General features: G+C 44.9%; 1 protein-coding gene across 1 annotated transcript; it reads left to right on the top strand.

The window, feature by feature from the left end:
• Positions 1 to 32,969: 32,969 nt before the first annotated feature.
• On the top strand, positions 32,970 to 127,615 carry ENPP7 (ectonucleotide pyrophosphatase/phosphodiesterase 7; the record flags this gene model as incomplete). The annotated part of the gene is made up of 6 exons (XM_082272833.1): positions 32,970 to 33,219; positions 49,765 to 49,910; positions 98,863 to 99,486; positions 120,707 to 120,971; positions 124,884 to 125,019; positions 127,573 to 127,615. 6 exons carry the CDS (start codon positions 32,970 to 32,972, stop codon positions 127,613 to 127,615), a joined length of 1,464 nt encoding a protein of 487 aa, XP_082128959.1.
• Positions 127,616 to 144,179: the final 16,564 nt, after the last annotated feature.

Below are 144,179 nucleotides of genomic sequence, written 5' to 3'. Positions count from 1 at the left end.
AAACAGACACTCCTCCACCAGTGATCCTTCACCAAGATAAGAATGCGCACTCACCAGACCGATGCTGTCTGGTTAGGACAGTAAATGCGTTTTTAATGTAGTATCAGGTCTTGAGTAAAGCCAGATATAAGGGGGTTCACACCAGAGGATATCTCATTCTTCAATACTCCAACAGGACAGGTGCACAAATCAGCAGACATAGGAGAGAGAAAATCTCATCATGGTGCAGCATTTATTTAAAATAAAGCATAACCGGCAACTCTAAAAGCTGAATAAAACATCCAGTATTGATCCATAAAATGCAGACGTCAATGAAAGCACTTACATAAAGAGCCACCAGACTCAGAGTAGTACTGGTGGCTATGGACCTCTGTCATGCAGCACTGCTCTACGGCCGTTTCACGTCAATACGCTTCCTCAGGGGCAGGACTGTACACATGTCCGCTGACATCCAATGCCCCATAGAGATACATGAGGCATCCGTTCAGATCCGCCAAAAAACTGACAGGCCAACAATTTCATATGGGTACATTGTTGCATGACTGAGTAATTGTCATTCAAAGTTTTAAAGCACTGAAAGCTGAAAACTGGCCTGGTTAGGAAGGGAGAATAAGTGCCCAGTGGGCAGGTGGGTAATAACAGTCTTACATCAACTTAAGCATACCCTGGACGACATCAACTTACTCATACCCTGAATTTCTATTCTGACATTTATGCTATAAAGTTACTTTATGATAATCTTCATACCCTTAACAAAGCCCCATAAGTATATCATTCTTCTGCTTATACATAGTTCTCAGAGCTCTCCATCTGGGTATTCAAGGAAGGTGGGGCAACCTTTGCCATTATAGGTAGGATAGAAACAAAGTATAACACATGGGAGACACATGAAGGAAGGGTATACAGTATAATAAGAGATCCCCTGTTTCGTCTGATATTTGATAACATTGTTTTTTTCTAGGTTCTGACTTTAGACCGAATTTACACTAGTCCGACTTGGACCCCCACTTGTCAGCCTGACAAGTCGCGGTCCTCACGCTCCCATAGTGTAGTACAGGACCCGTTCTAATAGGAGTGACACAATTCGCTCCGACTTATGCCCCATACACACGTGCAGATTATCTGCAGACTTTTGTCTGCAGACTTACCTTTTCTATGTAGTGCAAGGGCCTGCCGGATTGCATACAAATTGAAAATGTTTAGGTTTGACCTCATATTATATGGTTTTGGTAAGTCTGCAGACAAAAGTCTGCAGATAATCTGCACGTGTGTATGGGGCATTAGAAAAAGGGTCCTGTACTACTTCGGGGGCGACCTGGAGGCGACTTGCATTGACTTCCATTATATGAAGTGCGCGCGACTTCACAGGTCGCTCCCTAAGTCGAAGCGACCTAATGTGTACTGTAAAAAACTTACAAAAGAACTGTTACTGGTTTCTGCCCCTCGGGAGTGCTAGGTTTAACCATTAGTATGTCTGCTGGCAAAAAATGATACGTCAATAAGCACCCTTCAGGGAAATTCTCATCTTACTAGCACAGTTATCCATTTTTCTCATCACACTGACCGGTGTTCCGTGAGAATTACCTACCCGTGAGAAAAACCTACCCCTCGTCACTTCCGGTACTCGGCACTGTATGTAATGCAGCGGGTACATTAAAACAGCTGTGCTGAAATAGGAGTGATCTCCGCTCCTGTCCCGGTCACTTCCCTGCTCTCGGATAGTAAATATAAAAGCGGCGGCGGCTGTATGAAAACATAAATCACGGAGCCGAAAGCCGCTTTTATATGTACTTGCCGAGAGCAGGGAAGTGACCGGGACAGGAGCGGAGATGACTCGTATTTCTGCACAGCTGTTTTAGGTAAGCGCCGTGTCGGTAGGTTTTTTTCACGGTACACCGTGATCTCTTCATACTAGTGCGCATGCGCACTAGTAAGCTCCTCTGTTCTTCCTTTAGGTATCCGGGGCTCTGAGCATGCGCACTGCTGCGCTGCTCAGCTGTTTCTGGCCGGAAGTGACGAGGGGTAGGTAATTCTCACGTTACACCGGCTATACTGAAACCTGTGTCTAGTAAGGTTACCTGGAGTCACCCAAAGTCAGTATGCAAGCAGCAAGTAGGAAGACTGGGCTGTATACTGGGTATCCCGGAGGATAGCATTCAACAGCTCTCGCCTCAATTACAACAGAGTGGAACTATGCCTTAAATATCTTACGATACGGAATAACACAAACTGCACTTACCAAAATGAATCTGCAGAACTGACGCCTGCTCACTTACAGATAAAAAAAGTATACAACAGAGGTTCTTAAGAAAAAATGTGTAGCACCAAAAGTAAATGGTCAATGAAATGTGAATACTGTGTTACATGGACAGCACATTGAAATCAAATCACACACACACAGTATCTCACAAAAGTGAGTACACCCCTCACATTTTTGGAAATATTTTATTCTATCTTTTCATGTGACAACACTGAAGAAATGACACTTTGCTACAATGTAAAGTAGTGAGTATACAGCTTGTATAAATTTACTGTCCCCTCAAAATAACTCAACACACAGTCATTAACCACTTTATGACCAGCCACGTAGACCTACGTCGGCTGACTTTGCGTGGTTGTACCTCTCTAGCTAGAGGCATCATCCCGGCAGCAGTGTATTTAGGTTTTGTGCTGCCCTAGGCCTGACTAAACTTGTGCACCCCTTAATTTAAATATGACCCACCTCTTCCTGTAAAGGCCACACCCCTTTCTGTTTATGACCCGCCCTGTCATCTGTAAACCACAGACCACAACCAGTCTATCAGTGCCCATCAGTCCAGCCTCATCAGTGCCGCCTTATCAGTGCCCATCAGTGCAGCCTCATTACTGCCCATCAGTGCAGCTTATCAGTGCCACCTCATCAGCGGCCATCAGTGAAGCTTACTAGTGCCCATCAGTACCAGCAGGTAGCAGTGTGACTGCTTTATGGGGGAGCCAGACTGATTTGCCCCATAGGACTGGCACTATACTAAAAGTGTAGTGCAAGCCGGTGGGGACCCTTTTCGTGTGGGAGCCAGGAGGAGGCTGTTTTTTTTCCATGTGGGGTGCAGCTTTTTTCCTGCCCCCCTGCAAAGTGCTGCCCTAGGCCTGGGCCTTGTTGGCCTAGGCCAAGATACAGCACTGCATCCCGGTACCATTTTTTAGAGCCGGCGGTCAGCTTTCTGGCGGTAATGACCAATGCGGTTCGTGAGCCGCTCGATAGCTACCCCGGCAAGCGCGAGGGGACAATATCCTCCTCCGGCCGCCTTCCGCGGCTCTGCCCGGGTTTCCCTTCCCCACCAGGAGACCCGAGCAACCAGCAGGCGCGTCCGCCGGCTGGATGGAGTCCCGATCAAAGCCGGAAGCGGCTTCGATCGGGTCTCCGATGACGTAACCCGGAGGCGGCGTCCATGACGTCACATCCAGGTTACTCGGCTGCTAAAGGCGGCAGTTTTAACCACTTGCCGACCGCCGCAAGTAAATATACTGCGGCGGTCAGCCCCGGGCAGGCACCGGTACCGGTATGTCACTAGCCTGTTACCGGCTTGTGAGCCAATAGCGGGCGAGCACGCGCGCGCTGAGGCGCGCGCCCGCCGCGGCTCGTTCACTGAGGGTCAGTGCGTGTGACCGGCGGACTTGATGTCCGTCGGTCACTCGGCGATCGTCGGTAGAGAGGGTGAAAGGCAGGCGGCTAATGTAAACAAGCCGCTTGTCATTCTCCCCTGTGTAAAAATGGAGATCAGACGGTTCTACTATGTAGAACCATTGATCTCTGTTTTTACAATAGTAGCCACAGCCAATCACAGTTAGAAACACGCCCCTAGGACACACTTAACCCCTCCCTCTCCAATACAGTTAACCCCTTCCCTGTCAGTGTCATTTTTACAGTAACAGTGCATATGTATAGCACTGATTACTGCAGTAATGTCACTGGTAACCCCAAAAGTGTCAAAAATGTCAGTCAAGAGTCCGATCTGTCCACCGCAATGTCGCAGTCCCGCAAAAAAAAATTGCAGATTGCCGCCACTACTCGTTAAAAAAAACCCACCAAAAATTAAAAAAATCTTTCCCTTTGTTAGTAAACGCAATAACTTTTGCGCAAACCAATCAAAATACGCTTTTTGCGATTTTTTTTTTTTTACCAAACATATGTAGCATAAAACAAATTGGCCGAAAATGTTAAAAAATTTACATTTTTTGGGGGGGAAATTATATATAAAAAATTTGAAAAATATTGTTATTTTTGCAAAATTTACGCTCTTTTTTTGTTTATAGCGCATGATCAAAAAATCGCACAGGTGATCAAATACCACCAAAAGAAAGCTCTGTTTGTAGGGAAAAAAAGGACGTCAAATTTGTTTAGGTACAGTTTTGCACGACCGCGCAATTGTCCGTTGAAGTCACGCAGTGCCGAATCGCAAAATAGGCCCTGGTCATGAAGGGGGTAAAATCTTCCGGGGCTTAAGTGGTTAATGTCTAAACTGCTAGCAACAAAGTGAGTACACCCCTAGGTAAAAATGTTCACATTGGGCACAATTAGCCATTTTCTCTACACAGTGTTATGTGACTTGTTAGTATTACAAGGTCTCAGGTGTGAATGGGAAACAGGTGTGGTAAATTTGGTGTTATCGCTCTCGCTCTCTCATACTGATCACTGGAAGTTCAACATGGCACCTCATGGCAAAGAAATCTCTTAGGATCTGAAAAAAAGAATTGTTGCTCTACATAAAGATGGCCTAGGCTATAAGATTGCAAAGAACCTGAAACTGAGCTGCAGCACGATGGCCAAGATCATACAGCGGTTTAACAGGACAGGTTCCACTCAGAACAGGCCTCGCCATGGTCGACCAATGAAGTTGGGTGCACGTGTTCAGCGTCATATCCAGAGGTTGTCTTTGGGAAATAGACGTATGAGTGCTGCCAGCATTGCTGCAGAGGTTGAAGGGGTGGGGGGGGGGGGTTCAGCCTGTCAGTACCCAGACCATAGACCGCACACTGCATCAAATTGGTCTGCATGGCTGTCATCCCAGAAGGAAGCCTCTTCTAAAGATGATGCACAAGAAAGCCTGCAAAGAGTTTGCTGAAGACAAGCAGACTAAGGACATGGATTACTGGAACCATGTCCTGTGGTCTGATGAGACCAAGATAAACTTATTTGTATCAGAGGGGGTCAAGCATGTGTTGCCGAAACCAGGTGAGGAGTACAAAGACAAGTGTGTCTTTTCTACAGTCAAGCATGGTGGTGGGAGTGTCATGGTCTGGGGCTGCATGAGTGCTGCCTGCACTGGGGAGCTACAGTTCATTGAGGGAACCATGAATGCCAACATGTACTGTGACATACTGAAGCAGAGCAGGATCCCCTCCCTTCGGAGACTGGGGTGCAGGGCAGTATTCCAACATGATAACGACCCCAAACACACCTCCAAGACAACCACTGCCTTTGCTAAAGAAGCTGAGGGTAAAGGTGTTGGACTGGCCAAGCATGTCTCCAGACCTAAACCCTATTGAGCATCTGTGAGGCATCCTCAAACGTAAGGTGGAGGAGCGCAAGATCTCTAACATTCACAAGCTCCGTGATGTTGTCATGAATGAGTGGAAGAGGACTCCAGTGGCAACCTGTGAAGCTCTGATGAATTCCATGCCCAAGAGGGTTAAGGCAGTGCTGGAAAATAATGGTGGCCACACAAAGTATTGACACTTTGGGCCCAATTTGGACATTTTAACTTAGGGGTGTACTCACTTTTGTTGCCAGTGGTTTAGACATTAATGGCTGTGTGTTGAGTTATGTTGAGGGGACAGTAAATGTACACTGTTATACAAGCTGTACACTCACTACTTTACATTGTAGCAAAGTGTCATTTCTTCAGTGTTGTCACATGAAAATATATAATAAAATATTTACACAAATGTGAGGGGTGTACTCACTTTTGTGAGATACTGTATATATACAGGGCTTATTTTTCTCCGAGAATAGGTGCAGGTACTCCCCTCTTCTGAGTCACCCCTTGTCTCCACTCCCTACCCACCTCCGAGCGCTGTCCTTTGGTTCCACCCTCTGCCCACCTCCCAGTACCTCCCTTTTAGAGAATACAGAACCAAGTATCATGTTGTGGTTCTAGGTAATTTGTATGGAATTTGTTATTGATAACTAGAAAAGCAGTAAAATAGATCCCCTGGAATCAGCAACAATAGACCACACCCCCCCCCCCCCCAATAGATCCTCCAGCAGCAATAAATCTTCCCCTGCAACAATAGAAAAAAACAGTAAAATAGATCCCCTGCAATCAGTAACAATAGACTCCCAACAACACTAGCCCCCCCAGCAACAATAAGTCCTCCCCTGCAACAATCGCCCCCCCCCCCCAATTAATCCTGCCCTGCAACAATAGGTCCCCCCCCCCAAAAAAAAAGCCCCCTAGCAACAATAGTTCCCGCTAGCAACAATAAATCCTCCGCTGCAAAAAAAGTCCCACCCACAACAAAATGCCCGCCAGCAACAATAGATTCACCCCTGCAACAATAGATCCCCCAGCAACCAGCATCAATAGGCCCTTCAGCTCACCCCACTGGCCCCAGTACCCCTTTGCCATTGCATACATTCAGACTGGAGGTGCCAGAACAGCGTTCCCCCGCGTTCCCACTGAAAAAAAGCCCTGTATATATACACACATACATACAGTGCCTTGCAAAAGTATTCGAACCCCTTGAACTTTGGGACCTTTTGCCACATTTCAGGCTTCAAACATAAAGATATAAAACTGTAATTTTTTTGTGAAGAATCAACAACAAGTGGGACACAATCATGAAGTGGAACAAAATTTATTGGATATTTCAAACTTTTTTAACAAATAAAAAACTGAAAAATTGGGCGTGCAAAATTATTCAGCCCCCTTAAGTTAATACTTTGTAGCGCCACCTTTTGCTGCGATTACAGCTGTAAGTCGCTTGGAGTATATCTCTATCAGTTTTGCACATCGCGAGACTGAAATTTTTGCCCATTCCTCCTTGCAAAACAGCTCGAGCTCAGTGAGGTTGGATGGAGAGCGTTTGTGAACAGCAATTTTCTGTTCTTTCCACAGATTCTCGATTGGATTCAGGTCTGGACTTTGACTTGGCCATTCTAATACCTGGATATTTTTATTTGTGAACCATTCCATTGTAGATTTTGCTTTATGTTTTGGATCATTGTCTTGTTGGAAGACAAATCTCTGTCCCAGTCTCAGGTCTTTTGCCGACTCCATCAGGTTTTCTTCCAGAATGGTCCTGTATTTGGCTCCATCCATCTTCCCATCAATTTTAACCATCTTCCCTGTCCCTGCTGAAGAAAAGCAGGCCCAAACCATGATGCTGCCACCACCATGTTTGACAGTGGGGATGGTGTGTTCAGGGTGATGAGCTGTGTTGCTTTTACGCCAAACATAACGTTTTGCATTGTTGCCAAAAAGTTTGATTTTGGTTTCATCTGACCAGAGTACCTTCTTCCACATGTTTGGTGTCTCCCAGGTGGCTTGTGGCAAACTTTAAACGACACTTTTTATGGATATCTTTAAGAAATGGCTTTCTTCTTGCCACTCTTCCATAAAGGCCAGATTTGTGCAGTATACGACTGATTGTTGTCCTATGGACAGAGTCTCCCACCTCAGCTGTAGATCTCTGCAGTTCATCCAGAGTGATCATGGGCCTCTTGGCTGCATCTCTGATCAGTCTTCTCCTTGTATGAGCTGAAAGTTTAGAGGGACTTCCAGGTCTTTGTAGATTTGCAGTGGTCTGATACTCCTTCCATTTCAATATTATCGCTTGCACAGTGCTCCTTGGGATGTTTAAAGCTTGGGAAATCTTTTTGTATCCAAATCTGGCTTTAAACTTCTCCACAACAGTATCTCGGACCTGCCTGGTGTGTTCCTTGTTCTTCATGATGCTCTCTGCGCTTTAAACGGACCTCTGAGACTATCACAGTGCAGGTGCATTTATACGGAGACTTGATTACACACAGGTGGATTCTATTTATCATCATTAGTCATTTAGTTCAACATTGGATCATTAAGACCCGGTTCACACTAGCGCGACTTGTCAGCCTGACAAGTCGCGCTCCCTCGCAGTCCATTGACTGCTACAGGACCCGTTCTAATAGGAGCGACACAAGTCGCTCCGACTTAGAAAAAGGGTCCTGTACTACTTCGGGGCGACCTCGGAGTGACTTCCATAGACTTCCATTATATGAAGTCCGTGCAAGTCGCACCGAAGTCGCGGTGCACGGGACTGACAAGTCGCCTCCCGAAGTAGTACAGAGTCGTGTCGCCTCAGTGTGAACCGACTCTTAGAGATCCTCACTGAACTTCTGGAGAGAGTTTGCTGCACTGAAAGTAAAGGGGCTGAATAATTTTGCACGCCCAATTTTTCAGTTTTTTATTTGTTAAAAAAGTTTGAAATATCCAATAAATTTCGTTCCACTTCATGATTTTGTCCCACTTGTTGTTGATTCTTCACAAAAAATTACAGTTTTATATCTTTATGTTTGAAGCCTGAAATGTGGCAAAAGGTTTCAAAGTTCAAGAGGGCCGAATACATTTGCAAGGCACTGTATATATATATATATATATATATAAATACTGAACTAAATTATAAATGCAACACTTTTGTTTTTGCCCCCATTTTTCATGAGCTGAATTCAAAGATCTAAGACTTTTTCTATGTACACAAAAGGCCGATTTCTCTCAAATATTGTTCACAAATCTGTCTAATGCTGGCCATACACTACCCAAAAAATAGTTTGAAAATCTGTCATTTGGTCCATTTGTTCGTTTTGTGTCCAGTTAATGGGCACAAATACAAAATCTGTTTTAACTTTTTAGATCTGAAAAATCGAAGGAACAATTTGGAAAATTCTGCTGAACAAACGATAAATTGAAAGGTTAATGTGTTTCTCGCCCGAAAAACAGATTCATTTATGTTCATTGAATGATTTATCGATCAAAATTCAGTCATTTCATTATGGCACGATCGTCTGCTTTCACGGCCGAGTGTTTCGTTTTTTTTAAAATAGGTTCGAACGATTTTTTATATAGTGTATGGCCAGCATAAATCTGTGTTAGTGAGCACTTCTACTTTGCCGAGATAATCCATCCCCCTCACAGGTGTGGCATATCAAGATGCTGATAAGACAGCATGATTATTGCACAGGTGTGCCTTAGGCTGGGCACAATAAAAGGCCACTCTAAAATGTGCAGTTTTATCACACAGCACAATGCCACAGATGTCGCAGTTTTGAGGGAGTGCAATTGGCATGCTGACTGCAGGAATGTCCACCAGAGCTGTTGAATTTAATTTAATGTTCATTTCTCTACCATAAGCCGTCTCCAAAGGCTTTTCAGAGAATTTGGCAGTACATCCAACCGGCCTCACCACCGCAGACCCCGCGTAACCACACCAGCCCAGGACCTCCACATCCAGCATCTTCACCTCCAAGATGGTCTGAGAACAGCCTCCCAGACAGCTGCTGCAGCAATCGGTTTGCATAACCAAAGACTTTATGCACAAACTGTCAGAAATCGTCTCAGGGAAGCTCATCTGCATGCTCGTCATCCTCATCGGGGTCTCAACCTGACTGCAGTTAATTGTAGTAACCGACTTGAGTGGGCAAATGCTCACATTCAATGGTGTCTGGCACTTTGGAGAGGTGTTCTCTTCACGGATGAATCCCGGTTTTCACTGTACAGGGCAGATGGCAGACAGTGTGTATGGCGTCATGTGGGTGAGCGGTTTGCTAATGTCAACAATGTGGATCAAGTGGCCCATGGTGACGGTGGGGTTATGGTATGGGCAGCCCTATGTTATAGATGACGAACACAGGTCCCTTTTTTTTTATGGCTTTTTAAAGGCACAGAGATACCGTCACAAGATCCTGAGGCCCATTGTTGTCCCATTCATCCACGACCATCACTTCATGTTGCAGCATGATAATGCACGGCCCCATGGTGCAAGGATCTGTACACAATTCCTGGAAGCTGAAAACATCCCAGTTGCATGGCAAGCATACTTACCGGACATGTCACCCATTGAGCATGCTTGGGCTTTGGATCGGTGACCAGCGTGTTCCAGGTCCTGCCAATATCCAGCAACTTCTCACAGCCATTGAAGAGGAGTGGACCAACATTCCACAGGCCCCAATCACCAACCTGATCAACTATATGTGAAGGAGATGTGTTGCACTGCATGAGGCAAATGGTGCTCACACCAGATACTGACTGGTTTTCAGAACAACCCCCCTCAATACAGTAAAACTGCACATTTTAGAGAGGCCTTTTATTGTGGCCAGCCTAAAGCACACCTGTGCAATAATCATGCTGTCTAATCAGCATCTTGATATGCCACACCTGTGAGGGGGATGGATTATCTCGGCAAAGGAGAAGTGCTCACTAACACAGATTTGTGAACAATATTTTTAGAGAAATAGGCCTTTCATGTGCATAGAAAAAGTCTTAGGCCTCTTTCACACGGTCCGCCTCCGTAGGTGGATCCGTGTTGCTCAGCGGGGATCGATCCGCGATCCCCGCTGAGCCGGCTGATGACAGCTCGGTCTCCGATTGCAGAGCGGAGAGGGAGGTGTCTCAGCCCCCGCTGCCCTCTATGGGGGATCGAATGAGAGCGGACCGCCTGTCCGCTCTCATCCGATCCGATCCCTGAACGGATGGAAAAATAGGGTTTCCATCCGTCCAGATTTCACGGACAGGATCGGATACGAATGGCAGTGGGTGTCTCCGCTGACATCCGCTGCCCCATAGAGCTGCATGGAGGATCCGATCAGATCCACCTAAAAAACTGACAGGCGGATCTGATCGGATCGCCCGTGTGAAAGGGCCCTTAGATCTTTGAGTTCAGCTCATGAAAAAAACAAAAGTGTTGTGTTTATCATTTTGTTCAGTGTATATATACAAATTGAAAAATATATAATATGTAGCGCTAAAATGTTATAAAAAAGTCCATATATAGTCCATTTCCACCAGTGATATTGCACTGCCCCCAGTTTAAGTAGAGTGAAGAAGATCCACCACCAAGAAGGAGTGTTCAAACACGCTTACCAGACAATTAAATGTATTGGGCTTTATGTTGTCCTCAGACTACAACACACTTGGTGACAAATTGGACCGGACCTCTTCTCAAAGATGATTCCCAAAGTTGATACCTTAACAGTAGATCTCATAGGAGCCACTCAGGGGAAGAGAATAAAATAAACCCTTCATAGTGCAGTGTATTTTCATATGCTTTATTAGAAGTATAATACAATATAGCACTCACATTTATGAAGGGTATGATAAGCGAATCACACGCCGACCTGCGTGGTTCCAAATTGGACAGCAAAGTAGCAGCCAGTGTCCTCTATTACATTAGGCGTCCAGCGAGGGCGGCCCGACGCGGCGTTTCGTCACAATTGACTGACGTCTTCAGGGGCGTGGCCCGCTACTGCAGGGCGCCTTTTTATGACAGCCACAGGCTGAGCCACAGGCTTAGCAGACAGGTCTTGTATTTTTTGTTTTGTTTTGTGTGTTGTTTGGGGGGGGGGCCCGGGATCGGCAGGATACGGGACAGGATTGGACGTATTGTTCAGTCACTGTTTGATCTATAGTATGTGGTTCATTGTATGCTGAATGGGTTCTTGCTGTTTTGCTACTCACCAGATGCTTCCGGCACTCCACGTAGGTTCCTCTCCCATTTTCTACCCCTGCTGGCAATATGGCGTCACGTGACCCACATGCATGGGGGCATATTACTTCCCCTGAGGTTATACTGGAAGCATCCCGTTCTTACTATTGTGAGTTATATACTACCACTTTTCCCCCTGACTTTAGCCCTGACAATTTGCATTCCCTCCTGGACCCGGTGGCCCTAGGTTGGCTCTCCGATCAGGAGAGGGACTGGTTGGTCCATCCGATCACGGCGGGGGGAAGGTACCGGGCCCAGACGGCCTGTCTATCGAATTTTACGAGGCCCATGCCGGTCTCCTAGCGCCAGTCTTGGCCTCCACCTTCACCCAGTGTCTCGAGGAGGGTGCCCTTCCCCCCTCGATGGCGGAAGCCCACGTTATCCTTATCCACAAACCCCCGAAAGACCCCAAGATTTGCGCATCTTATAGATCTATCGCATTACTTAATAACGACCTTAAAATCCTGACCAAACTCCTTGCAGTTCGTCTCCAACCCTTGCTTCCCTCGGTTGTCGACCGAGACCAAACTGGATTTATGGCCCACAGGTCCACAGATGTCAATCTCCGCAGATTATACACTAATCTGTAGACACAACACAGTAATATAGGCACTAGAGTTGTCACCTTTCTCGACATTGAGAAGGCTTTTGACTTGGTGGAGTGGCCCTTCCTGTGGGAGACCCTCTGGAGAATGGGCTTCCCCTTACTTTTTATCAGGTGGTTGCAAATTATCTACAGATCGCCAGTGGCTGCCATTCGTCTCAGTGGAAGTTTATCGTCCTAGTTTACTCTGACCCTGAGTACGCGTCAGGGCTGCTCTCTCTCCCTGGCCCTGTTTGCCATCGCCATGGAGCTGGTAGCAGAGGCACTCCACATCTCCCCGCTTATCCATGGCCTGCGAGTGGCCTGGTTGGAGGAGAGGGTGGCCCTGTATGCGGATAACCTCCTGCTGTTCTTGAACGACACTAACTTCTCTCTCAGGGGCGCCTTGCAAATCCTGGAGACGTTCTCGCGGTTGACTGGTCTGAAGGTCAATTGGTCCAAGTCGCAATTATTGGCGATCGATCAGGAGGCCAGACGCACAGCCCCGCCGGATGTCTTGCTGCAGTGGGTGGACAGTGTTGTATATCTGGGGGTACGGGTCTCCAGAGAGGCCTCTGATTTTATTGCACTTAATCTGGATCCGGTGATCTCTGCGGTCAGGGTCCGACTGAAAGCATGGGAGAACCTTCCCCTTTCCCTTTTGGGCCGCATTAACCTTATTAAGATGAAGGTGTTACCTAAATTTACGTACCTAATTCGCAACTCGCCTCAATGAATACCGAAATCATTCTTTTCAGCTTTTAACAAATTCTTTTCCTCCTTTTTGTGGGGCCCGCGCCCTCCTCGGTACAAATTCTCTACCCTTATGCTCCCCCCTTTCCCAAGGGGTACTGACTTTCCCAGATTGTCACAAGTACTTTCTTGCATCTCAACTGGTTACAGCTGTTTGGTGGCTTGCTCCTGATATTTCCAATTCTGCGGTTGTGGTGGCGGCTGCGGTGCTCAGGTCCGTGGAGGCCCTTTCCCATCTGCTCTTTAGGGGGCCTAGGGCTCCATACGGGCTGACCACCTCCATGAAAACAGTACTCCGTGCCTGGAAACCCGGCTTGCAGCTTGAGGAGTACCCGAGCGCCGCGGTCTCCCCCAATGCGCCGTTGTGGAATAACCCCACCTTGCCACACCTTTTTTCTCTCCCTGACCCAGTAGCTTGGACCAAATACAACATCAAAAAGGTCTCAGACGTGACATCGGATCTCTCCTTCACCTCCTTTGAGCATTTCACCACTACTTTCAATGTCCCCTCTTCTCATGTGTTTCGGTATCTCCAGTTCTCCCATGCCTTCCGGTCCCAGTTCCCCTCGGGGAGCTCACAGGTGGTACAGCCAGATCTGGAGCGGATCCTGCGGTATGACTGCTCCAAACGGGCGATATCGGTTCTCTATGCGCATCTCCTCCGGGTCTTCTCTCTGGAGCTCTCTGGCCTATGTGCTCGCTGGGCTCGGGATGTTCCGGACTTGGACCCGGAGGACTGGATAAATATGTGGGAGCTTCCTTTTAAAATTCTGGTTTCCGTTAGAGACAGGCTCATTCAATATAAGATAGCCCACCTGGCTTACCTCACCCCGCATTGCCTTCATAAAATTCACGCCTCCCACCCCTCGGCCTGCTGTGGTCAGGAGCCGGCCGATTTCCTTCGTATATTTTGGTCCTGCCCAAACCTTTCCACATTTTGGTCTTCAGTACTCCTGGTGATCAGGAGGGTCTCGCAGGTCGCGATTGACCCTTCCCCCAGCATCTGCCTGCTGGGCCTGCTGGACGATTTGGTGCCCCGGGTGGCTGAACGGACGTTGGTGGGCTTATTGCTCTTTTATGCAAGGAAAACTATAGTGCTTCATTGGAAACAGCAGTTCCCTCTCACGGTGTTACATTGGAAGAAGTTGGTGAACTCTGTGAGAGTCTGGGCCAAATGGCTCTCTGATCCCTCCACTGCCATGAGTGATTAATTGTGGGCTCGACTCCCTCACCCTAGATATCCTGGGTTGGGGCATCTTTTTTTGTGTGCCCCCCCTCCCCGGTTCCCGGCCTCTGGGCTCCTGGACTGTCACTGGTCGCCCCCTTGACTTGGGTACTTGACGCCCTAGCTGCACTTTTTTTGCTGTGTTTTACCCTCCTATGCTTTTTCATCGGGACCCCCTGCGGGGGTAATGTGCCTTATCCTTGTATTACTGGCATTGTTGTAATGTGAACCGACTGCACCTGTGTTTGTTTTTGTTGTTGTTGTTGTTTTCAAACTAAATAAAAAGATTTAAAAAAAAACAAAAAAGAAAAAACAAAGCACCCACAGTATTCTAACAGTAATAGTCAGTACTGAAATGCATTTACCTAGCAACAGTATATAAAGACAGTCCTAACTTGTTATAGCCGTCCCAGTTTTATCCCACTGGCTACTGATTGATAAAAAAAGAAAACCATTGGAAAAGTTGGGGCCCTTGAAGAAAAGATTGATTTATACAATGTGAGTCTCTTACTAGACCCAGGGCACTCTAATCTAGACGTTTGCTCTGACAGGAAAAGAGTTGCTGTGATTTCTCCCTTTTAGTCCTGCTGAGACAGTCCCTCTCTTTCTTCCTTACAAGTGTTGGGAGTGCTCTGTAGTACCATTCGATTACACCAGGCATCCAAATCAAATTTCGCACCCTCCAAGTGAGAAGGTTATCGGTCTCTGAGGCAAGGTCCTGCAAAATGAGCAGTATCTTTTCTTCACTGAGGTCTCATCCGATTGTAGTAAGATATGGCAGTGTTCCATTCAGCTCAGTCTTTCCCCCACACACATGCTTGTTTGCTCTTTCCTCCCTTGTCCTCCTCTTCCTCTCTTGAATCAGCCAATCTCAGTCCTCCAGGATCATTCCAGACCAAGGCAGCTATCAGAACTTTTGGGGCCCCTTACATAGCTCTAGGCCTGGGCCCCCCTGGGCTTGACCACCAATATTCTACAGGGCCTGCCAACTGCCTGTCCCACCAAATCTGCCCACTGGCCATCCCACGAAGTCCTTCAGTGTACCCAATTTTATTTTAACACTCTTACAACCTAAAATATGAAAATTAAAAGTGTATTCCAAGTCATCAGAACTTTCAAGATTTAACAGTAGGGAATTATATTTTGGCCAAAAAATATGAAGCCTGCCACCACGACCAATCTATCCTCCCCTTGCAGATCTAAGAAAACAAAAAACTCCAAAACAAATATAGCACCCTACAGGTAGGTGCTAGGTAAAGGTATAGTGGGCCTTGTCTGCTTAACAGAAGGGCTGTGATTTGTTAGGTAGGGTGTCAGGGTTTCCAGATGTGCCTGCTGAAGGGAGAAGTCTCCACACTGGCTCCTGTGAGAGGATTCTCATAGGGCACTGTGGGAAGCCCAATCAGGGAACACATCCCAGCTTGTAACTACCCCATAAGGCAGATCATGCTGCAAAGGATTCTGGGAGTGGGTATAAGTTTGGGGGACGTGCGTGACACGGTGTCTTTGGCGGGAGCAGAGTTCCAGGAAGGAGAGTGCAGCTGTCTCTCCTCCTGTCTGAGGAAGCAGATATCTCGGGGTGTCCAGGGAATGCTGAGTGAGCTGAGGGGATCCGGGGCGCCGAGAGAGCCTGCGGATAGCGAGAGGGGTCCAGTCCCAGGAAAGCCTACACAGGTCGTGAGTACTGCGGATTGCCGCAGGAAGACGCCATCTATGACGAAACGCGTCTGAAAGGCGTGCTGGGGTCCCCACGTGATACCCGGAAGTCGGGCGGCTGTGTTCTTCGGATCCCGCCGATTACAAGCGCTGTTAGTTTTTACATATGTGAGTTTTCTACCTTTTTACAATAAATGTCTACTTTTACATACTTCACTATGGTGGCTATTATCTTTTCATGCTAACTGCTGGATTGTGGATTGCCCGAGTTCTCTATACCGTGGTGTACACCATCTTGCTGACCTGGAGTGGAGTTGCCAAGGGTCCCGGTTGAGCTGACTGGATGTATAACTTTCATGAGTCATATCTACGCTTGATTACAGTTTCCATTCGGTAAACACATTAGCGTGATTTTTGCACTATAACACGGTGGAAGAAAATGTATTTCGCGGTGGAGGATTCTGTTTTTTTAGCACCATTACACAAACCATCTGGACTCTTGATTTCTCAATGGACTTTATATTCAACTTATACTTTTGAGTCATTTATACAGGTTAAGGGGGTGTGTCTTTTACTTGTTTGATTGCACAATTTATTTGATCACTTCCGCATTTTTTTGATAGCTCATTGCTATTTTTTGAGGTATATTTGTTTTATTACATGTATCATTTTTAGCGCAGCTTTATTTTTATTATTTTTTACTGTCTGTCTGTCTGTCTATCTAGTGCCGGGACAAGGTCATTCGGTGCCCAGGGCGAATATGACAAATTGCGCCCCCCCCCCCCCCCCCTCAGGTGTAAAGAAAGATTCAGTGTATTTCAAAACAAGAAAATACTTAAAACAGCAGCCAATTTACGCAATAATAATCCACAGCATTCGCATCAGTTTCTGCAACAATGATCCCCAGCAATGGTGCTAGCTTATTTAATAACCCCCAGCATTAATGGCAGTGTCTGCAATCCCCATGTGAACTGGCTGGAGTGGTTAACTCTCTGGGAGGTTAATTAACCACTTGAGCTCTAGAAGATTTTACCCCCATCATGCAACGCTGTACCCAAACAAAATGTATGTAATTTCTTTACACAAAAAAAAAGCTTTCTTTTGGGGGTATTTGCACACCACTAGATTGTGTTAGCTTTTATTATGTGAATAAAAAATGAAAAAAACAAATTTGAAAAAAAAAAAAAAAAAAAAAAACTTTTTTTACTTTCTGCTATAAAACATCCAGAAAAAAAAAAATTCTTCCAAAACTTAGACCAAAATGAAATCTGCTGTCTTTAGTAAAAAATATAAGTGTATATTAATGTGTTTGTGTGAAAGCTAAAATGCCTACAAACGAGATATATAATGGAATTTTTTATTTTTTTATATATACTAGAAATCGTGGTGATCAGCAACTTAGGGTCCTTTCACACGGTCCGCATCTGCCGACAGAGTCTGTTCTGCTCAGCGGGGATCAATCCCCACTGAGCAGGCGGATGACAGCTCCGTCTCCGCCTGTCCATTCTCATCCGATCCAACCCGCTGGACGGATGGAGAATAGGGTTTCCATCCGTCCAGATTTCACGGATAGGATCGGAAGTGGATAGCAGCAGGTGTCAGCGGAGATGTCTCCCCTGACATCCGCTCCCCCATTGGGATGCATGGAGCATCCGATCCGGTCAGATAGATTTTTTTATTTTCTCTGCTTAGCAGAGAAAAGAAAAATAAAAAAAGCGATCATTCCCTCTGTAAAGAGCCCTGTATTGATTGTCAACACAGAGCTCTGAGATCTGCTGACAGTCTCTTGCTGTGTCAAATCACAGGGGAGTAGGTGGGTGGGAGCATGCGCCAGAAACCCTGAAATAGGCAGGGACGTACGCCTGTAGCTGCCACTCCATCACAGTACATATACTGCGACGGGTCAGCAAGTGGTTAATTGCCAATGATATTTGTAATATGCAGCATGAGGGGTTAATCTATTTCCACTGGTCACTGATGCATTAGTGATCGATCAGTGGCTGTTAATTAACCCCTATGTTCTGCATTAGTGGCACCAATGTTAGTGTTAACACTGACACTGGTGCCACTAATGCAGCACATAGGGGTTAATTAACAGCCACTGGTCGGTCACTAATGCATCAGTGACCAGTGGCAATACATTAACCCCTCATGCTGTATATTACAAATATCATTAGCAATGAACCTCCCCACAGCCTCAGCCTCTCCCCCCAATCCAAAGAGGTATTGCTTACTTCTGCGATACTAACTTGGTTCCTCCTTGCGTTCCTCTTGCAGCCCTGGTAGCACACTCTTCTCCTCTGAGTCCTCTCTCATCCCGCTGGCGTCTCAGTGACATCACGCCAAGCCGGCGCCTGTGTCAGGGGGAGTGTCTTTGCTGACAGGGAAGGCGAAGGGCTCTGGCTGTGAGCGCACTCGGCACATCATTGAAGCTATGTAGCGGATGGTGTGTAGTGTACAGTCATACACACACAGTGTATTCTGCAGGCACTTCACCTGCGCCCCCCCCCTTCTCTAGTAAATGGTACCGACCAGGGCATCCGTCCCTTCCACCCACCCCTTGTACAGGATCGATCTATCTATCTATCTATCTATCTATCTATCTATCTATCTATCTATCTATCTATCTATCTATCTATCTATCTATCTATCTATCTATCTATCTATCTATCTATCTATCTATCTATCTATCTATCTATCTCTTATTCTATCTGCAGAGACTTGCTTGTATTAGGCAGTGTATCTGTCTGTGTCTGAGCCCGGGAAGAAGCATGCGGGTGTGTGCTGGGAGCCGTCTGATTGGTTACAGGGAGGAGCTAAGTCTCTCACTCTAGGATCATATTACCAGAGCTGTTTCTATTGAGTGAGTGAATGAGTCATCCAGCTCACTGAAATGTATCAATTCAAAAGTCAGACTTGGAGAGCAGATAAACACGGTATTTTAACCACTTTAATACAGGGCAGTTAGACCCCCTTCCTGCCCAGACCAGTTTTCAGCTTTCAGCACTCTCATACTTTGAATGACAATTGCTCAGTCATGCTACACTATAACCAAACAAAATTTTTATCATTTTTTTCACACAAATAGAGCTTTCTTTTGGTGGTATTTGATCACAACTGGGTTTTTTATTTTTTGTGATATAAGCAAGAAAAGAGCAAAAATTAAAAAAAAAACACTTTTTTTTAGTTTCTATTAAAAAATTTTGCAAAAAATTAATTTTTCTTCATACATTTTGGCCAAAATGTATACTGCTACTTATCTCTAGTAAAAATAACCCATATTAGTGTATATTATTTAGTCTGTGTGACAGTTATTGAGTCTAGAAGCTATGGTACCAATCCTGAAAATTGATCACACCAGATGTACTAACAGCCTATCTCCTTTCTTGAGGCCCTGGGGTACTGACTGTTACCTCCTCCTGAACGTGGGTGTGCTGGTTCGGTGACTGCTGGTCGGTGATAGGGTTGCTGGGCGACTACCCTAGCGGTGGTCGTTGTTCCCGTCTAGTGTCTTGGTGCTCGTCTGCTAATTTAGCTGCCTCTGGAAGGGTGCAAGTTTTACAGTCCCTTACCCAGAGCTGCATTTCTTGAGGTAGTCTCCGGAAAAACTGCTCCAACAATAATAATTGCAAAACAACCTCTCGTGAAGTGGCTTGTGCTGCATCTAACCATCTGCTGGCCGCCCTGTGCAAGCGATGGGCAAACTCAGTGTGGGAATCTTGGTCCTGCTTTTTAAGATCCCGGAATTGGAGTCGGTATGCCTCGGAGGTGATGGCATACCTGGTTAAAATCGCCTGCTTAACTTTCTGGTAGTCCCGGATGTCGGCATTAGGGACTGCCCGATACGCATCGGCCGCCCGGCCAGACAATTTCCCAGCCAATATCTGTACCTGATCCTCTGGGTCAATGTTATGTAACTGGCACAGCCTCTCGAAGTCTTGCAAATACCCATCTATCTCTCCCTCCGTGTCCGTGAAGTTTTTAAATGCCTGGTACGGTATTTTGGGTTTACCTTGCTGCATGCTGAGTGGAGTTGGGTGTACTTGGAGAGGTTGTGGCTGGGGGCCCCTTATGGCCATGATGTATTCATGTATGTCCGCTGAGACCCGTTCATGAGTTTCCATTGATGGGGTACTTGGATACAATGCTATCCTGCTGCAAAATTCCCGTTCAAATTCTCGGTCTGTTTCTGGCCTTGCATCCATGGCTGCTCTGTCTTCTTCCATGAGTTCTTCGATCAGTGTCGCCTTGTTCTTGTTGCTGGCTATCTTGCCTCTTGCCTCCAGCAATGCTTTCAATGTCTTCCGCTTTAGCCGTGTATAATCCGTTCCCATTCACCAGCCTTTCGTGTAGTTTTACGTACTGCCGAACTCCGGTTTCATCTGAATGTGTCAGAAACCTTCAGCTGCAGACTGGTCATCACATGACAAGCACCACATGACTTCCACATGACTTCCTGGCTGCCTATAAAAGCTGAGCAAGTGCTCAGAGGAATTGCTGGTTTGTCTTTCAGCTTCCTGTACCTGAGTTCCTGTTTCCTGTGTGATCGTTTACCTGCTGTGACCCGGATTGACCCTGACCTGCTCTGCTCTTCTCCTGGACCCAACCTTGGCTTGTTTTACGGACTTTGCTTTTGCTTACCTGTGTTTGACCCTCTGCCTGCGACCCGGATTTACCTTCAGTCTCCTGTGCCTTGACCCTCTGCTTGTGACCAAGTCTTGTCTCCTATCTCCAGTGCCTTGACCCTCAGCCTGTGACCTGGATTGTCTGCTTACCTGTGTTTGACCCTCAGCCTGCTCCGGACTTTTACTGCTGGATCCTGATCAGTCTCTGCTCCAGCTCTACAGGACCTCCACGCAAGCTCTACCCTGCCTGCTGGTAGCTTGTGCCTCTTTGTGCCATCCACCCTCTGTATCACCTCCAGAGGGGCGGAGTGCGCTTAGTCGCAACAGCGAACCGCTCTCGGCATCTCGGCCTCGGTGAGTACCTCTATTCTGATAGTACAAACCAGCCATGTCAGAGGCCGACAGAGCGCGTTCTCCTCTTGAGATCCTGTGCCAGCAGGTCACAACCCTCACTGATGCAGTCCAGAAACTGCAGGAAGGCTATGCCCAGATTGACGGTCGTCTCCAGCAACTTTCAGGGTCATCTGCATCAACAGCCGCAGCCCCTGCGCCCACCAGCGGAGCCTCCTCTTCTCAAGTTGCATCAAGCCCCACAGTGATCATGGCTACCCCTGAGCCCAGGGTTCCCACACCGGAGCGTTTTTCAGGCGATCGCAAAAAGTTCCGGGCCTTCAAAAATGCATGCTCCTTGTACTTAGCCCTTCAGTCCAGGACTTTTTCGTCCGAAGTAGTTAAGGTGGGATTTGTCATCTCCCTGTTGACCGAAGAACCGCAGGCCTGGGCCCACAGCCTGATGGAACAGAGGAGCTCTCTTCTGAACTCTATGGACCTTTTATTTGAAAGTATGTCTCAACTATATGATGACCCCCAACGCACCGCTACTGCAGAAGCCGTGCTACACTCTCTGTCCCAAGGAAAGAGACCAGTGGAGGACTACACTGCTGAATTTCGAAAATGGTCAGCTGACACAGGGTGGAACGAACCCGCTCTTAAATACCAGTACCGCCAGGGGCTGTCAGAAGCTTTGAAAGATGAGTTGGCCAGGATTGAAACCCCTGCCACTTTGGAGGATTTAATCCAATCCGCTACCAAGCTTGACAGGCGCATGCGCGAGCGGCGCTCTGAGCGCTCCCAGGGTCCCCGACCTAGTTGGATGCTCCCTAAACCTTCTCCCGTTCACCCATCCTTTCCAGTGACTCCTGTCACCTCTGCTCCAGAGGCTGAGCCCATGCAGCTTGGATTGGTCCGTGCTCCTCTTACCCCTGAAGAGAAGCAACGACGGCGACAGGCCAATCTCTGTCTGTACTGTGGGGGAACTGGACATTTTCTGCGTACCTGCCCCGTGAGACCCAGTAAGTCACGCTCGCAGTTTTTTATGAACTTTCAGAACCCTGGTTTATCCCAGACTTATGTCACCCTCTCTGTCTCCTTACAGCTAATGGAAAAGGAAGTTCATCTACCAGCAATTATTGATTCCGGAGCCTGTAGTTGTTTTCTAGACACTTCACTGGCCCAAAAACTGCACATTCCACTGCAAACCAAAGAACAAGGCCTCCAAGTCTACCTGGCTGATGGGTCTCTCCCTCGCTCTGGATTTGTCACACAACAGACAAGGCCCATCCTTGTCACCACGGACTCCGGCCACCAGGAGCTTCTAAGCTTTGACATCATCTTCTCCCCCATGTTCCCCATCATTTTGGGGCTCCCCTGGCTACAGGCACATGAACCTGACATCAATTGGAACAAGAAGAAAGTCTCCTTTTCCTCTCCCTACTGTTCCCAGCATTGCCTTCCTCCAGCTCCAGCCGCCTGTTTAACCGTAGCACCTACACCTGACAATCTCCAGCACGTCCCTCCGGTATATCTTGAATTTAGAGATGTCTTCGATAAACAAAAAGCTGATTGCCTACCACCTCATCGGTCTTACGACTGCCCCATTGATTTGCTACCTGGTTCTGAAATACCCTTTGGCCGTATCTTTCCACTATCAGAGACTGAACTAGCGGCTCTTAAAACGTATATTGATGAGAACTTGGATAAGGGTTTCATTCGTCCATCATCTTCACCGGCCGGAGCCGGCATCTTCTTTGTGGAAAAGAAAAATGGTTCCCTAAGACCATGCATAGACTATAGAGAACTGAACAAAATAACGATAAAAAATCGCTATCCTCTTCCACTTATCCCAGAGTTGTTTCAGCGTTTCCGTTCTGCCCGAATCTTCTCCAAGTTGGATCTGCGAGGTGCCTATAACCTCATCCGAATCAGGCCTGGAGACGAATGGAAGACTGCCTTCAGGTCCAGGTTTGGACATTACGAATATTTGGTAATGCCCTTTGGGTTGTGTAACGCCCCGGGCACATTTCAGCACCTGGTAAACGACATCTTTCGAGAATATCTGGACAATTTCCTAGTTGTTTACCTGGACGACATTCTTATTTTTTCTGCCACCATTGAGCTACACCGGGTTCATGTAAAGACAGTCCTTGCAATTCTCAGGAGACACAAATTGTACCTTAAAGCAGAGAAATGCGAATTCGAAAAATCTGTTGTGCAATTCCTAGGCTTTATCATTTCTACCAACGGGGTCGCAATGGATCCACAGAAGGTCAAGGCAATTCAGGAGTGGCCGGCTCCAGTAGACAAAAAGGGGGAACAGCGGTTTATCGGATTCGCTAATTTTTACCGGAGGTTTATCGTTGGCTTCTCATCCATTGTTGCACCCATCACCCAACTAACCCGCCAACATAGTCGTTTTCAGTGGTCCCAAGAGGCCCAGGAAGCTTTTACCAAGCTCAAAGCCCTGTTCAACTCTGCACCAATCCTACGGCCTCCGGATCCAGCCCTGCCATTTGTGTTGGAGGTAGACGCCTCGGAAACCGCCACTGGAGCCATCCTCTCCCAGAGACAGGGCCCCAAGGCTCTCCTCCATCCTGTAGCTTTCGCATCTCGGAAACTAAGTTCCCCGGAAAGGAATTATGATGTGGGAGACCGGGAGCTGTTGGCCATCAAGTTCGCTCTGGAGGAGTGGAGATATCTGTTGGAGGGTGCTTCCCATTCCATCATGATCTTCACCGATCATAAAAACCTAGAATACCTCAGGACAGCCAAACGCTTAAGACCCAGGCAAGCCCGGTGGGCCCTCTTCTTTTCTAGGTTCAACTTTCATATCTCTTATAGACCTGGCCTCAAGAATGGGAAAGCAGACGCACTCTCCCGGATGTTCCCTGAATCTCCCCAGTCAACGGAACCTAGCACCATCTTATCTCCACAAAACTTCCTTCTGCTCACAGACACTGATCTTATGACCACCATCAAGTTGGCATCCAGCCATTGTACTGACCCAGAAATATCCTCCTTGGAGAAACGAGATGACTTGTTCTGGTCCCAAGGAAGAATTTTTGTCCCACCGGAGGCTAGACCCATGACGTTAAAGTTGCTTCATGACCATAAACTGGCTGGTCACTTTGGGACTCAAAAGACTTTGGAATTGGTTGCCCGTTCTTTTTGGTGGCCTGGTTGGAGGCAGGACTGTAAAGAGTATGTCCTCTCTTGTATTTCTTGCCAGCGCAGTAAAGTGGCTAACACCAAATCTTGGGGATTACTTAGACCTTTACCCATTCCAGAACGCCCATGGGCTGAAGTTTCTATGGACTTCATTGTTGATCTTCCTCCCTCGGAAGGTTTCACCTCCATTCTGGTTGTTGTCGACCGCCTTTCCAAAATGGCACACTTCTTGCCCATGGTGGGCACCCCCTCTGCTTTGGAGACAGCTAACATTTTTATCAAAGAAATAATAAGGCTACATGGAGTACCCGACAGTGTTGTTTCTGACAGAGGGGTTCAGTTCACCTCCAAATTTTGGAAAGAACTTTGTAAAGCACTACAAATAAAGGTCTGTCTCTCCTCTGCGTATCACCCTCAAAGCAATGGCCAGACAGAGAGAACGAACCAAACTCTGGAGCAGTATCTCCGCTGTTTCTCTTCTGGCTCTCAGGATGACTGGTCCTCTCTGCTACCCTACGCGGAGTTTGCGTATAATAATTCAGTTCATTCAGCCACCAACCAAACGCCTTTCTGGTCTAACTTTGGGTTTCACCCTTCTTTCCTTCCAAACGCTACCCCTGAATTATCTGTTCCTGCTGTCCAAGATCGCATAGCCTCCATCCAACAGAACTTTCAAAGGATTCAGGAAACCATGCAAAAGGCCCAGGATGACTATAAGAAGTACTACAACAGGGGAAGGAAGGAGAACCCGGTTTTCAAGGTCGGTGAGGAAGTTTGGTTATCTTCAGCTAACCTCAAATTACCTTTTCCCTCACGGAAGTTGGGCCCAAAGTTCATATGGCCGTTCAAAATCAAGAGGATGGTTAACCCTGTGGCCTTTGAATTGGCCTTACCCAGCTCTTACAGGATTCATTCTGTCTTTCATGCATCCTTACTAAAACCAGTGATTCCTAGCCCCTTCCCGGGAAGAGAGGAGCCGCCTCCTCCACCGGTCCAGGTGGATGGAGAAAATGAATTTGAGGTTGAAGCCATACTGAACTGCAGGAAGAGGGGTAGACTTCTCCAATACCTAATCAAGTGGAAGGGGTACCCACCTGAAAACAACTCTTGGGAACCCTCAAGAAACATACACGCCCCTCGCTTGATCCGAGCTTTTCATGTGAATCACCCGGAGTTGATGTCCAGTTTGGGCGTCCAGAGGCCGCCCCTCGGGGGGGGGCACTGTCAGAAACCTTCAGCTGCAGACTGGTCATCACATGACAAGCACCACATGACTTCCACATGACTTCCTGGCTGCCTATAAAAGCTGAGCAAGTGCTCAGAGGAATTGCTGGTTTGTCTTTCAGCTTCCTGTACCTGAGTTCCTGTTTCCTGTGTGATCGTTTACCTGCTGTGACCCGGATTGACCCTGACCTGCTCTGCTCTTCTCCTGGACCCGACCTTGGCTTGTTTTACGGACTTTGCTTTTGCTTACCTGTGTTTGACCCTCTGCCTGCGCCCCGGATTTACCTTCAGTCTCCTGTGCCTTGACCCTCTGCTTGTGACCAAGTCTTGTCTCCTATCTCCAGTGCCTTGACCCTCAGCCTGTGACCTGGATTGTCTGCTTACCTGTGTTTGACCCTCAGCCTGCTCCGGACTTTTACTGCTGGATCCTGATCAGTCTCTGCTCCAGCTCTACAGGACCTCCACGCAAGCTCTACCCTGCCTGCTGGTAGCTTGTGCCTCTTTGTGCCATCCACCCTCTGTATCACCTCCAGAGGGGCGGAGTGCGCTTAGTCGCAACAGCGAATCGCTCTCGGCATCTCGGCCTCGGTGAGTACCTCTATTCTGATAGAATGGTTTGGATCATACGTTATTGTTTCTTTTCTCTTTGTTCGCATGAATACTGTAGACCGCTGCTTTGCTGCATGGATAAAGATCCCGTCGCTTGCCACCAATGTAACGAGACCCTTGCTCGCTCGCTTCCGCTCTCCCGACACTCCTCTGTTTGTTTCTAGTGAGTCAGCTTGCAGATCGCAACGTCTGATGGTTCGGTCAACCAAGGCTCCGGGATCCGAACTACAGCTATGTGCCGTTCGGAATCCATTAGAACAAACACCAAGCAAGCTGTATGTAAGTTCAAACAGGAAGACATATATTGGAAGAACGCAGCACACTTTTATACAGAATTTGGAACATCCTGCCCCCAACAACCGCTTTCCCATTGGTCAATTGCACAGTACATGCCGTTCTCCTTCAGGTCCTCTTTAGCCATGCAAATGAGGACTCGAAAATGAGTGAGCAGGGATTGGCCCATTAGCTTGAGTAGAAGGACTGTTATGTGTAATGAGACAGAAGCCCCCAGGGGACAATCAATGTACACAATAGCCAGACACAGAACAATGGGAGGTCATCAGCACTCAGCATGAGACAGGGCAATCCACATCCCTCCCAGTACACAAACAAAAGGAAAGCCTCTCTGACACTGGAATATATGTAACACACACAGCACTAGAAATCACAGACCTCATGGCAAATCTCAATATTTCTACATGGAGACATGGCTGACAAATATGAAGCAATCCAAACCATCACCCATCTGTCCTTAAATTCCAGTGACGGTGAACACCGTCACAGGATGTATTGCTTGAAATGCAGCCGGCCAGTATAATGAATAAGGGATTCATCCACACAGATGTTTTTGTCTGGGACATACACTTCCGCAAATTTTTGTAAAAAATAATTTATTAGGGGGCACAATTTATATAGTTTGTCGTGGTTGGGATGATCTCAGGGAGGGCACTGTGAATTGTCATTGAAATGGAGGAAGCGCATGATCATGTCATACCGTGATCTGGACACGACAGAGGAAAAAAGAGGCATGGGGTGGCAGGACCAGTAGGCATGGACTTCATTCTTCTTAGAAAGCCCCATATTGAGTGTAAGTCCCAAAAATATTTTAAATTCGTCCACTGTAAGACGGCGCCAATTGAACGGGCATAGGAAGAATTGGGGTTGGAGGCAATAAATTGATCTGCGTAAAGGTTTGTTTGGTCCACCATGTACTGCAGCAAGTCTTGGGGAAAAAACAAATAAAACTATTCTAATAGGGAAAAATTGGAAGTGTTGGGCTGCACACCTGGCTGTGAGGTGAAAGGGGGGATTATAGTTGTTCCTGAGCTGGCAGGCAACCATACAGGGTTTGCCAGGGCATCGGGAAGGTGGGTTTGGGCCCGGCTTCTTCGGGTTGCACTCGTTATTTCAGTGCTGGTACTGGGCTCCTCTTCTTAGGGTCTAGCTGCGGCGGTGTTGGTGCTAGTTGTAGGAAAGTGTTCTGGGCTTACTCTCCTTATTCTCCTTATCCTTTTAGGAGGAGGGACTGTTTCCTCCTCTGATTCAAGGTCTGATCCGCTATCCTCCACTGGCTCGTATTCCGAAGCAGTATCAGATGATGCGAGCTCCCCGGCGCTCTCATCATCCGACACGGCTAGCACTTCATATGCCTCCTCTGCTGTGAAAAGCCTTTTGGATATACTGGCGGTACTGATGGGTACTGGCGGTACTGATGGGTACTGATGGGTACTGGCGGTACTGATAGTATTGATGGGTACTGGCGGTACTGGTGGGTACTGGCGGTACTGGTGGGTACTGATAGTACTGATGGGTACTGGCGGTACTGGTGGGTACTGGTGGGTACTGGCGGTACTGGTGGGTACTGGCGGTACTGATGGGTACTGGCGGGCTGTTGGATGTGCTGACAGATGATCCAGATGTGGTGACAGATCCAGATGTGACAGATGGGCTGTGACACTAGGTGAAGATTTTTTACTCACTGAACACTGATCACTGCTGTTCTACTCACACGATCGGTGTGTGTGAGGAGAACAGCTATGATCAGTAGTAACGGCTCTCCATTGTTATTGTTGTGACCGGCTGTGATTGGACACAGCCGATCACATAGTAAACAGCCACTTTTATTGGCTGTTTACCCTGATCGGGTATGCGCTGTGTCCGAGGGACACATTACATGCCCGATCGCTGCGATGCGCGCACTCGGGAGCGCGCAGCAGCTTGTTATCCTGCCTTCTGTCAGATAACCGGTTCCTGTGTTATTGTTGTGACTGGCTGTGATTGGACACAGCCGATCACGTGGTAAACAGCCAATTTTATTGGCTGTTTACCCTGATCGGGTATGCGCTGTGTCCGAGGGACACATTACATGCCGGATCGCTGCGGTGCATGCTCTCAGGAGCGCGCAGCAGCTTGTTATCTTGCCCGCCGTCATAGGACGTTGGGTCAGGATAACTCAACCACATTCCCACCGTCAATCTGTAATAGGGCGGGTGGGAAGTGGTTAAAAATTACCACAATAACAATACCGTGGGTATGCAATACCGCAATATATCGAATTACTGAAAACCGGCACATCTCTACTGCCCATCAGTGCTGCCCACCAGTGCCCATCGTTGCCATCTATCAGTGGCACCCACCAGTGCCCATTATTGCCCACCAGTGCCGCCTATCAGTGCCCATCAGTGCCACCCATCAGTGCCGCTCATCAGTGCCACCTATCAGTGCCGCCTATCAGTGCCCACCAATGCTGCATATAGGTGCTACCTATCAGTGCCCATCAGTGCTGCATATCAGTGCTGCCTATCAGTGCCGCATATTAGTGCCACCCCATCAGTGCCTCCTCATCAGTGCCTGTCAGTGCAGCCTCATCAGTGCAGGAAAAAAACTTATCTATTTACAAAATTTTATAACATAAACAAAAAAAACTTTTTTTTCAGACTTTTTGGTATTTTTTTATTTGTTTAGCAAACAAGAAAAATCCTTGCAGTGATCAAATACCACCAAAAGAAAGCTCTATTTGTGGGGAAAAAAATTACATAAATTTGGTCTAGGTACTGTAGGTGTTGCATAATCACGCAATTGTCATTCAAAATGCAACAGCGCTAAAAGCTATAAATTGTCCTGGGCGGGAAGGGGGAAAAGTGCCCGGTATTGAAGTGGTTAAATATTCAGCCTAACCTTGTCCACACTGCAGAAGGATAATACAGCAGCAGCAATATAAAAAGTTCTGTTGCAAATATAAACTGCTGTCAAGGGTACACCTGTTTCAGGGTGGCTTCTTTCTCTTCTAGCATCTTATGAAGTCACCCTTGCATGCAGAGACCTGAATCCAATCTCCCTACAATGTGTGCATAAAAAAAAACATACAGTCACGTAGTGTAAAATAGCAAGGCACTTCCCCTACTCCTCCCTTCTACAAACCAGCGGACTGACTTTAGACTTACCTTATTGGCAGTTCGTGATCAATTTAGTATTACTTAGCAGGGTATACAGGCATTAAAATTAGGACGGTTTTAGCAGGAACCGGACAAATTTCCATGTATGTGTATCCCTCTCTGTTCAACAGAAGCTGGTTGATAGAGCCCATAGTTGCAGTGCTGATCTGTGTATTATGATAGGGGAAGGAATCCCCCATTGTTAGGGTACAATAGTGCAGCAGGGGCAGTTCATGATCAATTTAGTTTTACTTACCTGAGTGGTAATTCATGATCAATGTAGTTTTACTTACCTAAGTGACAGTTTATGATTAGTTTAGGGTTTTACTTACCTGAGTGGTAGTTCACAAACCGTTCAGTTTTACTTACCTAAGTGGCATTTTATGATTAATACAGTTTTACTTATTTAAGTGGCAGTTCATGATCAATAAAGTTAGACTAAGAGTCGGTTCACACTATGGCGACACAACTTCGGGGGCGACTAGTGAAGTTGCCGTGCACCGCGACTTCGACGCGACTTGCACGGACTTCACATAATGGAAGTCAATGCAAGTCGCTCCGACTTCGGTCAAAAAGTAGTGCAGGAACCTTTTTCTAAGTCGGAGCGATTTGAGTCGCTCCTATTAGAACGGTTCCCATAGCACAGAATGGAGCACGACTTGTCAGGCGACCAAGTCCCTGACAAGTCGTGGTAGTGTGAACCGGCAGTTATCTGAGTGGTAGTGCATGATTTGTTTAGTTTTGATTACCTGAAATGAAGTTCATTAATTTTTTTTTTTTTCTCATAAAATTTTTTATTGAATAAAAAAGCATTAAGTTTTTAACAGACTGCAAACAATTATTACAGAGTGAAATCTAAACTAAGTACATATGTTACGTACCTGGCCCAGAGGTTGAAGTGCTGAGAGGGCTTCCCTTGCGTCTAAGTGCATGGCGCCCCTGAAGGTGGTAACAGGGAGTGCTATGCTCAAAAAAGCATGGGTTGCCAGCTGCAACAGGCTGAGGTGATGGCAAGATGTCCGCTGATGAGCAGGATGCACTGCTAGGCAGGAGTCCCTCAGGAGTACCAGATGAGACCTGGCAGCAGGGAGAGCCAGGAGCAAAGCCAGGAGCCAGGCCAGAAGTCATGCATGGAAGGTCAGCCAGGAGAAAGCAGCAAGCAGGGTCAGGAGTAAGCCGGGGTCATACACTGGTAATCAGGCAGTAGCGGAGTCAGAAGAACAAGCCAGGGGTCAAGCATAGAGCAGCAAGCAGAAGCAGGGTCACTGAAACAAGCCAAAGGCCAAAGCCAGGAATGGAGACAAGACAGGTCAAAGGCAAGCCAGGTCTGTAAAAGGAAATCTAATAACATCAAGAATAGAAACACACGGGGGAGCAACTAATGGCTCATGCTGCTGGCTTTAAATATGGCACTGGGCACCAGCATGTGTCACACATTGCGTGCGCACTGGCGCATGGATCTTGGGAGCCGTTCTTGCCCATGCACGCATGTGCATTAGCATTGGCGAATTTCTAAGTGCCAATCTTTGGTTTTGCTGGGCATTTGCAGATGTACTGATCTTTCTATACCAATCTTTCTATGAACCGTTTTCTGACATCATATCTTAAGGAGGAAACAAAACCTCCAATGCTTAACAGTTTACACTATAAGTAGTTATAGAGAGATTGGGTAAACTTTGCATTAAACTAGTTAATGTAGGAAAATGATATATATAGAAACATCAAATGTGGAGGAGCAGGCATTGCCCAGTTGCGGGTAACGTATACGGGGTATCAAGTTAAGACATAATAATAGTACTGATAAACATGGAAGTATTATGGCATAGGATAGGCAAATGCCCAGAGGGTAATGATAGGAGAGAGGTAATGGATAGGAGTTTTCAAGAGTGAGTAGAAGGGCACTAGGAAGCAAACCCAGGGTCACCAGGACTCAACAGACGGCTCTCAGGAGGGCAGGGGCAAAACGCTTGTGGGAATAAATGCCCGGGTATGTGTGGCTGCAGGTCAAGTTATATGATGGTTTACTGGGGTAAGGAGCATCAAGGATCTGTCAGCCAGGGGTGCCAATGTTTAAGAAATTTTGGAATGGTTGTGTGCTTTACCAAAGAGGTATTCCATAAGACATTGGTCGTTAAGAGTTGAGATAGCCGCTTGGATCAATTTAGTTCTACTTACATAAGTGGCAGTTCATGATCAGTTTAGCCCTCATGCAAAATGGACGTTTTGCTAACTCTACTAGACTCCTTCCCTTATGGTAGCAGCATTTTGCCAGAAAAAATGCTTGATGGGTGTAAACTCATGAAACGTCTAAGCGTGTTTAGGTGCGTCAATCGCTTGGGCGTTCATTTCATTTGATAGAATAATAATTTATTCTGGCCAGTGAAATGAAATAACGTTCAAGCGCTAAACATGCTTACCGCTTATGAGTGTTTACATGCTATAATGCATGTCAAGAGTTTTTCCTGCCAAAACTCTGCTGCTTCTAGAGGCATTGGCTGTGGGGGGGAGAGGGGGTTATGCCTCTAATTGCCTCTAAACGCCTATGTGTGCATGGACACATAGGCTAATATGGAGGGGCATTTAGAGGCAGGAAAAAAAAAATAGACGCCTCTAGGAGCAGCGGAAAACATGTCCAGTGTGCACACGGTCTTTTTACTTACCTGAGTGGCCGTTCCTAAACAATTTATTTTACTTTATAAAACTCTGGTCTGACCACATCTGGAGTATTCTGTCCAGTTCTGGTCGCCAGTCCTCAGGAGGGATGTGTTGGAGCTGGAGAGAGTCCAGAGAAGGGCAACTAAACTAATTAGGGGATTGGAGGACCTTAATTATGAAGAGCATCTGCAATCGCTTAATTTATTCTCCCTGGAGAAGAAACGCCTGAGAGGGGACATGATAGCAATTTATAAATATCTCAATGGTGATCTCAGCATAGAAAAAAAGCTATTCAGTCGGAAGGACTGCATGAGGACACGAGGCCACACAATGCGATTAGAGGAGAAGCGTTTTAACCTCAGGCAACGTGGGGGGTTCTTTACTGTTAGGGCTACAAGATTGTGGAATTCTCTACCACAAGAGGTGGTTTCTGCGGGAAGTATGGTGGCTTTCAAAAGACTCTTAGACGTACATCTCAAGGATCAGAACATTCAGGGGTATGCAAGATGATTATGGCCACACACACCTGCACAGGTTGAACTGGATGGACTATCGTCAACCTCACCTACTATGTAACTATGTAACTTACCCCAGTGGCAGTCCATGATCAGTTTAATTTCACTTACTTTCACTAGTGAAATGTATAACTAATTCAATAAGGAAATAAGGCAAATCAACTTGAAACAAAAACTGCCTTCCTATTATTTTAAATGTGTTTGTACAGCATGTCCTAACGTTATAAATAATTTATTGTCAATTTATTCCGGCTATACAAGTCATATAAAAACACCACAGCAGTAACATCTTTTGCAAAAAAACATTTTCAAAGTAAACTTGTGAAATGTTAGTTCCAGATAGTTATTGATTCCTCTGCATTGTAAAGATTGTAATAGATTAGATATCAGTGTAAACTTTGTTCTTGGACATTATAAATCTATGAACCTGAATATCAGTTGTTCACTTTCTTCCCTGGCCCAGCGGCAATGAAGATGTTAGCGTTGTGTGCACTGCTGGCCTCTCTTGTGTTATTGACTTCATCTGTTCCTCTTCAAAGGACACAGAGAGCTCCCCACAAGCTCCTGCTCATCTCCTTTGATGGCTTCCGCTGGAATTATGACCAGGACGTAGATACCCCCAATATGGATGCTATGAGCAGGGATGGTGTAAAAGCTAAGTATATGACACCACCATTTATCTCCATTACAAATCCTTGCCACTTCACCCTTTTAACTGGTGAGTATTGATAGCAAAGTTTCTCAGCTTGAAGAGATGAAAGTTTGAAGGAATATTAGACTAAAGGCCTGTACACACGATAAGAAAATTGGAAGTAGAATTTAGTCCGAGGAACAATCTGTCGATTTTCGGATCGTTAGTAGGGTGTTTTCGACAGCCGATTATGAATTTTCATATGACAAAAACTGGATGTGTAGGCTATAAAATTTTTATTGTACGTGAACACAACGTCCGATTTTCGTCTAATTAGTGCAGTTTTCGTCCGAAAAAAATCATAAGAGCAAGACTAGGCATGCTCAGAAACTAAGGCCCCTTTCACACAGGGAGTCCGTCAGGCAGACTCCGTTTTTCTCAGCGGGGGATCGATCCGCCAATCCTGAGCAGGCAGATGGTAGCTCTGTCTCCACGCTGTGTGTGGAGACAGAGCTGTTACGTCCCCATTCTTCTCTATGAGGGAATTGGATGAGAACGGACCGTCTGTCCGTTCTCATCCGATCCGATCCACCAGATGGATGGAAAATAGGGTTTCCATCCGTCCGGATTTGATGGATGAGATCGGATCGGATGTCAGCGGACATGTCTCTGCTGACATCCGCTGCCCCATAGAGATGCATGGGGCATCCGTTCAGATCCGCCTGAAAAATTGACAGGCGGATCTGAACAGTCCACCTGTGTGAAAAGGGCCTAAAGAACACATACAAAACAATTCAACACATGACATCACTTGTGAAGTAGAATTCTGTCATACGGGAATTTTCATATGAAAGTAACCTCTTCACTTTCCATATGAGACTAACATGCAACAAAAAAAACGAAAGAAAATTCATCCGATAATCTGATTGTGTGTACGAGGCTTTAAGCTTGATACACACTATACAATTATCTTTCGATTTTTTAATTTAAGCTTTACCAAAACCATATAATATGAGGTCAAATCTAAGCACTTTCACTTTGTATGCAATCAGGCAGGCTCTTGTACTACATAGTTGCAGGTAAATCTAAAGAGAAATCGAACAACAAAAGCTGTATAGTGTGTATCCAGCTGTATGTATTAAACAAAAAGAAAGAAGGAGATGTAGCTGTGTGTATGTGTGTGTGTATATATATATATATATATTTATACATATTATATTGTTACTGCTATTGAAAGAATTGTTATAATACAATATATTACCCCTATTGCAATCACTGCTATAATGTATTATATTATATGCTATTACTCCTATTGCAATCACTGCTATAATGCATTATATTATATGCTATTTCTCCTATTGCAATCACTGCTATAATGCAATATATATATATATATATATATATATATATATATATATATATATATATATATATATATATATATATGCATGCTAGCATTCCTTTAGCAAGAACCGTTATAATACAATAGATTATATATATATACTGGTACTCCTATTGCTAAACTGTTAAAATGTCAATATAATTTGTGTATCTGTACACCTTTACACAATTCACATTTGTATGCCCTGAAATCTTTCCAAATTGTTGCTGTTTTTTTTGTTTACTTCAGGTATGACAACCTGTATAGTTTTCTTATTATTGTCCGCCTTAATATCTCAACAAGAAGGTCAAGAGTGTACATTTTTAATGAGTCAATTCACTTTAGCAGAATTATGACTTGCATTTGAGTTTCATATTGGCTGAAATGTTAATAGGAAATTACTATTTTATAACAGCTTGATAAACAATGAAGGCTTGGTATCTTTTCAATTGATAAAGCATCAGGAAATTGAGTGGCGGTTAACACATATGGGATGTCGGACATCGCATGTGATTCACACCGCACTGCTGTACAAATCACATGCGATGTCTGTGTGATGCGATTTCAGCCATACAGATTGCATTGCTGAATTCGCTTTGCATTTAGACCAAAGTCGCACAGGACCCTTTTTTTGGTCCGCACTAGAATCGGATCACATGTTCCCACCTATACGATCAGATTCCTGTCCGAACTGACTGTTAGCATATGCAAACTAATCTGGGGGTGTTGTTAATTTTGTAATGGCACTCCCAGCAGTTTGCATATGGCAGTGTGAACTGCCTGCAAGTCGGGTGCGATGCAGGAACCTGCAGTGGATAACAATGATGACAATTAAACTTTTTTTTTGTTTTTGTTTTGTTTTTTTTGTTTTTTGCTACAAACTATTTGGTAAAGAGCCATAATGCAAAAAAAAAACTGACTTTAATGAAAAGACCCACACAGGAACATTGCCAAACATACTCAAAAGCTTCCTTTCTAAAAAAAAATTTTATATGTAGTTTTATACTCTTATACATACTTTTTGTACTCAACATACAACAGGTTAAATCAATACAAATAGCCTTCAATGAAGGCAGACAGCACAAAAAAAAAAAATGTGAACTAACCAACATCAACAAAAATATGTGACAATATAATTCTTATCAGTGCAAAGAAACATAGAGGTGTTTCTAAAAGGTTTGCTAATGGGATCAGAAAACAAACAGAAGACACAAACAAATTACCTTTAGAGCCCATTCAGACTAGTGCGACACGACTTTGGGGGGCGACCTGTGAAGTCGTGTGCACCGCGACTTTGGCGCGACTTGCAGAGACTTCAAATAATGGAAGTCTATGCAAGTCGCTCCGAGGTCGCCCCAAAGTAGTACAGGACCCTTTTTCTAAGTCGGAGCGACTTGTGTCGCTCCTATTAGAACGGGTCCTGTACTACTCAATGGACCGCGACATACCGCGACTTGTCAGGCTGACAAGTCGCCTGACAAGTCGCGCTAATGTGAATGGGCTCTTATTGGTATTAATCACCATCCTTCACAATACACTTTTGACAACGTTCATAAAGTGTCCAGGAACTGACAGCAAAGGCCGGTTTAAGAATCTTTAAGAAGTTTAACCACTGGCCAGTGAAGCATCACCTTCAGTCCTGCCAACATCAAGGCCCTTTCCTCAAAATTGAGCACTGTTTCCCCTGCAAGGGCAATTTGTAATCCATTACACAAGAAAAGCACAGTCCCTCCTTTGCAAACTTCTTGTGGACAGTTTTAATGGCAGCAACAGGGCAGTATCAATACAGGGTAGCCAAAAAGGCCTCTCAACACTGATAAAAATCCTGACGCATCCTCTGGAGCAAATTTACACCAGAATAACTGGATACTGGAACAACTGGAACACTCTGGAATGACTCCAGCAGCAGGACACTCTGGACATTCAAATGCTGAAACTGCTAGACAGCAGGGCGTGGCCCTGGGCAACAGCAGCAGTCTCTGGATCAGTGCAGTACTCATTGCTCACAGCAACAACACGTGGCCCTGAGCAGCAGCACAGTCCTCAGTAAAGCAGTAAGAGCCTTTAGCATGTGGTCCACTGCAGCTCTCTCCAGGCAGCAGACCATCTCTTTATCCCCATAGTAGTACATGTCCTATTTCCTGCTGGCAGGCTCCACTCACTCTCCCCAGCAGCTCGCTGTGCTCCAGGACAGCTACCCGGGCTCAGATGCACACATCTTACAGGTTCCAGCAGTATAAGGGGACACTTCCCCACTCTTTCCTTTGGCCTTCTGCACATTCCCTGGGCACACTGCATCTATAGAGATATACCTCTCGCGCACCACACTGAAATTGACCATGTGATTAAATGACTCTTGACTGGTTGTAGAACAACATTGTCAGAATATTTATACTGCTCTGATAAACAGTGTCTATTTATGCAAATAAGCAAGGATCTATAATTAAGGAGATTCTCAAGTTATTTCCATAAATCAACAGAAACTCGAGATCGTTTAGTGGCACTAACCTGAAGATAAGAGGAATACAATTTTGTGCAAAAAAAAATATATTTATTAAATAAAATCAATGCAGAATAATGTCAAAAATATAACTGGTAATAAACACAAAATGCGGAACAAAATTCAATAATATGTATCACACAGGTAATGTGAGAAATGCAATCAAAAGGATATTATTACAGAATATCAAAGTAACCAAAACCCATAACTTCTGGAGCTCACAAAATATGGAAACAAAACTTGACAGATTTGACAGGTGACCTCTCTCAACAGTTGTTCACAACTCAAGGTTTAAAGAAAATGCATGGACAAAAATTGTTACACCATGCACCAAGACTTGTTAGAAGTCAATATAGATTTTTGGTAAAATAAACTTCTATTAAGTTAACTTATTTTAAGAATACATCACAACTGCCCCATTTACAATGGGCTGAAATCAGCCTCAAGGGGATATATACATAAGTATATAACTACCCCCAAGATTAGAAAATAGACCGATCATACTGCAGTTAGAATGATCTAAATTAAAATCTTGATGCTATAAGGATAATAATGGTTCAATCAGATGTATATGGCAAATGAATTGCCTGTTGAAAATATAGAAATGTATACTTCACCAAAAACTTCAATGTCAGTTGTCTGAGATGTCACTATTGAATATCCTGCCTTAGTTTCCAATCTCTCCCATCAGTGTGTCAGAACCTCATCAAAGCATCTTACTTCCTTGCTGATCTTTTCCATTCTTCCCAGTATCTCACTTACACTAAACATTTATCCTGTGGGAATGTGGGCGTGAACTTTGTTTTCCACATGAAAATACATCAGATAGGGGTATATAAAAGAAATGCCTCATCTGACCATCACTCAACGAGGGGGCACTCTTTGCCTGTATAATAGTTTGGGTTAAAATAATTTAATTCAAGTATTTTTTCAAAGATAACCTTCCAACCTTAGCCTTGCAGAAAAACTTAAATTCTAGTATGTTTACCCCCATGTCACTTTACTGTCAAGAATAGGGTCTACCTTGAAGGATTTATATATGCCTGGATAGGATTTTAAAACCACTGCAATTAACATTCCTTATACATGAAGCACTTAAAAAAATATGGAATTAGTACTTAGCTCTTTAACCACTTTAGCCCCGGAGGATTTGGCTGCTCAATGACCAGGCCCTATTTTGCGGCGGACAGATCGGACCCCTAACTGACATTTTTGACACTTTTGGGGGTACCAGCGACATTACTACAGTAATCAGTGCTATAAATATGCACTGTTGCTGTAAAAATGAAACTGGCAGGGAAGGGGTTAACTTTACTGGTGATCAAGGGGTTAAGTGTGTCCCTAGGGGCGTGATTCTAACTGTCAGGGGGCGTGGCTTGTGAAGTAATCAAGAGGCATGTGATCCTACATAGCCTCTGTGATTACTTCAGTGAGAATGACAGACGGCTGTGTGTACATCAGCCGTCTGTACTTCTCTCACTGCTGCCGGAGATTACGAGTGGCCGACGGCCATCGGAGCCGCCAGTTACATGTGCTGGCTCCCCAGCTGACAAGCGGGGGTGGGAGCGCGCCTCCAGCGGCGCGCAATCGCCCCCTAGCTCCTCCCAGGCGAGCACCGTACATGTACGACGCTTTGCCTGGGAGCGCCAGACTGCCGCCATACAACTGCAGCGGGCGGTCGGCAAGCGGTTAAATATACAAAGGATTTGTTGATTTCATTGGATGATGTGTGTCTGAGTGAGGACTCGTCGGCCTTCTTAGTGACGGCCAACGTGTCCTCACTTTTAGAGATGGACTTTACTTGTTCGCAGTTCACCGATCTTGAGAACATATGGTGTTGTTCGCGGCAGCCATATTAGCTTACATTGGGGAGAACTTTGACCCATGACACATCCATCAGGTGGAACGGGACAGCCAATTGAGACATTTCAGCACATGGACATACCCCCTACCTTATAAATAGACCTGAGCTGGCTGCCATTTTACATTCTGCTTTTTGTCAGTGTAGGGAGAGGTTTGCTGTGTATACCTACTATATCAATAATAATACACATATACAGTGCCTTGCGAAAGTATTCGGCTCCCTTGAACTTTGCGACCTTTTGCCACATTTCAGGCTACAAACATAAAGATATAAAACTGTAATTTTTTGTGAAGAATCAACAAGTGGGACACAATCATGAAGTGGAACGAAATTTATTGGATATTTCAAAATTTTTTAACAAATAAAAAACTGAAAAATTGGGTGTGCAAAATTATTCAGCCTCTAAACTCTCTCCAGAAGTTCAGTGAGGATCTCTGAATGATCCAATGTTGACCTAAATGACTAATGATGATAAATAGGGATGATCGAACGGTTCGGGTCCACCATCGGTTCGGCCCGAACATTGGGTGTTCGAGGTTCGGCCGAATTTAGAACTTTTTGCCCAAAAAGTTCGGAATTCGGCAACCAGAACCGCCCAAAATGCAATGCTTCAGGAAATGGGCTTTAAAAGCCCGTGATTGGACCAGAACCATTAGCAAAAGCCAATTGAGGGGGCAGGAGAATGCTAGGAATGTGATTGGAGTGACTAGGGGGTCCCTAGACCAATCATTAGTGAATACGCCCCCCAGTATATAAGATCGCCCCCGCCATATTCCCAGCATTGTTATACTGGACATGGAAGAGAGTGGAAGCAGTTCTGTTAATTTTACTTTAAAAGTGTCATTTAGCTATTTTTAGTGTGAGGAAAGGGATATCTAGTGTAGTTAGAGTGCTCCTTTACACTTAAGTTAGCTTCAAAAATTTAGTTTCTGTAGGGAAAGTGTTAAGTGTCAGGGGACCGTAGTGTAGTGTAGGGTTAACTGACAGTGACTGCTATGGCAGGGTGACAAAACCCTTCCATAGCAGGGTGACCGCTATAGAGAAATGATCATTTCTCTGAGTTGCTTCGGGACAGGAATATGGCTTCTCACCAGCTGAGCATTTTTTATGCTGCAGGGGCTGCCACTGCCAGTGTTTTTTTTGAGGACATGTTTGATGTCAGACATGACATCTGAACATGTGTATAGGGGGTATATATAGACATATATGTCTGAATATATACCCCTAGTCATATATAGGTGTGATAGTAGCAGAAATAAATGCTTGCGCTAATGAAATCATTTACAGTAATATATTTCTGCTACTATCACACCTATATATGTCTAGGGGTATATATTCAGACATATATGCCTATATATACCCCCTATACACATGTTCAGACGTTTTGCCTGCCTCAAAAGAACCCCAAAAAATGCCAAAAAAACGCTAGCGTCAAAAAAAAAAAAAATGCCCAGGTGTGTTTTTGCTGGCATTTTTTGGGGGGTTTTGGAGGCAGGCAAAACATCAGAACTTGTGCACAGTACCACTATACACAAGTTCAGATGTTTTGCCTGCCTCAAAAGAACCCCAAAAAATGCCAAAAAAAAAAGAGATTTTTACTTTGGATTTAGTATCTGGGGGGTCTAAAAGGTGTACATGTGAAGTTTCAGCTCTGTAGCATGTCCAGAACCAGAAAAAAAGATCATATAGGTGTTAAAGTTAAAGGAGGCTCCCGAACCACATCCCTGTTCTACTGAAAATTTATCTCTTTTTTTCATGGTTCTGGACATGCTACAGAGCTGAAACTTCACATGCACACCTTTTAGACCCCCCAGATACTAAATCCAAAGTAAAAATCAAAAAATCTCTTTTTTTTTTTTAATTTTTCAATAATTGGCTTTTTTATCAAAAATGACAATTTTTAAGAACTTTTTTTTGTGTGATTAATAGTTAATGGGGCATGACCCAGAACCCTAGGCACTTTTTAGGGGCATTTATTGGGTTTTGGGGCTTCAAAATGGTGTTTTTTGATTACCGAAGTTCGGGTCCCATTGATTTCAATGGGGTTCTGAAATCCGAACCGAACTTTCGTGAAGTTCGGGTGTTCTGGTCGAACCGAACTTTTCAAAAGTTCGATCATCCATAATGATAAATAGAATCCACCTGTGTGTAATCAAGTCTCAGTATAAATGCACCTGCACTGTGATAGTCTCAGAGATCAGTTTAAAGCGCAGAGAGCATCATGAAGAACGAGGAACACACCAGGCAGGTCCCAGATACTGTAGTGGAGAAGTTTAAAGCCCAATTTGGATACAAAAAGATTTCCCAAGCTTTAAACATCCCAAGGAGCACTATGCAAGCGATAATATTGAAATGGAAGGAGTATCAGACCACTGCAAATCTACGAAACGAACAAATGGACCAAATGACAGATTTTCAAACTATTTTTTGGGTAGTGTATGGCCAGCATTAGACAGATTTGTGAACAATATTTGAGAGTAATCGGCCTTTTGTGTACATAGAAAAAGTCTTACATCTTTGAATTCAGCTCATGAAAAATGGGGGCAAAAACAAAAGTGTTGCATTTATAATTTAGTTCAGTATTTATATATATATATATATACATACAGTGCCTTGCAAAAGTATTCGGCCCTCTTGAACTTTGAGACCTTTTGCCACATTTCAGGCTTCAAACATAAAGATATAAAACTGTAATTTTTTGTGAAGAATCAACAACAAGTGAGACACAATTATAAAGTGGAACGACATTTATTGGATATTTCAAACTTTGTTAACAAATAAAAAACTGAAAAATTTGGCGTGCAAAATTATTCAGCCCCTTTACTTTCAGTGCAGCAAACTCTCTCCAGAAGTTCAGTGAGGATCTCTAAGAGTCGGTTCACACTGAGGCGACACGACTCGGTACTACTTCGGGAGGCGACTTGTCAGCCCCGTGCACCGCGACTTCGGTGCGACTTGCACGGACTTCATATAATGGAAGTCACTCCGAGGTCGCCCCGAAGTAGTACAGGACCCTTTTTCTAAGTCGGAGCGACTTGTGTCGCTCCTATTAGAACGGGTCCTGTAGCAGTCAATGGACTGCGAGGGAGCGCGACTTGTCAGGCTGACAAGTCGCGCTAGTGTGAACCGGGTCTTAATGATCCAATGTTGACCTAAATGACTAATGATGATAAATAGAATCCACCTGTGTGTAATCAAGTCTCCGTATAAATGCACCTGCACTGTGATAGTCTCAGAGGTCCGTTTAAAGCGCAGAGAGCATCATGAAGAACAAGGAACACACCAGGCAGGTCCGAGATACTGTTGTGGAGAAGTTTAAAGCAGGATTGGGATACAAAAAGATTTCCCAAGCTTTAAACATCCCAAGGAGCACTGTGCAAGCGATAATACTGAAATGGAAGGAGTATCAGACCACTGCAAATCTACGAAGACCTGGCCGTCCCTCTAAACTTTCAGCTCATACAAGGAGAAGACTGATCAGAGATGCAGCCAAGAGGCCCATGATCACTCTGGATGAACTGCAGAGATCTACAGCTGAGGTGGGAGACTCTGTCCATAGTACAATAATCAGTCGTATACTGCACAAATCTGGCCTTTATGGAAGCGTGGCAAGAAGAAAGCCATTTCTTAAAGATATCCATAAAAAGTGTCGTTTAAAGTTTGCCACAAGCCACCTGGGAGAGGAGACACACCAAACATGTGGAGGAAGGTGCTCTGGTCAGATGAAACCAAAATCGAACTTTTTGGCAACAATGCAAAACGTTATGTTTGGCGTAAAAGCAACACAGCTCATCACCCTGAACACACCATCCCCACTGTCAAACATGGTGGTGGCAGCATCATGGTTTGGGCCTGCTTTTCTTTAGCAGGGACAGGGAAGATGGTTAAAATTGATGGGAAGATGGATGGAGCCAAATACAGGACCATTCTGGAAGAAAACCTGATGGAGTCTGCAAAAGACCTGAGACTGAGATTTGTCTTCCAACGAGACAATGATCCAAAACATAAAGCAAAATCTACAATGGAATGGTTCACAAATAAACATATCCAGGTGTTAGAATGGCCAAGTCAAAGTCCAGACCTGAATCCAATCGAGAATCTGTGGAAAGAACTGAAAACTGCTGTTCACAAACGCTCTCCATCCAACCTCACTGAGCTCGAGCTGTTTTGCAAGGAGGAATGGGCAAACATTTCAGTCTCTCGATGTGCAAAACTGATAGAAACATACCCCAAGCGACTTACAGCTGTAATCGCAGCAAAAGGTGGCGCTACAAAGTATTAACTTAAGGGGGCTGAATAATTTTGCACTCCCAATTTTTCAGTTTTTTATTTGTTAAAAAAGTTTGAAATATCCAATAAATTTCGTTCCACTTCATGATTGTGTCCCACTTGTTGTTGATTCTTCAAAAAAAAAAAAAAAATACAGTTTTATATCGTTATGTTTGAAGCCTGAAATGTGGCAAAAGGTCGAAAAGTTCAAGGGGGCCGAATACTTTTGCAAGGCACTGTAATTCAAGGAGTACCTCCCCTCAATATATAATGAATATTGGTTGAATATTATAAAAGTAAATATATCTAAAAAATTCCTAGAACTTAATAAATTAAGTTGGCCTATGTATATGCTTCATATAATACAATGACATAATAATATTGTTGCTAATACAATTACTACAAATAATAATAATAATGTTTCCTCAAGCATATTTTTAAATGAGCCCTAAAAAAAATGAAACATTCTGATCTCTTGTTCATTGTTGAAATCCAGACAAGAATGACATCACTCATTATAACCTAGACTGGCACCATGACTAGCCCTTATCTTGGCATGTTGTCTGGGCAGCCCCTTTAATTTATGGCTTTAGAAAGTCTTTGCTAAGACTCTAAGATTTTCTGTAAGAAACTTTACCCAAGGACAATGAACTTACATTCACCTCATGACAAATGGCGTCCAGGCTGCCCAATATAACAATGTGTAAAATATTATGTATGGGTCTTACATGATTCCTTTTAGCCCCAATAGTTCTGACAACATGGATGAAGTATGTCACTAGCTTACTGACAAGCTTCTGGGCAGAGCCGGGGGTTGGTACTCAAGCATGAAGAATGGCACAAAAAGTCAAATGGATGGCTGTAAACTTATTATTTGGTTCAGTGATAGATAACAGATAACAAAAGAAGCATCAGCCGCAACCACCAACACTGTGGTATTGTGTCAACTACTTGCTTGATAGTTCCAGGCAATATGGAACAGTGGTACCAGAACACATGCACACAGGTGTGCAAGGTCTAACATAGTTGGCACACAATGGCAAACTTCCAGTGGCAAGGTTGTTCCTTGGATACATCCTTTGTTACCTAGGCAGCTTCTGAGAAGTGGGAGGCTGATGGACAGAGTGCGGTGCAAACAGCAATAATATACTGGTGCAAGTACTAGTACCAAGTACTATGGCCCAGAAGTTCAGCAAAAGGGACCATGGTGTCCCTAGTCTGTTCCTCCTCATCAGGAGCCTTTCCTTACGGCTAAGTATGCTGTCCCTAACCAGTGGTGTTCTTGTCCCTATGCCAGGGCCGGGACAAGGGTTGGGCAGGAGGGGGGCTGCCCTGGGCACAGTGGTTTCCTGTATGGATGAGGGCGCCAGTGAGCTCATTCTGATACAAGACATTTTGACATATTGATGACTGCTAGGGGTAGCATCCCCTAAGCTCACATGAAGGCGAAATGCAGTTTGGCTTTTTTGCTCTGGGTGCTGGATGACCTTGTCCCAGCACTGCCCTGTGCTATCCACTTCACAACTGCACGCCAATCACTCACTCACTACAAAATCGTCCGGTACTCCTCAAATTCAGTGGCATGATATTATACCACCATTGTGGATGGAGGAAAAGGAAGATGTTGAGGAAACCTACATGTATTAATTTACCACCTCTGAAGACATATCCAATTCAATCATCTATCATCAGACCTACTACAGTATAGACCTGTGCAGTTGTATCATTTAAAAAAATGGACACTCTACATTCTGCTTCCACCTTTGTGGTCATGATTTAGATATTCTTCATGCTATATGGTCTTGCCCCAAGATACATATATTCTGGATGCAGGTGTGTGATTTTATTAAATCTGCTTTAGGGCTCCCTAATGTCCCACTTAGTGTCCCAAGCCATGTCTCCTAGGGCTAGTGAAGGATCTTCCCATTAACTCACACACACCAAAAAACTATTAAGAGGCCATACCTTTGTGCCAAAAAGATAATTTTATTTACCTGTGAACTGCCCCTTCCTCCACTTTTGTCCCAGTGGAAGAAAATAATAATTACCCTTATACCAACACCTACACAACTAGAGGATCACCTAAGAGTTTCAACAAGATCTAGAGCTATTGAACCAGTTACTCTTAACTCCAAAATGGTCCTCAAGAGACCACAACCTCCAATTTCTCTCTCCATACACATGTTAATATACACTATATTGTCAAAAGTATTGGGACACCTGCCTTTACACGTACATGAATTTTAATTGCATCCCAGTCTTAGTCTGTAGGGTTCAGTATTGAGTTGGCCCAACCTTTGCAGCTATAACAGCTTCAACTCTTCTGGGAAGGCTGTCCACAAGGTTTAGGAGTGTGTCTATGGGGATGTTTAACCATTCCTCCAGAAGCACATTTGTGAAGTCAGGCACTGGTGTTGGATGAGAAGGCCTGGCTCACAGTCTCCGCTTTAATTCATCCCATAGGCGTTTTATCGAGTTGAGTTTAGGAATTTGTGCAGGTCAGTCAAGTTCCTTCACCCCAAACTCACTCATCCATGTCTTTATGGACCTTGCTTTGTGCACTGGTGCGCAGTCATGTTGGAACAGGAAGGGGCCATCCCCAAACTGTTCCCACAAAGTTGGGAGCATGAAATTGTCTTGGTAAGTTGACACTTTAAGAGTTCCCTTCACTTGAACTAAGGGGCCAAGCCCAAACCCTGACAAACAAAGGGGCCAAGCCCAACCCCTGAAAATCAACCCCGCACCATTGCACCATAATCCCCTTCCACCAAATGATTTGAACCAGTGCACAAAGCAAGGTTCATAAAGACATGGATGAGCTAATTTGGGGTGGAGGAACTTGACTGGCCTGCACAGAGTCCCAACCTCAACCCGATAGAACGCCTATGGGATGAATTAGAGCAGAGACTGCAAGCCACCCATACAGGGCCGGTGCTTCCACTAGGCAAACTAGGCAGCCGCCTAGGGTGCATTGCCACCTAGGAGCGCAGTCAGGAGTTGGCACTCTCTCTATCATGAATGATTATTGTGAGCTGAGGGGAGAGGTGGCGGTAGGGGAGGAAGAAGGGACAGAGAAAGATGGCAGGTGTCTTGGGCAGTGGCGGAACTATCAAGCCCTGGCTTTCCACCACTGTTGGAGGGGCCCCAAGAGGCAGGAATGGAGCCCACCAGAGTGCTGCCTGCATGATGATCCTCTTCAGCTGGAGCTGAACGGCCTTAACCCCAGGCAGGAAGTGACTCTCTGCACTGAGCTGGTAGGCAGCCGTTCATTTCCCTAGGTTGGTATTAAGCAGGGAGCGGAGAAGAGCTGAACCTGAGCCGGAGCTCGGCACTGGAGGGCAGGACCTTTACTGGGGCAGAAGCTACGAGGCACCGGAATGGTCTGAGGAGGTTGGTGATGGACATGCGGAGCTCTCTGACTGCTGCTTTTCCCTCCACCAGGAGCCGGTTGGAGCTGTGGTGAGCACTGTGGTCCAGGAGAGGAGCGTCCTGGGAGAAGGAATCAGCAGGATCACTGTGAAGGAGGGCAGAGTGGGGGCCACTCTCTTCATACCGCCCAGTTAGTGTCCCCAGAACAGGGGATCGGGGTCCCTGGGTGTTACATGGAGCATCACTGGTATGAAAGGGAATCGGGGTCACCAGGTGTGCCATGGTGAATCGGAGTCACCAGGTGTGACATGGAGGATAGGGGTCACCGGGTGTAACAGGAGTTCAGGGTCACCAGGTGTGTCATGAGGAATTGGGGTCCCTGGGTGTGCCATGGGGGATTGGGGTCCCCAAGTGTGACACAGAGGAACATCAGGGTCCCCAGGTGTGACATGGAGGAACATCAGGGTCCCCAACTGTGACATGGAAAAACATCAGGGTCTGACATAGAGGAACATTGGCGTCACTGAGTATGACAGCATGACATGGAGGAACACGGGGGCCCCTGGGTGTGACATGGAGGAACATCAGGGTCAGTGGGTATGACAGCATGACATGGAGGAATATTGGGGTCCAAGGGTGTGACATGGAAAAACATCAAAGTCCATGAGTGTGACACGGAGGGACATTTATGGTCCCCGAGTGTGACATGGAGGAATATGGGGGGTCACTGGGTATGAAAGCATAACATGGAGGAACCATGGGATCAGGGTACCTGGGTATGACATAGAGTTTTTAACCCCTTCCCTTTTTTTTTTTTTTGGGGGGGGGCGCAAGTAGCTGGTCTTGCCTAGGGTGTAAAATAGTCTAGCACCGGCCCTGCACCCATAGGCACACTCCTAAACCTTGTGGACAGTCTTTCCAGAAGAGATGAAGCTGTTATAGCTGCAAATGGTGGGCAAACTCAATATTGTACCCTACAGACTAAGACTGGGATGCCATTAAAGTTCATGTGTGTGTGAAGGCAGGTGTCCCAATACTTTCGACAATATAGTGTATCTAATGCCACTGTAACTGTGCAAGTCACCACTGTAATAACTATTGATAAAAATGTATGAACATTACATAAGACTGCATTGGTTTCCTTATTTGTTACGAATTGTTGTATGCTTTTTGCAATTGTATTGTATTACATTTAAAAAGCAATACACAGTAAAAAAAAAATATATATATAACGGGCTGCCTTAATTCAATGCACATATTGAAATGGATAAAATTATTATGTATGCAACTTTTAAATAAAAAAATAAAATAAAAAAAATGTTTGCTGGCAAGCAGATTACAAAGAGCTTTATGTTGAGGCTGATAAGATCATAAAAGCAGCCAGCGGAGCTGTCTGAACAGTGACACTGATTACTGGATGAATACTTGAAGGTCATTGGCATAAAGGGCAGTTTGACCACCTGGGGTATTCATGAGGACACATCTGCTGGTGGGGCCAGCTGGCTGGAAGCACTTTCTTTGCCTTTTTTTACCACCTTCTGAGACCAAAAGCCACATACCTGGGGCAAAGGACAATGATGAGATTGCATGCCCTGTTGGAAGAGTCTTTTGGTAATTCCACAGGCATGGATGTGATTTGCTGGGACCCACAAGGATGGATAGGAGTGTTCCAAAACTGAACAAGAAGCCATTGTATGAAAGATTCAGAGATAATGAATGTGTGAGCTTAGGGGAAGATCTCCTCTTCCATCCCCCTACCACCTCACCTTCGTAATTAGAATTTACATCTATCCCTATTTATGAATAAACCCAACTCTTATTTTAGGATCCATTTGTCCTTCATTATATTTAAGGCACCCCCAAGCAACATATTCTTCAGTTTGTCAACACATGGCACAAGAACAGAGATGTTTGAATGGGTCCTGATTACACGTTGTTGTCACATTAACTCCTTTGTAAATACATCCCACTATTTATCTTAGTTTTAATTTAAGACTTTTGGTTTCTTCAAAAGACAAGAAAAGTTTATTTGAGAAGATACAGTAGATTATAAAATTAGAGCTTATAGCAGGGCTTCCCAAACTTTTTGGGCCGAGACCCAATTCTGAATTCAGTTATTTTTTTCGGGACCCACTTGCTTGTAATTGAATATTGTAAAGTGCTACAGAATTTGTTGGCGCTATATAAATGCAAATAATAATAATGCATATTTTAAAAGGAAGGGGATGTTAAATTAAAAATATCAATTTACTACTTTTTACTTTATTATTGAATACATTTGCCAGATGTTCTAAGGGAGGGTTCAGAAACCTGTGGCATGTGTGACATATAAGCGGAGCTGTAAGTAATCAGCACCCTCATAGACAGTATAAGGCAGGCAGAGGACAGAAATTAACCACCCCAGGACAGTGATCAGCAGGCTATATGGCACTTACCCTTCCTCTCCCAGCAGTCCACAGTGAAGGTGAAGCCCCTGTTTGCCCTCTCCAGGGCCCAGCACACCTCACCCAGAGTCTCCATGATGAGGAGCTCTATGATGGTCTTGGTGTCCTGGCTCTTCTCCTTCAGATTCCCTACTGGGGTCACAGAAGCTGCCATGAACTCCCGACACCGCCGGGCCACCTGGTCCTTCTATGACACAGAGGCTGCCGTCTCTGCCTGCTATAGCTAAGAGAATCCCGCCGCCAGTCTAGCCACCACCGCTGCCACCAGAAGGACCAAGGAGCTTGCTCTGCACCCCATAAACATATCCTACATAACAGCCCACATACGTACTTACTGATGAAAGTATCGCAGGAAATGCAAACCAGCCTTCGTAAACTGCGTGAGCGGGGTACTGAATCCATCGAGATATGACTGCTCTGGCTCTCTGTAAATTGCGCAGGCTTGCACAGCACAATTTAAGCGGACCCGCTCTCAGTGATTTCCGGCTCAGTGCGACCCACTCAAACGCAGCTCGCGACCCACCAGTGGGTCCCGACCCACAGTTTGGGAACTCCTGGCTTATAGTATTCAATGCTGGCCATTTGAGATGAATACATCTAATGTATCCAAGGATCACTTATTTACCAGCAGCTTTGCAATCTTCATAGCGATTTCCTCCTCTTATTATATCCTCTGAGACATTTGACTCTGCCGGGTACCGTAGTTGTTGGTATAACAAATAGGGAAAAGTAGATTAGATTAAATACAAAATGAGTGACCTTTCAAAAGAACAACCAAAAACTGTATTTTTCTGTTTCCTTACAGGGCGATATATTGAGAATCATGGTGTTATCCATAACATGTTTTTCAATGTTACAACTGGACAAAAGGTATCCTATCTTTCAACGCAGGGCATTTCTGAATGGTGGGACAATGGAACCCTCCCTATATGGATTACAGCTCAGACACAGGTAAAGAAGTCACTTGAGTTTTTGCATTGCACATGTACATTATTATTATTTATTTACGTGCTATCTAAAATTGTCAGTATTGTGAAAATCTTGCTTACCCATACTGTATATAAATAGCCAGATGCATAATCTTATATTATGTGGCAGTATCACCATTGATGTATTTTTGGAGGCGATATCTGCAGTTGCAGCATGGCCAGTGAGCACTGTGAGGGGCATAGGGTTACTGGCCGTGTAGAGCTGACAAAGTGCTTTCCTTCCTGTAAGCAATATGGTTTGTACCTCTAACTTAAAGTGGAGTTCCACCCTAAAATTATACTTACCTCTATCTTCTTGCTCCGGGTCACCTGAAAAACAAATGGATAATTGCAATTTTTTTTTTTTTTTTACTTACCTCGTTTAGAAGAAAATATACTTACCTTACTTCCTCTTCCTCTCTCTGCGGCCACAGCCGCCGCCGTCACTTCCTGGCTTGCAATGATTCCTGGGAGCTGAACGTCATCGCTCCCAGGAATCAATGCGCCTGCACCGGCCCCAACGTCAGTTCCGGTGCAGGCGCGTCATACCTTGCTAAACAGCTTCTGGGCATGCCCAGAAGCTGTGCAGGGATGACGCTGCGGCACCAGAAGTGACGTCGGGGCCGGTACAGTGCATCGTAGGACCGAAGAAGACGGAAGAGGACACAGAAGAGGACGCGCTGGCTTCAACTGCCCACACCTGAGATGGCAGCGCTGGAGAAGACGTTTTCAAGGTAAGTATTTCTTCTAAAAGGTAAGTGCGACCCGGGACAGATCAGAGGCTATCCATTGTGGAATGCACTAGCCCTGACTGTCCAGGGGTATTTTTATTACAAAAAACATTCACTGGGTGGAACTCCGCTTTAATAAGCGGCTATGCCACATTCCACTAGATTTACAATTTCTAGCATGTGTAATTGGTTGTGTTGGAAAACGTTGCTTTCTTTTTTTAAAATGAGGTTTTATTATGTTACAAAGATATATGCAAAAAAAGAATACTGGAATGATCTTTCTCATAGAGCTCCCCCTTCTTCCTAAAGGCCCGTACACATGATAAGAAAATCTGAAGTAAAATTTCGTCCGACGAACAATCTGACGATTTTCGGATCGTTGGTAAAGTGCTTTCGACAGGCAATTACGAATTTTTGTACGACAAAAACTGGATGTATGTGAACACAACGTCCGATTTTCGTTTAATTAGTACAGTTTTCGTCCAAAAAAAATCACAAGAGCGAGACTAGGCATGCTCAGAAACTAAAGAACACATACAGAACAATTCAACACGACATCACTTCTGGAGTAGAATTCTGTCGTACGGGAAAATTCGTATGAAAATAACCTCTTCACTTTCCACATCAGACTAGCATGCCACAAAAAACGGACGACAGATCCTTTGATAATCTGATCGTGTGTACAGGGCTCAAGGCTCCATTCACACTAAAGCGGTTTTCCATGCTTTTTGCAGCAATGCATTTTTGTGCCTCTGCATTTTTGGAAAGGGTTGAGTACTTGCATTTTGCATATAATAAACTTTAACCACTTCTGGACCGGAAGGATTTGCCCCCTTAATGACCAGGTCATATTTTGCGATTCGGCACTGCGTTACCTTAACTGACAATTGCGCAGTCTTGCGACGCTGTACCCGAATAAAATCGGTGTCCTTCTTTTCCCACAAATATAGCTTTCTTTTGGTGGTATTTGATCACTATTGCGATTTGTATTTTTTGCGATATAAACAAAAAAGTAGCGACAGTTCTGAAAAAAACTATATTTTTCACATTCTGCAATATAACATTCTCAAAAAAAAAAAATTTAAAAATCAAAATTTTTTAACATTTTAGGCCAATTTGTTCTCTGCTACATATTTTTGGTAAAAAAAAAAAAAAATCCCAATAAGCGTATTTTGATTGGTTTGCGCAAAAGTTATTGCGTCTACTAACTATGGGAAAGATTTATGTCATTTTTTATTGCTTTGGTTTTTTTTGTACTAGTAATGGCGGTGATCTGTAATTTTTTCCAGGACTGCGACATTGCGGCGGACAGATCAGACCCCTAACTGACATTTTTGGCACTTTTGGGGGGACCAGGAACATTACTACAGTAATCAGTGCTAAAAATATGCACTGTTACTGTAATAATGACACTGGCAGGGAAGGAGTTAACATTGTGGGTGATGAAGGGGTTAAATGTGAGCCTAGGGGAGTGATTCTAACTGGGGGGCGTGGCTTCTGAAATGACCATAGAGACCTGTGATCATACATAGAAGGATCACAGGGGCTCTGTGATCATTCCAGGGAGAAGAATGGTCAGCTGTGTTTACAACAGCTGACCGTTCCTCTCTCTCAGCGGGGAACGATCGCGGGGATGTCAGGCGGCAATCGGAGCCACCTGACCCGTGCATCGGCTTCCCCGCTGCCGAGTGGGGGGGGGGGCCCGCACGCGACCGACATAGGTCTACGTCGGTTTGCGCAGGAGAGCCACCCTGCCGCGGTAAAAAGGCGGCGGGTGGTCGGCAACAGGTTAATGGACCCACATCCAAAGCGCATGTATTGGGTTTTTACCACGATGTTGCTGTGATTTGCGTTTTTAAATCTGCCCAACAACACATTTTCCAAAAAATAAAAAAGTATAAAAAACGCAAAACACAAATCGCAGTAAAATCACGGCAAAATCGTGGTAAAAAAAAACGTGGAAAGCACTGCAAAAAGCTTTACAGAAACGCTCTAAAGCAACATGCATAGGTGTGAATCGAGCCTAAAGCAGCTATATTTCACCAAAGTGAAAAGAATAAAACATTTTACAGCAATAAATCAGCCTAAAACTCATGCAAAAAGTGTTTCAGCATAAAGTGATCAGTGACAGATAATTAAAGAAACACCAACAAATCGGCTAAAATCACCTTAGTACCAAATGCTAAATAATATGAAATATTCAAACAGCATCAAAATATATAATAAATGGAACAAATAATCCTAAAACAATGTGCAAACTCTTATGCAGAAGTTCATTTATAGCGGTCTGTGCAAGAAATATAGAGGAAATAAAGGTTTAAAAAAGTTTGGGTATAATCAAAGAATCCTTTACACACACCACTGCAAAATCATGCCAAAATGTGCTGCTTGTATCCTCTATTCCCAAAGAATCAGTTGGAAACACCTCTGCCAGATATGTCAAACCCCTTTCTAAAAACAGGTCTAAGGCCCCTTTCACGCCGGTTTTTGGATCAGGTCCTGATCGAACGCTCCATTCACCCCTATGGAGCAGAGGATGTCACCGTTGACATGTCCGCTGACATCCGCCACTATCCGATCAGGTTCTGTTCGTGAAATCCAGATGGATAGAAACCCTATTTTCCATTCCTCTGGTGGATCAGATCGGATGGGCTCAGATGAAAACGGACAGGCGGTCCATTTTCATCTGATCTCCTCATAGAGGAGAGTGTGGACCTGACAGGTCCATCTTAGCATAGTGAGCGGACACGGACCTGTCATCCGCCTGCTCGGTGAGGATCAGCGTATCGATCTCCTGCTGAGCAAAGCAGAGTCTGCCAGGCGGAACGCCCATGTGAAAGGACCCTAAGGGCTCGGTTTCACTAGCCTTGGTCTCGGAAGGGCACTTATGGGTCTCCCTAGATGTAGCCTCATTATACACATCAATACCTCATGATGTCAGATTGAGAGCAGTACAACATTTTCTGAATTAGGATCCTATATTAAATATGCGCCAGGCCCACTTCATTCTAGAAGCTACTCACTTCTGTTTAACCCACAATTATTTTGAATTTGCTGGTGATTCCTACCTACTGTCAGGAAGGGCATTCCCATAGACAGAATGGCTCTTCTAGACAGCTTGCTGTGCATAGGCTACGCCCATTGCACAAGTGCGTGCACCTGTTGCTTGTATGGTCATCAAGGGGGCTATTTAAACTGAGCCTGTGCTGTGCTTCAGTGCTGTCTTGTCTACAGCGTTTCTGTGTAAACCTGCTACCTGTAAACCTGCATCTGATTACTGTTATCGACCCGGCTTGCCTTGACTTCTCCTGAACTCCGCCTGCATTGACCCCAGCTTGTCTTTGACCACGCTTCTGCCTGTACATCTGCACCTGATCCGTCTGCCAGTGTATGACCCGGTTTGCCTGATCCTGTTTCTGCCTACTATCCTGCTGGACTGCCTGCTGCTAGTCTCTGCCTACTTTTCACTGGTGTCCATCCGGCATTCCTGCTCCGCTGCAACCCGCTGACGAACTTGGCCTTCTCCTGTCTCCTGCTCGGTGGTGTCCATCCGGCATTCCTGCTCTGCTGCAACCTACTGACAGACCCAGCCTGCTCCTGTCTCCTGTTCAGTGGTGTCCATACGGCACTCCTGCTCCGCTGCGGTCCACCGACAGTCTTCCCCTGCTTGATCCTGACAGTTCGTCCGGCTAAGCTACTATCAAGACCAATAGGCACTCGTGCCCCTCTGCACTCCTGTGCTACCTGTCTGCTCTATCAGGGGCCCCGAGTCAGAGGTGTAAGAGAGGCTTTCCTCACCGTATCAGGCTCTTCTACCAGGTACGTGACAGTACAAGACAGCCATGTCTGAGCCTGAACGAGGAACCTCTCCCATGGATGAACTGTGCCAACATCTGGCAGATCTCACACAAGCCATCAAAAGCCTGCAGGAGGGTTACACACGACTTGAGGAACGTGTCCAGACTTTGTCATCACCATCTGCTTCTCCTGGTACTGCTTCTTCATCAACCACTGATGCTGAGGTACCCGCAGCATCCGCTGTTGTGATGCTACCATCTGAACCAAGAGTTCCTACCCCTGAAAGATTTGCAGGAGACCGCAGCAAATTCAGGTCCTTCCGTAATGCCTGTGAACTTTATTTCACACTACAACCTTGCACCTTTTCACTTGAATCCACTAAGGTGGGATTTGTCATCTCCTTGCTGCTAGGTGAACCCCAGTCATGGGCCCATCGCTTACTGGAACAAAATAACTCTGTGCTGTCGACCCTATCTACATTCCTGGATGCTATGGCACAGCTCTATGAGGATCCACAGCGAACCACTACTGCAGAGGCAGCCCTCCATGCGCTCCAACAAGGCCGCAGAGCGGCTGAGGACTATGTAACGGACTTTAGGTGCTGGAGTGCTGATACCAACTGGAACGATGCTGCCCTCCTTTATCAGTTCCGTTTAGGGCTCTCAGAACCCTTGAAAGACGAGTTGGCCCGTGTTGGAGTTCCAAACTCTCTGGAGGCTCTAATGAACTTAGCCATCCAAATCGATCGCCGGCTGAGGGAGCGCAGGTCTGAGAAATCTACCATCCTGTCTCGCCCTGTATGGATGTTACCACGAATAGTCAGCACACCGGACCCAGCTCCTCCAGTCCCAATGGCACCCACCTCTGATGCTACTGAACCCATGCAATTTGGTCTGCTTCGACCCTCACTTTCACCTGAAGAACGTCAGCGTCGTCGCCAGAATAATTCATGCCTCTACTGTGGGAGACCCGGTCATTATGTGAGGTCCTGTCCTGCCAAGCTCCGTAAATGTCTGTCCATTTCTTCTATTAACCAGCCACTCCTGTCAAGAGACTTTACTCACCTAGCTCTTCCCATTTCATTACAGCTTCCAGGAAGAGCTATCCAGGTATCAGCCATAATTGATTCGGGGGCCTGCAGTTGCTTTATTGATCTGTCATTTGCAGCTCAGCATCAGATACCATTGCTGCCCAAGACTCAGAGACTTTCAGTCCACCTGGCTGATGGAACTTTCATCAAATCTGGGCTTGTCACCCAAAAGACTGTTCCCTTACCCACGACTACAACCACTTACCACAAGGAACTGTTGCGCTTGGACGCTATTGCTTCGCCCTTGTTTCCCATCATACTGGGTATGCCATGGCTACAGGCACACAATCCTTGCATTAACTGGGCCACGGGAGAAATCAAGTTTGAATCAGCCTACTGTCAACAGCACTGTCTGCAGGAACCTCCCCCTCTGTCTTTGTTATGTATGGACTCCGATTCTGACATATGTTCATCTGTACCTGCAGCATACCGAGACTTCCTGGAAGTTTTCAGCAAAAAGGGAGCAGAGACTCTTCCTTCCCATAGACCTTATGACTGTCCGATTGAGCTACTTCCTGGAGCTGAAGTGCCCTTTGGGCGTATTTTCCCCCTAACTGAACTCGAGCTTGTGGCTCTAAAGGACTACATTGATGACAGTCTGAGGAAGGGTTTCATCCGCCCCTCTACATCTCCTGCTGGGGCTGGCATCTTTTTTGTTGAGAAGAAGGATCATTCCCTTCGACCCTGTGTTGACTACCGTGAACTTAATAAGATCACGGTCAAGAACCGTTATCCTTTACCATTGGTTCCTGAACTTTTTCAAAGACTTAGAGCAGCAACCATTTTCACAAAATTGGATCTGCGTGGGGCATACAACTTGGTCCGCATACGGGAAGGTGACGAGTGGAAGACTGCTTTCCGCACCCGATTTGGGCATTTTGAATACCTGGTTATGCCCTTCGGTCTGTGCAACGCTCCCGCTACATTCCAACACTTTATCAATGACATTTTTCGGGACTATTTGGATCTTTTTGTCATTGTATACTTAGATGACATTCTGATCTTTTCTGCCTCTCTAGAGATTCATCGGGGTCACGTCAGGAGTGTACTTTCCCGACTCAGACAGCATGGTCTGTATGCCAAACCTGAGAAATGCGAGTTTGAACGTCAAAGTATCCAATTCCTGGGCTTAATAATCTCCACGGAGGGTATAAGGATGGATCCCCAGAAGGTCTCCGCCTTCTTAGATTGGCCAGCTCCTACAGACAAGAAAGGGATCCAGCGCTTTGTAGGGTTCGCAAATTTGTATCGGAAATTTATCAAAGGATTTTCAGCCATCATCTCCCCCATCACACAACTGACCAGGCACAACAACCGGTTCTGCTGGACACCTGAGGCACAGTCTGCCTTCCAAAGCCTGAAAAGACTATTTACTTCTGCACCTATATTAAGACACCCTGACCCAGCCCTGCCATATGTCCTGGAAGTAGATGCCTCAGAAACAGCAGTAGGAGCAGTATTGTCACAAAGGCAAGGAGCCAAAGCTTTATTGCATCCGGTTGCCTTCTTTTCCCGTAAACTTTCGTCGGCAGAAAAGAATTATGATGTGGCAGACCGTGAACTTTTAGCGATTAAAGCTGCACTTGAGGAATGGAGGTATCTCCTGGAAGGGGCAGCCCACCCAATATTAATTTTCACTGACCACAAGAACCTGGAATATCTGAAAACTGCAAAACGCTTGAAACCACGCCAGGCCAGATGGGCACTGTTCTTCTCGAGGTTCGCCTTTCACATTACTTACAGGCCTGGGTCAAAAAATATCAAACCAGATGCGCTTTCCCGCATGTTTGGCGATTCTGTAGAACCTTCTTCTCCTGACACTATTCTGTCTTCTGGAAACTTTCTGCTCCTACAGGGGGATCTGCTGTCTCAAATCAAGCAGGCTTCTACTGGAGTTTTATCACCTCCTGGAATAACTTTACAAGTGAAAGATGGACTGTTATGGTTCAAAAACAAAATCTTTGTACCAGAGAATGTGCGTGTTGCTGTCCTGGGTCTGTGTCATGACCATGCGCTAGCGGGACATTTTGGTATCTGCAAAACGACTGAGCTGACACAACGTACCTTCTGGTGGCCTACTCTGGAAAAGGACTGTAGGAGGTATGTTGAGGCCTGCTCCACCTGTATTCGGAATAAAAGCAACAAGACCAAAGCATGGGGTCTGCTTAAACCACTGCCGGTTCCTGACAGACCCTGGGAGAAGATATCAATGGACTTCATTGTGGAGCTCCCTCCATCAGAGGGTTATACTGCCATCTTTGTGGTTGTAGATCGGTTGACAAAAATGGCCCACTTTGTACCCATGAAAGGTACACCGTCAGCCCCAGAGACAGCACGAATATTTATTAAAGAAATAGTAAGACTCCATGGGATTCCTGGTAATATTGTGTCCGATCGCGGGGTCCAATTCACCTCCAGATTTTGGAGGGCACTGTGTTCATCCTTAAAGATTGAGTTGTCTTTTTCCTCGGCTTATCACCCACAAACTAATGGTCAGACTGAAAGAACCAATCAGACCTTGGAGCAGTATTTACGTTGTTTTTCTTCCTTCTCTCAAGATGACTGGGTGTCATTATTGCCATTAGCTGAATTTGCTTATAACAACTCAAATCATTCTGCTACTAAGCAATCTCCATTTTTTGCCAACTTTGGATTTCATCCGTCCTTTGTGCTTAACGCAATCCCTGATTGCCCAGTTCCTGCTGTTCAAGATACAGTGGCTTTCTTCAGTTCTAATAATAAGTTGTTGCAGGAAGCAATGGCCAAAGCACAGGAAGATAATAAAAGAAACTTTGATAAAAAGAGACGGGGAGAGTTAATCTTGGAACCTGGTGATGAGGTATGGCTATCTACTACAAACTTAAAGTTGGCCTGCCCTTCAAGGAAACTTGGACCTAAATATGTGGGGCCATTTCCTGTGAAAAGGAGAATCAATGATGTTACTTATGAGCTAACTTTGCCAGATTCCTTCAAGGTTCACCCCGTTTTTCATGTAACATTATTAAAGCCCGCTATTTCAGATCCTTTTCCTAACCGAAATACGGGTCCACCTGAGCCAGTAGTAGTTGATGGGGAAGAGGAATATGAAGTTGAATCAATTCTGGACTGTAGGAAAAGAAGGAATCAAATTCAGTACCTGATTAAATGGAAGGGGTATGGCCCTGAAGATAACTCATGGGAGCCTGAAAATAATATCCATGCCAGGAGACTTATCCAAGCATTTCATCGTGCCCACCCAGAAAAGATATTCTAGTTGGGCATCCGGAGGCTGCCCATTGTGTGGGGGCAATGTCAGGAAGGGCATTCCCATAGACAGAATGGCTCTTCTAGACAGCTTGCTGTGCATAGGCTACGCCCATTGCACAAGTGCGTGCACCTGTTGCTTGTATGGTCATCAAGGGGGCTATTTAAACTGAGCCTGTGCTGTGCTTCAGTGCTGTCTTGTCTACAGCGTTTCTGTGTAAACCTGCTACCTGTAAACCTGCATCTGATTACTGTTATCGACCCGGCTTGCCTTGACTTCTCCTGAACTCTGCCTGCATTGACCCCAGCTTGTCTTTGACCACGCTTCTGCCTGTACATCTGCACCTGATCCGTCTGCCAGTGTATGACCCGGTTTGCCTGATCCTGTTTCTGCCTACTATCCTGCTGGACTGCCTGCTGCTAGTCTCTGCCTACTTTTCACTGGTGTCCATCCGGCATTCCTGCTCCGCTGCAACCCGCTGACGAACTTGGCCTTCTCCTGTCTCCTGCTCGGTGGTGTCCATCCGGCATTCCTGCTCTGCTGCAACCTACTGACAGACCCAGCCTGCTCCTGTCTCCTGTTCAGTGGTGTCCATACGGCACTCCTGCTCCGCTGCGGTCCACCGACAGTCTTCCCCTGCTTGATCCTGACAGTTCGTCCGGCTAAGCTACTATCAAGACCAATAGGCACTCGTGCCCCTCTGCACTCCTGTGCTACCTGTCTGCTCTATCAGGGGCCCCGAGTCAGAGGTGTAAGAGAGGCTTTCCTCACCGTATCAGGCTCTTCTACCAGGTACGTGACACCTACAGACCCATGGCACAGCTATGGGGGCAAATTCTGCCCCCAGCTACGCCAATCTCACCATGGGTTTTTGGGAGAATCTGTATATATGGCAAAATAACCCTTTTTCCTTACATCTTGTATTTGATGGCGGATACATTGATGATATGATCATCATTTGGGATGATCCAAAATCCTCAGTCCAACCTTTTTTGGACCATTGTAATGCCAACGATATGGGTCTGTCCTTCACGTCCGTCTGTGATGACCATTCACTGGCTTTTCTCAACTTACTTCTCAGCCATGGAAATGGAAATGTAGCACACTACAGGTAGGTGCCAGGTAAATGTATAGTGGGCCTTGCCTAACTAACAGCAGGGCTGTGATTTGTTTAGTCAGGGTGTCATGGCTCCCAGGTGTGCCTGCTGAAGGGGGAGTGTCCCCACTGGCTCCTGTGAAAGGCTTCTCATAGGGCAGTGGAGGAAACCCAATCAGGGGACACATCCAGGCTTGTAAGTACCCCAGAAGGCAGATTATGCTGCAAAGGATTCTGGGAGTGAGTATAAGTTTGGGGGTGGCGCGTGTCTTTGGCGGGAGCAGAGTCCCAGGAAGGAGAGTGCGGCTGTCTCTCCTCCTGTCTCTCCTCCTGTCTGAGGGAAGAAGATGTCTCAAGGTGTCGCCTGAGAATCCAGAGAGTGCCGAGTTGAGGTGAGTGGGGTTCAGTCCCAGGAAAGCCTACACAGCTCGTGAGTACTGAGGATTGCCCCTGGGGGTCTGCCAGAGTCAGAGGGGATCACTCCGGAAGAGGTTCTGGGATCCAGTGCCAGCTAGCTGAAAGGGGGTACCTAGGTTGAGGACCCTGAAGTTACAGAGGGGGTTGCATAGTCAGTGAACCCCCGAAGAGTTCAAGGTTAAAGGGGGCACCTACTAATGGGCCCTGAATTTTTACAGAGTGTGCCAGTTGGAATGTACAGTTTGACAGGATTCTACAACATACTACCTCAAGCCAGAGAAAGGCAGGAGGGAAATATTCAGTGACTTGTTGCAGTATCCCACTCATTCCCTTTTCCCATCCCCTTTATCTACAATAAAACAACAAAACAAAGATGCCGGAGTTGTTCATGTCTCAGTCTTCACACTCAGGTCCACAGCTCACATGGGCTGGAGAGGTAACCGGTAACAATGGCAGACCTGCATCAGGCCACAGGCCTGGAAAACCTGCTACATAAACATATATGCCCAAAATTACAGTAAACCCACTGCAGGTAACTCCTATTTACACTTTATTAGCTACCATCATCCTTGTTGGGTCAACAACATTCCCAAAAGCCAATACTGTAGACTTAAACACAACTGCACCAGAGAAGAAGATTATGACGCACACAGACAGCAACTAAAGCTAAAATTTCTGGAAAAAGTTTACCCCCCCCCCCCCCACTCTTGTAGATGAGGCCTACAATTTCTATAAACCATACAACACCACAGTTGATAAAAATCCCAACACTCTCCACACCACACAACCACTTAGGTTCACTACCATTTCCATACTCAATTTAGGAACATGGAACATATATTTCATAAACACTGGTCACAATTACAAAAAGATCCACATCTCAAATCTTCCATTACAGATCGACCCCTCATTTTGTACAGACGAGCTAGAAACCTGAAAACTTGTATCGCACCCAGCAAAGTTAAAAGTTAAAATTCTTCTATATTCGAGGTATACACCAATGTCACAAGGCTTTATGCCTAACATGCCCACATGTCACCCAGGGACAAAAAGAGTTTGGTTCCAAGGGCAAGAGTTTCTACCTCCCTGACTTTTATACATGTTCCTCGGAGTTCGTAGTCTACTGTTTGTCTTGTCCTTGTGGACTGCTATATGTGGGCCGCACCATCCGTACACTCCGGAAAAGGTTTGGAGAACACAGACGTTTTGTAGACGCAGGGTCAGACCAGCACAGTGTCCCAAAACATTTCCTTACATGACACAACCAGTGTTCCCAGGACATTACAACTCCTTTAACCCCTCTCTGCCCAGTGTCGTTAGTACAGTGACAGTGCATATTATTAGCACTGATCAATGAAATAATGTCACTGGTGATGTCAGTGGGCAGTTAGTTCCCACAAAGTGTCAGTTAGTGTCAGATTGCCCACTGTCACACTATAAGTCACCTAATCACTGCCATTACTAGTACAATAAATAAATAAATAAAAAAACTCCAGTATACTGTATTTGCCATAGTTTGTTGACGCTATAACTTTCCCACAAACCAATCAATATACACTTTTTGGGATTTTTTTTTTTTTTAACCAAAGACATGTAGCAGAATACATTTTGACCAAAATTTAATAAAGTTCTTGCAACCCTAAAAAAAAAAAAAAAAAAAAAAAAGGATCCTGTTTCCTTATAGCAGGTTAAACAGCACAGTGCTTGTTCTGTCTAACCTGCCCCTTTGGAAACTGTAAAAAAAACCTGGCTGATCCTGCCACTTCCTGTGTCCCCCTCTCTTTGCTGACCACGATAATCATGGCTAATGAGCCCTGACCACCGTGGTCTGCCTGCATGCCTCTGTCATCCGCTGTGTCTCCTCTCTGATCTCCCATCCCTGCCTGTCAGCTCCGTGTGTCTGTGTCGTTGTCTCCGCTCCCCCACCCCCCCTCCCCCCACTGCTGTTAGTAAAAAATAAAAATGTCACTGCAAGCCCCTCTTTTTTAAGCTCTCATTCTGCATTGTATAAGTATAAGCCTCTAAATACATTTTTGTGCTGTATCTTCAGCCTGGTCGCTCTAATATTGCAATTCAGGGCTACGGCAGGAGGGGCCAAGCGGCTAGCTCGGCGTTCATGTGACTCCCAACTGAAGTCAGAGGGAGAGCTTGGCTCCTCCTGCTGTAGCCCTGGATCGTAGAAGCAGAGCGGCCAGGAGTCATGTGACCAGGCTGAAGATACTGCTCAAAAAGGTATTTAGTGGCATCAATTCTAACAAACACAGTGCAGGATGGCAGCTTAACCACTTGCTGACCAGGCCATAGCTGAATGACGGCTACAGGGCAGTTGGCTTATTCTGGGAATGCGTACTATGATGTCCTCCCAGAATCGCGCTCCTGGGGCGTGCACATGGAAGTGTACGTGTTTGCCGGGTCCTGGGGCTCCTCCTGCTGTAGCCCTGGATCGTAGAAGCAGAGCGGCCAGGAGTCATGTGACCAGGCTGAAGATACTGCTCAAAAAGGTATTTAGTGGCATCAATTCTAACAAACACTTATACAGTGCAGGATGGCAGCTTAACCACTTGCTGACCAGGCCATAGCTGAATACACGGATCGTAGTAAAGGGCCAATGACAGCGGCCCTTTACCACGTGATGGCTCAGTCTAATGACAAAGCGATCACTTGTCAACAAACTGGCGCATGTCCGGTTCATTTCTCTGCTCTCACACTGTACACAACAATCGGTACAGTGTGTGAGGAGAGAGACTGCAGCTGCACCCATCCTCTGCCTCCTCCATACCTCAGTTATGCCCATCCATGCCTCATCCATGCCACATCCATGCCCACCTATGCCACCTCAGTGCTCATCCATGCCACGCCAGTGCTCATCCGTGCCACGTCAGTGCTCATCCGTGGCTCATCCATGCCACATCCGTGCACATCTGTGCCACATCAGTGCTCATCTGTGCCTCGTCAGTGCTCATCTGTGACACGTCAGTGCCCTACAGTGCCTCACAAAATTGTAATGGGAACTCAGGAAAATCAGTGTTCCCTGCATGTTGGGTCTCTGTATGTGGCCTGGCTGTGTAAAAGTCTCACACATGTGGAATCGCTATACTCAGGAGGAGTAGCAGAATCTATTTTGGGGTGTCATTTTTGCTATATACATGCTATGTGTTAGAAATATCTTATAAATCGTAGCGTTTTCATTTTCTTTCCACATTTTCCAAAAACTTGTGGAAAAAAATGACATGTTCAAAAGACGCATTGCAGCTCCTAGATTATGTGTTTGCTTTCCAAAATGGGGTAATTTTGTGGGCATGTCCATTGTCCTGGTGCTCCAGGGCCTTCAGAAGTATGATAGGTTGTCAGGAAATGATATGTGTAATTTATGCTCCAAGAACACCTGAAGGTGCTACTTGGATGGTGGGCCTCTGTATGTGGTCAGGCTGTGGAAAAGTCTCACATGTGGTATCGCCATACTCGGGAGGAGTAGCAGAATGTATTTTGGGGTGTAGTTGCAAGTATGCCCAAAAAGGGTGTGAGAAATAACTTTGTAATATGACCATTTTGTGAAAACAAAAAAAAAAAAAGAATCTTAAATTAAATCCTTTTACTAAACCTTTTACATGCCTTTTACTAAATACCTTGGAATGTCTACTTTCCAAAAAAGGGGTAATTTGGGGGGTATTTGTACTGTCCTGGCTTGTTAGGGTCTCAAGAAATGAGATCGTCGTCAGTACATCAGGTGTTATCAATTTTCACTGATTGGCACCATATCTTGTATACTCTATAACTTTCACAAAATTTGAAGAAAAATTACAAAATTTGCAAAATTTTAAAACCGAAACGAAGAAAAATGTATTTTTTTTTTTTTTTTACAAGATTTTTGGTCTTTTTTTATTTATAGCGCAAATTATTATATATAAAGTAATATTTGAGATGGTAGCTCCAAGGGATCACGTGCACAAGCCGGGTAATTTTAAAGCAAAAAAGTGGTTTATTTTCCTCCACAACAGAAATAAGGCTTCCAGCAGCAAAATGTCCAATAAGGCATAACATAAAAGTCCGCTTAACTTCATTATAAATGACAGACACAATACCGACTTCTGGCGGGGGTTTACCCCAGGTAAGCAGTCCTAGGTAGCAGCTTATCTCCAGCCACCATGCAACACACAAACACTTGTTACACCAACTCAGTCCCCCAGGTGTGTAACCAGCTCCTACTCCCCACACCACTGACACTACTTCCTGTCTTTAAGGCCCCTTTCACACGGCTCCGGTCTGTCAACGGAGCTGTGCTGCTCAGCGGGGGACCGATTCGCCGATCCCCGCTGAGCAGGCGGATGACAGCTCCCTCTCCGCTCTATGTGCAGAGACAGAGCTGTCAGATCGCCGCTGTCCTCTATGGGGAGATTGGATGAGAATGGACCACCTGTCCATTTTCATCCGATCCGATCCGCTGGACAGATGGAAAATAGGGTTTCCATCCATCCGGATTTGACGGACAGGATCGGATCAGATGTCAGCAGACATGTCTCCGCTGCCCCATAGAGATACATGGGGCAGATCCGCCTAAAAAACCAACAGGCGGACCTGAACGGTCCGCAAGTGTGAAAGGGGCCTAAGAACTGGTCTCTCGGGAAGACAGCTTAACCCTTGCCTTCCTGTAAACTCCGCACTTCCCTTAAAGGGACCACAGCCCAAATATTGGTGCTATATAGCATACCGTCCAGGACCCAATCTTGGTGACCTTTTAAAATTATATATATATATATATATATATATATATACAGAGGCGTAACTAGAACCTTCAGGGCCCACGTTGCAAGAAACCTTGAAGGGCCCCCCGGACCCCTGGTCGGGGCCCATTCCTTCAAGCCTGATGCTGTTCCCACTGATCCTGGGGCCCTTTATTACGGTCCCGCAGCGGGACCCTTTCACAAGTTCTGCAGTGGGTCCCCTTCCTGCCATCTTGGGGCCTCCTCACGGTGGTGGAATGCCAGGGCCCAGTCGCAAGTGTGACCTTTGTGATCCTAGAAGTTCACCCACTGGTGTCAGCAGTTTTTATTTGGTATATTAATTGTATTATTTCTTACCATTTTATTTTATTTTTTGCAATGTCACAGATTTTGACTGATTCAGAAAAGAAAGGAACTGGTAAATTACATATCTAGCGATCCCTTCCTGGTTCACTATTGTGACACATCCCCTGCAGCAGCTGACAGGAGAGGGTAGGGAGCACAGTGGGGGGGGGGGGACCAGGGGAGCACACAGGGGCCCAGAGACAGCAGAACACAAGTGAACTGCATAGGAGGAGTGGCGGGGGCAGCATACAGAGGAACCAATCTCCTCCATTTTCCTCCTGCAGCTACAGGAGGAAAAAAGAGGACAGTGATTTCTCTACATGCACTCCATCCCCCTGGAGCATGGGGCCTGGTTGCAATTGCAAAGCCTGTAGTTACGCCCCTGTATATACAGTGCATTTCGAAAGTATTCGGCCCCCTTGAACTTTTCGACCTTTTGACACATTTCAGGCTTCAAACAAAGATATAAAACTGTAATTTTTTTGAAGAAATAACAACAAGTGGGACACATTCATGAAGTGGAACGAAATTTATTGGATATTTCAAACTTTTTTAACAAATAAAAAAAAAAAACTGAAAAATTGGGCGTGCAAAATTATTCAGCCCCTTTACTTTCAGTGCAGCAAACTCTCTCCAGAAGTTCAGTGAGGATCTCTGAATGATCCAATGTTGACCTAAATGACTAATGATGATAAATAGAATCCACCTGTGTGTAATCAAGTCTCCGTATAAATGCACCTGCACTGTGATAGTCTCAGAGGTCCGTTTAAAGCGCAGAGAACATCATGAAGAACAAGGAACACACCAGGCAGGTCGGAGATACTGTTGTGGAGAAGTTTAAAACTGGATTTGGATACAAAAAGATTTCCCAAGCTTTAAACATCCCAAGGAGCACTGTGCAAGCGATAATATTGAAATGGAAGGAGTATCAGACCACTGCAAATCTACGAAGACCTGGCCGTCCCTCTAAACTTTCAGCTCATACAAGGAGAAGACTGATCAGAGATGCAGCCAAGAGGCCCATGATCACTCTGGATGAACTGTAGAGATCTACAGCTGAGGTGGGAGACTCTGTCCATAGGACAACAATCGGTCATATACTGCACAAATATGGTCTTTATGAAGGAGTGGCAAAAAGAAAGCCATTTCTTAGAGATATCCATAAAAAGTGTAGTTTAAAGTTTGCCACAAGCCACCTGGGAGACACACCAAACATGTGGAAGAAGGTGCTCTGGTCAGATGAAACCAAAATCAAACTTTTTGGCAACAATGCAAAATGTTATGTTTGACGTAAAAGCAACACAGCTCATCATCCTGAACACACCATCCCCACTGTCAAACATGGTGGTGGCAGCATCATGGTTTGGGCCTGCTTTTCTTCAGCAGGGACAGGGAAGATGGTTAAAATTGATGGGAAGATGGATGGAGCCAAATACAGGACCATTCTGGAAGAAAACCTGATGGAGTCTGCAAAAGACCTGAGACTGTGAAGGAGATTTGTCTTCCAACAAGACAATGATCCAAAACATAAAGCAAAATCTACAATGGAATGGTTCACAAATAAACATATCCAGGTGTTAGAATGGCCAAGTCAAAGTCCAGACCTGAATCCAATCGAGAATCTGTGGAAAGAACTGAAAACTGCTGATCACAAAATGCTCTCCATCCAACCTCACTGAGCTCGAGCTGTTTTGCAAGAAAGAATGGGCAAAAATTTCAGTCTCTCGATGTGCAAAACTGATAGAGACATACCCCAAGCGACTACAGCGACTTACAGCTGTAAATGCAGTAAAAGGTGGCGCTACAATATTATAATAATACAGTATTAACTTAAGGGGGCTGAATAATTTTGCACGCCCAATTTTTCAGTTTTTTATTTGTTAAAAAAGTTTGAAATATCCAATAAATTTCGTTCCACTTCATGATTGTGTCCCACTTGTTGTTGATTCTTCACAAAAAATTACAGTTTTATATCTTTATGTTTGAAGCCTGAAATGTGGCAAAAGGTTGCAAAGTTCAAGGGGGCCGAATACTTTTGCAAGGCCCTGTATATATATATATATATATATATATATATATATATATATATATATATATATATATATACACACAGTTGTATTCAAAATTATTCAACTCCCACTGAAATTGATTGTTTTGGCCAGTTTGACATTGATTTTGATCATTCAGTCATCCTGCTTACAATTAAATCAGAGGCACGTGTAGGTCAGACAAATATAACATAACATTTATAATGAAGTAACCACAAATGTCTTTTCTGTGCTCACATCATTATCAGTTTTATTCAACCCTCAAGTGACATTCAATCTTAGTACTTAGTACAACATCCTTTTACAGTTATAACAGCTTTTAAACGTGAAGCATAGCTTGACACAAGTGTCTTGCAACGATCTACGGGTATCTTCGCCCATTCGTCATGGGCAAAAGCCTCCAGTTCAGTCACATTCTTAGGCTTGTGCACTGCAACTGCTTTCTTTAATTCCCACCAGAGGTTCTCAATCGGATTTAAGTCTGGTGACTGTGATGGCCACTCCAAAATGTTCCAGCCTTTAATCTGCAACCATGCTCTAGTGGACTTGGAGGTATGCTTGGGATCATTGTCCTGTTGAAAGGTCCAACGTCTCCCAAGCCTCAGGTTTGTGACGGACTGCATCACATTGTCATCCAATATCTCCTGGTACTGAAGAGAATTCATGGTACCTTGCACACGCTGAAGCTTCCCTGTACCTGCAGAAGCAAAACAGCCCCAAAGCACGATTGTCCCCCCGCCATGCTTCACAGTAGGCAAGGTGTTCTTTTCTTCATAGGCCTTGTTCTTCCTCCTCCAAACATAACGTTGATCCATGGGCCCAAACATTTCTAATTTTGTTTTATCAGTCCACAGAACACTATCCCAAAACTTCTGTGGTTTGTCCACATGACTTTTGGCATACTGCAGTCGACTCTTCTTATTCTTTGGAGACAGCAAGGGGGTGCGCCTGGGAGTTCTGGCATGGAGGCCTTCATTACGCAGTGTGCACCGTATTGTCTGAGCAGAAACTTCAGTACCCACATCTGACAAATCTTTTCTCAGTTCCTCAGCAGTCACACGGGGACTTTTCTCCACTCTACGCTTCAGGTAGCGCACAGCAGTCAAAGTCAGCATCTTCTTTCTGCCACCAGGTAGCGTTTCAACAGTGACCTTTGCCTTGAATTTGTGAATGATGCTTCCTATGGTGTCTCTTGGTATGTTTAACATCTTTGCAATCTTCTTATAGCCATTGCCCTTCCTGTGAAGAGTAATCACCTCTTCTCTTGTCTTCCTGGACCATTCTCTTGACTTCACCATGTTTGTAACCACACCAGTAAATGTCTAGAAGGAGCGGAGTATCACAGTCATTTTAAAGCTGCCTAATTGGTGCTTATTAGGCTTTATTGCTGCTCCCTGACAACCACAGATGTTTTCAATACCTGATTGAAAACACTTCAATGAACCTCTGTTCTTCAGAGTGGTAGTCTTTAAGGGGTTGAATAATTGTGTCAATGAAGAATTCACAAAAGAAACATTTACTACTGTATTACAAAACCAATTGATGTCATTTTAGTTGCATATGGTTCTTTAAGAAGTCCTTGTAGGATTTCATTCTGAATACAATTACAAATGTACACTAAATTCCCTAAACACTTTACAGCATTGGGGGTTGAATAATTTTGAATACAACTATATATATATATATATTGTGAGAGATTAGCTCACAGGGATCACCTTTCACAGGAAAGTAAGGCCGGCACGCAGGTAGTTTCTTTAAAGTCTGGTGGGTTGCCAGCTTTACTTCAGCAGAGGTTTGCAAATATACAAAAACAACAAAACAATAAAATAAATCCTTGCCGTCCGGCGCTAAACTAAACAACGGTTTTCCTCACTATACAGTGTGGGGCTGGTCCCCATCACCCACAAAAACACATAGTAAAGCAAACCTGTTCTTTTGAAAGTCCAAATAGAGCTCCTCTCTCAGATCCCCTTCTGAGTCTCAGGCAGGCCAGCCTTTCTGTGCTCTTTTCCTGTTAATTTAACCACTTGCCGACCGCTCACATGGACCGTACTGCGGCAAAGTGGCTCGTTCCCGTCCAGCGACGTAGACCTACGTCGCTGGACTCCTCCCCCTGTAGGCGGCGCTCACACGCCGCCGGAGGCGCGCTCCCACTGTTTTCATTCACAGCGGGAGTCGGGCCAGGGGAGGAGCGGCGGCGATCGCCGCTGCTCTGCCCCGATCGTCGGGGAATCGAGTGAGGAGATCCGCCCGCCTGTGTAAACAGAGCGGGCAGATCTCCTAAGTGACAGGGACTGACAGATCGGAGTGTTCAGCATAGCTGAACATGCGATCTGTCCTTCTGTCACTCAGTCACCTCCCCCCCACATGTCAGTAAGCTCCAGGCATACATTAACCCCTCCCTCTCCAATAAAATTAACCCCTTCACTGCCAGTGTCATTTTTACAGTAACAGTGCATATGTATAGCACTGATTACTGTAGTAATGTCACTGGTACCCCCAAAAGTGTCAAAAATGTCAGTCAAGGGTCCGATCTGTCCACCGCAATGTCGCAGTCCCGCAAAAAAAAAAAAAAAAAAAAATCGCAGATCACCGCCATTACGCGTTAAAAAAAAAAAAAACACCAAAAATGACAGAAATCTTCCCGTAGTTAGTAAACGCAATAACTTTTGCGCAAACCAATCAAAATACGCTTATTGTGATTTTTTTTTACCAAACATAGGTAGCAGAAAACAAATTGGCCAAAAATTTTAAAAAAATTAGATTTTTACATTTTTTTGGGGGGAATTTCATATAAAAAAAATGTTAAAAATATTGTTATTTTTTCAAAATAAACGCTCTTTTTTTGTTTATAGCACAAAAAGTAAAAATCGCACTGGTGATCAAATACCACCAAAAGAAAGCTCTGTTTGTGGGAAAAAAAGGACATAAATTTAGTTTACGTACGGCGTCGCACGACCGCGCAATTGTCAGTTAAATTCGCACAGCGCCGAATCGCAAAAAGTGGCCTGGACGTAAGACAGCAAAATCCTCCGGTGGTCAAGTGGTTAAAGTCCACCTGAGCATGGACTCAGGTAACTCACAATCTCTGGACCGGAACCTAGCCTGTCACAGAGGCTGGAAAAACCCGGGCCGGATTCCGGTTCAGTCTCTCACCACAGAACGTATGCGAGGTGAAATATAGCGATTATCTACTATCTCACCTCGCATACCGTCACATATCCTCCCCCTCTGCTCAAGCGCCGGCGATTGAGCAATAGACCCAATCATACAGTGCATGCGGGAGAGGGCATCTGCATTGTTTTGGAGCTTGCCCGGCCTATGCTCTACTGCAGTGCCGGAAAAAGGTCATTTGGTGCCCAGGGCGAATATGGCAAACTGCGCCCCCCCCCCCCCCTCAGATGTAAAGAAAGATTCAGTGCATTTCAAAACAAGAAAATACTTTAAACAGCAGTCAATTTACGCAATAATAATAATCCACAGCATTCGCATCAGTTTCTGCAACAATGATCCCCAGCAATGGTGCTAGCTTATTTATTAACCCCCAGCATTAATGGCAGTGTCTGCGATCCCCATGTGAACTGGCTGGAGTGGTTAACTCTCTGGGAGGTTAATTAACCACTTGAGCTCTAGAGGATTTTACCCCCATCATGCAACGCTGTACCCAAACAAAATGTATGTACTTTTTTTACACAAAAAAAAAAAAGCTTTCTTTTGGGGGTATTTGCACACCACTAGATTGTGTTAGCTTTTATGTGAATAAAAAAAGAAAAAAAACAAATTTGAAAAAAATAAATAAAATTTTTACTTTCTGCTATAAAAAAAAAAAATTCTTGTAAAACTTAGACCAAAACTAAATCTGCTGTCTTTAGTAAAAAAAATAAGTGTATATTAATGTGTTTGTGTGAAAGCTAAAATGCCTACAAACAAGATATACTGTATAATGGAATTTTTTATATATACTAGAAATGGTGGTGATCAGCAACTTGGGGTCCTTTCACACGGTCCGCATCTGCCGACAGAGTCCGTTCTGCTCAACGGGGGACGATCCGCAGACCCCCGCTGAGCAGGCGGATGACAGCTCCGTCTCCGCCTGTCCATTCTCATCCGATCCTATCTGCTGGAAGGATGGAAAGTAGGGTTTCCATCCGTCCAGATTTCACGGATAGGATCAGAAGCGGAGATTTCTCTCCTGACATCCGCTCCCCCATTGGGATGCATGGAGGATCCGATCCGCCTGAAAAACTGACAGGCAGATCTGATTGGATAGTTCGTGTGAAAGGGGCCTAAGAGTGGGACTGTGATCGTGACACTGACACTTTGTGGGAACTGACTAACTGCCACATCACCAGTGACACTAATACAGTGATCAGTGATAATACTATACACTGTCACTGTACTAATGACACCGGCTAAGAAGAGGTTAACATCTAGGGGCAATCAAGGGGTTAATTGTGTGCCTAACTATGTGTAATGTGTGCTGCTTTTTACTACAGATCGATTTTTTTTATTTTCTCTGCTTTGCAGGGAAAAGAAAAAAAAAAAGCGATCATTCCCTCTGTAAAGAGCCCTGTATTGTCAACACAGAGCTCTGGGCTGTGATTTGACACAGCCGATCAGCAGGTCTCAGCCATGAATCATTGGCTGAGATCTGCTGACAGTCTCTTGCTGTGTCAAATCACAGGGGAGTAAGTGGGTGGGAGCATGCGCCAGAAACCCTGAAATAGGCAGGGACATATACTGCAACGGGTCATCAAGTGGTTAATTGACAATGATATTTATAATATGCAGCATGAGGGGGTAATGTATTTCCACCGGTCATTGATGCATTAGTGACCCACCAATGGCTGTTAATTAACCCCTATGTGCTGCATTAGTGGCACCAATTTTAGTGTTAACACTGACACTGGTTCCACTAATGCAGCACATAGGGGTTAACTAACAGCCATTGGTGGGTCACTAATGCATCAATGACCGGTGGAAATACATTACCCCCTCATGCTGCATATTATAAATATCATTGTCAATTAACCTCCCCACAGCCTCAGCCTCTCTCCTCCTCCCCCCCAATCCAAAGAGGTATTGCTTACTTATGCCATACATACTCGGTTCCTCTTCGCGCTCCTCCGGCAGCCCTGGGTAGCACACTCTGCTCCTCTGAGTCCTCTCCCATCCCGCCGGCGCCGGCATCTCAGTGACGTCACGCCAGGCAAGCACCTGTGTCAGGGGGAGTGTCTCTTCTGACAGGGAAGGGAAGGACTCTGGCTCTGCTGTTCTAGGCTTGTGCCGAGTGCAGGGGCGCACTTGGCACATTATTGCAGCTATGTAGCGGATGATGTAGTGTGCAGTCATACACAAACAGTGTATTCTGCAGGCACTTCACCTGCGCCCCCCCTCCTCTAGAAAATGGTACCGCCCAAGGCACCCATCCCTTCCGCCCACCCCTTGTACCGGCCCTGCTCTACTGTAAATTTGAACGGCTGTAGAGCCAGGAACCATCTTGTCACGCGGCCATTTTTCTCCCTGTTGTCACACATCCACTTTAGGGGAGCATGGTCAGTGACCAACTTAAACGACCTCCCCAACAAGTAATACTTCAGGGAGTCCAAAGCCCACCTAACAGCAAGACATTCCTTCTCAACAATAGCATCGTTTTTTTCATGCTTGTTTAGCTTTCGTCTCAGGTATACAACCGGGTACTCACCACGTCTGTTCTGGGATAGTACAGCACCTAGGCCCACCTCAGAGGCGTCAGTCTGTACCACAAACTCCTTTGTGAATTCCGGAGTCACCAGCACCGGCAGTACACAAAGGGCCTGCTTTAACCTCTGAAACGCCTCCTCCGCTTCAGGATTCCATTTGACCATGACCGACCCTCTACCCTTCGTTAGGTCAGTCAGAGGGGCGGCAATGGTGGCAAAGTTAGGTATAAACCGCCGGTAATACCCTGTAATGCCTAAGAAGGCCCAAACTTGTTTTTTGTTTACCGGTTGGGGCCACTTTTGAATTGCCTCAATCTTATTGGTCTGAGGCTTGACCAGTCCCCGACCAATAACATACCTAAGGTATTTGGCCTCCTCCAGGCCTATGGCACACTTTTTTGGGTTGGCCGTGAGACCTGCTTCCCTAAGGGAATCTACCACTGCTTGTACTCGGGGCAGATGCGAGTCCCAATCTAGGCTATGGATGACCACATCGTCCAAATAAGCAGCTGCGTATGAGCGATGTGGTCTCAAAGTTTTGTCCATCATTCTCTGGAAGGATGCAGGGGCCCCATGCAGACCGAAAGGCATCCGCTTGTATTGAAACGAGCCCTCAGGAGTGGAAAAGGCAGTCTTCTCTTTGGCTGATTCAGTTAGGGGTATTTGCCAATAGCCTTTCGTTAGATCTAGGGTTGTTATGTAGCGGGCCTGTCCCAACCTGTCCACGAGTTCGTCGACCCGAGGCATCGGGTATGCATCGAACTTGGATACACTGTTGAGTTTCCTAAAATCGTTACAAAACCTGATAGTGCCATCAGGTTTTGGGACCAATACTATGGGGCTCGACCACTCACTGTGGGACTCTTCTATTACATCCAACGCTAACATATTTTTTATTTCCTTTGCGACTGCCTCTCGCCTGGCCTCTGGGATTCTATATAGCTTTAAATTTACGCGAACCCCTGGTTCCGTCACTATATCATGCTGGATCACATTGGTCAGTCCAGGTAAGGGGGAGAAAAAGTCTATTTTTGTACACAAACCCCCTAACATCATTTTGTTGTGCCACTGACAGGGAATCTGTTATGGGGACGTCGGGTGTCATTGGTACCATATCTGCTGGGGCCGAAGATACGACCAATAAAGTCTCTCTGTCCTTCCAGGGCTTCAAGAGATTCACATGATAAATTTGTTGTGGTTTCCTTTTCCCTGGTTGGTAGATTTTATAGTTGACCTCTCCTATCCTCTCGATAATTTCAAAGGGACCCTGCCACTTGGCTAGAAACTTACTTTCAACCGTGGGAACCAGTACCAACACTCTGTCCCCGGGGCTGAAAGTACGGACTCTGGCACCCCGATCATAGACCCTCCTCTGGGCCTCCTGCGCTCGCTCCATATGTTCTCGTACCAGTGGCAGGACAGCAGCGATTCTATCTTGCATCAGGGAGATATGCTCTATGACGCTTCTATATGGGGTGACCTCACCTTCCCATGTTTCTTTGGCAACATCCAGCAGCCCCCTGGGATGTCTACCATACAAGAGCTCAAAGGGAGAATAACCTGTGGATGCTTGCGGAACCTCTCGTATGGAAAACATAAGATATGGGAGCAAAAAATCCCAATTTCTCCCATCTTTGTCAACCACCTTTTTTAGCATACTTTTCAAGGTTTTATTAAATCTTTCGACCAAACCATCTGTTTGGGGGTGGTAGACAGAGGTACGGAGATGGGAGATTTTATATAATCTACACCGTTCCTTGGTAACCCTGGACATAAATGGGGTGCCCTGATCGGTTAAGACCTCTTTTGGGATTCCCACTCGACTAAACACCTGGACTAACTCCTTGGCGATAGCCTTAGCGAAAGTGTTACGCATGGGTATGGCCTCAGGATAGCGTGTCGCATAGTCTAGGATTACTAGAATATGCTGGTGACCCCGGGCAGACTTTACTACCGGCCCCCCCAGGTCCATGCCGATCCTCTTAAAAGGAACCTCGATGATTGGTAGAGGGACCAGGGGACTGCGAAAATGGGGCGATGGTGCCGACATTTGGCACTCAGGGCATGATTCACAGTACCCCCTGACATCTGCATGCAACCCGGGCCAGAAAAATCTCTGGGTGATTCTCTCCCTGGTCTTTTCGATACCGAGATTTCCCCCCATTACATGACCATGGGCCAGGTCTAGGACCAACCTGCGGAAGGGTTTGGGAACCAGCAGCTGTTCAACCTCATCCTCTCCACGTTTTATTACCTGATACAGTAAAATTGTTTTTAATGGCCATGTAGGGAAAAGACACCGCCCAGTGAGGATCTACTGGTTCCCCATCCACCATCTTAGCGTTTTCTCTGGCTCTAAGGAGGGTGACATCTCGTAATTGCTCGGTACAGAAATCCCCTCTCCTGACTTCTAAATCGGGTACCACATTCTGGCTACTCTCATTGTCAGGTCCAGAAATGTCCTCCTGTTCATTACCCTCTGTCTTTACAGGGAAAGGAAGAGGATCTCAAGCTCCTTTGATTCCCCCAACAGGGTTTCCTTCACTTTGGCAAAAAGGGTCTGGTGAGAGTTCCTGTGCTTCCGGAGCAGGGGGAGCTCTCTCCACCAGCCTCCCCTTGTTCTCCCACAACCTCCAAAAATGGGGGAAATCCCTCCCCACTAAAGCTTCATGAAGTAGCGAAGGCACCACCCCCACTGAATGGGTCACACTGCCCCAAGGGGTATCAACCTCAACCACTGCTGTCTGGTAGTCCCGAGTGTCCCCATGGATGCAAATGACCCCAATAGTGCTGGGGTGTAATTTTGTGGGATTTACACAATCACTTCTGACTAGGGTCACTACACTTCCAGAGTCTAGCAGGGCTGTGAGCGACTTTCCATCCACTGCAATAACACACATTTGCTTTTCAATGCGACTCTGACATGAAGCAGTATATGCGACCTGTGCAAACAAAGATATGCGTCTTTTCCTATAAGCAAAATCGCATTGCATAGGTTCATCATTTATAGGACAGTTTGCAGCAATATGCCCAAATGCATGGCAGTGGAAATACTGTATGTGCTCTATCCCCAGTCCTCTTAGTGGTCCCAAAGACCTTCCTGGCTTCTTTGGCCAGTCTCCAGGCCTAGGACCAACAGTCTCATTAGCTGTAACAACAGTCTTATCTAGTTTCCCCATGCACCTGAACCCTGGAACAGTCTTACCAGAACCGCTGGGCAATCTTGCACCCCTAGACGTAGGGGCGTAGACGGGTTCACCAAGTCCTCCGTAGCACTGTACCTCTCCACTAGGTCCACCAATTTGGTTGCAGTTTTGGGGTGCCCCTGTCCGACCCACTTCCTCAGAGCAGCAGGGAGCGCGCGCAGGTACTGGTCCATTACCACACGCTCCACGATCTGGGGGCCAGTCAAGGTCTCTGGTTGCAACCACTTTTTGGTGAGGTGGACCAGGTCAAAAATTTGAGAATGGGGTGGCTTGCTGCTGGAATAGGTCCACTGATGCACGCGCTGGGCCTGGACTGCCATGGTGACACCCAAGCATGCGAGTGTCTCCATTTTCAGAGTCTCATAGTCCTGGGCCTTATCTGGGTCCAGGTCAAAATACGCTTTTTGCGATTCTCCTGTCAGAAATGGGGCTAACAGACCCGCCCACTGTTCGTTTGGCCAACCTTCACGGACAGCGACTCTCTCAAAAGTCGCCAGGTATGCTTCCACATCATCAGCCTGTGTTATCTTTTGCAGGTGGTACGAGGCACGTACCCATTTTGGTTCAGCTGGCACAGGAGATGCAAATTCTTTCTTTAACTCCAGCAGAGCCTCTGCAAACTGCCGGTTCATCTCCTGCTGGGTGGCCTGTTGTGCTGCAGCAACCTCCTGTTGTGCTGCCAGTTGTGCTGCAGTAGCCTCCTGTTGTGCTCTAGCGGCCTCTGTGATTTGGCGGTTTGTTTCTCGCTGAGCTGCATTGGCCTGTAGCAGGGCCTTTAGCATTTCCTCCATCTTTAGAAACTGCCCGCTGAGTCCACCACGTGTGGGAGATTAGCTCACAGGGATCACCTTTCACAGGAAAGTAAGGCCAGCACGCAGGTAGTTTCTTTAAAGTCTGGTGGATTGCCAGCTTTATTCAGCAAAGGTTTGCAAATATACAAAAACAACAAAACAATAAAATAAATCCTTGCCGTCCGGCGCTAAACTAAACAACGGTTTTCCTCACTATACAGTGTGGGGCTGGTCCCCATCACCCACAAAAACACATGGTAAAGCAAACCTGTTCTTTTGAAAGTCCACACAGAGCTCCTCTCTCAGATTCCCTTCTGAGTCTCAGGCCAGAGCCTTTCTGTGCTCTTTTCCTGTTAATTTAAAGTCCACCTGAGCATGGACTCAGGTAACTTACAATCTCTGGACCAGAACCTAGCCTGTCACAGAGGCTGGAAAAACCCGGGCCGGATTCCGGTTCAGTCTCTCACCACAGAACGTATGCGAGGTGAAATATAGCGATTATCTACTATCTCACCTCGCATACCGTCACAATATATAAACAAAAGTGATCAAATTCCACCAAAAGCTCTATTTGTGTGAAAAAATTATATACATTTAGTTTGGGTACAGTGTTGCATGACCGTGCAAGTGTCAGTTAGAGTGGCACAGTGCCGAATAGCAAAAAATGAAGGGGGTGAAACCTTCCGGAGCTGAAATGGCATTAATGGTTTTGCATCAATTTTAGTTTAGCTGTTTACATACAGCATCTGCTTTAAATTAAATATTTAATGCATGGCAAAGGGGAGGGCAGATCCACTTTCTTTGCAATTTTTTTTTTCTCATATAAATCTCCAACTGTGTGATGAATGATTCATTTCTCTGATGGTTAATTCACTGACTGTGGGCTTACAAAAAATGGTCTAGCGTTTTCCAGGACCTCTCATGTTACCAGTGTCTGTCCAGCCTTTACTCAGCTCCTGTGTGTCAGCAATCTCAGTGTTCCCAGTGTCTTTGGTGATTCCAGCCTGCATCCAGCCTTGTATACTCCAGCCTATGTCCCTGTGCCTGCTCTTATGATCCTCGTGTTCGCATCTTGTGGCCTGGCCAACCAAGAAAGGGGAGGAGTGTGTGCCTCCCCTCCTGAACTATAGCAAGCCACGTTGGGGGGGGGGCAGGGGTGCTACAAGGGCCTCATGCCCACAACCCTGGCTGGTGATTGTGGGGATCTGTGGGTGGGGGGCTTATTGGGATCTGGAAGACCCCTTTAAAAATAACGGGGCCTCCAAATAACGCCCCCCCCCCCCCACGTCAACCCAGCACACACAACACTAAGTGAAGAGGCAGGGATAGTGGTGACATCACTGTCTAAATAAGGCCCAAACAGCCAAAGTTCCTAGTGAACCCAGTGCTCCAAGGGGGGACGGTCACCTGCTCTCAGTTGTAGCCTACTTGGGTGACTTGGAAAACTGCAATGTGGGTATCACCTGCAGCACCTCTAGGAGGTCTGGTGAAGACCAGATGATACCTTAGAATCTGTAAAACCAATACAATGGAGAACCAAGTGGGACACCCTAAAGAAGGAGCTGTATAAGGAGGACCAACAACGGTATGAATTAACTAAAAAAAATACTTTATTGAAAAAGGAGAAATCATCAAAGCTTTCAAGCCATAATGGCCGTAACCTCCAAGCACCAATCAATTAAAAACAGAGTGGGCAACGTTGTCACACATATGCAACAAAACAGGGCCCCACACTCACAGTCATGCATACCACATATAACCAATGTCATCTAATCCCTGGTAATGAGCCAGGCAACAAGGCAGGAGGTTTGGGATCCAAAACAATACATGCCTGCCCAGGGCTAATGCATAGTGGAATAACCCTAGCTACACAACTCTGCCCTCGGGTAGTCCCAGTATCCCTGTAGAGTGTTGCCTGGCTAAGGGCTATGTAACTTCCGAGAGCACTTTGCATGGAACACTTCTAATTTTAAGAACATGTGTCCGCATATAAGAGTATCAATCTCGTCACACCATGGGGTATATATGGCATCAATCGGTCTGCTGAATTGGCTTAGGGATGTGGGTAGTATAATATGGCATCAGACGGCCAAGCAGTGAATTACTGCAGATCAAGATACTCTTTGCCAATGCTTTAGCTAAATAGCTTTTGACAAATTTCAGTTAGTATCAGCAGAACTTGGAGTTGTACTTAAGCTCCTGTGAAGATTATGGCAACTTAAATTCCAATAGCTGAAGATAAGATGGTGCCCGGAGGCTCTCACCACTCTGCAGCACTTGGCAATCTCATCTTCCCTTTTCTCCATTTATCTGCTAGTTAGAAGTACAGTCAGTGATCCAAGACAGCTGTATCCCAGAGATGGGGGTTCAAATCAGGCAGGTCGCCTTGTGGTTGACGCCGTGCGGTAATGTGACTCTCTCAAAGTCCTCAGTGTGTAGCAGATTAGATCTATAAAAACAGCGGTCATGGAGTTGATGGATTGCATGGTGCATGGTGAGACGCAGGGCCCTGCTGCTCTGCCTACATCAACGCGTTTCACATACGTTTATATTTGCAGGACGTATGGAGGTTCTGTAATCCCTATCTTAAATTCTGTGATTTGGCCCTTTTCAGGGCTTTTACTATCACAAAGCGAGCAGGCACGCCAAGTGCTCTGTATTCAGTGCTGTATCTTGGCCTAGGCCAACAAGGCCCAGGCCTAGGGCGGCACTTTGCAGGGGGGCAGCAAAAAAGCTGCACCCCGCACTAAAAAAACAGCCTTTTCCCACCTCTCGCATGAAAAGGGTCCCCGCCGGCTTGCGCTACATTTTTAGTGTAGTGTCAATCTTACGGGGAGAATTGGGCCAGAGGGCAGGGTCCAGGAGGCAAATCAGTCTGGAAGCCCCATAAAGCGGTCACACTGCTACCTCTTGGTATGATAACACCGGCCGGTGAGGACAGACCGCAGGCCGCCGACCACACCTAATACAACTGGCCCGACGGCCGCCAATGCTAATAAGTGTGGCACTCCGCTTACCCTCCTCCGCCCCCAGGTATGGCAGGTATCATGTCAATAATATAATTTCATTTGTTTGAACATCCTTGTCCTTGAGCGAGCATACTGAATTCCATCATATACAATTAGGACTTTTAATTATATATGATGGCAATGATATTTTGGACCTGCTCACCTCAATATGTGCTATCGCAATATGTCACTGGATTAGTAAGAATACTCCTATCTTATAGGATATGTGGACTTGTGTTTGATGCCACTGATTATTTCATTTATTTGTATAAAGACTCTGGACTTCCTAGTCATTATACAAATAAGTGAAATAATCCTATGATTACGGTCAGTGGCAGCAAACAAAAGTCCAAATATTCTAAAAGAAAGGAGAAATCTTACTAATCCAGTGACATAAGGCTGTTCTAATGGGCACTAATAAGGCTTCACTGATGGCCACTGATGAGGTGGCACTGATAAGATGCACTGATAAGGCAGCACTGATATGCTGCACTAATGGCCACTGATATGCTGCACTGATGGCCACTGATAAATGGGCACTAATGAGGCTGCACTGATAAGGCAGTACTGATATGCTGCACTGATGGGAACTAATATGTTGCACCGATGGGCACTAATGAGGCTGCACTGATGAGGCGGCACTGATAAGCTGCACTGATGGGGCCGCACTGATATGCTGCACTGATTGGCAGTAATGAGGCTGCATTGAAGAGCACTGATAAGGCTGCACTTATGTGAACATATGAGGCTGCACTGATGGGCACTGATAGACTGTGGTTGTGGTCTGTGGTTTACAGATGATAGAGTGGGTCATAAACAGGAAAGGGCGTGGCCTTTACAGGAGGGGGTGGGTCATATTTAAATTAGGGGGTGCCCAAGTTTAGTCAGGCCTAGGGCAGCACAAAACCTAAATACACCACTGTCCGTATCTACCCTGTGGCTTTTGCCACCATCGGCCCAGCTGTAACAACTCGTGCCGGTCGGCCACCAGTGTTAATTTTGATGTCAAATTTTCTATTTAGTTTTAGTTATAGTCTTTTGACTAAAATGCCATTTTAGTTATAGTTGTTTTTTTAGTCATCTGAATTGTTTTAGTTTTAGTCGTATTTTAGTTGACTAAAATCTTCAGTATCATAAACAGACAAAAATATTGTTTTTTGACAAATAGAAGTATACCTTTTTAAATATAAAAAAACAAAAAAATAAACTCTATTGGCTGTAATGCCATTGCACATATTACCTGAATATAAAAACTTTACCAGATCTCTGTTAATAATTAAAACAAGTATCAAGTAACATCCTTTTAAATAAAACCAAGTTTCATAAAGAAACAAGAATATTGCTACTTGACCAGTGTTAATTCTGATGTCAAATTTTAAATTAGGTTTAGTAATAGTCTTTTGACTAAGATGCCATTTTAGTTCAAATGCTTATCTACCAAAGCTAAGTAGAAAATGATTAGCTAGCAATCGATTTAAACAGTGGAGGTTAATTATTAGAAAAGCTGAGAAACTGGTGACTTTGGAAACACACCAACTATGGCACAAATCTTCCTTTCAATCATGCTTGGCATGCCCCATCTTCTAGGTCTGGGGCAATTTAGTCAGAAAAGCTGAAAGTGAAGAAGCTTTTGATTAGATATTGTGAGGGATTAGCTCGATGGTAGGCGTGGATGACCCCTTTGGGGGTGCGTTTTCACAGAGAGATAGCCGAGCAGTGGTTGCAAACAACACTTTGTTTTATTCATGCAATTTACTTCACACAATTGCAAGCCTCAAAACAGCCAAAATAAAATAAAACAAAATAAATCCTTGCCACTGTGGGCGGCTACCTTCTCACACACTGGAACCTATCTAATGAAGTCTGTCCCCAACCTACTGTTGGGCAGACTTGGCTGGTCATACAGCAGACTCTCAAAAGTCCATGTTTTATCTCTTCACACGGCAAACAGTTCATTTAACATGTCCCTTTTCCTCTTCATATGGAACATGTCCCTTTGTTTTCTTTCCACATAGAAAAACAGTCCATGTCCTCACCTTTGAGAAGTCTTCACACTTGTTTACCCTCCTTAGCGCACATCACTTCAGGGGGTCTTATCCCATGCTCACCAGCTTGTCGGGAGGCACTCATCTGTCTGTCCTCCTCTCCCAGCCCACACGGCGACAGGAGGCAGCAGTCCTTCTCCCGGGCTTCCTCAGCGTCTGGAGGCACACATCCGTCTGTCCTCCTCTCCCAGCCCACACGGCGACAGGAGGCAGTAGTCCTTCTCCCAGGCTTCCTCAGCGTCGGGAGGCACACATCCGTCTGTCCTCCTCTCCCAGCCCACACGGCGACAGGAGGCAGCAATCCATAGACTTCCTCTGGACAAATTATAGAGGCCTTCATTTCCTCATTCCGAACAGCTGAAGGCCTTTCAACTTCTTTACACCTTCCTGCTGCCTTTGGCAGCCGACATCCTATAGTAATTATGATACCAGAAAAACTATCAGCGCAAACCAAAATATAGCACAAAACTAATGTGTGTGAATAAAGTGTGGCAAAATATATCCTCAAGTGTATAAATGCTAATCCGGCAGCAAACACCAATCGTGTTCACAAATCACAAACCATACAAAAAATACAAAGATGTGCTGCGCCAGAAATACACAAATAAAAACAGTGATAATATGTGATAATAATAGATGGAAAAAAGTTCATAAGGCACATAATCGTGCTAGTGCTCCAATCAAATAAATCTCCAAAAGTCCCAGTGTTCAACTGAAATGTGATCCAATCGTGATAAACAACGAATATTGTGATAAGCCTCTCACCTTCCCATCAGACCCAAATGGGCCAGCAATCACATAACATGGATAATGGATTTCCAGGAAAGGCCCTTTCCTGGAAATCCATTATCCATGTTATGTGATTGCTGGCCCATTTGGGTCTGATGGGAAGGTGAGAGGCTTATCTGTCTGGTGGAGGGATTCACTAAACGGTGTTCACAATATTCGTTGTTTATCACGATTGGATCACATTTCAGTTGAACACTGGGACTTTTGGAGATTTATTTGATTGGAGCACTAGCACGATTATGTGCCTTATGAACTTTTTTCCATCTATTATTATCACATATTATCACTGTTTTTATTTGTGTATTTCTGGCGCAGCACATTTTTGTATCCTATAGTAATTGGTGAACTTTCCAAACCAGGTGGGAATGTGTCTCCTCTCTGTGACTACATCCCCAGATTTACCTGACTTCCTGTCACAATATGTATAATTGTTCTTGACCTATTGAAGTAGAAGACATATATAAAGCTCAGCAGCCTCACACCAGAGAAAGCCAAAATGTGTATATTAGGCCATCAGGTTGACTTGCCAGAACCTGCAAGGACTCATCTGGCCTGTGCTCTGCATTTTTATTCCTTGAAAGCATTGAGAGCCAATTTTGGATATGTAATTTTTGTTCTTATTTCAAGAGAGTATATCTTGGGAAATGTAATAGGTACACCATCATTAACACAGTCAATGACCAAAATTACATTTTATTTGTACAAAAAGCATTATAGAGACCTTTATCCATCAACTGGAAGGTTAAAATACAGATGAGTGAGTGGTTGTAAAGGGTGAAGGCTTTTTATCTTCATGCATTCTATGCATGAATGTAATAAACTTTTAATGTGTAGCCCCCCCCCCCCAATACTTGCTGGAGCCCCATCTCTATTCAGGGATGTGCAGAAGAGCAGTGGCTTTCCATGGTCTCTCTTTTCTCATCAACCTGAACCAGGCGAGGATGTGGTACTGTTGTAAGGGGGGATGGGTGCGCTGATAGTGTGTTGAAGCTGCTCCCGGTATTCAGTGCTTTTGAATATAGATAAATGTATATGTGGTGTGGGGTGCGCTAAACAACAAATAAATAATGAATATATAACATATATCTATGTGTGAACCAAATCAACAAAAGTAAATATATATAACATATATCAATCTGTGAAGCCAATTAATAATGCAAATCAATTGGTGCATAAACATAAAAGTTCATAAGTGTCCATAAATATTTTGCAGGTGAGTAGAATTGTATTCTATCCGAATAATACGTGTATCCACCACCGAGTGAAATTCATCCTTACCAAACGGAAATAAATAAGGTGCAACTATATTTTCTTGTGCTGAAAAAATATCCAATCTCCTTGTGAACAAACACCACGTGTAATCACCAAGAATTAGCCTCTTACCAGATGGTAATAGGTATGCACTTGTTCAGTGAAACCACCGCCTTGCTTCCTCTTTAAAATCCTGAAGTGGGATGTAGAACCGCTCTACCTTTCTTTCTCCACTAGATGGCAACGAGTACCAGCAAGAAACACAGCCTCATCCTTCTTTACAAGCTCACAAAACCACCGTGTATTAAAGGAAAAAAAAGGGCTAATAGTGTATTACCCTTGAGATTTATTCAAAAAACAGTTGATAATGCACTTACAATTAGATGTCTTGTATTCAGCATAAACATAGGCATACGAATTCCGGCTGCAGCACGGACCGCAAGTTGTGTGTGACGTGTGCGCCTCCTAATCTCTTAGAATAAATCTCAAGGGTAATACACTATTAGCCCTTTTTTTTCCTTTAATACACGGTGGTTTTGTGAGCTTGTAAAGAAGGATGAGGCTGTGTTTCTTGCTGGTACTCGTTGCCATCTAGTGGAGAAAGAAAGGTAGAGCGGTTCTACATCCCACTTCAGGATTTTAAAGAGGAAGCAAGGCGGTGGTTTCACTGAACAAGTGCATACCTATTACCATCTGGTAAGAGGCTAATTCTTGGTGATTACACGTGGTGTTTGTTCACAAGGAGATTGGATATTTTTTCAGCACAAGAAAATATAGTTGCACCTTATTTATTTCCGTTTGGTAAGGATGAATTTCACTCGATTGAGGATGTGGTACTGAGGTGGTATAGCAGTTGCATACCAAAGGTTTTAATAAGAATAAATGGAATACGTTAAAAATACTCATGTTAGAAGGAACATCTAATGTGCAGGTTACTGGGTTGATCATATGGAGGATGCAGAGAGGCCCAATATACCAGGGCGCCAGTTTCAGTGAGGGAACATCGAGTCAGAGGTTACAAGAAAACAGCGAAACCCTCTCCCCAACTTGGTAGGAGGGCACAGGTAGGCGTCTGCATTCTGCATGGAGACTGTAGCGGGTTGCAAGGATTCTTGGACCTGCATCCAAGTGGAACAGAGTTTACAAAGATGTTCCTCTAATGCAGGAATTCCTTGTGGAACAAATGTGTCAAGCGACATGGACGGCTGGAACCTATAATTCGGCATAAACTGAGACAATCGGGAAGCGGCATTGAATGCACTATTGTGAGCAAACCCTGCCCAAGGTAACAAGTCTGACCAGCTGTTATGGCGGTCAGAAATATAGCAACGTAGGAACTGCTCCATGGCTGTGTTGGCCTGTTCTGCGGCTTCATTGGACTTTGGGTGATATTCTGAGAAGAAGGAAAGCTGAATTCCTAACTGTGCACAAAGGCATTAAAATAACTGTGTTGCCTTGGGAGTTGGTTAAATCCACAATAAAATCAATAGACAAGTGGGTCCAAGTCTTCTCTCCACTGAGTACGGTTTGTAGGAGGCCCACTAGAAGGTGTTGTGATGTTTTATTCTGAGTACAAACAGAACAAGCGGCTACGAAGGCGGTTACATCAGCGCGGAGACTAAGCCACTAGAATTGTTGAGACATAGACCATATGAGTTGATTTTTCCCTGGGTGCCCAGCTGCCTTGGGAAAATGGTAGGCCTGGAGCAAAGCAGTGCGGAGATTCTCGGAGACAAAGCAGTGGTCACAAGGTTTTTCAGGAGGAGAATGGATCTGAGAGGCCAGAATTCTCTCACCCAAAGGTGAAGTGAGATTAGTGCGAATAGTGGCTAAAATGCGATCTGGAGGTATCAAAAGAGAAGGAACCGACTTCATCTTGGAAGAGGAGGAAAACTGGCGCGACAATGCATCAGCCCTTATATTCTTCGAGCCGGGTAAGAATGAGACTATAATTGAAGCTTCACAGGAAAAGGGTCATTCGTGCTCTGGAGGCATCTTGCCTCAGACAAAAATGTGAGATTTTTATGATCAATCAAAATGAGGACCGGCACAGTTGTATCCTCGAGGAGATGCCTCCATTCCTTAAGAGCTAAAATGATTGCTAACAATTCTCTGCCCCTGATCTCATAATTGCATTCTGGAAAAGTAGCTACAGGGATGCATAGCGCTCTCAGAGGTAGAATGTTGAGACAGGAGAGCGCCTACTTCAGTCTCTGATGCATCAACATCAAGAATAAAGAGTAACTTAGGATCAGGATGTGCCAGCACAGGAGCTATAGCAAAAGCAGCCCTGAGGGACCCAAAGGCTTTAAAGGAATCCGGGGACCAATGTGGGTTGCCGTCCTTCCTGGTCATATCAGTCAGGGGTTTCACCAGAGAAGAGAAATTATGAATACATTTCCAATAATAATTGGCAAAGCCCAGAAAATGTTGTAGCAGACATAGACCTACAGGTCGAGGCCACTGTAAGACTGCAGATTGTTTTTCAGGGTCCATCGAAATTCTGGCAGCAGAAATTACATAACCCAAAGTTTAATCTGTTCACGATGGAACTCGCACTTCAACTTACAACACAGATTATTTTATATCAGCCTCGGCACAGGGAAGACTTCTGTCTGGTGGTTCTCTAGGGATTTCGAATATACTGTATGAGAATATCATCGAGGTAAATCATCACACATTGCTGCAGCATATCTTGGAGGACATTGTTAATAAATTCCTGAAAAACTGCAGGAGCGTTGCAGAGATCAAAGGGCATTACAAGGTCTTTGTAATGTCCAGTCCTAGTATTAAACCCAGTTTTCCATTCATTGCCCTCCTTACACCTCACAAGATTGTATGCCCCATTCCAATCGAGCTTTGTGAAAACCGTTGCTCCCTTGAGGCACTCAAATAATTCTGTAATAAATGGGATTGAATAAGCGTTCAAGAGGAACTGCACAGACCGTAAAGACTTTGTCTCCCAATCCGAGAGCCTTACTAAAAGATTCTTTGATAAGGGTTACGACAATTCCTTCTTGAATGACACCTTGAAAAAAGGTGACTCTATGGAGAGATCAACTATGCTGTCGATTACGGCAAAACCCACTAGGATGGAATCTTCTTATACATCACCTTTTGTCACTACCTTCTCAACTCAGCATAAAACTGTTATAAGCATTATTGAGAAGCATTGGCATATTCTCAAAAATGATCGTATTCTCACTAAGGTCCTGCCTGATAGACCCAAGGTGGTATTTAGAGGAGTATCCACTTTGCGAGACAAGCTTGCTCCTAATGTTCTGAACCCCTCTGAACCAAAACCCAGCTTTTTCAGCCAGTTGACAGGCTACTATAGATGTGGCCGATGTCAGACTTGCTCTGTCAACAAATGTAAACAGAGGAACGTGAGAGATTTCCTGTCCACCAGTACAGGTTTAAGGTTTCCAATCAAGCCATTCATTTCTTGTGCCACTACGGGGGTCGTTTACATATTACAATGCCCTTGTGGCCTTCAATACATAGGGAGGACCAAGAGGCCTTTCCTGGTTCGGTGTAATGAACACATAGCGAACATTAGGAAGGGTTTCAAAAATCATTCGGTATCCAAGCACTATTTGTTAAAGCACAATAAGGACCCCCGTAATACCATCTTTTTGGGTATCGATAGGTTCTATACACACTGGAGGGGCGAACCCTTTGTAAGGGGGCTCTCAAAACTTGAAATGTCTTGGATATATAAAAGTAAAACGTTTACCCCTTATGGCCTTAATATTGATACTGACGTCATGATAAATACGGAAGCAATATAGCTCCAAGCAGCATTAGTATCGCTACAGCTTTGTCGCCTAGCACAAGTCACTATCAAGAAGGAAAACATCGGTCTGTTATGGTCTCTCAGGCCCTGAGGAAGCCTTGAGCGAAACGCGCCGGCTTGCTGGGGACCTACCGTGACCGAATCCAGCTTGAGACCCAATTTCCACCCTATACAGATTTTGGTTACAACCCCTTCTGGGGATATGTTTCTCTATTAGTAGTGACGTTAATTGTTTGATTTTATTATTGTATGTCATGTCAGTCCTCTGTTATCACATATGCATGGTAGTCCATGCTTAGTTTTATTGTTCTTTATACAAATAAAATGTAATTTTGGTTTTACAAACGGTTCCTTGTCTGATCCTTCTACTCCCACTGGCCCGCAAAGCCCCATCTTTTTCTGTCCTTTTGTTTTGTTAATCCCTCACAGGGGTAAGGGCCTATATTACACGGTAATTTTATATACTGACGTCAATGCTTTTATAGATAACTCCTAAGGAATGACTGTACTATGTGAACCTTGTGTGAGCCGCACCTTTTACGTAGACCTAGGCCTTTTTGTTGAATTGCTTCCTAGATCTAATTTATAGACCTTGAGAGGTTCTGAGATATATTCCCCTCCCCTCTATTTTTAGGCCCTTTCAATTTAAGTTATTTTTCATAGGGATAAGATTTATTAAATTAGAATGATATACATTCCCTGCCCTAGATGGCAATTTTAGGCCTGATGCGTCATCTACGTTTACTTTATTTTTTATAATATACATATTTAGATTTAGGGTCTAGACTGACAACCTCCCTTTTTCTAAATGATAATTTGGTAATATCTTCGGCCGATTGTATGTGGTTGGAGGCATTATTAATGTTTAACTAATATTTATGATGTTACCCACATCAGTATACTCTTGTCTTTTATTGTGTCATTAATACTAGACAATATGAGGTGCAATGCCGTGGTGGGGAGTTATTATTTTTATTTATACTCCCCCCTCCTTTGGCATTTGCCTAATGTTATAGATGTCCTGATGGAGATGTATATTGATGTTGGATATATTTTTACAAAGACGATTGGTCTGCGGTTGAATAATGTGTTGGCGCAACGATAGTTAACACATCTAACATGAGATCATTTGTCCTTATCCAGCCCCTCATTGAAATGACATCTTCTGGCTATTTCCCTGAATCAATATGGCGCCGGCCGTGTTGGTGTTTTTGTTTCCTTTTTATTCCCCTTTTCATTCCTCTTTTTTATGTGGCGTCTACCTTACGTTGAAGGCGTTCGGACAGAGGCACAATTAAATTAATTAAATATATTGTTAAAATTATTTCGCAATTGCGATTAGTTAGATGTTGACTGTTGTGTTACAATATTCTGGCATATCAAAAGTTAACACATTTCAACGTAAGATTTCCTGTCCCTGCTCAGCCCACAATGGAGATTGCAATCACTGGCAAGTTCCCTGAACCAATATGGCGCTGGCTACGGCTCAGACAGGGGCGGTAACGTTACTTGTTGGTTGATATGTATATAAGTGGTGAGTCAGCACGACGCCCGTATCCCCAGGAAGACGTCATCTGTGACGAAACGCGTCGGGAAGGCGTGCTGACGTCACCATGTTACACCGGGAAGTCGGGCGGCTGCATCCTCGGATCCTGCCGATTACAAGTGCTTTTTATCCTTTTACATGTGAGTTGTTTACTGTCTTTTTTATTAAACTTTGTGCATACTTACTTCACCATTTGTGGCCTCCATCTCTTTATGTTTATGCTGGAGTGTGTTGGACCTAGGTGGTCTGTGCTGCGGTGTTGTTCCTGATCGGAGTCTCTATCGGGTTGAATCAGCCAGAGGGGTCACCGTGTTACCCATTGAAGCAGGCAGAAGCCGCACCATTTATATTTATTGATGGGCTTTATTGCATCTGCCTTTTGGTAAGCGCATAGCGTGGTCTTTACCTTTGTCACGGAGTGAGGAGAAGTCACATTATTGCGGAAGATGAATTTCAATTTCTGCACCCTGCACATCTTATTTGGACTTTCTTTATCTTTTTCTTATGAACACTATGATATTTTAACACTGATGTTGTGTTAATGTTATTTGTATTAATTGTTCACTACATTATTTGTATGCATATGTTTTGACCACATATACCTCAAGTTAGCGCAGCTCTATTTTTTATATTTTTCACTTGGTGTATTCCCACTTCTGCTGCAGCTTTATTTATATTTCCTAATCTATATAATTTGCACTGTTTTGAGCACAGGCTTAATATTATTTCTGAGTTTGTTTAGCGCGGTTATTTTATATATACTTAATTGTAATGCGATTAAGACCCCTGTAATCCATACAAGGTCTCAGTTCACCACAAAGAAAAAGCCTGCTCTAGCAGGAGACGAGGATTTGCGGAGCCCCAGGAAAGTGAATCTGCAACCTAGTCCTCCATGGCTTTATCCTCAGAGACAGACAAAGGGTAAACCCAGCCACTAGGAGAAATGGTACCAGGTTAAAGGTCAATTGTGCAATCATAGGATCTATCACATTTTTGGAGGCCCTGGAGCACCAGGACAGTACAAACACCCACAAGATGACAACATGCTGGGAGGACAACACCCTAACATATTTCCTAAGAGGCATAAGGAGTTTTTTGAAAATGTATTTTTTCGCCACTAGTGAACAAAACACAAAGAGGCTTACAATCAATAACCGTAGTATAAGATAACATGGAATAGTGATAAACAGTCGACATGGCCTGCAAAGGAGCTTAGAGCAGTGGCATACACATCTGAAAAACACATTGTTGGCTTTCACCGTGGTACAAAGCGGTGCTAACTGGCCAGGGCCCCGTCACACCCTCTCTGGCGCCCCCAGGGGAACACACTGCGCCCCGAGGCGGGAAGCAGCCGCCCAGCCTCCAGCCCACTATACCATAACTAGTATTGGAAGCCTGCACCTCCGGCAATGCTATAAAGGTGCCACTGACATATCAAATATATAGAATAGCCGTAACAGGCGGCAGCAGAGTGCCATAATGGCCCTAAGACGACCACGTCTTCTTAAATCACTTTGTGATAGAGAAAGGAAGAAGGCATAAGGAAGAGAAAAATGAGAAAAAGAAAAGAACGATAAGGAAATGGAAAAAAGAAAGAGAAAGGAAAAGGAGCATCATAAGGTTGGTGTCCAGGTCCGCGGAGTAGAGGATCAGGTGATTCAAGCAAGCTGCCCGATCCCGTTATATGGGGGATTTCCCCCCTGTTCATGGGGAGCCCGCCAGGTATCTCACCCAGGGGTCCCATGTTTTCTGAAAAAGGTACATTTCATCTTGAAGGATGGCCACCATCCTTTCATTGATCAGGATCCAGGTCAGCTTAGCCTTAAGCAGCTCAATCGGTGACACCGGAGATCTCCAGGAACGGGCTATTGCTATTTTGGCTGCTGTGAAGATAAACGTTACAAGGCGTTTGGAATGTTTCAAAGTCCCCTCAATAGGTTTACCCAAAAGTGCCTGTAGAGGAGACTTAACCAAGTTAATGTGTGTGAGGGAATATATGAAATTGTATATACAAATCCAGAACCGTCTGACCGTAGGACAAGTCCACCAGGTGTGCAGAACTGTGCCCACTTGGCCACATCTCCTAAAGCAGCTTGGAGAGGCCTTTCAAACTGCCGCAGCCAATCTGACCGGGACCATGTACCATCGCAAGAACACTTTATAATTAGCTTCTATCAGCGATGTATTAATCAGGGATTTTGAGTTGAGCTGTGCCAACGCATTCCACTCAGTCCTATCCAATTCCTCACCTAAATCCGCCTCCCAGCGTTTCATGTAAGGCAATTTAGTTTTATCTTCATTCAATATATTGTATATCGTAGATATAAAGCCTGTCTGTTTATCAATCGTATTGCATAGATGCTCCATGGGGGTCGAAGTAGTTATATCACAGATACGTTTCATAGAGTTCACATAGTGAGAAATCTGGTTGTAGCGGAAATATTCCCTTGCGAGAACAGAGTGTTTTTCTTGTAATGTAGCTCTAGGGAGCAGACCCTTCCTATCACAAAGGTCCGCCAACCGGAGAAATCACTTGTTTGTCCACCACTCAAATGCAGGAGGGCAGAGGCCCAGAGGGAACAACAGATTGCCCAATAAGGGAGCTAATGGAACATGAGGGGACTTGAATTCATGTCTTTTTGACAATCTGTCCCAGATTCCTAATGACAGCGACAAGGTGGGGCACAGAACACCAGGGCGATCCCTGGGCCGAAGCCAAAACAAGTGACTAATCAGAGCAGTGGGTAAATGTGTGGCTTGTAGCTGCATCCAAATTGGGTGAGGTCTCTTGGAATGGAATCTAATCAGGTGGGTGAGTTGAGCAGCATAGTAATATTTTACCAGATTAGGGACCCCCAGACCTCGCATTTTAGGCGTAAAGAGAGTTTGCTTGTTCACTCTAGGCCTCTTATCCCCCCATATAAATTGCACAATCCTGCTTTGAAACGCTCTAAGATCCGACATATTGATTGTTATCGCTAGAGTTCTAAATAGATATAGTAACCTAGGAAGAACATTAATTTTCACTGAATGCAACCTGCCGAACCACGACGGAGGGCTAATCGCCCATCGAGTAAGATCTGCCTGCAGAGTTTTGTACAAGGGTGGGCAGTTAGATGTGTAGAGTGTGTCCACAGAGGCTGTGAGCTGAATGCCAGGGTACGGTAGTGACTTTTCCTGCCACTTGAAAAGAAAATTATTTTTAAGTGTGGATACTGTGGTGCCATCCAGTGTCAAATTCAGGGCCTGAGATTTGGAGTTGTTCACCCGCAATCCAGAGAGCGCGGTGAACAACTCCAGCTCCCCAAGCAAATTAGGGACAGAGACCAATGGGGTTGAAAGATATAGCAGGATATCATCGGCGAAGAGTGCACACTTATGCACACTGTTGCCACAGGGGATACCTTGGATATTGGGGTTTTGGCGTATTTTAATAGCCAATGGTTCCAGGGCTAGGATAAATAGGAGGAGGGACAATGGGCACCCCTGGTGCATTCCCCTGCGAATGGCAAGGTACTCCGAACTATACCCTTTGAGAGATAATCTCGCTATAGGTTCCCTGTATAGGGTTTTTATTAGCATGAGGAAGTTATTCCCAAAGCCATGTCGCTCGAGCATCTGCAATAAGTACTCCCATGATAAGGAGTCAAACGCCTTATGTAACTCAAGGGATAGCAGCAAGTCTCGTCTCTGTCCTCCCCCATCCCATTTAGATTTCAGGGCGGAAATAATATCGATGGCCCTTCGGGTCTGGTCAGGAGCCTGTCTGTGTGGGACAAATCCCACTTGGTCTGGGTGAATGTAGTCACCTAAGATTGAATTCAGTATCGTGGCCAAAATTTTTGTTATTAATTTCATATCTAAATTAATTAGGGAGATCGGGCGATAATTTAAGCAGTCGCCATGGTCCTTGCCAGGTTTAGGTATAACGTGTATGAAAGCGTTATTTTCATATTTAGGGATGGGAGTGCCTTCTCTAATCGAGTTAAAATATGAGCAAAGATGGGGAGCGAGAGTCTCCTTAAATTTCTTGTAGTAATGACCGGAGAAACCATCCGAGCCCGGGGCTTTGGCGGAGTTTAGACATTTAATGGCTAACAATATTTCTGATTCAGAGAATTCCCTATCCATTATCTCTAAATGCGTGGCAGATAGCTGCGGGAGGGGAATGCCCCAGAAGAACGTTTCAAACAGCGAGTGTTGGAGAGGCTTTGATAGGGAGTATAATTTTGTGTAGAAGTTATAAAATTAGTTGATTATTAACCACTTAAGCCCCGGAGGATTTGGCTGCTCAAAGACCAGGGCCTATTTTGCAATTCGGCACTGCGTGACTTTAACGGACAATTGCGCGGTCGTGCGACGCTGTACCCAAATGTACCCAAATGAAATTGACGTCCTTTTTTTTCCCACAAACAGAGCTTTCTTTTGGTGGTATTTGATCACCTGTGCAATTTTTTACTTTTTGCGTTATAAACAAAAAAAAGAGCGTCAATTTTGAAAAAATAACAATATTTTTCACATTTTTTTACATGAAATTCCCCAAAAAATGTAAAAATCTAAATTTTTTAACATTTTAGGCCAATTTGTTTTCTGCTACATATTTTTGGTGAACAAAATTGCAATAAGCGTATTTTGATTGGTTTGCGCAAAAGTTATTGTGTTTACTAAGTACGGGAAAGATTTATGTCATTTTTATTGTTTTTTTTTAAACTAGTAATGGCGGCGATCTGCGATTTTTTTTTTGCGAGACTGCGACTTTGCGGCAGACAGATCGGACCCTTGACTGACATTTTTTACACTTTTGGTGGTACCAGTGACATTACTACAGTAATCAGTGCTATACATATGCACTGTTACTGTAAAAATGACACTGGCAGGGAAGGGGTTAACTTTATTAGAGATCCAGGGGTTAAGTGTGTCCCTAGGGGCGTGCTTCTAACTGTCAAGGGGCGTGGCTTTTGATGTAACCACAGAGACATACGATCCTACATAGCAGGATCGTATGATCTCTGCAGTTACACAAGGGAGAATGACAGGCGGCTTTGTTTACATCAACTGTCTGCCTTTCTCCCTCTCCAGCGGGAGATCGCGAGTGGCCGGCGGACATCGGAGCCGCTGGTCACTCGCGCGGTGATGGCAGTGAATGAGCGGAAGGCGGGAGCACGCCTCCGGCGGCGCGCGCTCGCCCCCTATTCGCTCGCGGGTGAGTGACGTACCGGTACGTCACTTTGCCCAGGAGGGGCTGACCGCCGCAGTATATGTACTTTTGGCGGTCGGCAAGTGGTTAATTGAGGGTTCTGTGATCTATTACAGTTTCGTAGCCTCAGTTTCGGGAGCACCGGAGAATATCTCGGAACCCGTTCACGGCAAGTAATGTATCTGGTTTATCGTCTAAGGTTTGCCTGACCACCGGATAGTCTTTTCTGCCTGTGTAGTTAAGCTAAGGTTAAGGGCCATTCTCCCGCTGTCGATTTTATGTCTTATACTGTATCTACGCCTGGATTCCGCTTCTGTTCTAGCAATAAATTGCGGAGGTCTGTCTCCTGCCGTAAAATGTCCTGAGCGTGTTCTTTTTTTTTCCGAGAGGCTATTTGAATACGTTTAACTCCCTGTTTGGGGACATGTCTGAGGGAAACATGTAAAGAATTGGATTTATCTAATACTTGGTTTAGCGGAATATTGCTGTCTCCCCCAAAAATGACATGGCCTGTTGCATGTGGCATTACCACCCGGAGCATGTCCTGAAAGAAAGCCAATTGTCCTACGTTAGGTGCATAGTATGAAACGAATGTGACCTCGTGTTCGTTCATTTTGCCATGAACTAGCACATATCTGCCTTCTTTATCTCTGATTACACCTTTAGGCGTGAATGGGACTTTCTTAGCTATACAAATCGCTACTCCCTTTTTTTTATCTGAACTGTTGGACAGGTAACAAGTGGGGTATTTGGCGCTAAGAAATTTGGGTAATGAGGAGTGTGCAAAATGAGTCTCTTGCAGTAGAAGAATATCTATGCCCTGTTTGTAATAATACTGAAAAGCCTTTGTGCGCTTCACAGGAGCATCGAGGCCCTGAACATTGTGGGTTAAAATTTTAAAGTTAGCTGGGGCAGAGTGTGTCATCGTGGTTCGACAGGTTTCACTCGCCTGGGTATGCTGGGGGCCACTACCCGCTGGATCTTCAGACCTGGAAAGACACTATCGACATCATCGAATTCCAGAGGACCTGGACACCAGAGTAGCACTAGAACAGTGAAGAAAGAAGAGAAAATGTTAAAGAGAAGACGAGGAGAGAGAACGCTCTCCCCACCCTCCCCACCCCCCCATCGCGAGCGAGGGGGAGGGAGTCAGGGGAACTATCAAAAATGCATTTTGTACACAGAAACAGGGCTGGTTGTGGGGTCCAGCTCCCCTAAAAGTATCACGAGGTTGCTCACCGACCTTAGACATGAGCAAAATCGCAAAGAAGTGGCATGCGGAAACATCCCAAACCGCTTCGCTCCAAGCCGCCTCAGCAGTTCTCTGAGTGGAGTGAGGCGAAACATTCCCGGAGGCTCTAAACCCCCTAATATATTGCAATGACCCCATGCCCATGGGACCCAGAAACTAAGCCCAACGGGGAATGGTAAGATCGATGCCGATTTCCCCAAAAAAAAAAAAACACAAAAAACAAGGGAAACATTCCACAAAACTGTAGTAACAGGTGTCATAAAATGTGACTGGCAATGACTGGAAAGAAAAAAAAAACAGTCTCATGTAGACCCCAGGTGGAGCAATTTTTCTTCCACCCTTTTCTTCACCACTTCAACTGTTCGGTGCCGCCTGGGTCAAACGCAGTCTCCCTCAAACTGGGGGTAAAACAAGTCAAAATAGTAAGGCGGTAGTCGGGGTCATAAGAACCCCTGAAAACAGTGAGAACCTCCAGACTGGAGGCATTCACACAAAAAAAAACTGAAGGCCAAAGGAGATCTGTCAAAACCTCAGGGTGGGGTGCGTGATCGGGCAGGGGCCCTCCGTTGCAGTTGGGACCACAGAGGTGACAGTGGTCTGGCCGAGACTGCAGGAGACTCCAATGGAGATCTAGGTGGGGGGCCTTCTCTGGTAATGATACCTAAGCAAAGGAGAACATCTTTGCCGTCGTGAAAGGTGGAGAAGGAATGTGTTTTCTCCTTGTAGGTGAAGGAGAGGCGGAAGGGATATGACCACCTGTACTTGATCTGACGATTGATGAGGTGAGTCAATAGCAGTTTCAAGGATCTCCTCTTCTGAGTCATTTGGGATATATCTGCAAAAATTTGTATCGGGTGACCAAGTAATGTGACATCTTGTTTGAAGCGGGCCGCTGCCATTATTTTCTCTTTAATCCTGTAGAGATGTGGTTTAACAATGATGTCCCTAGGTAGGCCATCTTGTCTCGGGGATGTCAGGGCTCGATGGAAGCGGTCCAGTTCCAGGTGATGTGGGGAAATGTCAGGAATGAGGTCAGACATAAGTGAGTGTATAGCGGGTTCCAGCTCAGTAATGGTCTCGGGGAGCTCCTGATCCTGAAGTTGTATCGGCGAGATCTGTTCTCTAAATCCTCGATTTTAGCTTGAGCCTGATCCAGTTGATCTTGCAGAGAGACAATCAGGTTGTGATTTTGATTAACTCTTTTCACAGTGCCATCAACTTTAGATTCTATAGAGTCCAGTCTGCCATCTATCTCCTGAAAATCGGCTTTTAGGTCTGCTGTAATTATTGCACAGGCTTTGGAGAGTTCCTGTTGCCAAAGAGCAGAGAATCTGGCTATTAAAACTGAATCCCCTGAATATGGTGCCGGGGGGAGGGGGTGTCATGGAGCCTCCCTGACTCAGGGCAAGTTCAGCAAGGTCCGCCATTTGTCTGTCCAGGGATGAGGCTGGAGATGCTGCCCCTCTATCTCCCCCTCTGATGAGGCATGGTAAGGGGAGAAATGAAGCGCTTCAGCCTGTGAGGGCTGGAAGGCGTCCTCCTGTGACTGTGAGGAGAAGGGATCCCTTACCTCCTCAAAGTATGTGGCTGCTGGTGTTTGTGACCCAAGGCTGAAAGGAGCTGGCAGAAGAGGGTCCTCCTCGTGTAGTTGTGCTGCGGGTCGCCGCCATCTTGGCCGTCTGTGCCTGTGTCCCTGGGGGGGAAGGGCGCGCTGTTGGAGAAGGCTGTAGCGGTGTATGCTGCTTCCTTTTAACCGATCCGGAGGTCTTTTGGTGCATCATCATCATCTCCCCTCACTGATGTGCCCCGTCTATAGTGTCTCAACCCCTCTCTGTCCGCTGATTTTAGCAGTGAACAGCTGCACCCCTGCAACCACCAGCTGCCTGTCATTACAGTGTACGGGCTCGGCGACCACAGCTCGCTGCTCACAGCTGTCAAACTTACCTGTTAGGACCTGGGTCTGAATCTGCAACCTCTGCTGAGTCTGCCAATGGCTCTTCTTGCTTAGCCACCTGAGGTGCTACACAGCACCCTTTCTGATCCACTGGACAATCCTGCCTTGTGCCTTGTTTCTGCTGGACTTTGAACTCCTTGCTCCCATGAACTTCCTAATTAAACCATGGCTTTGTACTTCCTGCTTGCTAGATTATTGTGCTCTCTCCAGCCAATTTCTCACTCATATTATACCTGCTGCCATCCGTATCTCTGCTACCACTCGTACTAACCTTTAGCTTGTTACTCGACTATGTTTCTGCTTAATCCCAACCTGCGACTACTTTTTACCGACCCTTGGCTTGTTTACTGACTACACTTTATACAGTCTCAGTTCTGCTGTATGGGGGATTGCAAGAGGCTGATTAGTCAAATGCAGGTATTTATGTGGTTTCAATATAAATAAAAAAATAAATTTAAGTATGTATTAGTAAACTTAGAGCTGCACTGATGTGTGCCTTTTATGTCTGCAAAGAGGTCAGCTTTAATGGAAGCTGTGCCTGATAACACAATTCCCTGTGGAAAAGGATGCACAAGAATAGGGGAGGCTGGGAAGGATTTTAGGACAACATGGGGGGGCATGTAAAATGTCATTGGGACTCAAAAAAATATTTTTAAACAAACTTTCAAAATTTGGAATATTTGTGCTTGGAGAATCAATGAACTCTAAGCAAGATCATTATTTAAAAAGGAGCATCCCTCTAAAGGTTAATTTAATCTACACTTTTTCTCTTTGTAATTATATATTAATTCATTCATTTTTTAATTTGAAAAATGAGAGTCAATTGTAAATATTTTATTTATTGTATCTATGGACATTAAATACCTTTTGCATGTATATTATACTAATTTGTGATTTTGTACTGATAGGGGCTGAAAACTGGATCACTCTTTTTTCCTGGTGGCAATGCAACCTACAGAGGTCAAACCGTAAATGTGAAAAAAGTGGAGAATAGGAGTCACAACTATAGCAATGAGACAGAGTGGGAAGAAAATGTAGAAACGGTAATGAAGTGGTTCACTGAAGAAGATCTGGACTTTGTGGCTCTGTATTTTGGAGAGCCAGATGTTACAGGACACAAGTATGGACCAGAAACTCAGGAGCGCAAAGACATGGTCAGCCAAGTGGATCGCATGGTTGGTTATATACGACGTAGGGTACAGCACTACGGCCTGGAATCTAATCTCAATATTATTATCATCGCAGACCATGGAATGGCTACTGTTCAGAAAAACGATGAGGAGATTGTGCTTGTAAATATTCCAAACTTCAAATTTTCTGACCTTCAGTTCCACTTGGTGGATTATGGACCCTCTGGACTTTTGCTCCCTAAAGAAGGAAATGTAGAAAAAGTGTATCAAGCTCTGAAAGATGCACACCCTAAACTACATGTCTACAAGAAGGAAGAAATGCCAGAAAGGCTGCATTACTCGAAACATGAGAGAATCACTCCAATAGTCTTATATGGTGATCCTGGTTATGTCATTCATTCGGTAAGTTCCTGCAGTTCTCTTGGGACTGCCATAGAATGTTACATCTGCCACATAAAGAGTGTGTTATGTGGATCAGAAAAATCTGCCAACTTGAACAGTGTACACTTCTAGATGAAGATATACAGAGCTACTAGAAAATGATGTCATACCGTTGTATGTCAAAAATGAATCATAAAACAAATTCAGCTGTCATTATGCTCTTGTAGATTAAGAAATAGTTACCTCCACTTTTGTATTCTTCCACTCAGTTTAAAAAAAAAAAAAAGTCAATTTCAAATGGATCTTTTTGTTTCAGATGGACACTGGGAACATCACTTGCATGTCACAAATAACAGTAGCTAATGCTCACCTTCCCTGTGTTTTCACTCTCTCTGTTTTAACCACTTACCGCAAAGTGACGTAGCCCTACGTCGGCAAACTTTGCGGTAGTATACCGGGATGATGCCTCTAGCTAGAGACACCATCCCAGCACCGTGGTTTAGAGCCAACGGTCGGCTTTCCGTCGGTAACGACCGATGCGGCTCGGGAGCCACTCGATCGTTACCCAGGTGAGCGGGAGGGGGCCGCCGCCTTCCGTGACTTCGCTCGGGGCTCCCGTCCAACCGGGAGCCCCGAGCACCCAGCCGGCACGTCCGCCGGCTGGATGGAGTCCCGATCTAAGCCTGAAACGGCTTTGATCGGGTCTCCGATGACGTAACCCGGAGGCGGCGTCCATGACGTCACTTCCGGGTTACTATGCTGCAAAAGGCGGCAAATTTAAAAAACGGCTGCATGCAAAAACGCCGTTTTCGGCGTTTTGCATACATGGAAGTGTAGTGAAGGGGTCTAGGGTCTTTTAGACCCTCGATCCCTCCATAAAGAGTACCTGTCACTGCATATTGGTGTCACAAGGGATGTTTACATTGCTTGTGACAGCAATAAAAGTGATCAGATTTTTATTTTTTTTTTAAACCTGTAATAAAGTTAAAAAAAATAAAATAAATAGGAAAAAAAAAAAATTTTAGCCGCCCCCGTCACTGTTAGCTTAGTTAGACGGAAGTCGAGCCGCAAATGAAATCGCTGTTCAAACCACACATGTGAGGTATCGCCGCGATCGCCAGAGCATGGGCAATAATTTAAAAAAAAGAGCTACACTCTAACTCTAAACTAGTAACCGTTAAAAAAATTTTAAGCGTCGCCTATTGAGATCTCTATTGACCGTAGTTTGTCGCAATCCCACGTGGGGGCGCAATTTTAAACCGTAACATGTTGGGTATCTTTTTATAATGAGGGATGTGAGTGCAGCGCTGCTTTAAAATTATAAATCTATAAATATATATAAAAAATATAAAATTGTGCAATGACTTATTACATCTGTGGTAATCTTCAAAAAAAATATGAAGTGTACAATCATAAAAATCTAATATTTATACACAATGTGCTCCAAATAAATAAATATATAAATAATTGTCCATAAATAAATCTTTCCAGAATGCTGTGGCTTTTTCCGATATTTATAAAGTGCTTGAGTGCTCAAATTGTGCAATAAGCGGGGTTTCCCCCTTAAGATGTCTGCTTACCATTAACTGGATGTAATCAGGCATAGAAAAAAGGCTTTACACTCTGTTTTTCAATTGGTGAGTGAGGAATATTTGCTGGAACCTCAAGATTCATCGCCCCCGTATCCTCAAAAAGAGAAGCTTTTCATGGTGAAGTTTGTTTCAAACAACACATTTATTGGGTACATGGCGGGGATTTATACTCACAAACAACAAAATATAACAAGCAGAGAGCGGCTCGGTGGTGTGCTGCTCCCGCAGCATACGATCCTCCGGCCGGGGATCACGTGGTACTCGCTCTACCTATCGCTAGACGCGTTTCGCTGTGACACACAGCTTCATCTGTAGCTGATTTGTAAGAGGTACCACTCGGTTAAATATGCTACATTGCCACTCCTCCTTTCTTTCAAGTCCAGAGACTTGATACATTACGTTTAATATGTTGCAACCCTTCGCTACTAGAATGGGTACATCGGAGTGTGTGCTATCTGAAAACATGCCATTTAAAAACAATGCTAATCTTTAATTGACTACAAGAAGTTTGTTTAAAAACAATGGCTCAATTATAATAGGTCAATCAGGTGTGCAAAAACACTCCCTGTTCACTACTTCTAATGAGTCTTATGTGTTTTTGCAATTACAATTGGTTGTAGCCCATACATCTTGCGATTGGTCATGAGCGATTCCATGAAAAATACATTACATTACAATTAGTGTTGAGCGAACACGGACTGTATTATTCGTGTTCGTACCGAATAATTGGATTTTTTGTACCCGAACACGGACACGGACACTTTACTGTATGTTCGGGTAAAAATCCGTGTTCGGTCGTTTTATTTCCGGGTTTTGCATGCTTTGGCGCTCTTTTCATGGCGGGCTTTCAACAGCCAATCAACAATCGTTTAACTGGTGTGCCTTAAGCCATCCCAGCCATGCCTGCAAATGTCTCAGTAGCTGTGATTGGCCGTCTGAAGCATGTGACCAAGTCTTTATAAGTTCGAGGCAGCCGCAGCGGCGTCATTATGCTGCTTAGATTCAGGGACAGAGCACACATCAACGTGCTGGCTGCTGATTAGGGAAAGATAGGCAGGAAAAAACCATTTGTGTCCGGATAGAATTGAGGGACAGGTCGGAGTGTTTAGGCAGGGCGAGTTGTAGGCATTTTAGGGATAGAGTCTGCTGAATTATAGGGTCAGTGTCTTCTACAAACTACAATCGATATTGCTGTGTGGGGGGTGGGGTCTGCACTCAATCCTGATCTACGATCTCTTCTCAATCCTGTTAGGGACAGAGTCTGCTGAATTTTAGGGAAACTGTGTTCTACAAACTACAATCGATATTGCTGTGTGGTGTGGGATTGGAGATAGGCAGGTGTCAGTGATCCACATCCATTTTTCTGTGTGTGAGCTGCAGTGAACACAATCTTTTTGGGCTGCAGTGAACACAATCTTTTTGGGCTGCAGTGAACACAATCTTTTTGGGCTGCAGTGAACACAATCTTTTTGGGCTGCAGTGAACACAATCTTTTTGGGGTGCAGTGAACAAAATCTTTTTGGGGTGCAGTGAACACAATCCTTTTTGGTGTGCAGTGAACACAATCTTTGTGGGGTGCAGTGAACAAAATCCTTTGTGGGGTGCAGTGAACACAATCTTTTTGGGGTGCAGTGAACAAAATCCTTTTTGGGGTGCAGTGAACAACATCCTTTTTGGGGTGCAGTGAACACAATCTTTTTGGGGTGCAGTGAACAAAATCCTTTGTGGGGTGCAGTGAACACAATCTTTTTGGGGTGCAGTGAACACAATCTTTTTGGGGTGGAGTGAACAACATCCTTTTTGGGGTGCAGTGAACAAAATCCTTTTTGGGGTGCAGTGAACAAAATCATTTTTGGGGTGCAGTGAACACAATCTTTTTGGGGTGCAGTGAACACAATCTTTGTGGGGTGCAGTGAACACAATCTTTTTGGGGTGGAGTGAACAACATCCTTTTTGGGGTGCAGTGAACAACATCCTTTTTGGGGTGCAGTGAACAACATCCTTTTTGGGGTGCAGTGAACACAATCTTTGTGGGGTACAGTGAACAGAATCTTTGTGGGGTGCAGTGAACACAATCTTTGGGGGGTACAGTGAACACAATCTTTGTGAGGTGCAGTGAACACAATCTTTGTGGGGTGCAGTGAACACAATCATTGTGGGGTGCAGTGAACTCAATCTTTGTGGGGTACAGTGAACACAATCTCATACTTCTGAAGGTTTGAGGGTGCTGCCTGTTCCATACTCCCCCTACTCCTCATCTAGCCTTTTAGGGGTACAAACAATAGTAATTGGGGCCTAGTGTGGTTGTGTACGTGTGATATACATACACTTTTTTGGGATCATATTTTCTATTCCGCTATTTAATCAAAAACCTTTGGGGATCAGTTAAATTGGGGGATAGTCTGTGTTGGTACGTGTGAGAGAGATCCACCTTTCCAAGTTGTTGGGGTTCATCTCATACTTCTGAAGGTTTGAGGGTGCTGCCTGTTCCATACTCCCCCTACTCCTAGCCTTTTAGGGGTACAAACAATAGTAATTGGGGCCTAGTGTGGTTGTGTACGTGTGATATACATACACTTTTTTGGGATCATATTTTCTATTCCGCTATTTAATCAAAAACCTTTGGGGATCAGTTAAATTGGGGGATAGTCTGTGTTGGTACGTGTGAGAGAGATCCACCTTTCCAAGTTGTTGGGGTTCATCTCATACTTCTGAAGGTTTGAGGGTGCTGCCTGTTCCATACTCCCCCTACTCCTAGCCTTTTAGGGGTACAAACAATAGTAATTGGGGCCTAGTGTGGTTGTGTACGTGTGATATACATACACTTTTTTGGGATCATATTTTCTATTCCGCTATTTAATCAAAAACCTTTGGGGATCAGTTAAATTGGGGGATAGTCTGTGTTGGTACGTGTGAGAGAGATCCACCTTTCCAAGTTGTTGGGGTTCATCTCATACTTCTGAAGGTTTGAGGGTGCTGCCTGTTCCATACTCCCCCTACTCCTAGCCTTTTAGGGGTACAAACAATAGTAATTGGGGCCTAGTGTGGTTGTGTACGTGTGATATACATACACTTTTTTGGGATCATATTTTCTATTCCGCTATTTAATCAAAAACCTTTGGGGATCAGTTAAATTGGGGGATAGTCTGTGTTGGTACGTGTGAGAGAGATCCACCTTTCCAAGTTGTTGGGGTTCATCTCATACTTCTGAAGGTTTGAGGGTGCTGCCTGTTCCATACTCCCCCTACTCCTAGCCTTTTAGGGGTACAAACAATAGTAATTGGGGCCTAGTGTGGTTGTGTACGTGTGATATACATACACTTTTTTGGGATCATATTTTCTATTCCGCTATTTAATCAAAAACCTTTGGGGATCAGTTAAATTGGGGGATAGTCTGTGTTGGTACGTGTGAGAGAGATCCACCTTTCCAAGTTGTTGGGGTTCATCTCATACTTCTGAAGGTTTGAGGGTGCTGCCTGTTCCATACTCCCCCTACTCCTAGCCTTTTAGGGGTACAAACAATAGTAATTGGGGCCTAGTGTGGTTGTGTACGTGTGATATACATACACTTTTTTTGGATCATATTTTCTATTCCGCTATTTAATCAAAAACCTTTGGGGATCAGTTAAATTGGGGGATAGTCTGTGTCGGTACGTGTGAGAGAGATCCACCTTTCCAAGTTGTTGGGGTTCATCTCATACTTCTGAAGGTTTGAGGGTGCTGCCTGTTCCATACCCCCCCTACTCCTCATCTAGCCTTTTAGGGGTACAAACAATAGTAATTGGGGCCTAGTGTGGTTGTGTACGTGCGAGATACATACACTTTTTTTGATCATATTTCCTATTCCGCTATTCAATAAAAACCTTTGAGGATCAATTGAATTGCGGGATAGTCTGTGTCGGTACGTGTGAGAGAGATCCACCTTTCCAAGTTGTTGGGGTTCATCTCATACTTCTGAAGGTTTGAGGGTGCTGCCTGTTCCATACTCCCCCTACTCCTCATCTAGCCTTTTAGGGGTACAAACAATAGTAATTGGGGCCCAGTGTGGTTGTGTACGTGTGATATACATACACTTTTTTTGGATCATATTTTCTATTCCGCTATTTAATTTAACTGGGCCTCCATGCGAGACCTGTGTGCCTTGTTGCGCTGTTTTGAGTACTCCACCAACATGGCCAGTGGCAATGACGCCGTTCTCAGCTTAACTATCCCACTTCTATGCCTCCTTGAAAAAACAATTCGGGCGATGATGGAAGAGGATGTGGCACAGGATGAGGAGGAGGAGGAGGATGAAGAGGTAACATTTCCAAGGCTTTCAGGGCAGTCATTCGCAAGGGGCTCCGAGGGTGGGTTCCTGCACACGCAAACGCCAGGGACGCAATTGTCCAGCAGGGGCACAGTTCTGGAGGATGAGGAGGATGAGGAGGAGGAGGAGCTGGAGGAGGAGATGGAACCATGTTCACAGCAGGGTGGCACCCAGGCCAGCTCATGGCCATCACTGGTGCGTGGCTGGGGGGATACAGAGGACACGGACGATACACCTCCCACAGAGGACAGCCTTTCGTTGCCTCTGGGCAGCCTGGCACACATGAGCGATTACATGCTGCAGTGTCTCCACAACGACCGCCGAGTTGCCCACATTCTAACTTGTGCTGATTACTGGGTGGCCACGCTGCTGGATCCCCGTTACAAGGACAACGTACCGTCCTTAATTCACTCACTGGAGCGCGATCGCAAGATGCGCGAGTACAAGCGCACGCTGGTAGACGCCATGCTGCTGGCATTCCCATCTGACAGCGGGGCCACAGTGGAAGCACAAGGCAGAGGAGGAGGAGGAGGAGGTCGCCAACGCAACCAGGGCACCGCCAGCACCTCAGAAGGCAGGGTTAGCATGGCCGAAATGTGGAAAAGCTTTGTCAGCACGCCACAACAAACAGCAGCACCAGCAGCTCAGATGGAACGTCTTAGCAGGAGGCAGCATTTTACCAACATGGTGGAGCAGTATGTGTGCACACGCCTACATGTAGTGAATGACGGGTCTGCCCCCTTCAACTTCTGGGTCTCCAAATTGGGCACATGGCTTGAGCTTGCCCTTTACGCCTTGGAGGTGCTGGCGTGCCCTGCAGCCAGTGTATTATCTGAACGGGTATTTAGCACGGCTGGGGGCGTTATAACAGACAAGCGCAGCCGCCTGTCCAGAGACAATGTGGACAAGCTCACGTTCATTAAAATGAACCAGGCATGGATCCCACGGGACTTTTCCGTACCTTATGCAGAATAGCAATGGATACCGACCTTACCCACCCATTGTTCCATTTTTGCTCTTTCTCACTCTTTTGGGGTGTACCCTCATTTAAAATTTTTGAAAAGAAGCAGTGTTGGCTACCTCGTCCTCCTCCTCAGGGCCAGATTAATGTAGGGGCTATTGGAGCTGCAGCTCCAGGCCCCTACCTTTTATATAGGCCCCGGGTTGGCCATATTCACTGTTACCGCTCTTCTGTCACTTGTAAACACAGAAGTCTGGCTTCTATGCTCGCTTCCCCAGGCAGCACCCTCAGAACCTCCCCACACAGCGTGAAGGCCGGACAAGGAGGGACAGTTGGCGATGCATGGATGTGTTTATGGGCTTCAGAGACAGCATCCCATGTTGAATTAGGCATGCATGGCTGCACCCTTCCTCCTCTGGGTGCATGGCAAGGCACGGCCCTTAAGGCCCTTCAAAATCCTCAGCACCAAGCCCATGATGCTGTTAATCCGGCCCTGGTCCTCCTCCACCGCCGCTTCCACCTACACCGCCCATAGGTGTGCGCAGCCTATTGCATTAAGGTGTGCACCCCAAAGTTGAAATACACATGCATGTGTTTGCCAGCAGGGAGAGTAATGTATCGGGGCCATGTACCTGTAGGCAAGGAGAAATAGAGCAGAGCAGGTCCCAGGGAGATCTTTCCCATCTCCTCACTGGCAATGCTATGTGCCCTAGGTGATTAGGGTGTGCCCAGGCACACCCAGCACACCCTGTGCGCACGCCTATGTCACCGCCACATCCACCACCACCTCAACCTCCCTCCTACTCCATATGGGCCTCGTCCTTCAGAGATGAAGAAGAACATTGTTTTATTTTTCTGTTTTTTTTTTGTTGTTTTAAGTTATTTCCCTATCCACATTTGTTTGCAGAGCACTTGCCATGCTCTTAATTACGTTTTGCTGCCATTTGCAGCACTCTAGCCCTTTCCTTTGGTGTTTTAGAGCCATTTTAGTGCCTTAAAGTTCGGGTCCCCATTGACTTCAATGGGGTTCGGTGTCCGGGAAAAGTTCGGTAAAAGTCCGGGACACGGACCCGGACTTTTTTTTAAAGTTCGGCCGAACCCGTCGAACACGGACATCTAGGTGTTCGCTCAACCCTAATTACAATATAGCTCATAGTTCAGAAAATATATATATATATACTGTTTACAAGGCTGGAACTCAGTTTAATCCATAGTAAAATACATTAAGGCTTCTAAAACACTTTAAAATGTACTAAAATTAATAAATACTACAAAATTATTAAAAATCATTAATAAAACAATTAATGTCTATTTCAACATTCAAACCTTTAGGTGTCATACTATCTAATTTATGGATCCACCATGTTTCATTTTGAGATATGGCTCTCCTCATATTGGTCCCTCTCCAATGTTTTTCTATCGTGTCTATCGCACAGAATTTTAATTTGCTAGGGTCTTTTTTATGTACAATTCTAAAATGATTGGACAAACTGTGCTTTTTAAAACCTTTTTTGATATTCGCAATATGCTCTCTGAGCCTGATCCTTAGTTCTCTGGTGGTACGTCCTATGTACTGGAGTCCACATTCACACTCCAGTAAATAGGTAACGTGGGTGGTCCTGCATGTAATGAACTTTTCAATTTTATATTGTCGCTTGGTGACATTCGATTTAAAGTGCGTTTCTTTTTTAGATTTGTTGTTCTTTCTACATGTGCGGCAAATCACACAATTGCCGCATCTATAAAATCCTTTTTGATCTAGGAAAGTCACTATTTTCTTCGGAGGGTCGGGTATGTTTTTAGCGATTTTGTCTTTCAAGATAGGTGGTCTTCTATAGATGAATTGAGGTTTTTTGGGTAAAATATTCTTAAAAACAGGGTCTCTCATTAAAATGGGCCAGTGGGTTTTAAAAATGCTTTCTAATTGCTTGTACTGCTGGTTAAAATCTGTACAAAAGGCGGTTTGATGGGTTTTTTTAGGTTTCTTGCTGGGTTTTAATAATTCTTTTCTGTCCATATTGACGATTTTTTGTTGAATCTGATTCAAATTTGCAGTTTTGTATCCTTTATCTTTAAATCTTTGCAGCAACATGTCAGACTGCTGCAAATAATCATTTTGGGATTGACAGTTTCTCCTTAGTCTCAACAATTGTCCTTTTGGGATTGCTGCTAACCAATTAGGATGGTGATTGCTATTAGTTGGTATGTAGCTGTTTCTGTCCGTACTTTTAAAGTACGTTTTTGTCGACATATGGTTATTTGATTTAAAAATAGTGAGATCTAAGTAATTAATTTCTTGTTCATTTATTGTTGCTGTAAAAGTAATTTGGTATCTGTTTGTATTCAAAGACTCTATATATTCAGATAAGGATTCTTGCGAACCCTCCCATATGATTAAAATATCGTCTATAAATCTTTTAAAACCTTTTAATTGGGGGTGGGGTTTGTTAAAAATATATTCAGCTTCCCATTTATTCATGAATATGTTTGCTACTGTGGGGGCATACTTAGCCCCCATAGCTACGCCTTTGGTTTGCTTATAAAAGTGCTTGCAGTGCCAAAAATAATTATTGCACATGGCCCATTCTAAAATGTCTAATAAAAACTCAATTTGGGATGGCGGTAATTTCTTATCTGCCTTCAAGGCCCATTTGACTGCTGTTAAGGCGTCTTTTTGATTTATGTTAGTATATAATGAATTTACATCCACACTCGCTAAAATTGTATTGTCATTTATTTTAAAGTGCTCAATAAAATTTAGCACATCTCTACTATCTTTGAGGTAGGATGTTGTTTTCTTCACTAGTGGTTGGAGATGGAAATCTATATATTCGCCTACCCTTGCAAAAATCGATTCTATTCCATTTATAATCGGACGTCCGGGTGGCTTCTCCAAATTTTTGTGAATTTTTGGTACCTGATATATAATTGGCATTTTCGGTGCTTCAGGTATCAGGTATTTCATTTCCCTTTTTATTCAAAATATCATTTTTGTACGCCTTTTTTATTTTTTTGGTTAACATTGCTTTGAGTTTATTTAGAGGGTTGGCTTTTAATTTCTCATAAGTCTCACTATCATATACTATTTTATCCAATTCATCCATATACTGTTTCTTGTCTAGAATTACAATTCCTCCTCCTTTATCCGCAGGCCTTATCACTATATTTTTCTTTTTTTCCAGAGATTCTATACTTTTTTGTAATTTTTTACTTCCTGGGACTGGGTGGATTGAGATATTTTCTATATCTTGTTGTACCATAAGCTTAAATACATCTAAACATTGGTTGTTCGCCGTTTTTGGATTGAATGTTGATCTGTTTTTGAGTCCACTGTGTACAATATCACTTACTTGTGGTTGCTCTGTTCTGTCATTTATTTTATTGGCAAAGAATTTTTTGATATTTAATGTTCTTACAAATTTTTGCAAGTCAATGAAAGCCTTGAATTTATTTATATTTTTATGGGGGGCAAATTTAAGCCCCAAATCTAAAATTCGTAGCTCCTCGTCAGTCAGAGTTACGCTGCTTAAATTGTAAATACCCTCTCCTAGTTTGTTCGTTTTCTTTTTCCTTTTCCCCCCTCTACATCCTCTTTTCTTTCGCTGTGTTGAGGTTGTGTTGGGGGTCCTTGATATGGGGGCTGTGCCTGCTGATAGCCTCTGGGTCTCCAGTAATATGGGTTGCCCCTTGGTGGGCCCCAATAGGAGCCTCTTCCTCTGTTGCCTCTCCAAGGAGGTCTGCCCTGTCCCCTGTTCCAAAAATCCCCCCGATAAGAGGGTTGATGCTGGTAACCTTGATGGTAATAGGGTGGGGGTCCTCTAGGTCTCGGGGATGGGGAGTGCTGATATATAGGTTCAAACCTATTGTGTGTAGGTACATTGTATTGTGGTGAATCAGCATATTGTTGAGGGGTTTTATTAATTCTGGAGGTGCTTGGGGTTGGAGTGTTTGAGGGGAAGGGTGATGATACACTCTCCCTTTCTGGTGATGATTCTCTTGACTCAATAATTTCCTCCTCCATTAATTCTTGCCATTTATAGATGTTACCTGCCTTGTAATCAGTTAAATCTCTTTGGAATTTTTTAATTTTTTTCTTTTGCGTATCTTTATCTAATTTTGATATAAACTCTTGTATACTTTTCATTCTATCTTTATATTCACTTGTATTAGCATGTGGTTGTAATGTTTCTTTTAAATTAAGAATCTTGCTTTCCAGCATTTTTAATTTATTTTTTCGTCTTATTAAAATAAGGTCCAGTAATTTTTGTTCCCCCCCATAAATGTTTGCCCCCCATAAAATATAAATAAATTCAAGGCTTTCATTGACTTGCAAAAAATTTGTAAGAACATTAAATATCAAAAAATTCTTTGCCAATAAAATAAATGACAGAACAGAGCAACCACAAGTAAGTGATATTGTACACAGTGGACTCAAAAACAGATCAACATTCAATCCAAAAACGGCGAACAACCAATGTTTAGATGTATTTAAGCTTATGGTACAACAAGATATAGAAAATATCTCAATCCACCCAGTCCCAGGAAGTAAAAAATTACAAAAAAGTATAGAATCTCTGGAAAAAAAGAAAAATATAGTGATAAGGCCTGCGGATAAAGGAGGAGGAATTGTAATTCTAGACAAGAAACAGTATATGGATGAATTGGATAAAATAGTATATGATAGTGAGACTTATGAGAAATTAAAAGCCAACCCTCTAAATAAACTCAAAGCAATGTTAACCAAAAAAATAAAAAAGGCGTACAAAAATGATATTTTGAATAAAAAGGAAATGAAATACCTGATACCTGAAGCACCGAAAATGCCAATTATATATCAGGTACCAAAAATTCACAAAAATTTGGAGAAGCCACCCGGACTTCCGATTATAAATGGAATAGAATCGATTTTTGCAAGGGTAGGCGAATATATAGATTTCCATCTCCAACCACTAGTGAAGAAAACAACATCCTACCTCAAAGATAGTAGAGATGTGCTAAATTTTATTGAGCACTTTAAAATAAATGACAATACAATTTTAGCGAGTGTGGATGTAAATTCATTATATACTAACATAAATCAAAAAGACGCCTTAACAGCAGTCAAATGGGCCTTGAAGGCAGATAAGAAATTACCGCCATCCCAAATTGAGTTTTTATTAGACATTTTAGAATGGGCCATGTGCAATAATTATTTTTGGCACTGCAAGCACTTTTATAAGCAAACCAAAGGCGTAGCTATGGGGGCTAAGTATGCCCCCACAGTAGCAAACATATTCATGAATAAATGGGAAGCTGAATATATTTTTAACAAACCCCACCCCCAATTAAAAGGTTTTAAAAGATTTATAGACGATATTTTAATCATATGGGAGGGTTCGCAAGAATCCTTATCTGAATATATAGAGTCTTTGAATACAAACAGATACCAAATTACTTTTACAGCAACAATAAATGAACAAGAAATTAATTACTTAGATCTCACTATTTTTAAATCAAATAACCATATGTCGACAAAAACGTACTTTAAAAGTACGGACAGAAACAGCTACATACCAACTAATAGCAATCACCATCCTAATTGGTTAGCAGCAATCCCAAAAGGACAATTGTTGAGACTAAGGAGAAACTGTCAATCCCAAAATGATTATTTGCAGCAGTCTGACATGTTGCTGCAAAGATTTAAAGATAAAGGATACAAAACTGCAAATTTGAATCAGATTCAACAAAAAATCGTCAATATGGACAGAAAAGAATTATTAAAACCCAGCAAGAAACCTAAAAAAACCCATCAAACCGCCTTTTGTACAGATTTTAACCAGCAGTACAAGCAATTAGAAAGCATTTTTAAAACCCACTGGCCCATTTTAATGAGAGACCCTGTTTTTAAGAATATTTTACCCAAAAAACCTCAATTCATCTATAGAAGACCACCTATCTTGAAAGACAAAATCGCTAAAAACATACCCGACCCTCCGAAGAAAATAGTGACTTTCCTAGATCAAAAAGGATTTTATAGATGCGGCAATTGTGTGATTTGCCGCACATGTAGAAAGAACAACAAATCTAAAAAAGAAACGCACTTTAAATTGAATGTCACCAAGCGACAATATAAAATTGAAAAGTTCATTACATGCAGGACCACCCACGTTACCTATTTACTGGAGTGTGAATGTGGACTCCAGTACATAGGACGTACCACCAGAGAACTAAGGATCAGGCTCAGAGAGCATATTGCGAATATCAAAAAAGGTTTTAAAAAGCACAGTTTGTCCAATCATTTTAGAATTGTACATAAAAAAGACCCTAGCAAATTAAAATTCTGTGCGATAGACACGATAGAAAAACATTGGAGAGGGACCAATATGAGGAGAGCCATATCTCAAAATGAAACATGGTGGATCCATAAATTAGATAGTATGACACCTAAAGGTTTGAATGTTGAAATAGACATTAATTGTTTTATTAATGATTTTTAATAATTTTGTAGTATTTATTAATTTTAGTACATTTTAAAGTGTTTTAGAAGCCTTAATGTATTTTACTATGGATTAAACTGAGTTCCAGCCTTGTAAACAGTATATATATATATTTTCTGAACTATGAGCTATATTGTAATGTAATGTATTTTTCATGGAATCGCTCATGACCAATCGCAAGATGTATGGGCTACAACCAATTGTAATTGCAAAAACACATAAGACTCATTAGAAGTAGTGAACAGGGAGTGTTTTTGCACACCTGATTGACCTATTATAATTGAGCCATTGTTTTTAAACAAACTTCTTGTAGTCAATTAAAGATTAGCATTGTTTTTAAATGGCATGTTTTCAGATAGCACACACTCCGATGTACCCATTCTAGTAGCGAAGGGTTGCAACATATTAAACGTAATGTATCAAGTCTCTGGACTTGAAAGAAAGGAGGAGTGGCAATGTAGCATATTTAACCGAGTGGTACCTCTTACAAATCAGCTACAGATGAAGCTGTGTGTCACAGCGAAACGCGTCTAGCGATAGGTAGAGCGAGTACCACGTGATCCCCGGCCGGAGGATCGTATGCTGCGGGAGCAGCACACCACCGAGCCGCTCTCTGCTTGTTATATTTTGTTGTTTGTGAGTATAAATCCCCGCCATGTACCCAATAAATGTGTTGTTTGAAACAAACTTCACCATGAAAAGCTTCTCTTTTTGAGGATACGGGGGCGATGAATCTTGAGGTTCCAGCAAATATTCCTCACTCACCAATTGAAAAACAGAGTGTAAAGCCTTTTTTCTATGCCTGATTACATCCAGTTAATGGTAAGCAGACATCTTAAGGGGGAAACCCCGCTTATTGCACAATTTGAGCACTCAAGCACTTTATGAATATCGGAAAAAGCCACAGCATTCTAGAAAGATTTATTTATGGACAATTATTTATATATTTATTTATTTGGAGCACATTGTGTATAAATATTAGATTTTTATGATTGTACACTTCATATTTTTTTTGAAGATTACCACAGATGTAATAAGTCATTGCACAATTTTATATTTTTTATATATATTTATAGATTTATAATTTTAAAGCAGCGCTGCACTCACATCCCTCATTATAAAAAGAGCACCAGCACTTTTCACTGCAGCTAGCAGCTTTATGCACAGTACTTTATTTTAATATCCATAAGCGCAGGGCCCCTCAGTTATACATGTTGGGTATCTATTTACTCGGAGTGACATCCTCTTTCACTATATACAAAAAAATGGGCTAACTTTACTGTTTAGTATTTTTTAAATGCAGTGAAATGTGATTTTTCAAAATTTTTCCAAAAAAATGGCGTTTTAAAGACCGCTGTGCAAATACCGCATGACAAAAAATATTGCAATGACTGACATTTTATTCTCCAGAGTCTTTGCTAAAAATATATATATATATATAATGTTTGGGGGTTCTAAGTAGTTTTCTAGGAAAAAATGCTGATTTTAACTTGTAAACAAAAAGTGTCCGAAATAGGGCTGGGGCTTAAGTGGTTAATACTATACATGTACTTTCAGGTATGGGGAACACAGGACCCATGTGGTCAGCAAAGTGGCTTAGTGGTTAGTACTTCCTGGCATCACTAGGGTCGTTCGTTTTAATCCAAACCACGACACTACTGGCATGGAATTTTCATGTTCTCCCCATGCCTGTGTGGGTTTCCTCCCATACTCCAAAGACATGCATGTAGGGTGATTGGCTCCTGTCTAAATTGGCCCTAGTGTGTGAATGAGAGATGGGGTCCTTAGATTGTAAACGTCTTGAGGGCAATGACTGATGTGAATTTACAAGATATATATATGTAATGCACTGTGTAAATTGTTGGTGCTATATAAATAATTGTATTAAAAAAAAAATGTATGTGGAAGCTTTGGAGGTTGGCAATTGTCTGCTCATGGAGCAGTATTATCAAATGAAGACAAAGTAAGAGTGCTCCTCCCTGTAAAAGTTCCAATTAGATCAACTTGGAGCGCTCAGCTCACAGGGTTTCTTTTCCTCACTTCAGCAAGGAAAAGGATAGATGTGTGAAGTAGCAAAAAAAGGCAAGTTTGTGTTGCTGCAAGGTCAAGCATTAAAATAAATAAAAAAGAAATATGAGTTTTTATTTTTTTTAATCATACTTACTGTACCTAGGTGGATGTAGCATTGGTCCAATGCTGCATCTGTCCCCTGCCGGTTCTAAGACGGAGAACCGAGCAATCAAACACCACTGATCGTTCAGTTCTCAGTGCTCCATGACCAGAGAGCTGGTGACTGTCAGTCAGTGCTGTCTGCTCTGTCCCCCCCCCCCCCCCCATGCTCACTGGAGCACTGGACTGTGGAAGGGCAGGAGCAGCTAGTTTAGGCTGTCAGTGGCTCGCTGAGAGGCTGAGCCAGGAGCCAGTCCAGGCAGGGCCGGCCTTAGGTGTTCAGGCGCCCTGTGCGAGCTAATCCTGTGGCGCCCCCCGCACATTTTCTTGCACATTTTTTGCACTTTATTTGACTTTTCTTTTCTTAGGATCACTAATAACTTAGCCCCCTTTACATTAGAGACCCCCCCTTACATCAGAGGCCCCCCCTTACATCACAGACCCTCACAGAGGCCCCCCTTACATCAGAGACCCTCACAGAGCCCCCCTTACATCAGAGACCCTCACAGAGGCCCCCCCTTTACATCAGAGACCCTCACAGAGGCCCCCCCTTTACATCAGAGACCCCCACAGAGGCCCCCCTTAGATCAGAGACCCCCCACAGAGCCCCCCCTTAAATCAGAGACCCCACACACAGAGCCCCCTTACATCAGAGACCCCCACACAGAGCCCCCCTTACATCAGGAACCCCCCCACACAGAGCCCCCCTTACATCGGAGACCCCCACAGAGCCCCCTTACACCAGAGACCCCCCACACAAAGCCCCCCTTACATCAAAGACCCCCCACACAAAGCCCCCCTTACATCAGAGACCCCCACAGAGCCCCCCTTACATCAGAGCTCCCCCACACAGAGCCCCCCTTACATCAGAGACCCCCCACACAAAGCCCCCCTTACATCAAAGACCCCCCACACAGAGCCCCCCTTACATCAGAGCCCCCCTTACATCAGAGCCCCCCCCCCCCCACACAGAGCCCCCCTTACATCAGAGACCCCCACAGAGCCCCCCTTACATCAGAGCTCCCCCACACAGAGCCCCCCTTACATCAGAGACCCCCTTACATCAGAGATCACCCCACACATAGCTCCCCTTACATCAGAGACCCCCACAGAGCCCCCCCTTACATCAGAGACCCTGCTACACAGAGCCCTCCTTACATCAGAGACCCCCCCCCACACAGAGCCCCCTTACATGAGAGACCCCCCACAGAGCCCCCCTTACATCAGAGACCCCCCACACAGAGCCCCCTTACATCAGAGACCCCCCACAGACCCCCCTCTTACATCAGAGACCCCCCACACAGAGCCCCCCTTACATCAGAGACCCCCCACACAGAGCCCACGTACATCAGAGACCCCCCACACACAGAGCCCCCTTACATCAGAGACCCTCCACACAAAGCCCCCCTCACATCAGAGCCCCCCCCACATCAGAGACCCCCACACAGAGCCCCCCTTACATCAGAGACCCCCACACAAAGCCCCCCTCACATCAGAGACCCCCCTTACATCAGAAACCCCCACACAAAGCCCCCCTCACATCAGAGAGACCCCTTACATCAGAGACCCCCACACAGAACCCCCTTTACATCAGAGACCCCCCCACACAAAGCCCCCCTCATATCAGAGACCCCCCTTACATCAGAGACCCCCCACAGAAAGCCCTCCTTACATCAGAGACCCCCCCACATAAAGCCCCCCTTACATCAGAGACCCCACACACAAAGCCCCCTCACATCAGAGACCTCCCTTACATCAGAGACTCCCGCAGAACCCCCCTTACATCAGAGACCCCGCTACACAGAGCCCCCCCTTACATCAGAGACCCCCACACACAGAGCCCCCTTACATCAAAGACGCCCCCACAGAGCCCCCCTTACATCAGAGACCCCCCCACACAGAGCCCCCTTACATCAGAGACCCCACCACAGAGCCCCCCTTATATCAGAGACCCCCTCACACAGAGCCCCCTTACATCAGAGACCCCCCACACAGAGCCCACTTACATCAGAGACCCCCCACAAAAAGCCCCTCTTACATCAGAGACCCCCCTACACAAACCCCCCTTACATCAGAACCCCCCACACAGAGCCTCCTTACATCAGAGAGCCCCCCTTACATCAGAGACCCCCCACACAGAGCCCCCCTTACATCAGAGACCCCCCACACAGAGCCCCCCTTACATCAGAGACCCCCCTTACATCAGAGGCCCCCCACACAAAGCCCTCCTTACATCAGAGACCCCCACACAAAGCCCCCCTAACTTTAGAGACCCCCACACACAGAACCCCCCTTACTTTAGAGACCCCCCACACACAGCCCCCCTCATATCAAATACCCCCCTTACATCAGAGACCCCCACACAAAGCCCCCCTCACATCAGAGACCCCCCTTAAATCAGAGACCCCCCACACAAAGCCCTCCTCACATCAGAGACCCCCTTACATCAGAGACCCCCCACACAAAGCCCTATTTACATCAGAGACCCCCACACAAAGCCTCCCTTACTTTAGAGACCCCCCACACAAAGCCCCCCTTACATAAGAGCCCCCCACACAGAGTCCCCTTACATCAGAGAGCCCCCCTTACATCAGAGACCCCCCACACAAAGCCCCCTTTACATCAGAGACCCCCCCCCTCACATCAGCAATCCCCCACACAGAGCCCCCCATACATCAGAGACCCCCCACACAAAGCCCATCTCACATCAAAGACCCCCCTTACATCATAGAACCCCCCACACAAAGCCCCCCTTACATCAGAGACCCCCCTCACATCAGAGACCCCACACACAGAACCCCCCTTACTTTAGAGACCCCCCACACAAAGCCCCCTCATATCAGAGACCCCCCTTACATCAGAGACCCCCCACACAAAGCCCCCCTCACATCAGAGACCCCCCTTACATCAGAGACCCCCCACACAAAGCCCCCCTTACATCAGAGACCCCCCTTACATCAGAGACCCCACACACAAAGCCCCCCTCCCATCAAAGACCCCCCCTTACATCAGAGACCCCCCCACACAAAGCCCCCCTTACATCAGAGACCCCCCACACACAAAGCCCCCCTTACATCAGAGACCCCCCCCCACACACAAAGCCCCCCTTTCATTTATTGCAAGAGAGAGAGCTTACCCAGTATGGAGGCTCACACTGTCTGCACCTTTTTTTTCTTTAAAATTCCCGCCCACACATCCCTGGGGAGTGTGGGCGGGGCAGACCCAGGAGGAGAAGAAGTGGGAGGAGGAGGAGCTGACAATCTCTCTCCTCTGGCGTCCCTGCAGAGAGGGATCAGTCAGCAACGGCGTCTCTGTGGCTGAGCTGTGTGTGATACACAGCTCAGTGCTGAAGCAGTAGGAGACCGAGGTACAGCCGCACAGCAGGAGGTAATCAGCGGCCGCAGCCTGTGTTAACCCTGTCCAGGCCGCGGTCGCTGCTTACCTCCCGCTGTGCGGCCTGATCATCTGCGAGCTGTGATGGCCGCACGGTGCCCCTGTTGCCCATGGCACCCTGTGCAGCCGCACAGCTTGCACACCCCAAAGGACGGCCCTGAGTCCAGGTTCCTTGGTGGATCCCAACCATATGGTTGGGATCTTTCCCCAGCCTAAACCGGCTCTGTGACAACAGCCGACAATGGGATTTAGCCCGCTGGCAGTTGAAAACGGGTCACAGGAGTGCAGCATATCCTGTAAACTGTTAATATCTTAGAGGGTAACTTCACTTTTGTGGGGAAAAAAATTAGCAAACAAAAAAAAACGTATATAGCATATACAATTGCTACACAAGTCATATTATAATTGAAAGTTATTAAAAGTTACCTTTCCTTTTCAATCTGCAGCGCTGTCATTTTCTGTAAAATGCTATGCAATATGGCTACCTGGAGGTGTTCCGTCCACAAAGGGTGCACAGCATGCCGCCCAGATATGTAATTTGCTGCTTGTATGATTGGCTTTCTAATTTTCCCAGAAGTCTGCACTATAAAACAAGTCAGATTTTGGGCATTCCCTCAACAATAATTTCATTTTGTCGAGATACTCCCAAAGGGAAATCACTTCTAAAGCAATTGGCATGCACAGGGACATCCTAATCATTAGATACAGTGCGGATTCCCCCTACTGCCCGGGCTTCCCTCCCATGTTGGCAGCCCTTCCAAGCAGTGCTACTGGCTTCCCTCCTCTCATCTCCCCGGCTACTGCGGGGGATGTTTAAGGATGGAAAGCAAGGGAAGGGGCTAGTAAATGTCATTTACTGGCCCCTTCCTTATATAAATTAACACAGTGAACACACTCGCTCACTGTGTCCATTCATAACTAAAGAATAGTAAACTGTGTTTATTAAAGCGGAGTTCCAGCCACAAGAAAAAAATTTTCAATAAAAATACCCCCGGGACAGTCAGGGCTGGTACATTCCACAATGGATAGCCTCTGTACTGTCCCGGGTTGCACTTACCTTTTAGAAGAAATACTTACCTTGAAAATTTCTTCTCCAGCGCTGCCATCTCGGATGTGGGCAGCTGAAGCCAGCGCATCCTCTTCTGTGTCCTCTTCCGTGTCCTCTTCTCCCAGAATGCCCTGCCCCGCTCATTGCTTCCGGTGTGCGTGCGTCATCCCTCCACAGCTTCTGGGCATGCCCAGAAGCTGTTTAGCAGGGAATGAGGCGCCGCACCAGAAGTGACGAGCGGGGCCGGTGCAGGCGCATTGATTCCTGGAAGCGATGACGTTCAGCTCCCAGGAATCATTGCAAAGAGGAAGAGACGACGCGGGCCGCGGCCACAGAGGGAGGAAGTGGAAGAAAGGTGAGTATATTTTTCTGCAATAACAAGGAAAGTAAAGAAAAAAAAAAAACTGAATTATCCATTTCTTTTACAGGTGACTAGAAGCAAGCGGATGGCCCAAAATTGACTATGTCGATTTTGTGGCCGGAACTACGCTTTAAGGTTCAGTTTGTGAATGAACAGGAAGCCTCTCAGCACAGATCACTTCCCATTTATTCACTGCTCTATGCAGCTGAGGCTGCAGAGAAAGGCATGTGAGTTTGAGCTTTAGGGTACACACCCTAATGTAATAGGCTGCGCACCCCTATGTCTAAAGGGATGGAGACCCTGCCACTTTTATCATTAGAACTCTGCAAGTGCAGCAGCTGATTGGACAGGAAAGCATTATTGAGTATACTCTTCAATGTAGTGCTGTGCTCTTTGGACCTACCATGGTCTCGGAGCTTCTGAGTAAATAGGAACCTGTGAAGTGCGAAAGAAGGCTCCAACATGCAGTCCTGGGGTCATCTTCTGACGATTTCTGATCCAAATTCTCACCCTGAAGTGGGAAGGGTTCAGTCATGGCCCTAGGGGATTGGGCAGTCTTAGAGCGTTATTAGTGCAGTAGAGGGGCTTTGTTTAAAAGATGAGTTTTAGGATGTTTCAGAAGACTGATAGAAAGCTCCAAGTCTTTTAGCAGTTAAGCAAGGTCAATAATATTGAGCCCCATATGATTATATGGCTTCTGTAAGAAAAAAATAGAATTTGGTGTCCCTTTTATTGCCAAATGAAAACCAATCTTGTCACATCTTTTCCTTTCTGTATATTTTAAACATCTCTTAACACCTGATCAACCACTGTTGGTCAATATGCTCAGTAATCCCTGCTATGTATATTTAAAGACCAGTCAAAAACCATTGGTTCAGGGGAAATCTAATGACCTCAGTCAATATGCTAACCAGACATTCCTTTTTAACTCCTAGTATGCTAAGTTCCAGTTCAATAAAGGTGAACACGGATTTGATAATGAGGCCATGGACATGAAGACCATATTCCGAGCGGTGGGCCCTTCATTTAAACAGGGGCTGGTGGTGGAACCCTTTGAAAGCGTTAATGTTTATCCATTAATGTGTGAGCTCTTAGGAATCAAACCAGAAGTACATGACGGATCATTGGAAGTGACAAGAAACATGCTAATCCAAAGCAACGAAGATGTTGAAGATGATGAAGATGATAAAAATGATCCAGGTTTGTACTATATATACTTACTTTAAATAATTTAAAAAAAATTATGGAAATTCTTCAACCACTTTTAAATGTTCAATCAATGAATGCATGATAAACTGCATAAACACTGACTGCGTTTAGTGCAAGCAACTCAGTAGTGCCTGAGATATAGATAGTCCAAAGTTTGCCGGTCATTTAGGTAAACCATAGTATACTGGAAAGTTTGTGCAGACACTCATGGCTGTCTGCACTGCCAGCAGCTTTCACTATTCCTAAGGCTACGTTCACATGTTAGCGTAGCGGATCCGGAACTCATTGCAAATCGCGGGATGCCTGTGCGTTGACATTGATTTGCAATGGCACCCCAAATGCTGTGCGATGTTGCCGCGATTTCCGCCTGCCAAATCGCGGTAACATCGCGCAAACAATATCGCGGGTCGCTTGACACCCCAAAGAAGCTCTAGTACCTTTTTTGGGCGTAATGTGTCCCGTGAATTTGTTTGCACGATGTTACCGCGATTCAGCAGGCGGAAATCGCGGCAACATCGCACAGCGTTTGGGGTGCCATTGCAAATCAACGGCAACGCACAAGCGTCCCGCGATTTGCAATGATTTCCGGATCGCGGGCAGAATCGCTGTGATTCTGTCCGCGGTCCGCTACGCTAACATGTGAACGTAGACTATAGTGACAGGATCTCTTTAAAAAAGGGTTGATGCCAGGGACAGCATAAAAAGAAATTAAGGCTGCCGCTTTGGGCTCTAGTAGGTCCTTATATGCTGATAACTGCTGGCAGAGGAAGCAGGGAAAGAACTCATCTCAGTTCCATAAAAGTCAATGTCACACCCTAGACATGTTTCACGCCGCCAACAGGGCTAAGTCAAGTAACTCTTTACATAAGGGTTTTGGGTGATGTGCGGCTCCTGGGACTTCTTTTCCTTTCTCATTGATGCTGGAGACACTCAAGCAGTAGCAAATATACTTTAGGTGTATCTAAACCCAGGAACATAAGGCCCCTTTCACACGGGCAGTCCGATCCAATCCGCCTGTCAGTTTTTTTAGGCGAACCTGATCGGATGCTCCAAGCATCCCTATGTGTCAGCAGAGACATCTCTGCTGACACCCGCTGCTATCCGATTCCCATCCCCCCGTGAAATCCGGATGGATGGAAACCCTATTTTCCATCTGTCTGGAGGATTGGATCGGATGGGATCGGATAAGAACGGACAGGCGGTCCATTCTCATCTGATCTCCCCATAGAGGACAGCGGGGAATCTGACCTCTCTGTATTTGGAGGTGGAGCTGTCATCCGCCTGCTCAGCGGGGATCGGCGGATCGATCCCTGCTGAACAGAACGGACTCTGTCGGGTGGTGCATCCATGTAAAAGGGGCCTAAATGTAATATTTTGCAGTTTACCAGTCCTTAGATATGGTGGCTGTATTTGTGGTTTTTATTTTCTCTTATGAGCTTTTTTTCTTCTATTTTCACCTGGCAATTCTGCCAGTAACACGTTTTCTGTCCTAGGGTAACAACATGAATTCAGTGTACTGTAAAAAGTATAAGGAGGAGCAGTGATGTCACCCTAGGACACCTTCCCCTCTCATCATCTTCATACCCTAAGGGAGTGATTTTCTGTTTCCCCAGGTTGACAATGCTGCTGTCCAAAGGTGTCTCCATTGCTCCTCCATTTAGAGAGGAGACACGCTAAGAGAGGAAGTGAGTTACTGCCCAGATTTTTAAAATAAAAATAAGTAAAAAGAAGAGAGAACTAATTTAACCCCTTACCGTCCACACTAAAGCCGAATGAGCTACAGCTCAGGCTTCATTTGCCAGGAGGGTGTACATGCCCTTCTTTGGACTCAGCTGATTACAGATTGGGGTAAAGGGCCAATCACAGTGGCCCTTTACCACGTGATCCAATGACAGCTGATCATGGAAGTAAACATAAGCCGGTTATCATCTTTTCTTTCCTCATGCTGACAGCATGAGGAAAGAAAATAGAGCCGACGACCGGCTTGCGTTAAAAGGGACATCAGTACCGATAATTAGGACACTGAATATCAGTGTCCTGATTATCAGTGCAGTCCCAACAGTGCCCACCAGTGCTGCCAATCAGTGGCCATCAGTGCTGCCAATCAGTGCCCATGAGTGCCTCCTCATCAGTGTCACCTATCAGTGCTGCCTATCAATGCCCATCAGTGCCCTTCAGTGCCACCTATTAGTGTCCGTCAGTGCCCATCAGTGCCACCTCATCAGTCCCTTCTCATCAGTGCCCACCAGTTTTGCCTCATCATTGCCACCTATCAGTTCCCATAAGTGCTGCCTCATCAGTGCAGCCTCATCAGTGAAGGAAAAAAATTACCTTTTTGCAAAATTTTTAGAACAAACTATAAAAAAATTCAAAATTTTTGGTATTTTTTCATTTGTTTAGCAAAAAAAAAAAACAGTGTTGATTTAATACCACCAAAAGAAAGATCTATTTGTGTGAAAAAATTATAAAAACATTCATGGGGTACAGTGCTGCATGACCGCCTAATTGTCATTCAAAGTGCGACAGCGCTGAAAGATGAAAATTGTAAATCAAAAGAGTGTACAAGTACATACGGCGCTCCTAGGAGAAGTGCAAAGTCCTTTGGTCCATTGGAACTTTAATCTGTATCTGTAGACCATCAACAGGGTAGAGGAATGGATGAGGCAACTGGATGAATTGATGGATGGATGAACAGGAGAAGGGACGAGACTGGAACCTCTGCAGCTCCCGCAGAAGATCTAGGTAGAATCACCTCAATGTGGAAGAAAATAAAAGAATAGCAGTGCGCTAAGGTCAGTATCAACTTTATTAAAATAAGCAACACACTTACATTGAAGTTAGCATGAAACAGCATGGATAGGGAACACCTGTGACCAAGCAGCTGTGATCAATGTGAGGCTGTAGGCATCATTTGGTAAACAAAGACCGAGGATGACAACAAAATCTGTGGAACAGGAGAAGAAGGAACTGATTAAATAAATTTTTCCTTTGTTATCGGTAAAACTCTTTTTGCGGTGGTCGACAAATTTTCACATCTTGCATTTTAGTTTTTTACATTGAAACATCCCTACTATATTGAAGAAGGTAGCCAAAGGATGGGAGGAGGACTTATTGCTGGATGGTAATTTGCTAGGGCAATTCTGTTTTTCACATTGGGAGCCCTTCTGTAGACAAATTTAGGTCTGTTTGGGAGAACCAGCCCCAACTTGGGGTCCTTCAAAAGGATCCCCCAATGTCGTGCAATGACCTTCTCCATCTGTTTGAAATGGGAGTGAAACTGGGTTATAAATTTGATATCCTAGAACACCGCTGCTAATATCCATACTTTGAGCTGGCTGACTCCCTGTCACCCTCGGTCTCTGTTTACCCACTGAAGCCTATGGCCTCCCACTGATTACAGCTGCTTGGTCCCAGGTGTTCCCTATTTATACTGTTTTATACTAACTTCTATGTAAGTGGCCTGCTTATCTTAATAAAGATGAAAATTGGCCTGGGCAGGAAGGGGATAAAAGTGCCCAGTAGGCAAGTGGTTAACCACATGACAAGCAACTGGATACATAGCAGGCAGCACCTCACTACAAGAGTATATATTTGTTCATCAGTATATACAGTAATAGAAACAGGCATACATTATATATTACCGTCTAAGCCTGGACATACCCCTGTCACATGTATGCACTGACAAACAGCATATAAGCAAAGAAAGACTGCACACTGCAATGTTGTCACTACGCACAGTGTGCTATGGCAGGCTTCTGCAAGGGATCATACTACATTCAAAACCACTGGCCAGATATGTTTTCCAAATTTATCTGTACAATAAAAGCCTTTTTTCATTGCAGGTGGTAACATTATTGTGTCATCCAATCTGCTATATCATTTGTTCAAATGCTTTGTTTCCAGATTCCACAACATATGGTTTGCCCGATGTCATTTTCCAGGCAACGGTTGGACTGGCTGCTGTCGTGGGATTTCTCTTTATAGTATTCGTCATTAGCACAATAAGTGTATCTGTCAAAAGACAAAAAAAGCAAAAACGGTGAGAAAATGGGAATAGAGATTACTACTTACAGTATATATGTTAGCATGCTGGTTAATAGACAGGAAAACAGTAAAATGGCATATTCCTGAATCGTCAGAACTCGCTGGATTTTCGTTAACCTATATTGAGCTAGATTCACACTGCTGCATTTCGATTTTGATCTGGTTTTCTAGGATGTAACTTGGATGTGGTTTGTATATTCTTTGGGGCCAAATTTGTGCTGGAATCACACAAAATTAGTACAGGAACCTTTTCCAAAATCGCACCACGTTGAGTTGCATTGATGTGAACAGGCATCATTGAAAACAATGTGATTTCCATGGTCATGTGATTCTGTGCAACTCAAGTCAAATCTGAAATCGCACTAGTGTGAAAAGAGCCTTTAAAATATTATTAATATAAACATGCAACTAGAGGAATTGTCTATAAAATCACAGGGGTTTATTTACTAAAACTGGAGAGTGTAAAATCGGATGCAGATGTACATGGTAGACAATCAGCTTCTAACTTCAGCTGGTTCCATAAGGCCCGGCTCACACTTATGCGACATACGCTTCCACTTTGGGAGCACATGTCACATGACATGTATAAATCAATGGTTCCCTATGAGAGCTGTCTTAACTGGTCCAAAACAAGTTGGCACAACTTTGAAAAAGGTTCCTGCACTACTTTTGTTTCAACTTGGGCACGATTTCAGCCCATTGATTTGAATGTAAGTCGCATCCAAGTCAGATCATCGTCCTAACTGATCTGTGGCATGTGACATATCTTCTGAGGATTTTGAAGAGGAACCCCACGCCAAAATTAAAAAGAAATGGCGTTGGTCCCCCCCCCCAAAAATCCATACCAAATCCTTATGCAAGCACGCAGCCTGGCAGGTCAGGAAAGGGGGGGGGGGATAGGTATGCGCCTGGATCATACCAGGCCACATGCCCTTAACATGGGAGGGTGGGTGCTTTGGGGTGGGGGGCTCTCTGCCCCCTCACCCAAAAGCACCTTGTCCACATGTTGATGGGGACAAGGGCCTCATCCTCACAACCCTGGGGCAGTGGTTGTGGGGGTCTTCGAGCAAGGGGCTTATCAAAGTCTGAGAAGCCCTTTTTACAAGGGGGCTCCCAGATCCCGGTCCCCCACCTTATGTGAATGAGTATGAGATACATTGTACCCCTAGTCATTCACCCAAAATAGTGTAAAAAAAAAAAAAAAAAAGCATACAGGTTTTTCACAAAGTCCTTTATTAAAAATGAAGAATGTCCCCCATTGTAGCTCCAATGTGTCTTCTCCCTCCGGTGCTGTCTTCTCCCTCTGGGTCTTCTCCCTCCGGTTCGTCTCCCTCCGGTGATGTCTTCTTCTTCCAGGTTCTTCTTCCTCTGGTTCTTCCTCTGGTTCTGGGCCATTTCTTATATAGCCATGGGTGCGGCCATCCAATGACATCATTCGGAGATGCCGCCATCTTGTGACGTCGCCCCCCCCATCATGCCCTGGTGCAAGGTGCTTTTGGGTGAGGGGCGCAGAACCCCCCTGCCCCAAAGCACCCACCCCAGCTGTGGAGAGAATGTGTACTGGTATGGTTCAGGCTGCATGCACAGGTAAGGGTCTGGTATAGATCTTGGGGGGACCCCTCGCCGTTTTTTTTTTTTTTTTCAAATTTTGCCGTGGGGTTTTCCCCCCTCAAGATTCATATCAGACTCAAAGGGCCTGGTATTGTCGGATCAAAGTCGGATCCGTTCATTGAAGTCACATGAAAGTCAGACAAGAAGTCGTAGGGCAAAGTCGGTTCGGAAGTTGTCCATCTTTGATGTTGGAGCCGTGTGAACCTGGTCTTAAACTTTAACAATAAATCCTGGAAGCTGATTGGTTTCTTTGCAGCAGCGCACCAGATTTTGCACTCTCCAGTTTTAATAAATCAACTCCACAGTCAATGAAATTAAAATGGAGTTTAATCTTCTTAGATTTTGTCTTCCCTGGTGCCTCCCTCAACAACATTCTTATGACATTTTAAAATAAAGCTTTCCCAATTTCTATTTATATAAAAAATGTTTTGCAGCATAATGTATCCACCCCTTAGGCTCCATTCACACTTATGTGACGTGGATATATTTGCAATATTGCACCAGCTTCCGGAAATGCATGAAAACACGCTATGTTTCGGCAGGTACAGTGCAGTGACATTCACTCCTAATGGCACCAGCCACCACACATGTGCTAAAATCGCACTGCGACATGTGCTAATTTATTGCTATGCATTGTAGTGCAATGTGATTTTAAAAAAAAGTGTCAACACTGCTTTTGTGTGATTGTCATGCATAGGGCAGCCCAAATAAATGAATGTGCTGCCTTAAATGCGTTACACCTAAACACACACAAAACATGTATGCATGACTGCAGCTGCAGAGGTGTGAATGGAGCCTTACTACTGTAAAGTTTTCTTATTATTGAAATCTCCCACTAATTCTATAGTGTATTTTCCTGATAGACGCTAGACAGACAAACATACTTTATATCTGTATTAGTCATTATTCATTTTTATATCATCTGCTCATTTTGCAGAGCCATGAAGTCCCTTAGTACCACAACCCTGGATGAAAAATAATAACAACCCAAAGGATTCCTGAACCCGCTGAAAGGATCTGCCTATTTGTAATACACTGATACCATATTGGATGATGAATTCCTTACTATAGCATTTGCTGTGAATACAAATTCTTCAGCCAGATTTTATCCTATGTGTCCAATGGGACCATAAATAAGAAAAAAGAAAAATACAATACTGAATAAATGATTTTGACAAATGCCCTCTGACTTCCACCCACTGAAAATACATTGTGCAATGATCACTAAGCAGCACCCTGTTGTAGAATAATCTGAAGGCCTTATTTATCAATAAAAAATGTTTATTTATCATGGCTTCTTTCTGGATTTGGAACTATACAGAAAATTAAAGTACAGTAAACCCCCCTCTATTGCGGGGGTTACGTTCCGAACACACCCGCGAAAAGCGAAAATCCGCAAAATAGAAAAACCCTATTAAAATACACGTTTTTTTACTGTCACTGTTCTTTTAAAAGCATTTTAAGGTCTTTTCCATTTTTAAAACAATAGAAACACATTTAAACACATAAAAGATACTGAGAGACAGAGCAAGAGCAATGGAAAACACAAAAATATTTAATTTTCAATGATTTATATAGTAAAATAACATTGCAGAAAAAAACGCAATATACCGGGACCGCAAAAACTGGACCGCGATGGAGCGGGGGTTTACTGTAGATCTAAAGCACAATTTACCATTAACAATTGCCGGCCTTGGCCCCATCAGTCCAGCAGGGGGCAGAGAGGAAACTCTACGGCCATGGCTCCCAACAAATAAAAGTTTCCTGGGCCCCACCAATTCAACAGTAGAGGCCGAAGACAGAGAGAAGACTATTTACTTATTTTCCATAAGAGGCAGAGTAATCCATCATGTCACAGCTCCCAATAAATAAATTAAAGTTCCAGACTCTTCTTCTATATGAATTTGCCTGGACAGGCCAAAATCTATTTTATTGTTGGGAGCGGCAGCACAGAGGATTACTCTTTTTAATCCAAAAATAGTCCCTCTCTGTCCCTGGCTCCTGCTGCTGAACTGATGAGGCCCTGAGAACTTTTATTTAATTTATGGTAGCCGTGGCTGGTGAAATTACTGTGCCTGTATTTAAAGTCCATTCTCTTTGTGGGGTAGAGGGTGGAGGGTGGGGCCTGTCAGGGAGGCAGTATGGGGCCCCACTATATCTAATGGTGGTACTGGTTGTAGTGTATTAACACAGACAAGCTGTACAGGTTGCTTCTTTATTCACTGCACATCAGCATGCAACTAACTTCAGCCACACCCAGCTCCCAGACATATACATAATTGTAACATTTTGCAAACAGCAACTTAACCCGTTGCTTACCATACTACATTCCCTCCTCTCTTTGAATAAAACATAACATGCACAACGTATTAATAGGATTAACAAAATGCATGGATGAACAACTAAAAATTTAACCTATAAACTCCTGACTATACACATAGTCCTTAAGGTAGGCCGGTGGATTTGTTGCTCGTTTTTCTCTTGGCCATTCCGATGTGGATGGTTGTGGATTGAAGTCTGGATCACTGGCAGTATCATCACTACTCTTTGCCTGTTCGCCATCTTCCGATACTTGACCTTCTGACTCAATAAATTTCTTCACAAATGAGTATGGGAATTACGCACTTTTGTGTGTCCATCTAAATCCTCTAAAACCACTTGAGTACCTCTTTTCTCCTTTACAACATAAGGCTCAGGTTCAAAGGACGGAGCCAGTTTGTTAAACCGATCACTTTGAAGCAACACCTTATCACCCTGTTGAAGGCCACTAGGTTGACAATGGCGGCGGTGGTTTGCATACTGTTCAGCCCGGATCTTCCTTTCCTCATCAATATGCCGAAAAGGTTTCTGACTTGTAGGAGGACCCCCAATGTCTGGCAATTTTGTCCTGAATTTGCGACCACAAAGAAGTTCCGCAGGACTAACGCCAGTGACAGTATGCGGAGTTGTGCGATAAGCCAAAAGAAAACGCCACAGTTCCTTTTTCCAGTCTCTTCTCTCTAAATGAGCAATCCGCAAAGCTTTCAGCAAGGTTCGATTCTGGCGTTCCACTTCCCCGTTAGCCTGTGGCCAGTATGGAGTTGTACGATGATGTTCAATAGCATTTGATTTCAGATAATCCTGAAATTCCTGAGAAGTAAATTGGGCACCATTATCACTCACAATCCGTTTAGGCAACCCATGAGATGCAAAAATGCTCTCCAACCCCTCAATTACAGTTGATGATGTAGCTTTAGTGAGAACTACCACCTCTTGCCACCTTGAATAATAGTCCACAACAACTAAAAGATGGTGTCCAGATTGAATGTCGCACAGATCAATGGCTAAATCTTCCCATGGTCCCTCAGGTAGAACAGTGTGAGTTACTGGTTCTGGTTTAGGTTTGCTGCCCACCAACTGACATGCTCGACATGAAGAAACCAAACGTTCCACATCCTTGTCAATTCCTGGCCACCAGACTTTCTCACGTAATCTTTGTTTGGTGCGTACAATGCCTTGATGGCCCTCATGGGCTAAATGTAATGTACGTTTCCGTAAATCTTTAGGCATCACAATACGATTGCCACGTAGAACTAGTTGTCCTGCAATACTCAGCTCTTGTTTGATTCTGTGATAGCTTGGGTCACAATCCACCCAAACCCCTTGTCTTACACATTTTCTCAACCGAGCAATTTCCGGATCCACAGATGACAATTCTTCAACCTCCCGCGGTGTCAATGCCTGAGGCATGGCGTTAGTAGCCACAAAACGAATGTACTCTTCTGCCAGGTTATGAACAGGTGCAGAAGACTGAGGCAATCTGGAAAGTGCATCTGCCGCATTAGTCGGTCCAGGTCTGTACCGCACTGTAAAGCGATATGGTAACAATCTGAGAACCCATCTCTCAATTCTGGCGGATGGTTTTGAGCGTGGCGAATATATCACTTCCAGAGGCTTGTGGTCTGTGATGATTTCAAAATCAAGGCCGTAGAGATAGGTGTGAAACCTTTCACATCCCCAAACAACAGCCAAAGCTTCTTTCTCGGTCTGAGAATAACGTCTCTCTACATCAGTGAGGGATCTGCTTGCATACTGAATAGGCCTGTAATCGCCTGTGCATTGTCTCTGAACCAAGATGGTGCCTAACCCCACAGGGCTAGCATCGACAATAACTTGGGTGTGTGCAGTAGGATTGAAATAAGCCAAAGTTGTGGCGCAAGTCAGCCGTCTCTTAAGTTCATCAAATGCACCTTGTTCCAAAAAGCCCCACTTCCACGGGACTGCTTTGCGAGTCAACACTCTCAAAGGTTCACTGACAGTCGCCATATCTGGAATAAACTTGGCACAGTAATTCACTAGCCCAAGAAAACTGCGTACTTCTGCAGGGTTTTCAGGATTTCTGGCATCAGACACAGCTTTAATTTTACAGTCCTCCGGACCAATGCCCCTGTCAGACAGCACATGGCCCAAAAAAGTCATTTTATTCATTTGAAATGTGCATTTCTTCTCATTTAATGTTAACCCTTTCTCCTTCAAGCGATTTAGCACTGCACGGAGACGTTCGTCGTGCTCCTGTGTGTTTGTTCCCCACACAATTATATCATCAGAAATGTTATGCGTGCCTTCACAACCATGTAGCACTTGCTGAATCACATGTTGATAGGCCTCCGGTGCGGACGATACGCCAAACATCAACCTCTTGTATCTAAAAAGACCTTTATGGCTTGCAAATGTAGTGATGACTCTAGATGCTGGGGTCAATTCAATCTGATGATAACCCCATTTCAAATCCAGTTTACTGAAGACACTTGCCCCATTCATTGCATGCAGAACATCTTCAATAGTGGGAATTGGATGTCTCTCTCTCTGCACAGCTTGGTTAGCACATCTCATGTCCACACAAATCCGAATATCTGTGCCCTTTGGTACAACAACTAACGGCGATACCCACGGAGTGGGCCCTTCCACAGGTTCAATAATGTCAAGGTCTAGCAGCTCTGCCAGTTTGTGCTCAACAGGTGATCTCAGGCTATAAGGAAGTCTGCGTACTGGCTGTGCAATAGGCCAGGGGCGTAACTACAGGGGTTGCAATCGCTACCGGGCCCCATGCTCCAGGGGGCCTGGTAGCAAACCAGTGGGTGAACTTCCAGGATCGCAAAGGTCACGCTTGCGACCGGACCCTGGCATTGCACCACTGTGGGGAGGCCCCAAGATTGCAGGAAGGGGGCCCACAAGATTGCAGGAAGGGGGCCCACTGCAGAACCTGCTGCGGGACCGTAATAAAAGGCCATGCAACGAGTGTAAAGAGCCCCAGGATTAGTGGGAAGAGCCCTGGGCTTGAAGGTAAGGGCCCCGGCCAGGGGTCTGGGGGGCCCTTCATGGTTTCTTGCATCAGGGCCCTGAAGGTTCTAGTTATGCCTCTGCAATAGGCTTTACATGTGGATCAATGTGAAGCTCCAACTGAAAATCCTTTAATTTTCCAAACCCAGAGAAGCAATCTTTAAATTCCTCTTTCAATGCAGAAATAGCAGGAGACACCATATTCACTCTTGCGCTGCCTACATCACGCCCATTCTGTAACACCCCTAGTGCCATTGCGGTTTGACAACCAAGCAGAGGCGACCCTGTGCCATCTACAACGTAGAATTCGGTCTGCAATGGAGGACCAGTCTCATGTGTTTGAACAGAGGTATAAAATTTGCCTTTAAGTTGCAGTGGTGTACTGGAGCCATAAGTATAAATCTGTTTAGTGGTGTTACACAATTTAAGGTGATTTTCTCTGCCATTAAGACTGTGCCAAGAAGCCAAGTCCATAACATTGCATGTAGCTCCAGAGTCAATCAACACTGACACATCTGTATTTCCAATCTTAATGGTTAATGTCCCAGCTTGCAGAGAACACAGGGAGAATATAAATTCACAGTCAGGAGCACTCTCTTTATCCTCAGCTATAACATTTACTTGTGCAGATTGTCCTTTGGTTTTGTTATCTCTGGTTGTACTTCTACACACAGCTGCAAAATGACCTGTCTTTCCACAAGCATAGCACATTTTATTCTGTACCACAGTGCAGTCCTGACATGTGTGTCCCGCCCTGCCACATTTATTGCAGGTGATATGTAAAGTCCTCTTTGGAAAACTCTCTTTCCTACTCCAGATATTCCTATTATTATAGGTAGGTTTGGAGACTGTATTGACAGATGCAGTGTTCTTGGTTTCAATATGCAGAGCCTGGAGCTCAGACAGCTCAATGGCTCTTGCAATCTCCTACAGACTAGTAAGTGTGAGACTAGGTTCTCTCAATAATCTCCTCCTGAGGTGCACAGATGTGCATTTCTCTATGACCTGATCTCTGATTATCTCCTCAGTTACAGTCCCAAAATCACAAGACTTTGCCAGATATTTCAGCCTAGTCACATAACTGTCTGTGGTTTCTCCCAGTTCTTGCACAGCCTGTCTAAACTTATATCTTTCATAGGGAATATTTTTCTTTGGCTCAAAGTACTCACTCAGTCTATTCATGGCTGTCTCATAGTCTGAATCTTCCCCTGTTGCTCCCAGGGTTTCAAAAATATCCTGAACTTGAGGTCCAGCTAGATGCAGCAGCATGGCTCTCTTCTGAGCAGGTGCAGTCACTCCTGTGGCTATAACATAGAGCTGAAATCCCTTCTTCCACTTGTCCCAGCGCTGTGAGAGACTAGTGTGGTCTCCAGACACATCAAACGGTTCGATAGCCGGTAAATCCAGAAAGCTAGCCATCCTCGTCGCCAAAATGTAGTGTATTAACACAGACAAGCTGTACAGGTTGCTTCTTTATTCACTGCACATCAGCATGCAACTAACTTCAGCCACACCCAGCTCCCAGACATATACATAATTGTAACATTTTGCAGACAGCAACTTAACCCGTTGCTTACCATACTACACTGGTGACAACCGTGTGTAGCACAAAATTGTGTACAGACCAGCAGGTGGATGAAGCCTACCTTTTAGTAACACAGAGTCATGGGTTTTCATTATGCACCATTACGACTTTCTAGACACTGGCATTCTAACAACCAATGATGTAATCAGTTGGTAAGGAGGATGTCTGTCACCTCCACAGCATTCTTGCTTGACCCTCCTCTGCATCTCTCCTTCAGCACTGGGGTCACATTAGCTGACTGATTGAGAGAAACAGAGGGAGAAGAGAAACATTGGAATACTAGTCAGTGTGTGCAAAAGTAGATTTTGCTTTGGAAGAGAAAAACACCTCTAACATTGGGTGTCGTACGTGTGGATGTTGCTGCATTGTGTAAAACTAGTAGAATATATTTTAGAATGGAGTGCCTCGAGACTGTCAATCATTTCCAAGGGTGCCGTGAGGTTGTCTAAAATTTTAAAGGGTGCTTTGACTGAATAAAGGCTGAGAAACACTGCCATAGAGAATACACCCGTGTAAAAATTGCCAGCAACAGGACAGCAATAAGCAAGGCTAGGATGAAATGTACCAGAGGTAAATGGCACAGGAAGGTGCTCTGCAGGAACTAATAAACTGCAGATACAAAAACTGCCCAGTGCCAAATATAGTTGTAATTAGCAAGACTTGTCCAACAAATTAACCACTTGCCTACTGTGCACTTAAACCCCACTCCTGCCCAGACCAATTTTTAGCTTTCAGTGCTCTCACACTTTGAATGACAATTACTTGGTCATGCAACACTGAACCCATATGAATTTTTCGTCCTTTTTTTTTATAGAAGTAGAGCTTTATTTTAGTGGTATTTAATCACCACTGGGCTTTTTATTTTGAGCGCTATAAATGAAAAAAGACCGAAAATTTAAAAAAAAATATATATTTTTTTTTTTTTTAGTTTCTGTTATAAAATTTTGCAAATTAGTAATTTTTCTTCATAAATTTTGGCCAAAATTTATACTTCTACATATCTTTGGTAAAAATAACCCAAATAAGTGTTTATTATTTGGTCTGCGTGAAAGTTAGAGAGTCTACAAGCTATTATGCTAATCATTAAAAAATTGATCACACCTAATGTACTGACAGCCAGTCTCATTTCTTGAGACCCTAACTAGCTAGGAAAGTACAAATGACCCCCAAATGACCCATTTTTGGAAAGTAGTCATTCCAAGGTATTTAATAAGAGGCTTAGTGAGTTTTTTTAAGTTGTCATTTTCCCCCACAATTCTTTGAAAAAATTATTTTTTTTTTTTACAAAACTGTCATTTCCAACAGGTTATTTCTCTCACATGGCATATGCATACTTGCAACTACACCCCAAAACACATTCTGCTACTCCTGAGTATGGCGATACCACATGTGTGAGACTTTTTCACAGTCTACTCATATAGAGAGGCCCAACATGCAAGGAGCACCATCAGGCATTCTAGGAGCATAAACTACACATCTAACTTGTTGACCACCTGTTACACTTTTGAAGGCCCTGGAGCACCAGGACAATGGAAACGCCCACTAAATGACCCCATTTTGGAAAGCAAACACCCCAAGTATAATCTATGAGGCATAATGAGTCTTTTGAACATGTAATTTTTTTCCAGAAGTTTTTGGAATATGTGGAAAAAAAATGAGAACGCATTTTTGTTACACAAAGTTGTCCATTTATAAGATATTTCCAACACATAGCATGTACATAGCAAAAATTACACCCCAAAATACATTCTGCTACTCCTCCTTATGCAGTCTGGTCACATACAGAGGCCCAACATGCAAAGAACACCATCGGGTGTTCTAGGGACACATAATATGCACATACCATGAATTACACCCCAAAATACATTCTGCTGAGCAAAGGGTAAACAAAAGCTTACCTGTAGTTTTAGAAGCGCAGTTGTCCACAGGAGTTGAGCACTGGTAGTCCAGGCAGCAGGCAGGGACTTGGTCAGCAACAGCGAATGCAATTGTCCAGGCAACAGGTAAGGATACCAGTCCAGTGTCAGTGCAGGCCAAGATATTATGAGCAGTGCCAAAATATTGGTCCTGGTAGTAGGCAAAAACATGGTCCACGGTTCAGGTAGCAGGCAGAGGTGTGGTCAGTTCATGCGGAAGGCAGAGGCATGATGGCAGTAAGTCCTGCAGGCAGAAGTAGGGCCTCTGCTGGGATAGAATGGGGACAGGGATAGAGGCTTCTCCCACCCAAATCTCTTTGAAGCCTCCGGGATCCAGACCCTAATCTGGGAAGAAGAAATACAAAAAAATGTGTTTTCTTCATCCAGAAAAACAATTCTGGTCCCCTCACATATGTGAGACCCCTTTGGTATGAATCCCACTACTCCAAGAGGCAGGCAAAAATCGTGGTCAAACAGTCCAGGGTCAGTTCCGGATCAGGCAGAGGTATGAAAAGAAGCAGCAGGCAGAAGCATGGTCGAATAACAGGCCAGGGTCAGTTCCGGAGCAGGCAGACATATGTACAAAATCAGCAGGCAAAGGCGTAGTTGATTAACAGGCCAGGGTCAGTTCAGGAGCATACAGTGGCATAAGGGATGAAGGTAAATGGCAGGAATTGAGGACTACGTTTACCATACTTCACTAATAATTTAGACAAGTATGGTAATGGCGGAAACAGTCTTCTATACAGAGGCCTGGTTTGGAAGGATACTGGGGACAATAAAAATGGGTGTCCCTTCTAACTCCTGCACTGGTACACACCCTACATTTCTTCTGCCGTTTTTTGTTTGTTTGTGTGGGAGGGGTTTACTGGGAAAATGGGGTTCAGAAAGTCTACTTATAACATCGGATCAAATGTTTTCTGGTGGGCCGTTTGGGAATATAAGGGCAGTGAAGATTTCCTCCAGGTAATAAAGGAAGGGTTGGGGGCTTTCGGTGGACTTGCAGTAAATTATGTAGGAATTGTATGTGGCCAAATGAAAAAGATAAATTGAGACTTTTTTGTACCAATGATATGTTCGTCTTGTTGGTAGATAGGGTTTCATCATTTGGTCATTGAAGTCCACTTCCCCCATGAACAAGTTGTACTCGTGGACGCATGTTGGTTTTTCGGATTGGGCCATTCCTTCTTCGGACTTCCACGTAGTTGTCATTGTGGATTGAAGACAGGATGTACACGTCTCTTCTGTCCCTCCACTTCACAGCCAGAATTTCCTCATTTCGCAGACTAGCCATCTCCCCTCTTCTTACGAGCTTTTGAGGAAAGCCTTTCCTGTTTTTTCTGACCGTGCCACATGCCAGAGTCTTCTTCCTGTGAAGGTTGCGGAACAGGGGCAAACTTGTGTAGAAGTTATCTACGTAAAGATGGTAGCCTTTTTCTAGGAGAGGTTAAATGAGGTTCCAAACAACTTTCCCGCTTGATCCCAAGAATTCCGGACATTCAGGGGGATGCAGCTGGGTGTCCTTCCCTTCGTACACCATGAAGGCATATGTGTACCCTGTGGCTCGGTCACATAATTTATACAATTGTTAAATATCTGCGCTCTCAGAAATTAGCAGCCAGCATTAACCACGATGTGATACAGGTAACAAAAAACAAAAATGCAGCGCTTGTAACTTAAAAAATATGATGTAAATGTATATATATGTGTATAAGTCCACTCCAAACTGGCGTATCGGGTTGTATAGTCCACCAACAACACCCTTAATATGTGGCAATCCGTCTATATAGTGACAGGGACAGTGAGGACCTCCACCACACACAAAGTAGCCAGTTGGCCTCTTACCATATAGGTATGACCACCGCTCTCACAATGGTCATACAACACTTGTTGTTATAAAGCTGGATAATCGACCCTGAAAGCTTCCAATAGGTGCTCCCAATCCGGATATCGAATCCCAGAGTAGAAATAATCAGGCACCATCACTCCCAAAAGTTAAAAAACAGGGGCAAGACCATGGTGAAGTACGTTTCAACAGGAGTATATTTATTGAAGATAAAATGCACTCACCAGATACATCATCATAAAACAGCCTTGAATTGTTAAAAACCGCTATGGCAGTAAAATCCTTCCAGCTTGTGACGTCGACCCGCGCTGAAACTCCGCCAGCATGTTTCGCAGGCAACTGCGTCATCAGGGGGGGGCACGGTGACACTGATGGGCACGGTGACAGTGATGGGCACTGTGACACTGATTGGCACACTGATGGGCACTGTGACAGTGATGGGCACACTGATTGGCTCTGTGATGGGCACACTGGCACTGTGGGCACACTGATGGGCACTGTGGGCACACTGTTGGGCACTGTGGGCACACTGATGGGCACTGATGGGCACTGTGATTGACACTGTGGGCACTGTGGGCACACTGATGGGCACTCAGATCGCACACTGTATACGCTCAAAAAACTCACAGATCTCTCCTTCCTCAAACTGCAGTCTCTGTGTGAGGAAGGAGAGCTGGCAATGAGAGATGATCTCATATGTTTACATTTGAGATCATCTTTCATTGGATTCTCCGATCGAGTGGCGAATGGCCGCTGTGATTGGCCATTCACCACGATCTGTGATTGGCTGTGTCCAAGGGACACGGCCGACACAGACTTTGCCCGAGGCGCGCGCGGGAGCGTGCGGGGAGCCTGTTACTGGGAGGCTGTATAAAGACGGCCTTCCGGAAATTAGAGCCCGCGCTGTAGCCGTCTTTCGGCTATAGCGCAGGCGGGAGGAGGTTAAAGACAATAGGCAGAGACAGGTGTTTTTTTTTTTATAAAGGAACTAACAGCATTAGTCTTTAGGCCCCTTTCACACATACGGTCCATTTGTCCATTTTTCATCCATCCGATGAGAGATGAAAAACGGACATCAATGCATTCCTATGGAAAAACGGATGACAACGAATGATCATCCATTAACATCCGCTTTCATCCGCTTCCGTCAATGTATGTTTTTTGGAACGGATGAATGCCCTATTTTTCATCCATCAAAAAACGGATGTAGACGGACAAACAGTGAAAAATGGATGAAAAACGGATGAAAAACGGATGAAAACTGATGAAAACGGATGAAAAACTGATGAAAAACAGATGAAAAACGGATAAAAAATGGATGAAAAATGAATGAAAACGGACGAAAAAAGGATTTAAAATAGACAAAAAAAGTATGAAAACGGCCGAAAAACAGATGAAATATGAATGAAAAATGGATGAAAACGGACGAAAAACGGATGAAAAAAACGGATGAAAAACTGATACATTTTCATGTGGATGAACTGAACGGACCATATGTGTGAAAGGGGCGTTAGCCCACGTTCACGTTGATCTGTTTTGACATGCGGTTTGACATGTCAAATCGCATGTCAAATCGGAGCCAATTGCCGGCAATGGCATCATCCAAATCGGTGTGACGCCGACTTTATGGCACCACACCGATTCCCAAAAGTAGTTTCTCTACTACTTTTTGGGGTAGGAGAAGAAAAGCAGCGCCACCTCAGTGTAGATTAAAAGGTTATTTATTACATAAAAACAACGTAGTAACTCACACAGAGGAAATCGTTGATCAGCAAATGGTAATAGTTCTTCTGCAACACTGCAGGGATGTTCGGGAAGTACACTGTGGCGGCCGTGGTCCTGGCTGTGCCGGTGGAGTCCGACACTTCCTGTGGTTCTGGCAGCGTTCAGTATCCAGGCTTACATCCAATAGTGGCAGGGGGGTGCTCGCGTTCGGAGCATGCGTGCTCCTTCCTCAGGCAATGCTACTACTTTTTGGCAACTTAGGCAGCTCAGTTCAGCTGAACTTGCACGATTTTAAACTGGCCCCAGTGTGAACCTAGGCTTAGGCCTGGTTCACACCTCTGCAGGTTGCAGTTAATGTGTTTTCCCTGTGATTTTTGAACTTTTTTTTTTTTTTTGGGAGGTGTCTGCTGTCTTGCAGGAGAAAACAGCCATAATGCAGCAGAAACACATCAAAAACGCAAGTACTGAGGTCAGTTTTGATGCGTTTCCACTAGAGATTGACCGATTATCAGCTACACCGATATATCGGGGGTCGATATGCACTTTCCCCAATATTTCGTAATCGGCCTCTGAAGTTATGCCTCCGCGCACTGGGCAGCTTTTACAGCATTCTTAGCCTCCCTCAGCCTCGTTATCGTTACAGTACCCACCGCAGTGACCAGTGACACAGAGTGCGCACGTTGTGTAACACAGCCGCCGCGGCCACCCACCCAGTCCCACACACCCACAGTCCAGTTTATGTACCAGCCACAGGCCCTGTCTGAGTGTACCAGCTAGCCAGCCACCACATGGGGTGCCAGCCAGCCAGCCAGCCAGCCACCAAAGGGTACCAGCCAGCCAGCCACCCACCCACCACAGGGTGCCAGTCAGCCACCAAAGGGTGCCAGCCAGCCACCCACCCACCACAGGGTGCCAGTCAGCCACCAAAGGGTGCCAGCCAGCCACCCACCCACCACAGGGTGCCAGCCAGCCAACCATCCACCACAGGGTGCCAGTCAGCCACCCACCATAGGGTGCCAGCCAGCCACCCACCCACCACAGGGTGCCAGCCAGCCAGCCACCCACCAAAGGGTGCCAGCCAGCCAGCCACCAACCAAAGGGTGCCAGCCAGCCAAAGGCTGCCAGCCAGCCACCCACCACAGGGTGCCAGCCAGCCACCCACCAAAGGGTGTCAGTCAGCCACCCACCACAGCACAGGGTGCCAGCCTGCCAGCCACCAAAGTGTGCCTGTCAGCCAGCCAGCCACCCACCAAAGGGTGCCAGCCACTCATTACCACAGGGTGCCAGCCAGCCAGCCATTTTGTTTAAGCCTATATTAGTGATTGATTGTCTTTTCAAAATTCAATGGAGATGATGGAGATAGAAAAATTAAAAGTGTGGTCTGGGACTATTTCTCTTCTCCATCTCCAGGAAAATCAGCAGCACTGTGCAACACATGCAAAAATAATGTAAGCATGGGATCAATAACTGAAAAAACCAAAAATACATCAAATCTTTGGGCCCAGCTAAGAGTTCATCATGTTAAATTATATCATGCAGCACAGAAAAAACAAAATGAATCACAAGGTGAAACATCACTATCCCAGGCAACAATAACAGATATGTTTCAGAAAGAAAACAGGTGGCTAAAATCACAGAGATGATGGTCACTGAAAACCAGCCATTTACAGTAGTGCCTGACTTTGGAATTCAGCGGTTGATGTCCATAGTTGAGCCAAGGTACACGCTGAAGAGTGACAATTTTTTTTTTTTTTTTCAAAAAAAGAGTGACAATTTTTATCGAACTGAAATGTTGCAAAAGATTCACCAAAAGGTCGTTGACAAAGTAAAGACTATGCTGCAACCAGAGAATGCTAGCAACTCACTCTCATTCACGACTGACTGCTGGTCAGGACAAACCGAATCACTAATGAGTCTTACATGCCACTACTTTGACAGCGGATGGACAAGAAGGCATTTGGTGTTGAATACAAAAGTGAACACTGGGGAGTACATTCGAGAAATGTTTCTAGGCATGCTAGAAGAATGGGGAATCACCAAAGACCGAGTGATGCTTGTGCTTCGAGACAGCGGAGCGAACATGGTTAAAGGAATGAGACTTGCTGAAGTGTGGCATGGCACACACCCTCCAACTTGTGGTAAATGATGGTTTGTCAAACCAGAAAGCTTTGCTTGACATTATTAGCATGCTGAAGAAGTGCGCAGGCCATTTCCACAATTATATTCTTGCCAAGCAGCAACTGAGGTGCATTCAGGAAGACCTTGGCCTACCCAAAAACAACTTGATACAGGCTGTTCCAACACGATGGAACTAAACGCTACACATGTTACATAGGATGCTGGAGCAGAAGCGAGATCTTACCATATATTATGGTGAATATGGACTTGGAGGACATTCTTGTCCTACTGCTGATCAGTGGGACATAGTAAAGGAAAAGGAATTGGCAGCACTCCAGGTTGAGTCAAAATCCAGATTTATTGGTAATGATTAAGCACACAGTCAGTGTGTGAAACGTGTCTACCTTGTCACGATTGTCATATTTGGATGTCCAGTCAATAAATCTGGATTTTGACTCAACCTGGAGTGCTGCCAATTCCTTTTCCTTTATCAAGTTTTCACGGAGGCGAGCCGGGCATGCACCGGTGTGAGTCATCAGGCAATTACACCACCTTGAGCAGTGAGTTCTTGTCTCTTCAGTGGGACATAGTAGCCAACATTATTGAGACGCTCGTACCCATTGAGGAAGTGACACTAGAGGGGAGTCATTAGGACTCATCTATGTCCTCTGTCATCCCATGTGTGAGAGTTCTGAAGGTACTTCTTCAACAGAATGAAGGACCCAACACATGTGGCATTAAAGCATGTAGGCAGGCCATGAGGGACAGCCTCGCCAAACGGTTTGAGAAGCATGAGGAGAATAAAAATGTTGTGCTTGCATGTCTTTTGCATCCTCGATACAAGAACCTTACTTTCTCCTCTGATGATGTATTGGCCAAGGCAAAACAATGGCTGACAGAAGATATTCAACAGAAGGTGCAGCAGCAGGAGGTTCCTGCTGGCAAAAAGAAAAGTCAAGAAGAGCAGGTTTCTGATGTGGAGGAGCAGGATGCAGGAGAAATATGTCCAAAAAGACAACGGACAGAAGAGAAACTTTATCGCGGTCAAATAGATACCATATTCTGCGTTTTATTGGGGCCTTATGCTGAGGATTCATCAGAATCTGCAATGATGAGCCTGGATGATGAACTTCATCTCTATTTGAAGGAACCAGTAGTTGACAGAAGAAGTGGTGATCCTCTTCAGTGGTGGAAAGAAAATGAGGCACGCTACAAAAGACTTGCTTCTCATGCTAGAAGTTACCTTTCTGCTTCTCCTTCCTCAGTACCAAGTGAGCGTGTTTTTAGTGAAGTGGCAGCAATATATGAAAAGAAAAGAAGCCGTTTATCTGCGAGTATTGAAGTGTAGTAGTACTGTCTGTCCAGTTCACTGAGTCCACTCCAATCCACTGTCTAGCTTTTGTCTAGCTATTTTTCTAGCAGTTTTGCACTGACTGCAGTAGTTGCAGTGATTGCCCTACTGCAGGGGTAGTCCGCTGACTCCAGTCCAATCCACTGTGTAGCTGTTGTGTTGCCTAGCCTTTTTTTATAGCAGTTTTGCACTGACTGCACTGCAGTAGTGATTTAAAATTATTGCAGTGAGTGAGTGCACTACAGCAGTTTATTATGCATTAATCAGAATAATGTGAAACTAAATGTCGCTTCAATTTAAGTTTTCCCATCAGTTCTCATGCAGTTAAGGTGTGAAGAATGAGCCCTTAATGTTACAATTGTTAATAAATAAAGTTTGATATGTTCAGTAACAGATTTGTGTCGAATTTTGTGTTTATTTTGCAAATTTTTAAATGTGCCAAAATATCGGCCAATATCGGCCGATACCAATATGCGATGGCCAAAATATCGGTATCGGCAACGACAAACCGATATCGGTCGATCACTAGTTTCCACTAAAGTCTGTGGAAATAAAGACGCAACCTGCTGTGGGAAAAAATTCCCTGATCCTTTCCAAAAATTGCACTACTGGAAAATGTACAGATGTGAACACGACCCATAGGAAACTATGTTAAATGGACTGTAGTGAGTTTCTGAAAATGCTCTAAAAAAATGCATAGGTGTGAACCAGGGCTTAGATGCTAGAGCTGTGTAAAACTGTTCAGTGGCAGCACATTTTCAATAAGGAAGAATAGGTCTAATAGTGTAGGTCTTACTTTTATTTTCACTATGAAGATGGGGATTGGGCTTTGAATGCTGATGATATTATCCTCCTCCTGACCGCCCCACAATTATATACTGCTGCAGGGCAGCTGCTCTGCGCTGGATCACATATCTGGTATGTGATTAGCACTTATTGGTAGGGGGAGAGTCCCAAGAGTGTTGTGATTTGTTACAGCACAAGCTGATCAGCGGGTCCCTGCCAATGAATGATCATCGGGAATAAATGATCATCAGGATGTATACATATTACATGTATAGTTGTTTCCCTTACCCCCCCCCCCCTTCCACCCTCCCCCGCCTGCCTCTCCCCCAACTTTGTGCCTTTTTGTTTCTGCCTATTATACACGTTTCTCTGTATACTTCTTGGTATTCTTAAATTTCTTCCAGTTTTCCCATGTACTATTAAATCTTTCAACTTAGGCCCCTTTCACACGAACGATCCGATCAGATCCGCCTGTCAGTTTTTTAGGTGGATCTGATCGGATCCTCCAGGCATCCCTATGGGGCAGCGGATGTCAGCAGTAACATGTCCACTGACACCCGCTGCCATCTGCATCTAATCATGTCCGTGAAATCCGGACGGATGGAAACCCTATTTTCCCCATAGAGAGCAGCAGGGCTCTGACACCTCCCTCTCCACACACAGAGCGGAGACGGAGATGTCATCTGCCTGCTCAGGGGGGGTCGGCAGATCAATCCCCCGCTGAGCAGCATGGAGTCCGCCGACGGAGGTGGACCATGTGAAAGAGCTCTAAGGTTACGTTCACATGTCGGCGTAGCGCGCTGATTCTGCCCGCGATCCGGAGATCAGGTACAAGAGCTTCTTTGGGGCGTCATGCGTCCCGCAATTTTTTTTGTGTGATGTTACCGTGATTCGGTAG

Source organism: Pelophylax lessonae (genome assembly GCF_965119305.1).
Source record: "Pelophylax lessonae genome assembly, chromosome: 11".
Lineage (NCBI taxonomy): Eukaryota > Metazoa > Chordata > Amphibia > Anura > Ranidae > Pelophylax > Pelophylax lessonae.
This window is presented reverse-complemented; position numbering and strand designations above follow the sequence as displayed.